Source organism: Amborella trichopoda, chromosome 13, assembly GCF_054954075.1.
Source record: "Amborella trichopoda isolate Santa Cruz 75 chromosome 13, AtrichopodaSantaCruz75HAP2 v2.0, whole genome shotgun sequence".
NCBI lineage: Eukaryota > Viridiplantae > Streptophyta > Magnoliopsida > Amborellales > Amborellaceae > Amborella > Amborella trichopoda.
In genome coordinates, this window is record NC_142348.1 from 336,462 (window position 1) to 440,518 (window position 104,057).

At 35.3% G+C, this 104,057-nt stretch overlaps 4 protein-coding genes, 2 long non-coding RNA genes and 1 pseudogene across 43 annotated transcripts; 5 read left to right on the forward strand and 2 right to left on the reverse strand.

Annotated features, from left to right (window-relative positions):
* The first annotated feature begins 13,080 nt into the window (after positions 1-13,080).
* On the forward strand, positions 13,081-22,504 carry APRR2 (CheY-like two-component responsive regulator family protein). 17 transcript variants are annotated; one of them, XM_006847604.4, is made up of 13 exons: positions 13,081-13,538; positions 14,055-14,179; positions 14,410-14,691; positions 16,353-16,432; positions 16,729-16,795; positions 17,529-17,575; positions 17,722-17,799; positions 18,029-18,637; positions 18,742-18,882; positions 19,810-20,040; positions 20,224-20,289; positions 20,381-20,464; positions 21,541-22,504. In XM_006847604.4, exons 3-13 carry the CDS (start codon positions 14,562-14,564, stop codon positions 21,733-21,735), a joined length of 1,728 nt encoding a protein of 575 aa, XP_006847667.1. In that variant the 5' UTR covers positions 13,081-13,538; positions 14,055-14,179; positions 14,410-14,561; the 3' UTR covers positions 21,736-22,504. The 17 variants fall into 17 exon arrangements, with proteins under 17 accessions (XP_006847667.1, XP_088712153.1, XP_011624557.1 ...); XM_088856027.1 differs by having other exon boundaries at positions 18,042-18,637; XM_011626255.3 differs by having other exon boundaries at positions 14,076-14,179.
* Positions 22,505-44,596: 22,092 nt separating this feature from the next.
* Positions 44,597-55,045, forward strand: LOC18437391 (putative ABC transporter C family member 15). Of its 2 annotated transcripts, none has more exons than XR_016047808.1 (11): positions 44,597-45,107; positions 46,684-49,085; positions 50,206-50,292; positions 50,562-50,790; positions 51,463-51,627; positions 51,945-52,239; positions 52,340-52,554; positions 53,202-53,507; positions 53,898-53,961; positions 54,068-54,307; positions 54,569-55,045. XR_016047808.1 is itself a non-coding variant. In XM_020669146.2 (11 exons), the coding sequence occupies exons 1-11, from the start codon at positions 45,071-45,073 to the stop codon at positions 54,679-54,681; spliced, it is 4,611 nt and encodes a 1,536-aa protein (XP_020524805.1). In that variant the 5' UTR covers positions 44,597-45,070; the 3' UTR covers positions 54,682-55,045. The 2 variants fall into 2 exon arrangements, 1 of the variants encoding a protein (XP_020524805.1); XM_020669146.2 differs by having other exon boundaries at positions 50,562-51,248.
* On the reverse strand, positions 46,352-46,848 carry LOC148778924 (uncharacterized). Its single transcript, XR_016047809.1, has 2 exons — positions 46,762-46,848; positions 46,352-46,516 (listed from the first exon to the last, which is right to left on the reverse strand). It is a non-coding gene; the product is annotated as an uncharacterized LOC148778924 (long non-coding RNA).
* Positions 55,046-55,371: 326 nt separating the features above from the next.
* On the reverse strand, positions 55,372-62,733 carry LOC110007569 (uncharacterized). The gene is made up of 2 exons (XR_002281517.2): positions 62,270-62,733; positions 55,372-55,706 (listed from the first exon to the last, which is right to left on the reverse strand). It is a non-coding gene; the product is annotated as an uncharacterized LOC110007569 (long non-coding RNA).
* Positions 62,734-67,520: 4,787 nt separating this feature from the next.
* TOM2A (tobamovirus multiplication 2A) lies at positions 67,521-81,321 on the forward strand. The gene is made up of 7 exons (XM_006847607.4): positions 67,521-67,626; positions 67,872-68,245; positions 76,207-76,306; positions 76,850-76,930; positions 77,023-77,127; positions 79,925-80,149; positions 81,041-81,321. Exons 2-7 carry the CDS (start codon positions 68,010-68,012, stop codon positions 81,146-81,148), a joined length of 855 nt encoding a protein of 284 aa, XP_006847670.1. The 5' UTR covers positions 67,521-67,626; positions 67,872-68,009; the 3' UTR covers positions 81,149-81,321.
* A 2-nt stretch (positions 81,322-81,323) lies between these two features.
* Positions 81,324-83,319, forward strand: LOC105420911 (pentatricopeptide repeat-containing protein At5g66520 pseudogene; annotated as a pseudogene). The gene has a single exon (XR_016047811.1). The product of XR_016047811.1 is annotated as a pentatricopeptide repeat-containing protein At5g66520 pseudogene (transcript).
* An 8,981-nt stretch (positions 83,320-92,300) lies between these two features.
* On the forward strand, positions 92,301-103,000 carry IP5PII (myo-inositol polyphosphate 5-phosphatase 2). 20 transcript variants are annotated; one of them, XR_016047821.1, is made up of 13 exons: positions 92,301-93,002; positions 93,096-93,195; positions 93,299-93,382; positions 94,468-94,555; positions 94,660-94,764; positions 95,380-96,241; positions 96,417-96,609; positions 97,763-97,871; positions 97,959-98,107; positions 98,561-98,795; positions 100,874-101,065; positions 101,509-101,674; positions 102,229-102,801. XR_016047821.1 is itself a non-coding variant. In XM_088856040.1 (13 exons), the coding sequence occupies exons 7-13, from the start codon at positions 96,419-96,421 to the stop codon at positions 102,705-102,707; spliced, it is 1,521 nt and encodes a 506-aa protein (XP_088712166.1). In that variant the 5' UTR covers positions 92,301-93,002; positions 93,096-93,195; positions 93,299-93,382; positions 94,468-94,555; positions 94,660-94,764; positions 95,380-96,241; positions 96,417-96,418; the 3' UTR covers positions 102,708-103,000. The 20 variants fall into 20 exon arrangements, 9 of the variants coding, with proteins under 9 accessions (XP_088712166.1, XP_088712160.1, XP_088712163.1 ...); XR_016047817.1 differs by having other exon boundaries at positions 96,425-96,609; positions 97,758-97,871; positions 102,229-102,360; XM_088856040.1 differs by having other exon boundaries at positions 102,229-103,000.
* Positions 103,001-104,057: the final 1,057 nt, after the last annotated feature.

Sequence of the window (104,057 nt, forward strand, 5' to 3'; positions counted from 1 at the left end):
GTATTGTTGAAGGAGATTCATTGAATATTATCCATTGGTGCAATAATGAGACTCGTTCACCATGGAATTTGAGAGGTAAGTGGATGGAGATCATGGATATTATTGATCAGATGATTGTCTCTTTCCAATATGTTTACATAGAGGCAAATTTGGTAGTAAATGATCTGGCTAAAAGGGGGGTTTCATGAAGAGCTTTTTCTTTGACTTTTTATTTCTTTTACCTTTTCTTTTCTTTTGTGTCTGATGTAAATATGTAAGAGTCTCTATTACTTAATGAAATTATAGTACTTTTGTCCAAAAATATAAAAGAAAGAAGAAGATTGCCTTACCATTACATAACATTGGAGAAAACAAATAGACATAATATATATATAATTATCTTTTCATCTCTCTGGTCTATCAATGTTGGTCTTATTGAAAATTTGTGAAACTATAGAGAGGCATTATGTCTTTCAAGTTCAAAAGCAAACGCCATGGCTTTTTCTACCCTATCCAATCCATGGAATGACGAATGGAAATTCAGGAATTTTCGAATATGCGAGAAAAAATAAAAAAGGAAAACCCTCTCCACTAAATAGAGTGAAGATGAAAATTAAGGATTTATTATAATTGATAAATGGAACGGTCCAAAAGCCTTCTACGTCTCCACCCTTGGGTCCTCACAAACGCATGATTGACTTTTAAATTGGTGGCTTCCACGTCTTTCCTCAGCAATCGTGAGTCTATCCACCATACAGTGGTCCCGCAGGACAAGATTGCATGTATTGGTACAATTCACCTTTTAACCAATTTAAAAAAGAACCCCTTTAGCTCTTAAAACCTCAATTTGATTGTCCACGGGAGTTGAATTAAGGCATTTATTTGAGTTCTAAATCACTTTCATTTTTGTGTTACAGATGAATAAAGGTCACCAGAGAGTATCAAGCAAACTTCGAATAAGGTAAAGAAGATTTATGTATGGGTGACCTTCAAATAGTGTCGAGAAATGTGGTTTCAATACTGAAAATCTTTGTGATGACTTTAAAATATATTTTTATTTTTAATTATAAAATTTTTAGATCGAGCATATATGAAAACTTGAGAATTATGAAAATTGACGGTCAAAAAATGCATTTACAAGATGCATTATTTCCAGAACTTGAAATACATTTTTTTTTTAATGTCCTTATATCTTGATGTCGAGATGATCAATTTAAGGATATTTGGGCATTAAAACAACCTCTTTTAATTAAATTTTTTAGGTGAGCTCTAATTTGATTGTTTAGAGCATCAGCTCTATATAAACGTTTTCCTTTATGTAGTGACTTGAAAACAAATGCGGAATTGTCGCATGGACCAATATTTTTGTATATTTCACGGTTTTTTACTTCTATTTTGCCCCCCATTTTGATGTTTGCAACGTCCAAAACATTGAACCACTTTAACTCCCTTTTTTTGGTGAATCCTAGGGTATTTGTTTTTTACTTATGGACCAACGACGTCTCCATCATTGGACAATTAATAATAAAAATAAAAAATTAGGACAGTTTGATCTCTAATGAAATTATGGCCTTTTAAAGACTTAAATACAAGATTATCTTGCTCAAGGGGAATGAGTAAGAGAAGATGATTCTAGGTACTTGGCACTTTGAGGCCTAGAATCATACACCTCGAATACATGAAATAATGAGATATACCTATGACAGAAAGAGATCGCTTTTAGAAGTGTGAAGGTCACCTCCAAGTCAAAGATATAGTTAGACTATATGCCTCATGGATTATGTATTGGCCATGACTAAAAGAATCAATAAGTGATTAGAATCCGAGTACCTTAAGTGTCACGGCCCTATATAAGATGGTAATAACTCCGTACCCAGACATGAGACCACCCTATGGTATGGACACCCACAATCTTATGGGAGCCACCCTTTCTAATGTGTGATCCAACTAGGAAGAGCTTATGTCATTTATATATGGAAAAGTTTATATAGAGCCGAGGCTCTAAACAATCAAATTGGAGCCTACCTCAAAATTTCCACTAAAAGAGATTGTTTTAATGCCCAAATATCCTCAAATTGATCATCTCGACATCAAGATACATGGACATGAGAAAAAAAATGGATTTCAAGTTTTAGAAATAGTGTATTTTGTAATGCAGTTTTGGACTGTCAATTTCAAGTTTTCGTAGATATGTTGATCTACATTATTTTTGAAGCTTTGAACTTTATAAATAAAGACAAAAATATATTTTAAGGCTATCACAAAGATTTTCAGTGTTGAAACCACATTTTCTGACACTATTTGAAGGTAGGCTCTAATTTGATTGTTTAGAGCCTAGGTTCTATACAAACCACACCCTATATGTGTGTGTGTGTCCCCAAGTGTGCACATATAATCTTTTTACACCCAAAGATGATGGAATATTGATTGGGGTGTGTAAAGATGATGGGATATTGATTGGGGTGAACTACTAATTGCATAGCATAAGCTAATTGAATCATGCCAATAGAATGGACCATCATTTTGAACTAGCCAGTGGAGTACTCTGATAACCAGGTTTCAATCTAGATATCGCATTTACCTAAATTTATTTTGATGCCATAATGAGTATTTATAATGAAAAATGATTTATTAGAATTTTTTAATATTTTTTGAGATTTTACATATTATTTTTGGAATAAAAAAAAATTTAAATTTATTTGAGCTAAAGTCCATTTGATGACAACAAGTGGGGTACCCACGTGCTACCCAAGTGGCCACACGTAGCACCCCGCAAGACCCACTAGTGGCTAATGTCGGCATGATGTCAAAACCAAATGGGTGTCCTTTGGTATTTGTCTTTTTGTTGTACTGTGTTTTATAATGCTTTGAATGAGAAAAATTATTTTATAACACATGATTATCTAGTCACATGTTAATTTGGTACTCATGTGGGCTCATCCACATTTGTCTAGGGTTTTGGTTATGCCATAAAATTATGGCTTAAACCCTAATCCATGGTTGGAAATGATATTTTAAAACTGCTTTTTGTGTGGCATCACCTCATTGGCTCGAGCACCTCATTGGCTCGAGCCTATGTGAACTTTTTAAAATGACTTAATTCTATTGGATCAAAACAGATATTTTAATAAATTACAAGAGGGGCACGCTCCTCTCTCTTCATTCTTTAATGATTTTCAAAAGAAAACAATTGGGCATTTTGTGTATGTTTAGATGGCATATATGAAATTTATTTCAAACTTAAGATAATTAGGTAAAATAACCTAATGTACCAAGATCAAAGCCATCTCATACATCATAAACAATAAGCATCAAGGGTTTTGATCAATTCACTTAAAATATCACAATTAAAATTGCCTATAAATAAGCCATCTTAACCTCATTTTAAAAACAAACTTTGCAACACAGTGGGAGAAAGAGAGAGACTAAGGGAGCCTCCACACCCTACTCTTTTCTTCCATCTTTCTTCTTCCCATTTGTGAGCAAAATACTATAGACATTACAGCTCTCTTCTATAGTGTCTAGGCTATTTAGTGATCTTTGCTTAAGGTAACTTCCATGGCCCTAATCATTTCATTTGTAGAGTATTTTGTTCATATTTTATTTAAATCTCATATTATAGTAGTCATTTCATCCATATGGGCTTGAGTATTCAAAATTTGTAAGTTCCTTATACCTTGATGCGTGCATAGTCTAGTTTGCTAATTATATTAAGGTGCTCACACTATAGAGCATGTTATAATTGTACTCAACAAAATTTGAACACTTATATACCCTTGCTTTGTAATACAATATTTTTTTAATAAGTATATTTTTAGCCATTAAGAAGGATGTGATATTATTTACATGGGGTGTGACATTATCCAGATTGAGCATTAAATATCATCAGTGTACTACATGTAGGTGATGTCATACTCCATGTCGATGATGTCATACGCCTTTTAATGACAAAAAATATCCTTACTAAAAAAAATGCTCAATGTACAAAACAAGAGTATTTAAGTGTCTAAAATTTATTGAATACAATTATAAAATGCTCTATAGTGTGAGCACCCTAACATAACCATATATATATTTTTTATTTTTTTCAACTTGAACTCCACTTGGGTGAGAACCTTGGCTTGGCCAAAAGCCAAGTACCTTGGTTGAGTCAATTTTCTAAACATTGTTTATATGTATAACTTCAACCTCATATTATGGAAAGTCTTTTATTATTATTTTTTATTTTTTTATTTTTGTTGTGTGTATTATACGTGTAACATCAACCTCCATACTAACCATTAAAACCAATTAGATATATAAAATAGAAGGAGAGACTTATTATACATTCCTACTCCCATATATTTTACCGACATCCCTCATCTCCCAGTTGTTTGATATAAGTGGATGGTCGAGATGATCCCAATCGCAATGTCATGCCTAAAACACTATTTTATTTTTAATTTTTTCTAGAAATGATATTGAAACCAAATTCCTCTCTTAAGCTTATAATAAGAAAAATACATAAAAAAAAAAATTCAAAAGTTAGGGGTATTTTGGTAATTTATTTTTTAAAATATTTTTTATATAATTTTTAGGTGTGTCTCATTTAGATGACAACATTCACCAAATTTCATGTTTATATGATTTGCATAAAAAATTAAAAGTAAATTACTCTAAGGTGTCAAATAAGGATCAATCAGTCAATAATTTATTTTTGACATTGTGGCTGAAGCTATCCAAGCCGTCTATTTAAATCAGACGGTAGGGAGATGATAATTTAGAAGGTTCTCCAACTTATACTATTGTTTTCTATTAAAATTTTGAGATGCACCTTACTTCTTTATAATGAGGTTGCAGGCTTATATAAACTCTCAATTTTACTGAACAACTTTTTCTTTTTAAAAAAAGATTTTTGAGTTCTCAAAACTTGAAATACGAGATTTGACAGTCCCTCAAAGGGATGACCCAGAGTTGATCCACGGGGGTGGTTTGACTCAAGTTTGGAATTATGTTTTTATCCTTCGTAGGGTAAGCAAAGATTATTTGGAAGGTTTCATATAAAAAATGGGTTGGTGTTGCATCTACATGTTGTGGATGATTAAAAGGTGCACCTAGATGGTTTAGATTGATCCAGCCTCATCCAAATGTTGAAAAAAAATTCGTTTTTTGTTTTTAGATTTTATTTTTCATTTGAAGATGATATGACTATGAAATTTGATATTTAGCTTCAACATTGTAACTAGAATTGAATAGAAATAATAAAATATATTTTGAATAAAAAATTGATCAAAATAAATTAGAAAATGTTTATATAAAGTTGCAACTTCAAAATGTAGAATTAACTTGCACCTCCAAAATCCATCATAAAAGGTTGTTTGGATGTTGGAAAACTCTCTAATTGATCATCTCAATATCGAGATGTATGAATACAAAAAAAAAAAAAAATTTTTTTTGAGTCCGCGAAATAGTATATCTTGCAACATATTATCTAGACCGTCAATTTTTAAGATTTTCATGTGTTTATAGATCTACTTGATTTGAAACATATTTAGAGTTTAAAAATTTTACAATTAGAGATGAAAATAGATTCTCAAGTCATCTTAAGAATTTTTTATATCAAAATTACATTTATAAAAAAATTTAGAGGTGCATCTTAATTGGATTATTAAAGTTGCAACCTTATGCAAACCACACCCAAATAAATTTAGAAGCATTTTGGTTTTTTTTATTAGAAAATTTTTTAATCATTTTTATTTAATTCTCTTTATAAAATAAACCTACACCTCAAAATATAAATAAATATCTTCTTTAATTAAAAACAAAAATTAAAATATAAAATTAATTTTTGGCCATTAGGCCTTGCGAAATATCAACCGAAAGGTGCTTGATGCCCCTTTTCACCCGTTCCCATGATTTGGATAGGATACATTCCCATTGACGGAGTGGATTAAATTGCAAAATAAATGGTCATTTGAGCGAGTGCAGTGCGACCTTGAAATCATAGAGAGACACAAAACTTAGTAAAATAGGGAGGCGGGGCCACAGGCGTGGATTGAGACCAGGACTTTGTGACCAATAAACCCTACCATCGCTTTTGACCATACAATGTCGGACACATGAAGAGGAGCCCATGGTTTAGCCCATAGTTTATAGCTCCGAGTTTTTTCTTAGTATGTTTTTTATTTAAAAAATGCTTAAGTATACTTCAAAATAAGACTTTGGTTTTATGGTACTTTTCTAAAGAGCTTTTGTAAAGAGAGGAAGATGTGTGTTTGAATCCTATTTTGAAGATGAGAGAGTTTGTTGAGTTGTATTTAAGAGCACGTATTACTATGCATATACCCCAAATACAAAAGAGAGAGAAGGTACATGTACGGAGCACCCTTCTAGGGTGCTTGATGACGTACTTTGTATCGTCTTGAAATACTATATCGAAGAGGGAGCAAATATCATTTTAAAATAGCATTTATGGGTACTTGAAAATAAGAACGGTTAGAGTTTTTCATTTTCGAAAAGCCCCCATTTCACCCACCAATCTCCAACCTCCCTTTCCTTTATTAGAGAACTTTTTTTTTTTTGTTGGTTAATTCAGTAGGGAAGACCAATGTTATCAAATTTGCTTCGCTTAGGTCGCATTTGGATTTTGGACATAAACTGAACAGAAGGGAAGCTGGGTGTTGTTGTTTCGGTCAGATTTGGGCCGCTTCAGGCTGTTACAATCAGAATCGAGCCACTTCGGGTTTGCTTCGGATATGATTAGGGTATTCTTCGGGCTTGCTTTGGCCAGCAAAGAAAGAGCTACATAAAAGTTTTTAAATTTATTTCAATTATTTGTATATATGTTATATATAAATATCTAATTTATTTATACTAAATTCAAAAAAAAAAGTCTAAAGTCTTCTCCCAAATCGGTGAAAGAACCGAATTGCTTCATTTTTCTCTCCAAATCGAAAAAGACTCCAAAGCGAATATGACAACATGAAAGAAAACAGGCCTCTACATGTTTTTTTAATTAATTAGTAGTTTTTAAAACTATCATTATGAATGGAAGCCAGAACGTCTACATGTTTTTTTAATTGATTAATAGTTTTTAAAACTGTCATTATGAATGGAAGCCAAAAAGTGCAACTAAGATATGCCAAAAAGTGCAACTAAGATATGAGGGGTGCAATCAACATGACCTCAGCCCCTTTCTCGATAGAGAGGGTTTTAGCGGTGAGAGTTTTACCAATAAACAACTATAATCTAGAGGGAAGATAGAAGATTAGTATTGTTTCCATTCAAAAAAAAAAAAAAAACATGATCTCTATTCAGGCTAGTTCCAAGGCGAGAGAGAGAGATTTCATCCGATACTAGAAAACTTTAGAGACCAACAAAAAAATCTAGAGAGAGAGAGAGAGCCATGGTTTGAGGAGGAGAGATTTTGCAGGGAACAATTTCTCATGTGGTCCTCTATTAATAAAAAAAAAAAGGGGGAGAGAAAAAAAGCATTTCAGCTTCCCAAGAGAGAGGGAGCGATATTTCATCCAGAAAAATCTAGAAAGAGAGAGGCCATGGTCTGAGGATGAGAGATTTTGTTTGTCATGTGGTCTGGTCTGGTCCTCCACTAAAAAGAAAGGGAAGAGGAAAAAAGGCATTTCACCTTCCCAACTAAGGCAGGTGCAACTGGTATCCTTATTTTGTTGTATGATCGCATGCTTTAAAGGCATAGCATGAAAGCAAGAAATAAAAGGTCCGATATGGCAGTAGAGAGAGAGAAAAGAGAGGTCTCCTTTTCAAAATCCAATGAGTACTTGAAACACCCTCCTTTACAATATTTGCTTTGTAAAGGCAACTGGAGATGACAAATATTTCCCATGAATAACCAATATTCCCAATATTTTGTAAAGGGTTTGGCATTTAATATGACTAATATTCCCATGAACTGAACAAAACAACATTTTTTTCAGCTTTGCCAAAACTCGCCCTCCCTCAGGCTGTGTTACACGGACTCGAGCCGAGTACTTCGCTGATGCATAGGTCGAGTACACGGCCCGAGTCGCTCATTCCAACACTACTTTCGAAAACAATTTGGAAACAAAATCAGAAACGTATTTTCAGGCTAGGGCGAGCGCCGACCTCGTTCGGCCAGCCTTAACAGTGACAGGACTGAGCTTGGGCCGGCCCTATGGGACTAGGGCCGGGACAATGGACTTAGAATGAAGCCAGATATCATTTGAGGGAAAAGTGGGCCACCTCAAATCGAATGCGCTCTCTCCATCGTATTCTTGCTCGTGAGCTTCATCCATTTTAAAGAAGGCAGCAAGTGCAGGAGGTCACGGGCGCACAACCAGATGACGGGAGGGACCATTGAACCCAACAAGCGAGCCGCTTGTGATTCCATCTTCCTCACAAGCTCTTCAATAAAAATAGCTTTTTAAATTACTTTTCAAACTCGGATCGGTGGGATGGATTGTCAACCCCGTATACATGTATCAGATTCACGAACCAAATCAGTTTGGAGTAATCTCGTCCCAGTCCCGACCTGGACGGGTGTTAATCTAGATCACAGGGTTTTAAAACAATGTTTTAAATTCTTAACACCTCCCATTTTCTCATTTCGAGGACAGCCGCCTCTTTCAATTATACAATGAGACCTAATTACTTTTGGTGCAGCCATCCGATGTGAAATCTGATTGTGGAGGTGTGTTATCAAGTTGGAAAATTTTCTTTTGAATTTTGAGGTCAATAAAATAAATGCCACCCAATTTCACATTTAATGGTCAAAATTAATTGTGCCCACCTTGTACCAATAATATAATAAAATATCAATCAATATCCAAAAATTAAGAAAACAGAATCTAAATAAAACTTCACACGAAAAGCATACAAGGTAGAGGATGGTGGCATCCATCAACTCCCCTGGATATTAAACATGCATAGCGACTATTTTATTATGGAAAAAATTTATATAGAGTTGTGCTCTAAACAATCAAATTAGAACCCACCTAAAAAATTTCACTAGAAGAGGTTATTTTGATGCTCAAATATCTTCAAATTGATCATCTCGACCTCAAGATACATAGACAGGAGAAAAAAATAGTTTTCAAGTTTTGGATATCCTATAACTGTCAACAGAAATAGTACATCTTGTGTGCATTTTTTGACCGTCAATTTTCAAGTTTTTATATATGTGCTCGATCTACACTATTTTTGAAGCTATGAATTTTATAATTAATGATGAAAATATATTTTAAGGTTATCACAAAAGATTTCCAGTATTGAAACCACATTTCTTGATACTATTTGAAGGTGCGCTTTTAGTTTGATTGTTTAGAGCCTCGGCTCTATACAAACCGCACTTTTTTATCATGGGAAAATTTTATATAAAGCCAAGGCTCTAAACAATTAAATTAGAGCCTACATAAAAAATTTCACTAAAAGAGGTTGTTTTGATGACCAAATATCCTCAAATTGATCATCTCGACATCAAGATACATGAACATGAGAAAAAAATGGTTTTTAAGTTTTGAAAATATTGTATTTTGTAACGCATTTTTTGACCGTCAATTTTCAAGTTTTCATAGATCTATCGATCTACACTATTTCTAAAGCTTTAAACTTTATAACTAAATATAAAAATATATTTTAAGGCTATATTTTCAATATCGAAATCACATTTCTCAACACTATTTGAACCTAGTCTCTAATTTGATTGTTGAGAGCCTAGGCTCTATACAAACCGCTCCCTTTTATTATATACTGGGATTAATCCACACCTTGTCATTGGAAGCAAATGGATGATATTCTCCAGAGGATCCCATATACCATAGACCATTAATACTTTGTACGTGAAGGTTTCCATGTGAACAAGCTAACCACTTATGTAACGGAATGTATACTATCTCTTTTTTGAGTTAACGGACTGACTGACCCGCAGACTCACAACCGTTCATCTTTAAGATGAACCTCCTCCACAACTAAAGATTTTTATTAGATTAAAAAATTTAAAACTAATGTTTTAACATTTTATTTTATTTATATTCATGATCATTCATAGATCTCTTCAAATTTGGATCCAAGATCAATATCAAAAATAGATGTTAAAGGGAGCCCACACGGGAATAGTATATTCCTTGCCTCATTTTCACCAATAGTGGTGTATATTTCATACCTACCAATAACAGTTTTTAAATGATCATTCTCTTGTGTTTCCGTGTTAATGCAACGATATAATTTATTTTCGGTACGAGAATATCACAATCACCCAAGATGTTTTGAAATAGGTCGGCCGGCCGACGATATGCCATTGAAAACAAAAAAATTCACAAACTTGGTGACATTTCCCAGGTTGTCCACTAAAGGTGATTTTGAACTCTTTTTAGTTAGGAGAAGCGATCTCATAGTATACATTTCATATAATTTAAATGTATTTGGAGATAATCAACGATTTGATTTGATGATAAGCTGATAAGAATATTACAAACTAGCTGAAGTTGTATTTCTCATATTGTAATTAATATGTAATATTGTTGTCGACTTACTTACAGGTAGTGCTTTAAAAATTGGATCAATTGGGTGAACCAACCTTCCTGAAATCTAGGGTAGATCATCGAATTGGTGATTGGGATTAGCAATCGTAACAACTTTCTGATGTGAGAATTGGTCACAAAAAATTAAGTGATAATTTTAAATATTGAAAAAAATAAAAAATTTAAAAAAATAGGTGGGAACTGGGTGATTAAGGTGATCCGCGTTGCTTAATCCCCTAACAAACTCGCCTAGTTCTTAGATAGAATCGGGTCACTCCATCGAAATTGAACATTCTCAATTTCAACTAGGAATTGGGTCAGTCTTCACTGATTCTCAATTTTAAATGACGGATCTTGATCCATAGCAACAAATTCCCAATTCAGGTCAATGATTTTAAAATACTACTCCCAACCATCTGATCAATAATAAATTATTAAAATGGCCGAGCTTTTAATAGTGATATCAAAGGATCGTATAATACAATGCCTTTTTTGAGGTCACAATTGCTCAAATATCAAAGGAAAAAGCTTATAAAAGGATGTTACCTTATAGTGTAGATCTCTGGATGCCCCTAAAAAATCTATCGAAAAAGGTAGTTTCAATGTTGAAAAACCCTTTAATTGATCATCTCGACATCGAGATGTATTACCATGAAATATAAAAAAGATTTTAAATCTCAGAAATAGTGCATTTCACAACATATTATCTACACCATCCATGTTCAAGATTTTCATATGTTTATAGATCTACTTGATTTTAACCATTTTTTAATTTTAAAAATTTATAATTAGATATAAAAAAATATTTTGAGATAATCTGAAGAACATTTTACATCAAAATTATATACCATGATAAAATTTGAAGGTGCACCCTACCTCTACACCTACAGATGCATCCGTATGCCAACTGCACCTAATATTAAATGTGAAACTTGAGAGCATAAAATTAAAAAATCTTTCTCTTGAACTTTGTGCTAAATCAATGGACATTCTAAACTTCCCAATTTATCCAATATCCCAAATTGATTATGACTTACATATATCAAGGGTAAATATATTTACACCCCAAGTGCACAATGCCATATTAATTGAGTTCAATTTTTAAAAAAATATGCATAAACATCGTGACTCATTCAAGACAATCAAATTTCACATTTGATATCCCCAATCACATCCAATGGCCCATATCGATTATGACCCCATATACAAAGGGTAAATAATATTGTTACATATTTACACCCTAAGTTCATAATGCCAAATTATTTGAGCTAAAATCTTATTTTTTTTAAAAAAAGAAAAATAACAAAAAAAAAAGCCCCCCAAAGTAGATTTTCTAGACAATCTCCCCCCAACCATTTTTTATTGTAATTTTTACCTCAAAATGAATATTTATAACACATATCCCCCCAAATAAAAAATCATAGTTTCTTGGATGCAAATGTCTTTGTTCGTACATGGCGGCATCATATCCATGTAGAACGCTTAATAACCAAAGACGGTTTGGCAAATATTCCTGCCAAATCAATACCCATGCCATAAGAACAATCCGTGACACAACCCATGCCAGTAGGCTCATTGCTGGACGGCAGAAAAATTGTGCCGAACGGACAGTACGTATTGTCGAAGCACAATTTCACTTGCCGGATCGAGATCAATACACCTACTGCCCAACCACCACATAATGTTGCTAGACCAACAACACCTTATGCCAGACCACCAATATGCTATGCAGGATCAAGTTCACGTCCTGCCAAACCACTATTTGAATTGCCGGTTTGATGTCGATGCTCGACCAAGAACTGGACGGCAAAACACAATCGTCAGACCGACAACAAATACCGCCAGACCAAGTGTTCGAAGTGCCGGATTGAAAGCATCTAATCGGACCGTATTTTCTTCCAACGTCATTATGTACAAACAAAAGCATTTTCTTCCAACGTCATTATGTACAAACAAAAGCATTCTCGTCTAAAATGTTATGGCTTTTTGACTCGAAAGTATTTGTTATAAAAAACAGTTTTTGGGTAAAAATTAAGATAAAAAAAGTGATTGGGGGAAGTTGTTTAGAGAGGCTGCTGTAGAAAAGTCTTTATAATTTTTTTTAAAAAAACAAATATAAACATTGTTACACTTGGGACCGTCAAATTTCGCATCTCATACTTAATGGTGACCGAGACGTATTTGTACAAAAGGGAAATTGTCCCATAATATACAATCCCATATTATAATACCGAGAGGCCAAAATTGCCATTTTAAAAGCGTAAGGGGTGTTATTGGTGGTGCACTGAATGTTTTGGATAATAACGGGAATATCTCGCTATGGGGGTCATTTATGTTGGTGCACTGAATGTTTTGGATAATAATGGGAATATTTCCGTTTCGGTGTCATTTCTGTTAGTGTCGAGCTTTGGGCATCCACGAATATAAAGAGTTACAGTAGGGTGTGCGAGTGAAACGGTGGTTATGAGTATGTAATTGTGGTCCGCATATTTGGTGGTCCTTATCAACTGACAGCAACCGTACCACAGTATGAAAAGTATGAAAAGTCCAATCGTCAGTACCCTCTCTCTCTCTCTCTCTCTCTCATGGATGGATGGATGGATGGATTATGCAGTGAGTGAGTGAATGATGATGGAGTAAAAGCACTCCCCCTTTCTGGTACTCGACTCCCTTGTGATTGTTTTGAAGGAAAATGGGACTCCCGAGTGTTGATTCATTTCGCCATCTCTCTCGTAAATACTTTATGGGCAGTTTTTTATTTAATTAATTTAAATGGATTTTGCGCTTTATTTTTTTTTATACGATCTCCGATTCTCTTAATTTCTCTCTCCATAGTTCCTACTGCTTTCATGCCGTCTGAGGTTTCGTACTCTCTCTCCGTCTCAAGTTCGTTCTCTCTCTTTCTCTTCCTGTGGGTCTCCGTATGGATAGATCCTTCAAAGCTTTTGAGCAAAGATCCTCTCAGCTTGCTTTTCTGAATATTCTTGAAATTTATCTCAAACTTCTAGTAAACCTTAGTAACCTCTCTCTCTACTCTATACCCTGTGTTCAAGTATTGGGAGGTTGGTGAGTATGCACGAGCTTGGAGAGCCTTTCATATGAATGTTTTAGCTTGCTTTTTATCTAAGATTCTCGAAATCTTCTCTGAGATTTTTCATTGGAGTTCGACTATGTTTCATCTCTCTCTCTCTCTCAAAGTGTGCAATCATCCACGGGAAGCAATACTTACTGTTGTCTGTGTTTTTTAGCTGGTTGGCAGTCACTTTCTCACAGAGGACTGAATGTTCTTTCCATAATAGCGGCGTAAATTCTTTTAAATTTTGATTGATTGATTCTCAGATTGGAATTTCGCATTTTATTGAACTCCAACCCCCTTCAAACTTGAAGGTTTTACTTTAAGCTTGGCACTATTTGTTTTTAAGAGAAAAGGAATTCACCGCTCTTAGGAAAAACAAATCAGAAACCTCGAGCTCTGATTTTATTTTATTTTAACTTGCAGAGATTCTTTATAGCTTTAAAGTACTGTTGTTCTTTCCCTTTTTTCATACATAAATTGTTAAGCTATATTCACCTCTTATGCAGACTAAAATACTGGCATTATAGTTGCAGAGATTCTTCTGAGCTTTTAAACTAGACGCCTCTGGAGTGAAATGTCAGCTATCCATCTTATGCAAAATCAGACACTACAAGGAGGAAATTGCATCCGGGTTTACTGCAACTCTTTCTTTTCTCTTTATTTTAGTGGGTTTTGAGTGAATGCTTTCCTGTGTAATACGCTGCTTGCTCTTCTTTTATTCATAAAATAATGCACATGACTTGGATCCTAAATTCTTTTAAACTTCTATGATTCTTTAATACTTTCTAAGTAACTTAAAAGATTCCTGGGGAGACTTGAAGTTTTCAATGATCTGTTTCATCCAAAATTCCAAATATGCAGAGACCTTTGTGGGAAAATGGTGGGTTTTAATCAAATTCTAAAGGCATGTAAAGGGAAGAGATCGATAGTAATAATAATGCTATGAAAAGGATGCTAAATTGGAGAGTATCAGTGGCGATTGCTGTGAATGGGAAGGTTGTGAAGAAGCAGAGATGGTTTGCTCTGCAGATGAGTTGGTGGAGTGGAGGGACTTTCCTAAGGGTCTCAGAGTTTTACTCTTGGATGAAGACAGTCAGTGTGCTGAGGAAATCAAGTCCAAGCTCGAAAAAATGGAGTATATCGGTCAGTTACTCTTTCATCTAAACTTCTTGTTCTTTAGCAAATTTGTAACAGTTATTGGGATACGAGGGGAAACCCTATGGATTGTAAATTTTATCTGAAATTTTTATTTATATCCTGTTAATAGATATGAATTGCTTGACAAAGAGGAATTAGAAGTCCAAGGAACGTTTTAAAATGCAGTATATTTTTACTAGAAAGTGTAACTGGTTTAATTTGACTTTTATTTTTTGTATTTTCTGTTGTGGCAAATCGGTTGCTTTTGTTCATCTTTCTAATTGAATTTATTTCCTTGATTGTCACTTCTGAATTCTTTGATTGCTTGCTGAACCCTAATTTTCTTACACCGCGGCAAAATACTTGATTTGTGTCGAAGCTTGACATCCCCAAGTCGATTGGACCAGTGTGTCTTGATTATAAAGGACAACATATGGATTCTCTATAATGTCTTTTAAGAAGGTTGGAACATCCATTACTCCTATTTGCATCACAGAGCTAATGGAAAAAATTCCAGGCACTCTGCAAAATATCCTCACTTCTTAATAGAGTGATTGGCAAACAGAGATATATTCATGATAGAAATTTGAACTTCCTAGACATTGTTTTGGAAGACAATGAGTAATTTATTGAGAATCATCTATACCCAGCTTCATGAATAAGATTACTGGAACTTTCAATTTTCCAAATTTGATCATGATATGTTTTTTTTCCGATTAACTGTTTTATTGAAATAGGAAAGGGGAGTACAAGAGGAAAGGGAAGTTTGGAAAGTTTTATGGTTTAACTAAAATGGCTTAATTCAACTTCTGATTTCAGGACTTTCCAAATTTCATCTTTATCAAAAAACTTTCCAAATTTTATCGCGATCTGTTTCTGGTTTAACTGAAATGGCTTAATTCAACTTCTGATTTCAGAAAGGTTGGGGTGTTTTCCCATCTTTTATAGATATTGGGACCTTTTGCCTATTCTCCTTTTCTCTGCAAAGTTGCATGCTCAGATACTCGAGTCTTAATTGCTTGAGTTATTCTCTTTCTGAAATGTTTAAACAACAGTGAGTTTAAGGAGGATTCTTGTAGATTTTGTGGCAGAGGATATTTACCCATTTGAAGTTCCGTATATGCCAAGTGGGCCCGGCTATCACACCAGGGAAGGTTCCTGCTTGGTATCCTTGATGTGGCACAGCCTGTATCTTCAGCTATAGTGCAGGATCATGTTTTTCTGTTGCTTTTTACTGGAAGGAGCCAATAGTGTAATTCCCGAATAGGCAATTTCTTTAGTTGGGGGTGAAATGAACTAGCCGATCACGGCATCCAAAAAGTAAATTACCTGAGAAGCTTTTGCCGAAGTAGTGCTATAGGTGTTAGCCAAATGCACGTCTGCATGGTCATTATCTTTATATCTTATTTTTTTTAATAGGTTTCCTCAACATCCTCTCCTAGATTTGAAAGAAAGCTTCAAGCATTGTGCAATGCGAGTGCTTTGAGAATAATTATGTATATGTCTTATATCTTAGTATGACTGTATCTAATACTAAGTTAATTTTCTTCATTTCCACTGGTCAGGAACTTATATGCTGGTTGTACTGTATTTTTTGTGGTTTTAAATAAAGAAGGAATTTTTGCTCCTTTAAGGCTTTCTTGTGATGACCTCTCTTTTTCTCACAGTGTCGACATTTTATGATGAGAATGAAGCGCTTGCTGCATTGTCAAGTACTGCCGAGAACTTCCATGTTGCTATAGTTGAGGTAAGTAGAGATTCTGATCATGTATGGCTCACATCCTCTGCCAGCAATGCATGTTCCCCCTATGTACTTTATTTAGTCTTCACTCTTAGGATCGAAACCTTAATCTTCTCAGTCCATAGCTTGAAATACTTTCTTCCGCTTTATGAATCTCGAGGAATTTACAAACTTTAGAGCACAGAGTTGGAACAGAAAGTGCTTAGGAAATATAAGCATCCATGCATGAGAATTAGAGAATTCTTTTAAATATTCCACCATCCCCATTTGTAAATTGTTCTTGAGTGGGAAGATATTTGCAGGTGAATACTGGTGCCAACCATGGTAGTTACAAGTTTCTTGAGACGGCTAGGGACTTACCCACTATCAGTAAGTATCATCACCCCAACAAAAATATCATGAAAATGCTAAGTTGGTGACACTCTTTGCCTTGTTTACAATAAGCATATGCTATTAAAACATCAATGGTGTTGGATTTTTGCCCACAATATAGTTATGGAAAATCTCAATATGAAGTTTGTTTTGCTATCATATCTTTGCACTTTACTTATATATTAGGCATATAAATAGGTAATTCCTAGAATTCAAAATGGTTCTCGTATAGTGAGGCATGGAGTGGCCTACCTCCCACCCCTTTCTCTATGTTTCTTTTCCCTTTTAGTTTGAATGAATACATACATAAATGCATACATGCATATGCATGTTGTTTATGTGTGTAATCCTTCAAAATAAAACAGAAAAAAAAATGTTCTTATATATGTGTAACTGTGTATAAACACATGTTCTTATATGTGTGTCACTGTGTATAAACACACTCTTAAACTATACACACGCTTAAACACTTATTTTAAATAGGGTGTTTTCCGGAGCCTTCTGATATTTTAGCATGGGTTGCCCTTGAGAAAAGAAAGATTCAGTTTGCATCTCTCTTTCTGCTGAACATAAACATTTATGCTGAACACACCTTTTCCGTTCTTCTGTTCTTTCTTCCAAATAAATCTAATCGTTACTGTTGTGTGACACAACATTGTCAATACTTGACACAGACCGAGTTTGATTTCCACAACAGTAGTTTTAATTCCTTGACAACTCTATTTTGCAGTGGTTTCAAACATCCGTTGCTTGAGCACCATGATGAAGTGCATAGCAGTAAGTATTTTGTTTCTTTCATCTCTTAAACATCAACATTTATGCATTTTTGAAGTTCTATTGTAGTTCTGCTCACCAAATACTTTTTTGATTTTTGAGTTCCTGTCCTAGTTCAGAGTATGACCCTGTAAATGTGCTCTGTGCAGCTTGGTGCAGCAGAATTCCTTCAGAAACCACTATCTGAAGATAAACTTAAAAATATATGGCAGCATGTGGTTCACAAGGTCTGTCCTTCTCTTGTTTGGATTTTCCACTGGGTCTGTCACTTTTCAGCTTCTGAATTTACATTAATATGGAGTCTTGATGTCTGACTCTCGTAATCTTTGAGTTACATTTTTTCTTCTGGTGAATATTTTTTTAAAAATGTTTTTCTGTTGAATATCTTTCCATTGCATTTCTCTATTTATATGCACTTGTATTGGTAGGACATCAAAATTGACTAGTCCTGAGCAGGCCTTTAATGCAGGAGGTGATCTCTCCAAATCCTTGAAGCCCCTGAAGGAAACTGTAGCATCCATGCTTCAGCTTCCTGCTAATGAAGCTGAGCACCTTTCTCTGAAACCCCTAAAAACAGAGCAGACTTGCTCTCCATCTGCTGAAAATGAGGTTAAGCCCAAGCCATTGGTGATGAATGAGAGGTTCCCTGCTCCATCTACTCCTCAATTGGAGCAAGGAGAGAGAGTAGCAGACCAGGGTGATGGCCATGAGCTGCCCAACTCGTCAGAAGAGAAAGAGACAATAGCTAAGGATGGGCTATTTTCTAAATTGGAGAAACAAAGTTTTTCTGAATCAAAATCTGTCGAAAATACATGTGACAAGTCAGTTTGTCTAGATGCACCTGCCCCCGAAGAGAACTCATCATTAGGACCCATCATTGGAGCCGAAGAGGAGGTAGATTCAGCTGAGGGTTCTAAGTTGGAAGAAGGAGAGTCCACAAACCACTCCACCATGTCATGTCATTCGCGAAAAGGAGAAAAGGGTGAATGCACCAGCCCTAGTAAACGAAAGAAGGGAATAGCAGTTCCTCCCAATCCCTGTAACTCGAGTAGGAAGAAAATGAAGGTAACATACAACACGAATGTTGATACCTTTCAACTAGAAAGAGACACATATAAATGGCACATGAAAACAAGAATTGAATGTGCAAAACTTTACTGAATTGTCAGGTGGACTGGACACCAGAGCTTCATCGTCGGTTTGTTCAGGCTGTTGAGCAGCTTGGCATTGATCAAGCCATCCCTTCTAGGATATTAGAGTTGATGAAAGTTGAGGGTCTAACCAGGCATAATGTAGCAAGCCATTTACAGGTCAGCATAGTGAAAGTCCTTGGAAAATTTTTGTGTATTGCATTGCCCGCCTTGGCGTCTTCCCTGTTTAATAGATACTTTGGATTACCTGAATACTAGAAAAATTAAAGAAACAAAAGGACTTTCTTACAACAAATATCTGGGGAAGTGAAGTTCTTTTTATCTCGATTCAAAGTTTGCCTTTTCCACCTTCTTGACAATGTGTATTAATTCTCTTCAGCTGTATTTTCTGATTTTGCCAACATATGTTCTATCCAACTTGGAATAACTAGTTTGTGCTCTGCAGTCAGAGTAGCCAATGGTTTCTTCTTTCCTTTGTTTATTTGATTCAGTATACACTGAACTCTTCCTTGGCTAGGTTGATCACAATTCCCCTTAGTTTAAACTTCAATTCCTTTTCTTTTTTCTTTTTCTATTTATTCTTTTGTTTTTGCTTCAGTTGCTCAGTTCAAAACTTCATGGATAAGATATTGCAATGGTACGCAACCTAACTGAGAAACCTTGTTACTTGCATAGGTGATTTGTGCATGAACTATGCTTTTTCAACACTTGCACATTTTTGGTTTTCGCTTATTATCATCTTCTTCTTTTTCATCTTGTTCTTTCCTTTTTCTTCTCTATGATGATATTTTTAGATCAAATAGTGTCTACAAGAACAATAGCATGCATATCATATTATTATTTTGAGAAAGCCAACTATGTTCCATGGAAGTAGAATCTTAACTCCCTGGCATGATCATCCTGAAGTCTGGCTTCCACTTAGATGAACAATGCAAATCGAGAGATGGATGAGTTACAAATATAATTTTGAAGATGATACAAATATAATTTTGAAGGACAAGACAGGAGAGGCTTCAGTGAGTTTAGCTTATTCTGTAATTAGACATAATTAACTGATAGAAATCTAAGTAAATTTTGATCATGCAGAAATATCGGATTCACCGAAGGCATGTCCTACCAAAGGAAGACTTGGGTGGGCGACGGAACTGGGTACACAGAGAGCCTCTGCCCAGGGCTTATACCAACAAACCTCTCATTGCGCTCCCGCCATTGCAACCAAGTGGGTGCCCTCCTCCTCTCTTCCCTGTTTGGGGCCATCCAAGCAACTATGCCACTACCTCCTCCATTCATGGATGGGGTCCCACGTGGCAACCTAGGGTAAGCTATGCCATGTCAGTTGATGTAATATTCCTTTTGAAGCTGAACAGTTCTTGAATGGATGGTTCTCCTTTGCCATTTGTGTTAGTCTTCATTGAAATTGTACGATTGCAAACCTTCCATCTGCTAATCCCCTTGATAAGACAGTGTGACTTATTTATGGTATGTCATTTTTCTTTGTAGGTGCATGCTGATGCATGGGGTTGCCCTGTCCTCCCAATGCCAGGTTCCTGCGTTTACTATCCTCAAGTGAGTTGCCAATGCACATGTAGGATTCATGACGAAAAAGAGCTCATATGTTTAACATCTAACCAATTGTTAGCCTTGCATGATGTTTCAGAATAATGCGTCATCATGTTTCGGGGTGGATCATGGCAATGATAGTGGCAGTGATGCTTGGAAGAATTTCCTCGATCTGCATCCGGTAATGTCACAATGATTAATCTCTCACATGGGTGATGTTGTTCCTTACAAAAATTAACAAATGTTTTTGCATTTGTGACTATCTATTTCAAATTTGACTAATCACTTACATACTCTTAATTAAACCATAAACAAAAACTATATCATAGAGGGGGTAAGCCTGACAAAGCCCAAAAACAAGTTTTCATTTGAGTGATTTATTTTGGTTGTCTTTTGCCCAAAGAATGCTTAGTGCTTTCTATTGCGCCCCTATTTTTGATACTGCAGTATTTTCTATGGAAAAAAAGTGAAATTTGATAAAAGGTGATTGCTTACGATTTTGGAAGATGACCTGAAAATGGATGGGTTCCCAACTTTGGTGTTGCAGTTCACTTTCTATGATTGCTGCCTATAGGTTATATGGTACATGGAGATAATGAACAATTACGAGCGCAGATAATGAACAATTACGAGCGCTGCCTCGGATTATTGTGGGAGTCTACTCCTTTGGTTACCAGACTTATATGGGAGGACTTTTTCGATCTGAAATATTGGGAACCACTTAAGAATTATAAGGTGACTATTTTCAAAAGAAAAAAAAATTCGGTTTCGAGTCCAGTAACACTCCGGTTTCACCCAAAAAAAAAAAAAAATCTCTATTTAAATATTATATAAATATGTAGATATTTAAATAAATATAATTATATATTTTAATTATTATATTTAAATTATATATATATATATATAACAAATTTATGAAATATATTTAAATAGAGATATTTTTATTTTTGGGGTCCGGTCGGGGTACTTTCGGGACTGGCTCGCACATTATATTTCCGGTTCCAGGTCTGGCTATTATTTTTTCGGGTCCTGGTCTGGCCGTTACTACCCCATCCGAGGGAGTCAATGGGCAGTGTACTCCCGTAGGACAATAAAATCTTTCCGGTGAATTATTTATGGGCTATTTCTTCCTTTCTGGTACCACTAACAATCTCTCCTTATACTTTCCATATCATCATCAGGAACGATAATATTATGATAATATATGTATATCTGTGATAACAATGGTTAATGGTTATTGGTGGTGAATGAGTGCAGGCGGAGTCAGTGATAGATGAGGTAGTGAAGGAGGCAATAAGCAAGCCATGGCTGCCCCTCCCCCTTGGCCTCAACCCACCCTCCACCGATAGCGTCCTCTCTGAGCTCCAGAGACAAGGCATTACCTCCATCCCACCTCCACCTCCACCTCCACCTCCTCACCACCGCCGCCACCACCACAACCACAACACATAGTGTTTGATAGGGAGAGGGGGCGTTCTCCAGCTCCTCACCACCACCGCACAAAGAGTTTGCTGAAGAGAGAAAGAGAGGGGGGTGGTTTAAGAGTGTTTTTGAGAGAAGGAAAGTAGTTAGAGTTGAGAGAGAAAGGAAGGTAATTGAGAGACATGGGGAACGCGTTGGTTGGATACCAACAAACATTAAGATGAAGATGAAGATGAAGATTAAAGTGAAGATGATGATGATGATGATGATTGGGAGTCATATACAAGAGGTGGAGAGAGGGGTTGGGTACCCGACCACGTGGTGGAGTTTTCAACCACAAAACCCATATGTGGCTGATGGCCTACCACGAGCCTCTTCTTGCGTAAGACACTCACTCTTTCTCTCTCTAATCTAAAGGGGGATCTTCCATCTGAGAAATTCAAAAGTGGAAGCAAAGGATAAGTTCCAACGTCAAATCAATTCCTGCTGCTGCTGATTTTGTCTCCACAACGCAACAGCGAATTGCCTAAAAAAAGAGGCCCCTCCACTCAATGTCTCTGCACCGGACCCTTTTCCTCTTTTGTAAACATTCACCCACAAAAATACCCACCAAATCCTCTCTGTCCTAACCCCCCCCCCCCCCCGCCCCCACCTAGCTCCTATTTCTCTGCAAATTCAATAATTGATGAGTTCCTCTTTTTTTCCTCACATCGAACGCCTCTTTTGTTGGAAGTTGTCTCAAAATGAAACGGATCACACTTCTTTTTCATTCTATCCATATAAGGTGCGTTGTATATTATTTTGTCGGCAGTGTTCATCAACTTAGGTGCAATCAGTGGATGATTTAACGACTCGGACCGAATACTCCGCTTAGGGCCGAGCCGGGTACTCGAGTCCGACTACCTCGGCATAAGTATTTATTGAAGCTAAATGTAAAAAATATAAAATATATAAAATATATAAAATATATAAAATATAAAAAAAAATCAATTTTGAATTGGGAATATTGTCGAATTAACCCAAAAAGAAAAAAATATATAAAAATAAGCATTCAAATGCCAAAATACTTTTCAATCTTTGCAAAAATGATAAAACGAATAAAAAACTTGCTCCAAATAGATTTCTTTCTTCTTGGAATTTTTTTCTTAAGATCGCAGAGTTGGTCACCCAACTTAGGGATTCTCCCTAGAAACCCGAGTTATTTAGGCAAACTGAGAGGGATCACCCATAGTTAGTGAGTCTCGGTTTAAAGCATGATTTTTTCAAAAAATCTTTGATTTTATAAAATCCGTTTAGAACTCCGACTTTTTCGAAAGATCTTCAAAAAATTGTGCTTTTTTCATGGAACCGATGTAAACCCATATTTTATGGTTTTTCAAAAAAAACTTTTTCCCTGTAACTTTATTTCTTCATTAACTTAATATTATTGATTTTTATTTAAAGATAAGCAAATTAATAGTAGGACTAAATTAAGAATCTCAATTTAAAATAAAATTCTATAAAATGTTTTACCAATAAATATCCTTAAAAAAAATTTACAAACAATATATTCCCTAAAAAAACAATATATTCCCCAAAAAACAATATATCAGAACAATCATATATATCAAAATAATAGGCATAATTAGAAGACTAACCCAATGAAAAATGTTTTTTGTTCTTCTTTAACCCATTGCATCCTTATAAATAACTTTTGGTGTGAGATTAGAATTTGTTTAAAGATTTTGTATATTAAAAATTTAAGCAGCTAGGAATTCAGCATGAGATTCTAATTTGCTTAAACATTTTGTTGTTTTCTTTATATATAGAGAAGTTTTGATTAATTGTATTTGTTTTTTTATCTTTTTATTGGTGTATATAACATGGCACTTTGGACGAACTGCTATTTTATGTATTTGGGTTGGTATTTTGTATTAGTTAATTGCAATCCTATACCGAAGGTCTTTTTTGTGTTTCTTTTCTTCTTCAAACGATAATTCTATATCTTAGTTTACAGTTCTTGTTATTTACTAATATATTTCATTTTATGCTCCAAAAAAATGTGTGATATGTCTCTTGTTGTGACAACAAAGTAAGTACTGATGTTGGACTTATTGAAACTTTGAACAATAACTTGTCAAGTATCACTCTAACGCCATAGCTAACGACACTAGGTAAGGTTTATTGTTCAATGGCTTTATAATGTATCTATACAATATCTGCAAATCATAATCCTATATTATGTCATATTTACATATCCGATTTTTTCAATCCGTTTTTTTAGACAAAGCCGAATTATTCATGACTTTGTAACTTATCTCATATTTTTTGAAATCCATATTTTTTATCCGATTTTTTCCACCGATGTTTTTCCTTGCCTACTATTTATTATTCCCCGACATGGATCACCCTAGTGAACCGACCCTTCCAAATCCACTTCAATGGATTTTATATCCGTACCCTACATTTTATGACCATTGCTAATCATAAATTTGAAAAAGAAATGATTATTGAACTCTAAAAATGGTTCTTCTCATTTCTATGCGTCAAACATCATAATTTTTGCATTGTTTTCAAAGCTCAAACCCTTGGATTTTAAGGAAAAAAAATGAATTTATATTGATTTGGGATGTGTTTTGGGTCCTAAAACTCTTTAAAGCACGGATGATCTTGAGTTTGCGGACTTATCAAATACTTTTTATATATATATATATATATATATATATATATATATATATATATATATATATATATATATATATATATATAAGTAATGATCCTATGAGACTCTCCTACATCCATGTGTGTAGAACCTCAAAGGATACCTTAAGCAATAAAATTAATATAAACATTAAAATTAATATAAAAATATTCATTAGAAGAGGTTGTTTTGATGTTAAGAACCCTCAATTCGATCATCTTGTCCTCAATATATATGAACATGAGAAAAAATAGATTCAAAGTCTTGGAAATAGTTCATCACGTAATGTATTCAAGGTTTTCAAGTGTTCATAGATCAGTTGGGTCTACACTATTTTTTACTCTTTAAATTCTATAATTAGATAATGAAAATAAAATATCTAGCCACCACAATGATTTTTTATACTAAAACAACATATTTTGGTACTATTTGAAAGTATGCCTTACTATAATTGGTGAGGGCCTCAGCCTTATACAAATCACATTTGAGTCTAACTATCTATTCAACGATGCACGTAAATTATGGTCCTTCCTATAAAGTAAAATCTATGGTTTAAATAAGGGGATTGTCGGATCATTTATCTTTGGCTGTGGTTTCTATAAGGTTTAAACAATCCAATTAAGGCGTACTTCCAAAATTTATCATAACAGGTAATTTTGGTGAAAAAATTCTTAAGATTATCTCAAAATCTATTTTCATATCTAATGATACAATTTTAAACTCCAAAAATGGTTAAAATCATGCTGATCTATAAATATATGAAGATCTTGAAAATGGAAGGTCTAGATAATGTATTACAAGATGCACTCTTTCTGTGACTCAAAATCTTTATTTTCCTTTATATTCCAACATCTCAATATCTAAATGATTAATTAGAGGTTTTTGCATTTGTAATTCTATATTTTAAGGTTGCAACCTTATATAAACTTTTTTTTTTATCTTTTGTATATTAAGGTGACAATCATTTTTGTCCCTTAAATTTTAAATTGGATGATTGTAAGAGTGTCATTGAATAGACACAAAATTCAAAAAAAATATATTCTCGGACTTCGTGACTCACCGCAAGCCTTTGTGATTCAGCCCAAGCTTTTGTGACTCACCCCAAGCCTTCAAATTTTACATCTAATGAGTGAAAATAATTGTAACCTTCTTATGATAAAGATAAGGGATTGTCTACCGAGAGAAATGATCTGTCCGTAGACATTCCCTAAAAAAATTAGTTTAGAAAGAGAGATGCATTCATGTTAGCCTTCACGAAAAGATGATTTTTCTTTAAGAATGATGGGGGGGCAACGGGAAAGAGATTTAAATGATGAATTGAATTTTCGTGCGTATTTCCTTCGTGAAACTTTCCATACTTGACTCCTTTTTGGTAACCTTTATGCTTTTTGTTATACAATTGTCTGTGACAAGAGGGTCGTTGTCTCCTTACTTCTTTTTTTTTTTTTTTTTTTAGCAGTTCAAAAGGGATGATGAGCTACTATTCATTTTTTTAAATCGTTAGTGGTATTTTAATACGTGGGGTGATAATGAAACCTAGACTTTAGTTGGGACACAAGTGATGCTTAACACCACGACCTCACCCCTGTTTTTCATACTTACCGACTCGTTTTTGGTTTCCTCTGTGCTTTTTGAAATACAGTGGCCTTTGACGAGGGATCCCTATTTTGCTTTATGAAATCTTTTTGAGTACGAGTAGGAAAAGGTCTATATCCTTCTTTACGTCCCTATCTAATGTAATCCTTTGGTTAGAAAGTAGTACGTGTCTCAACCTTAAAAAAATCATGTTTGTGATCTTTTTGGAGCACATGATTTTCTCATCTTCTGTAAAGAAACTGGTCATGCAGGTTTTTGCCTTTTTTATAAGATAAAATGGAGTTGATGCTAAAAATTTGTAAAACACCATCTAAGTTATTCATGAAAATTGACCTGCAAAGTAAGCCTTACATTTTTATTTTTATTTTATCAAAACAAAAAGTACATATCGAGACCATACTTTTACTACAAAGTGATAACAATTTATCTTGACCAGTGAATGTGAAATTGGGTAGCTGCATTTATTCCATTGCCCAAGCTCAAAGTTCAAAAAAAAAAATTTCGAACTTTTTGCAAGTTATCAGATTTCATATAGGAAAGTTATAAGTAATTGTGACCTCCTTGTACTAAAGATAAATGGTCTCATTGTATACAAGCCCTTATTGAAACAAGATGATGCATGGCCACTAAAATTTATTTGTTGTTAACTTGTCTTGAATATTTAGAGATCAGTCATGATGTGGTTTAGAAAAGAAAATGATCTTGGGAAATATCATGGATGGTATCATTATCTCTAGTTCTACAGTTGATATCTCATTATTTATTGAATGTTTTCGAGAAACACATCTCTTGAGCCCCTCGACTTATGTTTAAAATATCTCCAATGCAACCAATTAGGAATTGTTGGTCATCCACTTCTGTTTAACATGGATGGGTTAGAGATTCTTTCATGTTATTGCTGGTTCCATACAAAGAGCCAACTTAATTTAGAGCCATATCAAGGATTGCTAGTAACAATCAAGAAGGTGCAGCAGAGGCTATAGTTAGCAAGAAAATTACAGTGAAAGTTATCAAATGTCAATTTAGACGTTATCAAATGTCAATTTAGGCATTTTCAAAAAGCAAGCATTATAGAGCCTAAGCCTGACATGTAACAAGCCCAAGTTTCTTTCAAGAAGTTACCAGAAGACCAGGCTAGATGGCTAGAAAAACCGTTTGAGGAAGAGAAAATAAAAAGAACGGTCTATGACCTGTCAAGGAACAAGGCCTCTAGGTTAGATGGATGCCCGTTGGTCTTTTTTCAAAAAATTTAGGATATTCCCATGGATGAGTTATCAGAATTCCATGCTTTGAGGAAAATTATTTGGCTGTAAATTTCACCATGATTGCTCCACTGCTAAAACAAAGGATCCATTAAGCAACCAAATTGTCTAAAACCTACCATCCTCTGAACTGCAGTTGAGCAACCATCAATCCTCAAAGTTTGCTAGGGAATAGCTAAAGCAAATTTTATCAATATGTTAGGAGAGATCATTTTTCCATCAAAGTATTTAATTTTGTTCATTTTAATAATATATAATTTTTAGAATTGTTATTTCAATTTTTTATGTCTCTGAATATTTTATTCATGAAATTTGAATTTATAAAAATAGAGATATTAATTTTATATTGATTTAAATATTCAAATAATGATTTTATGATTTTATAAAAAATATAAATATATTATAATTGTATGGGATGCCATTAGGACCTTTGGGCCCACCATAGCAAATTAGGTGGGGCCCATTATGTGCCACAAAGTGTGGCATGCCCCACCTAAGTAACTTGCCATTTGTTTAAGAGCACAAGCACTTGTCTTGTGGGATAAGAAATAAGTATTTAAAAAGCTTGAGCCATGTAGAAATTTTGAATCAAATTTTTAGTATGTGTGAGAAGGCTTGAGCATAAAATAAGAAAGCATAATATTATCATATTATTTTTTTATTTAAATTTATTGATGAGAAAATAGTTTAGAAAGTGAGGGATAATGGTTCTAACACCTTCCATATGTTGTTGATGACTCATCTATGGCATTGACGGCTCATATCTCTCACCCCACAAGTCACCCAAGGTCAATGATACATATTCAATCTCACTTGAGAGGCAAGCTAAGAAAAACCTTAAATTTATTCAAGCACTACAAAAAATGGTTGACCCTACACAAATCTCTACACCTTATTTCTTACCACAACTTTTTCATCTCTCTCATCCATCTAAGGGGGCACACCCCAATCTAGGGAAAATCTCTCTCTCTCTCTCTCTCTCTCTCTCTCTCTCTCTCTCTCTCTCTCTCTCTCTCTCTCTCTCTCTCTCTCTCTCTCTGTTAAGAAAGTTTTTCTTGGAAGGCACACCCCAGTCTAGGGAAAATCTCTCTCTCTCTCTCTCTCTCTCTCTCTCTATTAAGAAAGTTTTTCTTGGAAGGCCCAAAGGGGGCACGTCCAACTCTCTCTCATCTCATGAAGGTTCTCTCAACTCTCTCATGGTATCTGTAATGATCTCTAATCTCTCATTGGGGTGTAGATTATAAGGTTGTGGTAGAAAAGAGAAGCATCTCTCCCAGACTAGGCTGCTAATGGGATTCACCTAGGGTTTGAGTTTTATGATCAAATGAGTTCATCTTTCATTGGTGTAGCTTGTCCAAATTTGTTTTTCCAATTGAGATTGAAGGTGGACCATTAGATCTCCGGCACCTTTTTTTGTTTCTTTCATATTATATTTATGGGAAAGTATATAATGAGACCATTTACCTTTGGTACAAGGTAGTCACAATTAATCTTGACCATTGGATGTGAAATTGGGTGGCTGCATTTATTTCATTGATTAAGTCCAAAGTTCAAAAGAATTTTTCTCGAACTTTGTGACTCACCCAAGCTATCAAATTTTACATCCGATGATTGTAAGTAATTGTGACCTCCCTATACCAAAGGTAAATTGTCTCATTGTATACAATCCCTGTATTTATTGTGTCTTTTATTTCCTAACATAGTTGTCTTTTATTTGTCAAAAAAAAAAAAAAAAACATAGTTGTGTCTTTTCTTTGCTAATGAAAAGTGAGGCTTCAGTGACTTCAAGTTCTTGAGATCCTAGTTGTATTCTTTTATTTTATTTTATTTGAAGTGATTACATTGTAAAAGGACTACTTGTAAGTGATCTAAGCCGTGAAGAAAAGAAAAGAATTAAAAAAAAAAGAAAAAAAATATTATATACTCCGGCTAGATCACACGAGTCATTTAAAGAAATTGTTTGGGAAATCTACGTGGAAATGACACATGGGAGAGCAACAATTCCGATGGAGGTCAATTCTATGTGTTGGGTGAGTGTGGCCATAAAGGCTTTAAGAGTGCTTGTAATAAAACATTTTGATATAATAGAATATGAACTAAATGAGAGTGTGGTCCCTCATGGACTATATTAAGCAAACAAGGTTTGCTGATACCGGACTGAGTTGAGGAGCTAGAACAGTTGGTTGAGAAAAACCTATGTTACCTGAGCATAGAAAACTATCTGATAAGGGTTCTAATAGGTCATCCCTTGATGTGGTTGGAATATGCCCGGATAAGTGAACCGAAGAGCTGTGTGACCCTTGTGTGTGATGGTAGCTTTCAGAGATTAGGGCCAAAGCCCCATCCATGTACCATCACATGGCATGCATAATGATAATCGTTTCGGGAAAGTGAACCACCTTTCTGGGTGAAGCTTATGGATGTACAAGAGATACCCCTATGCACCATAGGAGTTGTGGTCGCATTAAGTCTAGGTGACATTGGAATGTGTCTAACGAAGAACCTGAAATCCACAAACTGAGATTATGACCCCCTGGCTCATCGGCCAGACTTTGGTGACCTACTAATTAGCCCTTGCATGGATTGTAGGTTATGAGAAGCACTAAGTCGGTTTGATAAAGCAAGTATGGTATATCGTCCACAGTTGAAGGTGGAGTGCCCCAGCATTTATTGATTTAATTCTTAGACCATATGGATCATTTTCTCATCTAATGAATTTAATTGTATTTGTTTTATGGTATATATTATTTTAGAATTATTATTTGAATTTTTCTATATATCTTGATATTTTAGTTATCAAATTTGGATTTATAACAATAGAGTTGTTGATTTTACATTGATTTAAATATTTAAATAAAATTCTAAAATTCTTTTTATTGAGTTTTAAAATATTTAAAATTACATGGAGACCCATTGTACACATGGGCCTCCCATGGCCTAGATGGTGGCGCCCATGAGATCCTCTCATGGGTGGCACGCCCCACCCATTTAGAAGCTATCTAATTTCTATTTTTTGTAATGAGCAACATTGACTTGAAAGGCTAGTTGCTATGAGTTTTGGAAACGTATTAACTTGAGGAAGCTTTGAACTGATTTTTGGAAAGCATGAGAAGGCTTGTGTATTATTTTGGTATGCACAATATTATATTTGAAATTATTTTATTTAATTTTTATTGATGAGAAAATGGTTTAGAAAATGAAGATAAGGGTTCTATTAAAAACAGGTGGGCCCTGTCTTTCCTATTTAATAACTCAAAAAAAAAAAAACACACGGAGAATAACGAGGATGCAAACCCATTTGCCAAATTGGGCTCCTCCTTTGTTAATGATAGATTTTGAATCACGTTTTAGTACACATTTATATTTTTGGGAAGCACCAATGAAATGATACTAGTTACCATTCAATATATATATATATATATATATATAGAGAGAGAGAGAGGAAGATACTGCTGTTAGCTCTTGAATTTGGGTCGATTTGATGGTCACGATCTCATTTCGTGTTTGAATTTTTTTTTTTTTTCACAAATCTAAATCACTTGAAATTTTAGGCATGTGTTCTTCTCATCAAGCAGCACCTAATAAAAATATATAAAAAATATAATCTGTAAAAATGAAATTAACCAAAATACCCCTGAAACTTTATGGGGGTATTTTGGTCAATTTTTCATGTAAAATATTTTTTTGATATTTTTTAAAGATTCATCTATTTTTTATGAGCACACACCTAAAATTTCAAGTGATTTGCATTTCTAGAAAAAAATATTAAAATTCAAATACGATCAGGCATCCGTGATCATCTGATCGACCCAAATTCAATCTGACCTAGTTAGCCCTTGGGCTAACATGAAGATTTTCCATATATATACATGGAAAAAGATGGGATTAGCCCATTGGCCCATTAGCCCATTAGCTCATATGAACATATGAACCCAACTGCTTAGATTGAATATGGGCCGATTTGACGATCACGGATGTCTGGTAGTACTTGAATTTTAATTTTTTTTCTACAGATCCAAATCACTTGAAATTTTACGTGTGTGTTTATCAAAAATAGGGGAATCTTCAAAAAATATCAAAAAAATATTTTACATAATTATATATATATATATATATATATATATATATATATATATATATATATCACAGGTGTCAACCTTATACTGTATGAGTATGGTGCACCTAAAAAACCCACTATAGCAGATTGTTCTTACGATAAAAAATTCTCAAATCGATCATCTTGACCTTGAGATTCATAGACATGAAACAAATGGGATTTATGGTCCTAAAAGTAGTTCATCTTCTAATACATTATCTGGACTGTCTATTTTCAATATTTTTAAGTATTTATAAATCTGCTTGATCCTCACCATTTCTGGAACTTTAAATTTCATAATTGGCGGCAACAATAGATTTCATATCATCACAAGGCTTTGTGGAATTGAAACTGCATTTTTGGCATAGTTTTGATGTGCAACCTTACTTCGACAATATAAGGTCGACACCTTATCGTCACCCATATATTAAAGATAAAATCCATCCAATCTTTTTAGCCAGATTAGTCAATCAAACAGATTGGTTTAATCGGTCAAAACTAGAGAGACATTAGTTTTCACCAATTTTCAATAAAACATATATTTTGCCTTGATTCAAAAAGTTCAAAGTATTAGTCGGCCCTCTATCTAGAGGAACCAAATAGTTTAATAATATGAAATATATTATGTAAAAAGCTATCCAATTTTATTTAGTTGATCTAATTGATTAAAACTAATCCAATTAGGTTAAAATTAGTCAAACATTAATTATGACTTCTTCTTTTTTTTTTCTTTTTTTGCTTTGGATCAAAACCGACCCAAGCACCAATCAACAATTTGACCTATTGGACTGATGGTCCAAGTCTTAGATAGCAATGGTTAGGATGGTGTTTGAGGTAAACATGCACATGCATCCCCCGTCGTATGCACATATATGGATGCCTCGATAGAAGGCACCCAAAATCCCATTTGTGGCCATCCATAGATTAATATACGACAAATGTTCAAAAAAGACTAATATACGATAATAGTCATCTGCATACAGGCATTGAAGCACCAAATTGCATATGAAATATAAATTATAGAGGGACCAAATTACGTTACATGTCCCAGCTACACTCAATTTAATAAATGATGCTTCCATACATCATTCACATTGTCATGACATGCATGAGAGCATGTAAGAATACATCACATACATTTATGTATCATGTGCTAATCTCTCTCTCTCTCTCTCTCTCTCTCTCTCTCTCTGTGACACACAATCGAGCATCCAAAAACAAACAAGAAGTATGAACTATAAAATATGCCCATTTTTTATTATTAGAGGAAAATTATGAAAAGAAACACCGGTGATATCAATCTAATCTATTAAAGAAACATAAACAAACAAAGCAATTTTATATAAAAAAGCATTTAATTACCGTACGAAACTTAACCACACCACATCAAAATAATTCCTGGCATTATAAAAGCCGGTTCTGAATGCATCAACCGATATAACCTTTCAGGCATACAAAAACCAAGACACATTTGCAAATCCATTTGAATGATAAGTAGGAGAGATCTCCAAAACCAGCTCTACCAAGTTAAGACCATAATTTCTTAGGATACCACAACAAGTGGTGTCAGATTTGTTTTAGAGTCTTTTTTGATTTGATTGAAAAAATGAAGCAATTCGGTGTTTCGGCCAATTTGGAAGAAGATTTTAGAATTTTTAAATTTTTTTAATATTAATAATATATATATATATATATATATATACATATATATATATATTAAAATAATAAAAAATTTCAAAATAAAAATTGAATAAAAAAATACAATTATATGCTCTGGCTGTAGGGGCCGAATCACACCAGAGCAGGACATAGCACAAAATTAGAATTGTCATCTAAAAAGACATTTTTGTGCTTTGGCCAAAGAGGCCGAAACTTAACAAAGTGGGCCGAAGAAGGTTTCGCTTCACTTTGGTCTAGGCCAAAAATCCGAAACTTCGACCTCTTTAATCGAAGCAAAACTAACGACATTGGATACAACCTCCACCTCAAAAATTATACCAAAATTGCAATGAGGGCGTTGAAGATTGATGTCTTGTATAATGAGGAAATAGATCTGTTAAGTTAGAGTCAAAATGACGACTCCGGAGGGCCATTAAAAGCCTGGAGGGCCGAAACGTATGCACGCTGTCAAACTACGTATATCTTTGCATTGTGGTTGGTTGTCTCTTTATTTTATGTTTGTTTCTTCTTTTTTATTTTCATGGATTGCATTTTGTTTCTACAGAGGGTGTATTAATTGTTCAATCCCCCCCCCCCTCCCGCACCCCCTCGAGGACCATTCTAAGCGAATGATGTTTGCTTATACCGGACTGTGCTTATCGATCTAGCCCAGTCGATTGAAAACCCAAAGCACCTAGGCATAAAGAATTAACCGAGGAGGGTTTTGGGTTAGCCCATGATGAGGTCGGAGCTTATGCCTAGATGAGAGAGCCGAGGGACTGTGTGACCCTTGTGTGTGATGGTAAGCCTACTAAGACGGGGGCCAAAACCTCATCCATATTCCATCACATGACATGCATATTGATAGATCGTTCGGGAAAGCTAGATATCCACTTTTGGGTGAAGCGTATGCATGTGCAAGAGATACCCCTATGCATCATAGAACTGTGGTCGCATCAGGTCGTGGTGACCTCTAAAGGAGGATCTGTAATCCACAGACTGATATTACAACCCATTGATTCATTGACCTGACTTTGGTAACTCACTAATGAGCTCCTGCTTGGACTGTGGATCATGGCAAACACTGGGTCGTTTCAATAAAGCTAGTGTGGTCTGTAGTGCATAGTTGAAAGTAGAGTACCCCATAATTACAAGTTGAATTCCTAAAACTATGTGGATCATTTTCCTATTATATTAATTTAATTGTGTTCATTTTATTATTGAAATGATTTTAGTTTTATTATTTGAATTTTTATGAATCTCTCAATATTTTAATTATGATTTTTAGACTTATAAAAATACAATTGTTGATTTTACAATGTTGTAAAAAATTTAAATATATAATAATTCGTTTTATTTTGAAACTTTTTATAAAATTTCATGGGAGCCCAAAGTGCATATGGGCCCATGTAGCATGTGGGTGGGGGCCCACATGTGCCACAAAGGGGTGGCACGCCCCACCCTTTGGATTCTCTTTAATTGCTTTGTGTTCCAGACTTTAGGTTAAAGTAAGTTTGATTTGTGGCATGTGGTCAAATCTTGGAAGGATAATATTGACCATGGCTTTATTTGTTTTATAGCAAGTTTGCTTTAAAGGGATATGGTCAATTTGAATAGATAGTAAATATTGACTTTATCTTATTTATATTTGGTAGTATTTATTTACTTGATAATATTTAACACATCCTTATGGAATTTGTGACATGGATCATGCAATTTTATGGAATGCATGATATTGATTTTATTGAAATATATTGATGGGAAAATGGTTTAAGAAAAAGGGGATAATGGTTCAAACACCTTCCATAATGTTGATGGCCCATTTATGGAATGGATGGCTTAGATCTCTCACTCCACAAGTCACATTGATCAACAGTCTAGATTCAATCTCATGAAAGAGGCAAACTATGGGAAAACCCTAAGAAACCCTAAGCCTAAATATCCATTATAAATAGGGGTGTTCTCTCTCCCCCAATCTCTATACAACCTCTCTCTCACACACATAGCCTCTCTCTCTCCTAGAGGGGCACGCCCCACTCTCTCTCCTCCATATTTATCTCTCTAATTTTTTCTCTCCAAAACCTTAAGCAGTACTCTCTCTCCTCTCTAGACCTAAGTTTATTTTAAGGGTTGGAAAAAAAATTAGAGGGGGCCTAAATTAATTTTGGGGGTTAAGGTTTAGTAGAGATTTTAAGGGGTGGTTACCTAGTTTGGCCGAAATCAGCTATCTTGGTTCGAGATTGAAGCTAGGCAACATATTCTGCCCCATTGGATGTAGTGACTCGGTGTGGGTGTAAAAAGCCCGGTTGAGATAATCTCTGGCATCTGTTCTTTTATTTGTTTGTTCTTTTATTTTATATTCTCAAGCACAGTATTAGGTTGTATGAATTGCATCAAGTAGTTGAGATTTATTTTATTGATGTGTTATTTATTTTTTGAATTTCTATTATTTGTAATAAGACCATCTGTGAGTAATCTTGTTGCCAAAATTATAAGAGGTGATTATTATTATAAAAAAAAAAATGTATTTCCCCGACAAAAGATCACTTAGGTCTTTCTTTCATAAAAACCTAATAATAATAATTAATTGACCAAAATGCACAAAATACAACTCAAAAGATTTGTCGGGTATAATGTTCATTTATTCCCTATAATAAAACTCATTTTAGGAGTAACTTTGAGATCTCAAGTTTTGGGACGTAACCTCTTCCATCTAAAACCAACCCTTAATAAAAAAGAGTCAAATTGCACTCTATGAATTTGAAAAAATAAATATCTCAAGATTGAATAGAGACCGTCTAATTTAAAAGGCTCAAAGTTTGTCTTAATGAAAATAATCATCTAGTGATTCTTAGGTCATTCTCAAAATTAAAGATTTTAAAAATACTCCCAAGTAAGTTGAGGGAGTAGGTGTACAATACGCTCCCATGGGACCACAGCATACCTGCTCTTATTTAATATTTGACTTTAAAAAGACCCATCATAGACATGATTGTGAGTTAAAATAGTTGAAAAGTGAAATAGTTAATAATTACATTTGTTTTGGTGAATTTCCCACAAAAAGTTGCATACAAAGACTTTTAGGACTTTTCCCATTAAGGCATACCACCACTACCACCTAGATGTGACAAACAACCAACCAACCAAACTTATGTTTGATTCTCCCCACCAATGTGATGTGACAATCAATAAAACATATGTTAAGTTTGAGTGAGATAAACTGTTGAAGTGTCTCTATATTTTTCAAGGGATTGTACACAGTCATACCATTAACCTTTAATACAATATGGGTTTTATATTAAAAATTTTATCAAAATACCCCTAAGAAATGCGTTATTTAGCAGTTTACGCTTCTACAATTGTTAAACTCATAATCACAGGTCTTTTCATGGATATTTTGAAATTGAGGATATGATTTCTATGCGGCCGAGCCCCATATGCAGAAATGCCGATCTCTTAATAAATTTATTTTTGAAATGGATTTTAGGACTTAATTTTTAAGGATATGTAATATCTAATATGAAGATCATAAATATAAAAAAATTAAATATATTTTAAAAACTTAAAATAATAATTCTAGAAAGAAAACATTTGGACTGTTAGTTTTCATGGTTTTTAGAAGGAACATCTACTTGCATCCATCTTAAAAATGGATGCTTTACACTTTTTTAGCCCCATATCTAGAAATGCAGTCCAACCTGCATGAAACAATTTCCTTGAAATTAAATCAAGCAATATTCATACAATCTTAAATAGTTCATCTCACATGGGTGATATTTTGATAATTTTCCCTATATTCGATGATCCTACTTTCCAAAGCTTTCCTTTTTTATTTTTCTTTTTTTCAGCTTTAATGATCCTACTTTCCAAAGCTTTTCTTTTTTATTTTTCTTTTTTTCAGCTTTAAGCATGTATATTCTCTCCATATATTTTGGTTTCCACCCCCAAATCTATAAAGGTTTTAAAAATTGTGTAGCATATATTCTAGGTCTCAATAGTAAGTTGCACATGTATGTTACTTTGGTTTGTTGCCTTGGATGATGAAGGGTTACTTTATACTAACTTTTTTCCATACGCGAAAAGTTGGCTGGTCCCTTTCAATGAAATGTCGTGATCCCATGCTTCCTTAGGTGGTCCCTCAGCTATAACCCCGAACTCACTGTTGCCAAACGACTCCCTATCCTTAGTGATCCTTTTATTGGTCCTCAGCGAGGCTACATTTCCAAGAATATCCCATACTTTTATCTTGCCTTGGCACCTTAGTCTCTCTTTCAACTTTTTTCTTAGTTTTTTTTTCCTTCTTTTTCTTTACAAATTATATATGGTGCTCTTATGGGAGCTAAGATGTGCAATTGTTCCTCGGGCTAAAAACCCGATTTTCTTATCTGAAATTTGGGGTTCACCTTAGAATTACCAAAACCAAGTACTTCTAAAAAAAAAAAAGAAAAAAAAATGGAAAACAAGGATTTCTGAGTTCTTAGATTTGCCATTAGAAAATACCAAAATAAATACTTTAAAGAAAAAAATAAAAATTAAAAAGGTCACCGAGTTCCTAAACATTTAGATCCTCTAGTAAAAAAATTTGAACCATCTCTGATCTGTCCTAGAATATTATTTTTCAAAACAAATCCTAGAACTTGAATTTCTTCTTTTTTAAAAAAAAATTTAATTACTTGATATCATTATATATTTGTTTCCCCTTCTAAGGCAATAAAAACGGAAAAGGGGGGCCCGGCCGTTGGCTACTCCAGTTGAGCAAACAGCTAAAGTAATTCAAAACAATAACTGAGTTTGATTGAAATGTAGTTAAAACTAATATTTAGCTAGTTTTAGCCAACCTGACCAACCTGTTTTAAAATTAGCAAAAGGTTGAACAATTTCATTTTTAATATTTTCAACTTTTAAACTATCTTTTGTATTTTTTTATTATTTTATTAAATCCAATCCAACCAGTTAAATGAACCGTCATTTGACTTGGACCTAACTAGTTTCGTACCTAGTCTGGCTTTGATAGTTGGATTGGACTGAGTCTTATCTATACTACATTATTAAGTCAAAGCTAAAGGGTGGACACATGTGAAAAGAATAAAAAGGGACCCTACAATGAGAGAAAAATTAAAAAGAACCCTACGATCAGAGAGAAGATACGGTAAGGAAGTCGTTACTTAGGGAATGAATTATAGAAAGCCAAGACAAATCCCAAATTTTAAGAGGTTTACCTTACACTTTTTAGGAACTTTAGATGTTAGGGTTGCTTCCCTTGACTTAAGAAAGAAAAGATAATCTAACTTTCAAAAAATTTGTGAATCACGAACCTCTCTTCTTATTTTAATTGACCCATAATTTATAGTTTCTATTTTTTGAGGAAATCAATGTGTTAGATTGGTAGTTCTTAAAATTCTAATAGTGTAGGTCCGTGAGTGCGAGAGAGAGAGCGAGGTATCCTTCTAAAGAGCTGTTGTTTGGTCCCCTCCTCTTTTATACTCAATCAAATTGAATTTTCATGGCAGCAGTTTTGGCAATCCAGGAGCAGGCTATGGTGGGTTGATTTCTACCTATATTCAGGTATGTGATTGCTACTGCTAATGAAGCGGAGGCTCGAGGTCTCCTAAGGGTTTGAAACTTCTTTCACGGTGGGAAGGGCATAAAATTATTGAAGAGGATTCGTCAAATGTAATAGCTTGGAACCGTAAAGAATTTAATGTTCTATGTAGGCTTAGAGTATTGTTTCATAAGATTAGAACATCTTTTCTTCTTTCAACGCTAACTGGCATCATTGCTATCATGAGACAAAATGAGGAGGCAGATGCCTTAGCCAACGGAGGAGTAAACTCTTGCTTGTCTATTTTTTTATTTCCTGTATATTCTGTATCTTGTATCTCTTTTTTTATTTAATAGAAATGTATTGTTAATGTTAAAAAAAACAAAAAAGATACCAACAAATTTTAGAAGGTGTATTCCCTCTAGAATCATCTGATCAACTCCTAAAATTTGTGCATGAAAGGAAAGTATATATTGTATACCTTGTTAATATGAAAGGTATATATTGTAATATGTATATTTAGGAATGATCGATACAATATCTTGTATTTATGGTAAGTCTGGCTATAGCATAGAGAATTGTGATTTATTTCTATATTTTCTCATATGATTAATGGACACTGAGTCTTTTTAGAGAAACCTGAATTGTACAAATGAGAAAATATATAAAGAAATCACAGTTTCCTATACTATATCCAAATTTACCATAAATACAAGATATTGTATCTACCTTTCCTAAATATATAGATTAGGATATATACCTTTCATATTAAACAAGTATGCAATATATACTTTCATTTCACACTCGCTCTCAAACTCAAGATACGAGCAGTTGGATCTTCAGCTTTCATTTCACACTCCCTCTCAAACTCAAGATACTAGCAGTTGGATCTTCAGGTGTATAGCATAACCAATAGATGCAAAGGTTGTCATGCTTAGATTGCTTGATCAACAAACACAAAAAGCAACGGCGGATCAACAAACCTCAGGAATAGATTGCCTCAAGAATTGAGGGTCATATCAGAGTAGGCTCGATCAATCAAACAAAACTTTCAAAGAGAAAAAACATATCAGAGAGTCGAAAATAACTCGGCAAAAAGACAAAACTGAGAGTTGAAACACGACTCAGCAGAGAGTCGAAACACAACTGGACAGAAATTGCACCGATTGGGTGAGTAACAGACTCATGGCGACAATGCTTCAAGGACGAAGAATGGACACAATTAAGATGAATCTGCCTCTGATACCACCTGAAGAGTATCAGGTTTCTCTGAAGAGACTCAATGTCCATTAATCATATGAATGTACAAATTTATCTTTTAGATGAAAAAATATAGAAATAAATCACAATTTTATATTCTATACCCAGACTTACCATAAATACAAGCAAATTACAATATATACTTTTTATATTAACTAGATATAGAATATATATTTTCTTTACACATAGGAGCTACAAGGATTGGCACGCATAAATATTGTTTAAAATTAAAAGATACACTATCTTTATGAATTTTTTAAAAGAGTGAATGAGAGAGATATTAAAAGAGATTTTAAAATATCATATAAGATACACTATCTACAAATTTTAGAAAGTATGGTGTGTATGCTGATCAGGATGTACAAGGATTGGCACGCACAATTAACAACCAAATAGATACGCATGATATCAAGAGTTATGTTCTCATTTAGAATATACGAAATGCTCAATGAAGCAAACAATTATTGGTTTGTCTATTAGTGAGGCTAAAGATGTGGTTGCATTGTTATATTATTTTTTATAACCGTTTGAACAATATTTCTCTTACCATCTTTATTATTTTTTGCTTCTTAACAAAGTACAATTTCAAATTATATCATTTTAGAGGAATAATCCATGAAGAGGTATCAATGCGAAATTAACAATTTTTTTGGCTCCCAATAGTCTCGATCTCCTTCCGTCCCAAAATTAATTTGATATTGTTTTCCACATCTACTTAATTATAGAAATATAATTGTCTTCTTTTTCATAACTTCTCTCTCACATGTGTCTGTGTAGCATTGTAACGACTTTATGGCAATTTTTCAATGTATTTTGTTCACATACTTCTCGTTTTTCCAATGCCAAGCTTGCTCGAGGTCTATTTTACCGATTTTATGATAGGAAGAGGAAAAAAGAGATTTGATTGTTGGAGAGATGATTTCATAATCTTTTGAACTTTTTCAGCTTCCATCCATGAGAGATCTGTCTGGTTTGTATGTGTAAGTATTTGTGATGTAAAAAAGAAATGATTGTCAAAAAAAATTATTGGGATTGGGTTTAAAATAGAGATATGTGTTGGGTTGAGAGCATTAATGTGTTATTTTGCAGAGGAACCATATATGTAAACCCATAAAGAGTGAGAGAGATAGGTTGGCTTGAGAGCATTAATGTGTTCTTTTGCAAGAGGAACCATAGATGTAAACCGATATAGAGTGAAAAAGATGAATTGGCTTGAAAGCACTAAAAATATGCATGATATAAAACCAATATAGATAGGGTTGGGTTTTAGAGAGAGAGAGAAAGAGGGACCCATGTAAAGTTTATAGAATCATAATTGGTCTAATATTGGTTTGAGTTTTGGACCCTCATGCTTAAAGTAATCATTGTAAGTTTTGGACCCTCATGCCTAAAGTGTTCATATTGTATCAGGAGATTCTCTTTTTGAGTTTTGGACTACACGTATTATCCAACAAAATAATATTATGAGATTTGCATCATGTATTTTTATAATTCATGCTACACACCTGCTCCATAATTTTATTTAAGAGTTTCGATGTACTTATTAAAATTTTACATTTAAATTAATAAATTTTAATTTAAAATATTTTAAAAAAATTTAAAATTTGCATTTCATCATTTCAATATTTTAAATATAATTTTATGAATTAATATGCATCCATTATTATTCATAACAAATTTTTACTATTATTATAAACTTAAGAATGATAAAAAAAAAAAAAAAATTACTTTTTGTTTTTACCACAAAGTAGAAAATCAATTTTGCATCTCTTAGAAATTTTTAAATTATATTTCATAGTGTGAAGTTTAAAATTTGTCAAGATTCAAGATTAGTTTTTATATTTTCACTAAGGACTTCTAAATTATCATTTTTTTTATATATGTTTTTTCATGTTTTATTCATACATGCAATGCACATAATCCGACTAAAGTTAAGAGGTGAACACTTGCTGTGAAAATAAGAAAAACCCAAATTTTTTGGAAACATTCCCACATCTGGAGACAGACTTTTGACTTTTTTTGAAGAGAGAGAAAAACATCTTTTCTCCTAAAATTAGTACTAGGAAGAGAGACTTTTTGAAGGTACATATGTCTCACTTATCCGCAACTCAAATTTAAGTGAGAAAGATACGCATATATATCTAAGATGGTTGAGTGAAGAATAGAGATTTTAGGAAGAGGGAGAGAAAGAAGAGATTTTAGGCAGAGAGCTTGTTTATATATATATATATATGCTTCTCTTATAGCATAAAACTTATATACTTCCCCTTATCCAACCGTCTATTCTGAATGGATGGTTAAGATTGTCTCAATCCCAATGTCACGTCTCTACACTATTTTATTTTTAATTTTTTTTATAAATTATTTTGACACCAAATTTTAGACGTCCAATCCTCTATTAAACTCACATCAGCTAAAAATATTAAAAAAATATTTCCAATAAAATAAAATGACCAAAAAGGTTTTGATGTTGTTACAAACCCTCTCACTGCACGCCCCACTCTCTCTATACCTCTCTCACATTAGCTAGGGTTTTGATGTTATAGAAGTTACCCGAAAAGGGGCACTATCTCTCATTAGTTAGGGTTTTAATGTTATAGAAGTTAGAAAACCCTAAAAGATATACTCTATCTCATTAGTTAGGGTTTGGATGTTATAAAAGTTAAAAAACCCTAAAAGGGAGGGCACGCCCAAGCCATTTGCTCATGTAAACTATACTAGCATCTACCTATCTTTTTGTTATGTTTTTCCCTCTCTTTGCCACATAAGTCTTCCTTACTCTCAATTAGGTACATATCTTTTGTTTTTTCATTGGTATCAATATGCGTGACAATTTAGTTCTTATTGTTTTCTCTGTGCTTTTCTATTAGAATCAATATTTGTAGCAATTTAGTTACTGGTGTCTTCTCCATACGCAGGATTCATTAGTTTTTGTGTGACTTTCTATTATACTTTTCATGGCATGGGATGTTCAGGTATGGATCGTGTGATTTTCTATTATACTTTTCATTTGTGGCAATTTTGTTTACAAAAATGTAAAAAAAAGTATTCATTGCTAAAATATTTTTTAATTTTAGGCCAAAATGAAAAAATAAAATAAAATAATTAAAAGCCATATTACAAATAGATATTTTATATTTTTGGGATTTTTTATATTGTTAAATATTCCCAAGTTGGGCCAAAATATATTTCAATCTTTATCAAAATGATAGAAAACATAATAGATTTTTTTTTTGGATTTTTTATATTTTCTAAAATTTTGTTAATATCCTCCAGTAGTTTCTCGATCACTGGAACGAAAAATGGTAATTTCTTTGATCTCTAAAGGTATGAAGCAATATTAATTATAAAATAATGAAATAATTTTTTTGTTTTTTTTTTTACTGTTTGCCATAATAATTAAAAAACTATTGATAAAACCACTTACCAATTATTTAATTTATAATGGTCCATGCATGCACCTATAAAACTATCGGAATTGGCCCCATCCATGTACGCAATTTTTTTTTTGTTGTTGTTATCATGCATTTTATGCTTCCATGGAATCAAATAACATATGTTCATTGTTATGACGTGTAATATTTATCGACATCAATGAAATTGGCCCTCATAAATGCATGCTATTTTTTATTTTTTTATGTTTTTTTTATTGTTTTGATCTACCGTCAAAAAAAAGTAAAAAGATTGTTTTAATGTAGAAAATCACTATTCTGAGAATTATATTTATATTCATGTAAATACCTGGCAACAAAATATGTTAGGCCTTGATACACATCATATTTGTCATGTACATTGAACATATGTTCAACATTTGTAATGATATTATGCAATAGGAAATAGATCATAACTCTAAAAGTGTGTTCCATGCATATTCAAAATTAGATCAAACCACTCAATTTGTAAGAATTATTTGAACAAATATCAACATAAATATGACATAGAAATGCACGTTAATACTACATATTTATATGATTAATGGTCATTCTATTCTACGTGCAACATAATCCAACTGGTTTTACACTATTTTTATTCAATTCTTAGTTTAGGCAATATTTTTCTGGTAAGAAATCTTTTTCAATCATTTAGGGGCCCTTCTCCATTGATCTACCCAAAAAAAAAAAAATTCAACTGCTTAAATAAAAAAAAAAAATTGCGTACATGCATGGGGCTAATTCATGTTTATATCTTTATTTGAAAAAATGCAACGCTTTGAAACACGCGTGCGAAGCATGTGCATTCAACTAGTATCAAAAAATAAGCACTTCACTCAAAAACAAGTGAAAAGAATAAAGTTGAAAGCAGAAAAAAGAGGGAAGAGATAAAGTTTGAAGCGGATGAAAGTAACAAACTAACAAAAATAACGGGAGAACGCGAGAGAGAGGCACAGGGAAATATTAGTGAATAGATTATTTTGTTATTTTGAAAAGGGTCTTTCCTATAAAATAATAGCCAAATTTCTTAATACTTTCAGCCTGTTTTCAAGGATATACCCTCAAAATGTCAAAAAAGAAAAAAATTGAGACCCAATTTAAATGGCCCTGAAGCCATTTCACAATGATCATTTTATGTCGAGATCCTACTTACCCTTACCCGTTACCTTTATACATGATGAAAAATTTGACTCAGTGGTGATTCCCACTAAAAAACTTATCTCCACTTGGGTAATTGAGATAAAACAACATGCCGGTTTTTCCATCTTTAAAGAACAATGTCACTCAACATAAACATAAATCGTTATGTCATGGGACCCAATCTCATTTCATTATTTAAAGGGAAAAACCAAAAGGAGTGCCTTTGGAGAAATAAAGAATAGTGTACCTCTTTTGTCAGATGTGTGCTTTGGAATCAAGCATCTCATGCGGCTCTGCAACATGACCATGTACAAAGCTCTCTCTCTCTCTCAATCCCACATGCGCTTTAAACCTTTGGAAAGAGACCCATACAACACTACACAATAAGCCAAAGGTAGTTTTCAAACATCCCCCACGTGATGCCAATTCACCCACCACTAAAAAAAACACATTGCCACAACCCAAGAAATATTCTTGGCATCTCAGGATCCAACCATTGGCTCGGAAACCATTAATGTGCCTCTCGGGTCTCACACTCTTACTAAACACCAAAACTTGCTACTGCTTTCCTGCCTCTGCAACTCTGCTTTCTATCCTCTCAACTCTTTGGCTTCTTCCAGGCCTACTTAGGATAGCGGAAATTTAGTGATGAAATGAAGTAAAGGAGCAGCAACATCACACCTTCCTACGTTCAATCTCATGCATTACACAGACATGTTGAACGATCATAAATTAAGTAAGTTCTCTTCCCCATCCCCCATGCCCCCTTTGCTCTCCTCTTTCCTTCAACCTCTTCTCCTCTTGTATATAACATACTAAGTTTTTTCTGAGGCTATTTATACAGGTAATGAGAGAACAATTTTGCTTTAACAGAAAAGTAGCTTCTTTTCATTATTTCTTTTGCATAGGTTGTTTCCAACTTTCAATAGAATATGTTCGGTAGAATAAAAAGGAAACTATATGACGTTTATAAGTAGATTTTGCAATCATAGTAACTTGCTCATTTGTCATATGAGAATAATCAGTGAGCATGAAGAGATATAGCGTGCTTGAATGGGTTCTGATTTTGTTTGGCATGGATATTATGCATGTGCCGCACCAATAGGAAAGACCTTTAGCGCCATTTTACAAAGAAATGAAAAAGATCAAAGAAAAAAAGTTATGTTTCCCATGTGCTTCCACCTGCATGCACACAGTTTACGTTTCTACATAATTATTTGAAAAAAAAATACAATTAAATAAAAGAAAAGAAAGAGAGAATATCACGACACTATGAATTTTATCCTGCAGTGCTATGATAGGTTGGCAATTTCTTTTTTGTAAAAAAGGAAATATTTGCCATGATGGTTGTTAGTGTTCAACAAGAAAAGGGGCGGATATGAGCGTAGATTGCTGTGAATAATTAAAACAATACAACATTTTCAATATTGGTAATGAAAATGCATTCAAGATGTGTTCTATTAAACTCTATAATCTATGGATTAAACTAGTGACAAAAATGGCTTTAGATTTAGCAATGAACCAGTTCACTAACCTATACAAACAGTAGATCTCATCTCTAGGATAGATTCATGTTTTCTTTGATGATATAATTCCATAACATGCAGAAATCATTATTATGACCATATAAACACCTATTTGATACCCATCCTTTGTATCGCTCTTTTAGCAGTTTTTAAGTATCTGGCAGAAGGGAAATTCTAAATTGAGAACTTGGAATCATAAAACAGCAGCCAAATGGAAAGAGATATCTTGCAGTAACAGTAGAAAATTTCCTTAAAAGCATAAAGCACTTCTCATAAAGGTTTTTAGGTTTGATCTTAGCAATCAATCTGTCAAAAGTACCGTCTTTCACTATTATAACATTAAAGGTAATCTTAAATATCATACTATTTTGTTATCATTCCAATTACTTACTGAACGGATGTAATTTCCAAGGACAACAACATAATAACAAATGTGGTCCTTAAGCAGTCAAAGTAACTTGAGAAATACTAGCAATGTATTTCTTAGCCTCCAGATTGTTATGAGCAATCCAGGGTGCTTTTTGATGGTCAACAGTGTACGAGCAATCCACAAATGCATCGTGTTAAGTTCGTTTGATCTTATTACCTTCTTGATCAATTAATAATCAATGTGTTTCACCTGTAATATATAGAATATTGTAAGTTTCTAAATGCAATACAATAACCTTGTCAAAGAATCCATGATAACCTAAATAAACAGATATCAAAGATTGCATTCTAAATGCAATACAATAAAAATTGCATTTGGGTTCTCTAATATTTGTCCTGGTTGCTCACTCAATGCAGATGCTCAAAGAATCCTTCCCTCAATTATTAATTTCCATTTCATGAAACAAAGCGGAAAAAGGTTTATCTTGAACACACCTTGCTCCAGGGAGATTCTTCTTATTGTCCTTCAGCTAGCATTCCTCGGCAGCTTCATATTGCAGTTTTTATGGCAAAGAATCAGTCTCTTATGTCCACAGAGAGCTCAAATTGCAGAGAAACGGCAACACAAGTATATTGACAGAGCACCTACTAATTTTTCTTTGGACTTTGGAATTGCATTGAAAGCTAGCCTTGGGTGTAGTTCTTTACTATCAGCAAGTCACCTATTGCTACTAGTGTTGCTCCTGCTAAAAGGTCACTATGAGAGCTGCTCATCTCTGTCGTTCAGTATCTCCTCAGAGATAATTCAAGTCCTGACATGGATTGTAATATCTGTGCTACTTTTCCGAACATGGAAAGAAAGACTCATTGATATTCCCTGGACTCTGAGGGCAGGGAGCATTTTCTGCTTCTTCCAATCAGCTCTCTGCGCCTCTCTTGATATTTACTACATCATACAACACCAGGGACCTCCGAGAAAAGAGCACTATGTTGATTTTCTGAGTTTTCCTATATGTACATACCTATTCCTATTCTCTATCAGAGGTAGAACAGGTATCAGCACCACTCAAAGCAGCATTACTGACCCACTTCTGGATAGCTTAACAACAGAGCATGAAGATGGGAAAAGAGTACCTTCCAGTTATGGAAAAGCCACTCTCCTCCAGCTCATTACTTTCTCTTGGCTCAATCCACTGTTTGCTGTGGGCTACAAGAAACCCCTTGAACTTGATGATGTGCCAGATGTTGATGTCCAAAACTCTGCCGAATACGTCTCTCAACTGTTACAGGAACATCTGAATAAGCTCAGGGAGAAAAATGGCTCCCAAAACCCATCTATCTACAAAGCAATTTACCTCTTCAGTAGAAACAAAGCTACCAGTAATGCTGTCTTTGCAGTTATTAACGCAGGCACATCATACATAGGGCCTTACCTGATAGATGATTTCGTAAAATTTTTGAGTGGGAAAAAGAACCAGAATATGACTAGTGGCTACTTTCTGGCTCTTGGTTTTTTTGGAGCAAAAGTAGTCGAAACAGTCACTCAGAGGCAATGGATTTTCGGGGCAAGACAGCTAGGTTTGCGGTTGAGAGCAGCTCTTATATCACATATATACAAGAAGGGGTTGAGGCTATCAAGCCAGTCCCGTCAAAGCCATAGCAGTGGAGAGATTATTAACTATATTAGTGTAGATATTCAGAGAATCTCAGACTTCATCTGGTACTCAAACATAATATGGATGTTGCCGATACAGATCTTCCTTGCCATGTACATTCTCTACACAAACTTGGGATTCGGATCATTAGCAGGATTTGCAGCAACATTTCTAGTTATGATATGCAACCTCCCAATAACTCGGATTCAAAAATATTTCCAATCTAATATAATGCAAGCTAAGGATGACCGAATGAAAACAACATCAGAGGTTCTCAGGAACATGAGGACTCTTAAGCTCCATGCATGGGACACCCAATATCTTCAAAAGCTCGAAGAGTTAAGAAAGACAGAGTACAATTGGCTAAAAAAATCGCTGCTCCTGTCTGCAACATCATCATTTATCTTTTGGGGTGCCCCGACATTCATATCAGTAGTGACCTTTGGAGCATGCCTACTATTGGGGATCCCTCTTACTGCTGGGAAAGTTCTAACTGCGTTGGCAACATTCAGAATGCTACAGGATCCCATTTATAACCTCCCGGACCTGCTCTCAATAATCGCACAGGCTAAAGTATCAGCTGATAGAATTGCCCATTACCTTCAAGAAGATGAAGTTCAAGCAGATGCAATTGAGGTAGTACCAAGAAGTGAATCAGGGTCCGATATCGAGATTGATGGGGGGGATTTCAGTTGGGACCCAAATTCAAAGACCCCAACTCTCAGTGGAATACAGTTGCAAGTGAAGAGGGGGATGAGGGTGGCTGTTTGTGGCACCGTGGGATCAGGCAAATCAAGTTTGCTTTCTAGCATATTAGGAGAAATGCCAAAATTAGCTGGGAGAGTGAGGGTCAATGGTACCAAAGCTTATGTTCCTCAGACTCCATGGATCCTTTCAGGTAATGTCCGAGAGAACATTCTGTTCGGAAGAGGGTATGACACGGCCAAGTATGAGGAGACAATTCAAGCATGTGCCTTGGTGAAGGATTTTGAGCTCTTCTCCAATGGGGACTTGACAGAGATTGGGGAAAGAGGAATCAATATGAGTGGAGGCCAGAAACAAAGGATACAAATCGCACGTGCAATTTACCAGGATGCAGATATTTACATTCTAGATGACCCATTTAGTGCCGTGGATGCCCACACTGGCACTCAGCTTTTCGAGGTTGGTTTCTCATGCGACTGCTCCATAATAAGAACATGGGAATTTTACATATGGAGCAGATAAAAAATTATGGAATTAATCTTTGGACCATTTATTTTCAGAATTTTACGGTGAGGTCCATAGATATTCGGTTCGATGTTTCAAATATCGAACCTCTTTTTTTTTTCTTCCTTTCTCTCGTCATTTGTGAGATTGTCTGATGGATATGATATTGACCAACCCTTTCTAGGGCGGCTCGATAATGGAAACATCGGACAGCCTACAATCTAATCTATTGTTTATATGGGTTGGTCCGATGTTCCGATCAAAGGACCTGTACACTTGAAAAAATATAAGCTAAAGTGTGGAGCCCATCCGATGAATGGAACATCCGAACGCCCCATAGAAAAGGGCAGTCTGATGTTGCCGATATCAGATCCCCCCCACCAGAAATGGGGTGGTCCGATATCTTATCCATCAGACTGCCACACAAAAACCAAAAAATAAAAAATAAAGCTATTTGATTTTTTAACATTGAACCAAGGGTAAAACTAGAATTCAAAAAGGGAAATGAACTTGTGAGACCCTCCTACACCCAAGTGTGTAGGACCCCAAAGGATCACCATTAAATTTGGCACAGATCTCTAAAAAAGTCAAGTCCCACACCTATATGATAACTTTTCTAGAGATTTGTGTCAAATTTAATGGCGATCCTTTGGGGTCCTACACACATGGGTGTGGGAGGGTCTCATAAGATCATTACTCTTTCAAAAAAAACACAAAGAAAGACCTCACAATAAAATTCCTGAAAATATGGACTATAGGTTAATTCCAGAAATTTTACCCAGTCCATATGTCAATTTCCCCAGAAAACATCACCAGTCGGTGGGCTGGAGTACAAATGATTTTTAAATTATCTTTCAAAGAAATCCCATCTCTTCTTGTACAAGGAGAACATGTCATCTCTTTGTACTCACATGATTATCCCTGTTACTGAAATTACAATTGCAAAATCAACAACCTCACAATTTTCAACTTCATCAACACGGATTGAGAAACATTGAGACTAAATGTAACAATAATTCTGTGCAATTTTTTTTCTGATTAGTTGACTAGAATTCTGTGCAAATGAATTGTGCAGGAGTGCCTAATGAAGATTCTCAAAGACAAGACACTTATTTACGTAACCCATCAAGTTGAGTTTCTTCCAGCAGCAGACCTCATACTGGTATGTAGAATGATTGGTTCCAGCTGATTCTAACCTACTTTTTGCAGACCGGAGAAAGTTGCAGATGTAAAAACCAACACTGTTGTTCACAAAAATAAGAAAAAACAGTTTGAAAAGATGAAAAGGAAAACGAAAACAATGCCTGGAATGATGAGAATTTTTTTAAACTAAGTAATTAAGAGATTACTCTTTTCAAACTTAAGTCCTTCCTTTGTCAACATTCTTGGTGCCCATGAAAGTTTTGATCAAAATCCCGGCTTTCTTAACAGGTTATGCAAGATGGAAGAATTGCACAAGCTGGAAAGTTTGACGAGCTTTTAGAACAGAAAATTGGGTTTGAACTTTTAGTTGGTGCTCACCACCAAGCACTGGAATCCATCACCACAGCAGGAGCATCAACTAAAACCACTCACAAAAGTGACAGACAGATAAATGGGTATTCTAACAAGAAAGAAGTTGAAACAGAGGCTGAGACACAAACTCCAGTGCTTCAAAATGGTATTAAGCACACTTCCACTGCACCCAAACCAAATTCTCATCTTGATTTTGCAAGTAAAGAGGGCAGATTAGTGCAGGATGAGGAGAGAGAAAAAGGAAGTGTTAGTAGACAAGTTTATTGGTCTTACTTGACCGCAGTTTGGGGAGGACGCTTGGTCCCAATCATCCTATTTTCACAGACACTCTTCCAAGTTCTACAGATAGGGAGTAACTATTGGATGGCATGGGCATCTCCTCCCACAATTGACACTCGGCCAACAGTTCAAACCAGCATTCTCTTTTTGGTTTATATACTCCTTTCCGTAGGAAGCTCTCTCTGTGTTTTGGTTAGAGCAATGTTGGTTGCTATTGCAGGCCTTCTAACATCACAAAAGTTCTTCACAAACATGCTCCATAGTGTCCTCCATGCTCCGATGTCCTTCTTAGATGCAACCCCAACAGGAAGGATCTTAAATAGGGTCAGTCTGATACCCTCTGGCATGTATTGTGAAGCACACGCATACACGCACTCACATATGGAGAGAAATTACTGTATACTTCAACATTACTTGGATGATTACATTAAAATAGACTAATCATTGACGCACTCACATATGGAGAGAAATTACTGTATACTTCAACATTACTTGGATGATTACATTAAAATAGACTAATCATTGACCATGTTAACAGGCCTCTACAGACCAAAGTGTCCTGGACTTGGAAATGGCAATGAAATTAGGATGGTGTGCTTTTTCCATAATTCAAATCATAGGAACAATTGCAGTCATGTCGCAGGTAGCATGGCAAGTGTTCGCTCTGTTTATTCCAATTACAGCAACCTGCATATGGTATCAAGTAAGTGTGTTCCTAGTCTGAAATTTGTGATTTATAGATGCAATAATTTCCCAATTTTGAGCCAATTCTGATAACTTGTAAACTCTCTAATAAGAGAATCATAGATAGCATCAAAAGCATGTTACAATTCATAAATAACCAGGGAAGTTTTTAGGGGCCTATGAAATATTCAAGTGTCTCTGATCTAGCAAGAACTAAAAAGTTACTTCTAGTACCATGGCAAACTTTGCTAATTTGCTCTTATTAGGAAAACTGAAAGTGTCTTCCTCTTAGCAATCTGTTGATTAATTAGATAACTTTTGCTTTCTTGTTTACAGCAATACTACACCCCTACTGCAAGAGAGCTTGCTCGATTAGCAGGCATTCAGCAAGCACCAATCCTCCACCATTTTGCAGAATCACTAACTGGGGCAGCCACCATCCGAGCTTTTGGCCACGATAGTCGTTTTGCGAATACCAATCTCATTCTTATCAATGATTTTTCTAGGCCATGGTTTTATAATGTTTCTGCAATGGAGTGGCTTTCCTTTAGACTGAACATACTATCCAATATTGTGTTTGCATTCTCATTGGTTTTGCTAGTGAGCCTCCCGGAGGGCGTGATAAATCCAAGTGAGAACTCAAATAGGATATTTGCATGGTTTATGTTGAATTGATATCTGATTTTTCGCATGCACAGTGGGGCTCATGACTAATATCTCTTGGACTATAGGCATCGCAGGATTGGCAGTGACATATGGATTGAATCTCAACGTACTGCAAGCTTCTGTGATCTGGAATATATGCAATGCAGAAAATAAGATGATCTCAGTGGAACGGATGCTTCAATACTCAAATATTGCAAGTGAAGCTCCTTTGGTTATTGAACATTGCAGACCCCCATACAATTGGCCTTCCAAGGGAACCATAAGCTTCAAAAGTTTGCAGGTACCTTGTTGCTTTAAAAATTGTTAATCCTTAATGTAATAAACCTATTTATCTTTTCAAGGTGAATAAAATGAATGAAAACCATTTACCTAAATAAGAATCAAGATTGTTGCCCACAAGAAGAGGTGTAGCTTAACAAGGGCACCAAGTTGAAGATCCCATGCTTGAGACCAATGAAGTGCTATGCACTATAATGGCACTAAATGGTAGAAATGATCAAGAGAAAAAGGATAGCTGAAATGACATTAATTGAATGTAAACATAGAGATAAATACAGCATCCATAGCAACCCCTTAAATCTGGATGGATTTGCCAATCAGACAAAGCTCCCTAAAAGATGGTGAATGACTTAAAATATTCAATAAAGATTCACAAAGAGATGAGATAGGATGAATCAAATGACAGAGAAGAAACATAGTCAATGCTATATGAGTTAAATGACCAACAATCACACCTTTTTCCCAATGTTTAGAACATAGGATTGAATAACTGAAGGACAGTGGAAAGATTTGCTAGTGAGCAACAATAAATTCGATAGGCAATAATTTCTTATAAAGGAGACTTACAAATTTCTCTACTCCCAAAGTGTTTAGTGTGTGTCTTATACTAATAATACTGACGACAAGATGATGATTTTTCACCTATAGGTACGATATTCTGAGCATCTGCCATCTGTTCTGAAAAACATTACATGTACATTTCCCGGAAAGAAAAAGGTTGGTGTTGTGGGGAGGACAGGAAGCGGGAAATCAACCCTTGTCCAGGCCCTATTCCGCTTAGTGGAGCCAAAAGAAGGAAGCATCATCATTGATGGTATAAACATTGGTATAATAGGCCTCCATGATCTGAGAACCAGATTGAGTATCATTCCTCAAGATCCAACGATGTTCCAGGGGACTGTGAGAGGAAATCTTGATCCATTGGAAAAATACTCAGATGCAAAAATATGGGAGGCAAGTTGAAAATCTTGTTTGTGAAAAACATAGTTGGACAATAACGATGGGAACATGCATGCACACATGATAATGATAGAAACACACATGCACATACAAAAGAGATATGTATGTAAATAGACATGCATGCATGCACACAAGATATATGTATGCATGCATACAAGAAATATGTATGTATGTATGTAGGCATGCATGTCTTTACAAAATTAGCAGCTGTCACTTCCAGTTATTTTTTTTATTTTTATTTTTTTTTAAATCGAAACAGATTTCAAAATTCAAATTACTCCCAAGTCTGTCTAACCTTTTGAACTCAGTCACAAAGAACTCTCTCCATTTAAATGTTGTAAAGTACAGTATCAACTTAATCTACCATTGTATGTCATTACTCAGGCATTAGACAAATGTCAGCTTGGAGATATCATTCGTGGAAAGGATGAAAAATTATACTCACCAGGTCGGGAACATCCCTAAACTCTAGCCCAGTTTGTCTTCTTACTATACATGCATAGAAGCACTCAGTGCTGCATTTTTTAAATTGATGTATTGGGGGCTAATTCCAGTGGTTGAAAATGGAGAAAATTGGAGCGTTGGCCAGCGGCAACTTGTCTGTCTTGGAAGAGCCCTACTGAAGAGAAATACCATTCTTGTCCTTGATGAAGCAACTGCCTCAGTTGATTCAGCAACCGACAGCATTATTCAAGAGATCATTAGACAAGAGTTCAAAGAATGCACCGTAGTCACTATAGCACATCGAATTCATACCGTTATAGACAGTGATCTGGTTCTAGTTCTCAGTGAAGGTATTGTTCTTAACACAAAACAGCACACAAACATGCATGTGTCATGTATCCATACAAGTATCTACTTTGTGTATGTATGCATCATTATGCATGTAAGTGTTTTGATCAACCAATATGCATGCATGTCCATATACACAAATTCATGGAGATACACGTAATTTCCATGTCTATTATGATCAGCCCAACAAAGGAAAATAGGCACTCTCACGGGTAATATTTTTGGAACATTACCATAACTAATGGAAATTTACTTTTTGGCAGGAAATATTTTGGAATATGATTCTCCTGTTAAACTACTGGAACGAAAAGAGTCTGCCTTTTCAAAGCTTATAGAAGAATATTCTTTGAGATCAAAGAGCTTCAAAGGTCAGTGAAGTCAAGACTAATACAAGAAACACAAGTTAAGCAGAGCATGCACAAGACTTCAACTAGAGTTTGGGCTGCTAATAAATGACCAAAGTGAGGAAAATTGAAGTCTCTGAGGAAAAGGGAAAGCACCATCAAGCTTTTGAAGTTCCCCATAAGACCAACAGATCAACAGCTAGGTACATTATGAGCAGCCAAGCATATTTTGTGCAACCTTGCCTGCGAGCTAGGCTGTGGACACAATGCATCTCACAATAAAGAAAAGGAAAAAACCTCACTGAGAACTCTCTCCCTTGCTAGGTCCATATCCATATGAGTAATGAGACAAGTTCCAATGATAATTATATGGGTTTCTTCCACTTTCCCATGAAATCATGATAAATTTGTGTTTTGGTGATTATTCCTTGTGTTTTGCTAGCTCACTCTCAATACCATTATGAAGCTTCATAAAAAGAATTATAATGCATGAACACAGTTTAGGTGTGGCACCAATAGCAATAAGATGAGAGAGTAAACTTTGGTGGGCTGGCCATGTGTGGCGCAGATCCAGACAACACCTCTAAAGAGATGCGAGTTAGTTCAAGTGGAAGGCTCAAAAAGAGCAAGGGACCAATTAGCTGGGAAAAAGGCTTTAATGTTGATGATGAGGGTAAAAGAGGGGAAGCCATTAAACAACAAAGGGAAGGTGAGATGTCATGTTTGACAAATGATATCTACGATATTAGCTAAACTTATAAGATAGAAAAATATTTATACCAACAACACAAAAAAAACACAAACGTTTCAGCAATTTCAACTTTTAATATCCATATGAGAAAGGATGAGGGTTGTGTTAGGTTCCACCCAGTGGAAAACTTTTGCCACATCATTATGAATCTTGATCCAACATTATATATTTATGATAGGGCCTTCTCTATAGCGTCACGTTGCACATCTAGGTGCAGTGAGAAAGGAGCAAGGCTTGGCTAGGGTGTTCCCTAGAAGCGGCACACTGCAATGACACCCGCTTGCGATGATATGTAGGCAAGGGTTCCTGTGTCATATTGGACAAGTGTGGGTAAAGAAGTTAGTCCGAGATAATAGGATTCATGACCAATAGAATATAGAAACTCTATCACATAAGAGTATTGAGTTAGTGGATACAATGAGAAGAAGGAGAGTTACATAACTTGTTTATAGGAAGAAAACTAGTGGAGAAGGGTAAAAGCTAAGGAAATTGATGGATACAAACCTTGGTATATAAAAAACGATAATAATAGAAATGATGCAGATATAATGGTAGACAAAGATTTAAAAGAGTATTAAATGTTAAAGAGAGTAGATGATAGGCTATTATTAATCAAACATGGATTAGGAAAGGACATAATTAATGTATAAAAGATAAAGTAGTAAATGTTAAAGAGAGTAGATGATAGGCTATTATTAATCAAACATGGATTAGGAGAGAACATAATTAATGTAATTAGTGTTATACACCATAGGATAGAGTTAAAGACAATTTTGGGAAGTCATAGACGGACTAGTCCAAGGAATACCAATTGGAAAAGATAGTAGAGGATATAAAAGGGTACATAGAGGATATGGATTTGGATAAAGAAATGAGATAAGTGATATTATTCTTGATTATACTATGGCTTTTAGAAAGCGAGATGAATACAAAATAACCTACAAAAGTGGATCATATAAAAGTTGGATAAACTTTTTTTGGCTAAGAAGACAGAATGATCAATCATGTAAAGACTATAAGATTATCCCAAAAGAGAGTTTGACTATGCAATATAGGCTCATGATTATATATATTTGCATTGCAAGATGGAAGAGAATGAGTGACATTAATGGGTGTCCAAGAACTAGGTGGTGGCACTTAAAAAAGGAGAAAATAGACATACGCAGGAATGAATTATGAGGACAAAGTTAATGTTACATGGAATGAGATGGCTTGTTGTATTAAGAAAGTGGCAAAAAAAGTTTTAGGGGAAAACTTGGTGTTAAAATAATGAAGTTCAAAGGGCTATTACCGAAAAGCGGTCACGTTACCAAGCTTGGCAATGGAATAAAAATGAACAGACTTTATAAGAATATAAAATTGTCAAGAGGAACACTAAGAAAATAATAAGTAAGGCAAAGCTTAATGCATATGATGATCTATAAAATAAATTGGGAACAAGAAAAGGTGAAAAAGATGTCTTAAAACTACCAAAAATGGAGAGAAAGTATAGTATCATATTAAATGCATTAAGAGTAAGGATCAGAGAGTGTTCATGAAAGATGCTGAGGTCAATGAAAAATGGGAATTTATTTTCAGAAATTGTTAAATGACGACCAATATAAGAGCCCAACATTAGGAGGAACCATTAACATAAATGAGATCAAAAGGTCATAAATTTTCATAGGATTAAGATTATATAAAGTTAAAGGAGCTTTGAGAAAGATGAAGACAGGAAAGGCTTTAGGACCAAATGGTCCACCAATGGAGGTTTGGAAGTGCATGGAGATATTTGCATATTCTAGTTAACCAAGCCGATCGACAAGATTTTGAAAATAAGAAAACCAGATGAATGGAGAAAAAGTATTGTGATACCTATTTACAAGAACAAATAAGATATACAAAATTATACGAACTATCGAGGGATCAAACTTATAAGCCACACTATGAAATTGTAAGAGAGATTGATTGAGCAACATCTAACACATGAAACGAGTGCACCAAGAAATTCGTTCAAATTTACGCTAGGGAAGTCAACCAACCACTGAAGCTATTTTCCTGCTTGGGCAATTGACAAAGAAGTTTAGGAAGAAGAGAAAAGGCATCTATATAATCTAGATATAGAGAAAGCATGTAACTAGAGAGAGAGTTTGATGGGTAGGTGCTAGAAAAGGAGTCTCAAGAGAATATATTAATATAGTTAGGGATACGTACAAGGGAGTGCTACTAATGTGAGGACAACTAGTGGAGAGACACGTGAATTTTTAATCACAGTAAGCTTATTGCCTACATCAAGGGTAGCGTTGAGCCCATTTCTTTGTTTTGGTTATGGACGAGTTAATTAGACATCTACACGATGAAGTCCCATGGTATATTTTATTTGTGGATGACGCAATTTGATTATGATACTAAGATGGCATAAACGTAAAGTCAAAACTTTGGATGGATGCTTTAGAATCTAAAGTTTTAAAATAGCTGGACTAGGACAGCACATACAGTATGCAAGCTTAGTAATAATAGGAGCAAAAATGAGGAATTAGTTAAGCTTGATGGCCAATAAGTGCCTACAAGAGACATTTTTTATATTTTTTATTGATAATCAATGGGATAGGAGAGACTGAGGAAGATATCGCTCATAAAATTAGAACTAGGTGGACGAAGTGGAGATGTGCTTCTAGAGTCATATGCGATCATTGCATACTAATGAAACTGAAGGGGGCGTTCTATTGGACAGTTGTAAGACCAATCATGCTTTATGGGACAAAAGTTGGGCGGTTAATAAACAATATATCCTTAGAATAAATATAGCTGAGATGAGATTGTTGAGATGGATGAGTGGCAAAACAAGAAATGATAGAATTCGAAATGAATACATTCAAGGGAACTTGGGGGTAGCTCCAATAAGTACGAAATTAGGTAAAGTAGATTTAGGTGGTTTGGTCATGTGCAATGTCGACCTAGAACAACACTAGTTAGGAGGGGTAATTCGGTTCAAGTGGAAAACTCTAAAAGGGCAGAAGGAAGGTCTCAAAAGACATGTATGGAAGTAGTGATAAAAAATATCGTGACTTATGGAGTGGAATAGCATAACAGGATTTGTTCAACCAATCCCAAATAGTTGGGATAAGGCTCAGATGATGATGGTGATGATGATGAATGTCCACATTCTCATAATTGAATACAATATTTTCTTCCAATTTTATCACATCTCTCCAAGAGAAAAGGCACAATTGTGCATTTTAATCACTATATATGCAGCAAGAACATAACATTTTGGCTTAAGAATACTCAATGAAACTTCTTCTTTTTTTTTGAGAGAGAGATAGAGAGAGAATTGACTGCAACATAGATAAGAGTACAAATAGAGGCTACAAAAAATCCAGCCCCAAATTAGAGAAGAGCCATATTTACAAAATGAGTTAGAATACAACAATTGTGCCACTGACAGCTATCTATTGTGCAGTTGGAGAATACTCAATGAAGCTACGTTGCATGATAATAAAACAGTAAACCTTAATTAAAACTTGACTGAGATATTTCTATTCAATATCTAATACAAGTATGTAACCAATCAGAAAATAAGAGATGATATTAATCTTTGGAGAAGTAAAAAGGGGGGTTTTATTTCTCTAAAAACAATTCGCTCCGGTAGATTAAAATCCTGGATTTAGCTCAAATTCCAGGTTTCAGATTTATAAGGAAATTTGAAAGCTGGATTTTGGATAAATGTTGTTTGATGAGCATCTGGATAGAACCTAGGCTTTATATTTCTATCATCTAGCTCACCTGTTTGTAAAATCTATGTTCTGCCAACTTCTTTCTCTTTTTAGGTTGTAAAAGGGTTATTCTTTTTTCCATTTTTTGGGATCTAATTCTCATATTGATTTTCAAGTGTAAGGGTAAAAAAATATTTACTCAAATCTGAATTACGTAAATACAATTTTCTTCTTTTTGAGGATCTAATTATTTTTACTCAAGATTGTGGTTTTTTTCTTTGAAGATCTACTGATGGATAAACCCAAGAAGACATGACTTCTTCTCACTCGAAGCAATTAGGAGTGAGAAACCAGGGCACGAACTTATTATGAAACCAAAAACATAAAAACAAAAAAAAGGGATGAAGCATACCAAACTCACTACAAAAACCAAAAAAGACATATTACTAAAGCCAAGGAGAAACCACAACATCAAAAGTACAAAAAATAGCAAAGATACAAGCCATATTAATAAAATTTATCCAAAACCAAAAAAGAAGCCATTTGTTGATAAACAACTCATTTTCAACAATTCACCCAAACCCCAAATTGGTCCACATTATTAAAAGCCAAGGTTGTAAACATGAAGAGCGGCGCGTACGTGGCCGGGTAGGGAGCTGGATGCCTAGGCGCTAGGTAGGTGCCCACGTCTTGACATAGCCCAAACACATACATGCAATATATTGCATTATGTATGTATGTATATTTGTGTATATTACATGTAGTCTAAGCAAGTATATATGAGATGGAAAACACATTGAAATCATTTAAATCACATTTCATTATTGGCAATTGCAATATATCACTATTCTTCTTAGTAAATGTGAGATAAACTAAGTTAACTAACTAACAAACACAATTTGAAACCCCTGATTGCATGCCTCTCTATGGGACTTGACATGCTCCTTTGTGAGTCCTAACTCCTGTAGTATGACTCCTTAAGCTCGTGCTGGTTTGGGCCTTTCAACCCTAGCCCAAATTGGCCAAATGCCACCACCATTGTATGAAAGTTGTTTATAAGAGGAGCATTGAAATGAATGCCACCTGATAAATCCACCGAGTAGCATATTGATTTACTGTAGCTTGCTCTTCCTTCTTGAACCTATTGCCAATTATTATTTTCTCTTTCCTTTTCGCTATTGTGGCCTCAGGATTAGGGGGAGGAGAAGGCATCCACCTCTTATGCCTGACTCCTCCTAGCACCTCAAGAGGGAACCCACGATACCCACTTCAGTTCGCCTTTATTATCATCTTCCTCATCCCTTTATAATCTTCTTTTTCCTCATCAATAACGCCTTAGTAACTTCCCCCAAAACTTCAACTCCCTAATACTAGCAAAATGTTTTTTAAATTTATGGTATCCCTGCATTTGTCTTTTTGTCACAAACGTGCATCGAAGGTTGTTCTAATAATTTTTTTAAGGAAAAACATATTTTCATCCTAGATCCCTATTCTTGTTAGAACTGCAGAGAAGGAATCTCAAATATGAAGAAACTTTACTAACCTTTATTGCCCCATCTTCAATCATTGATGCTGGAAATCCTTCTCTGTACAAGTTCTCGTACAAGGTTTTTGAACACAACTTCGATAGACTAAACTACTTTCTCTTCAGGGGGTGAGGGCCTTTTTACGAGGAAGATAACAGGGGGAAGAGGAATCAATGAAGAATCCAGGAAATAGCAAAGGAGAAGTAAAGGCAAGAGATTGAATGAGCGGTGGGAATAGTGAAACAAAGAGAAGATCGTGGGGTAGAGTAATTCGTCAACTCATCGGGCTTATGATCTGATAATTACGGGTTTGAATCCTGTCCCCGCCTAGGGGGGAGGTTGATCACGTAATCAAATTCGTGATTTGGATGAATATTAAGTTCTACAGGGCTATTTCCATCTGCAAGAAAAGCAAAGGCAGGCACCCATCTAGGCCGCCCAGGGCGGCTCGCCTATGCTCTGGCCCTCGGGCGAGGCAGAGGGGCCAGTGGAACATATCAATCAATATTTAAAAAAATTGCATGCAGCCATTATAAAAGAAGCAAGAAAGCTTATTAAAGAAACATGCAAACATGAGAAAACAAACTCAACCGTATTCAACAATTCTCCCAAACTCCAGAGTCAAACATATCACAAATATAAACTACAGATGAGGGGGTGGACCTGAGGCCAAGGAAGAACAATACAAGGAGTGAAGAAACAGGCCATTTACCAGATTCGTATTTCACCGAAGAAGCCATCAAAAAATGGAAGAAGAAGTACAGAGACCATCATGAAAGAAACCATCATGTAAAAGAGGGTTTAGAGCTTCATACACCGGTTTAAACATCCCAAGAAAAAAAAAAGACATAAAACAATTCTCCAATACCCAGTCGGAACCTCTAAACAAATCTAAATATAAGAAGAAATAAATCACCCATTATTCAAGAAGAAGAATAATCCATCATCGGAAAAAAAAAAAACTAATGGAATTTAAGGAACTGATCACATAGAAGTAATAGAACTACAAAAACCAATTACACAATTCCCATTCAACATTGGGCATTGCAACCAAAACCCAAACCACAAGTTAAAAACCCTTCATCAATAGAGGTTTTAAGCTTACAATAGCAAAAAAAAAAAAAAAAAACTTATCAAGAACGACAAGAATGGAGCTTGAGCCACATGTAAAACAATAACAAAGGAGGAATTAACAACCTATATATCTATATAAACATTTCACCCAAGCTGAAGCCATTACAAAATGGAAGGAAAGGAAATAAAATCCCATCAGGAAAACCGAAAATAAGAGTTGGAGCTTCATCCAGCGTACAACCACAACAAGCATCAAAGAAAACAACCCATATTAAAAAACGCATCCAAAACTCAGCCCAAAACACGCTTACAAATGGGGTAGAGAAAACAATCAAAACCCCATGATGAATAAGAAATAGAAAAAGAAGAAACCGTGGCCCCACAATCAAGAAGAAAGCGATGGATAGAGCTTTAGACACTGGTTTTGACACCTCTTAACACAAACATCACCCCAATTGGGGATAGGAGGGTGATGATCCTCTGCACAGATACTACTTGTACAAGCATTAACACAACAATCTAAACCAGAAACTCCACAAACTGTTAAGCAAGTGTCGGAGGGTGAACCCTTCACCTTGTTGAGTATTCTCTTTGAAGCGCAGACACGTTCACACACAAATGGCTTCTTATGTGTGAGGCCTCCCCCATTTCGCAAGGTTTCTGGTGCTGCAGTTTTGGCGGTTTTCTGATGGCCGGTGAAGCGAATTCCGGCGGTTACAACGGCCAGGGCAGGAGGAATTAGTGCCCACCACCAGTCCATTGTGCGTAGGATTCTAAGTTGCTAAGATCTAAGGGTACTGTATGTTTCTTAGAGATACAATAATTCCGGTCGAAAACTCCGGCCAGTACTCCCATAAACCGGAGGCGAGGCACTGCGCTTGCTCAGAGTAACGAGCGACAGGCGATGTTATCAGCATCGTTAGCAAGCCGGACAGGCGATGTTATCAGCATCGTTAGCAAGCCGGACAGGCGAAGTTATCAGCGTAGTTAGCAAGCCGGCGAATAATAAGACTAACGATACTATGATACCCGAGATGATCACCATTAAATTTTGAATCTCTATAAAAATTATCCATAAACCCATTCTTTGAAACCAATATTTGAAGGTAGGCTCTAATTTGGTTGTTTAAAGCCTAAGATACAAACTGCACCCTCTTCAGCGCGCACAATTAATCTTAACCGCGAAATTCGATAATTTTATCTATTTCATCTTGAACTTTGTGATGACCCAAGCTATCAAAGTTTTATATCGGATGGATGGTTGTATATTGTTGTAACCTCGAGGATAAATGTTCTCATTGTATACAATCCTTTATTATTATTCGAGTAATAACACTATGAGACCCTCCCACATTTATGTGAGTAGGACCCCAAATGATTATCATTCAATTTTGACATAGATCTCTGTAAAATTTATCACATAGATGTGGGATTTGGGTGAATGAATTTATTGATAATTTTTTTAAATATCTGTGTCAAAATTTAATGGTGATTATTTGAAGTCCTACTCACATGGATGTTGGAGGGTCTCATAAAATCATTACTCTTTTTATATTTATTTATAAAGTTTAAAGCTTAAAAAATAGTGTAGATCGATATATCTATGAAAACTTGAAAATCTTTAAAAATGACTGTAAAAAACTGCATAACAGGATACACTATTTTCAAAACTTAAAATCCATTTTTTTTCATGCACATACATCTTGATGTCGAGATGATCAATTTGAAGATATTTAAACATCAAAACAACCTTTTATAATAAATTTTTTGTGGTAGGCTAAATTTTGATTGTTTGGAGCCTCAACTCTATATAAACTTTTCCCAAAGATAAATAATCTTACTACATATTTTTTTTATTAGCAATATCAACAAACTTAATAAATTGATTTTATTTTAAAAAAAATTGAGGAAAAATCTGGTCAAAATCACCAAAAAAAAAGGAAAAAAAAAGGGTAAGTTATAAAATTGTGGATATTTCATATTTGGCTCAAAAAGATAGATTGAAAAATAAGATGTAGAAATATGACATACTAGATGATTATGATTTGTATATATTGTATAGATACATTATAGTAATATCAGCAAACTTAATAAAGTTAATTTATTTTTTAAAATTTGAGGAAAAATCAGGTCAAAATCACAAAAAAATAATAAGGTAAGTTATAAATTTGTGGATATTTCATATTTGGCTCAAAAAAATAAACTGAAAAATCAGATATAGAAATATGATATACTAGAGGATTATGATTTGCAGTTATTGTCTAAAGGGAAAAGTACATATAAAGTGTCAACCTTATACTGTAGAGATAAGATCCACCTAAAAAACCCATCAAAAAATATTATTTCATCACTAGAAAATTCTCCAATTGATTATCCTGACCTCGATATATATGGACACGAAAAATAAAGGATTTCAACTCTTAAAAATAGTACATCTTGTAACACATTATCTATATCGTTCGTTCTTTAGATTTTCGAGTGCTCATAGATCTGCTAGATTTGCTCGAAGCTTTCAAATTTATTGTAGGGATGAAAAATATACTTTTAAGCCATGATAAGGGTTTAGACATCGAAAGTACATATTTTAATGAAATTTTGAGGTGCACCCTATCGTGATTGTTTAAGGTTGACACCTTATACAAACCTCACTTTTGTATAAATATATTATAATTATTGAACAATAATTTTATGGTTTTACCTAGTGCCATTAGATTAATACTTGACAATTTATTATTTTAAAAATATAACAATGCTTACCATGTTGTCATAACACAAAACATATTACATATTTAGTGGGATAAAACGAAACAACAACCATGATACTAAATCCAATAACTACATTAGTAAATAACAATAACAATATCAATAAATCAAGGCATAGGATTAATGTTTAAAGAAAAAAAAAGACCCTCGGTTAACTAACACAAAATACAAAGACGTAAAATATACAAAATAGTGGTCCATCCAAAATGATGTATTTGTATACATCAATGAAATAAAAGGTTTTAAAATATAAAATATGCAAGCAATGAAACGATTCTATGCATAAAAAAAGCAACAAAATGCTTAACCAAATTCGAATCTCACACAGAATTCCTAGTTGCGTAAATATTTAGAATCATTAAATCTCTCTCTTGCTCGTTATAATGATTCTTTGGGTTTAAAGGAAAATATATATTTTTTGTTGGGCTACTCTTCTCCTAAATTTAACTATTATTTTGAGATATGTTATTCTTTTGATATCGTATTATTTGGAGAATATAGATACAAAATTAAATATTTATACTAAATTGAACATCATTTGTCATTAAAAAAATCATAAACTATAAATTATTTGGGGAGAGGAATAGAAATCGTAGATGATATAAACGAGAGAGATAACAAGCATTGTGAGGGGGAGAGATAAATAGGAATAAATATGAGAGATATTTAATAAAAGAAGGAGAGAGATAAATGGTATATGAAATAAGTAAGGGAGAAAGGAGAGATTTTAGGAAAATAAATGGAAGAGCGATTTTTAAGAAAGAGGAATATGAGTAATAGAAACGGTAGAGAGGGAAACCGTAGATTATATAAATAAGAGAGAGATAAGAGAGACAATTAAATAAAAATGTACTAGTTTTTGAATGAGAAAGACGCATGGCGCAAAAATAAATGAGATATTTCTCTGGTTTAATATTGAATATACTATAATAATAAATAGATATACATGAATTCATTAGACTTGCACGGTGTTGAAGATTGGGCGATGAGTCCGAGGCGAAGACCCAATATGGTCATAGCTATGGAGATTTTGTAAAAGTGAAGTATTAGATCTACGAATGTGAAGATCAAAGTTTGTGGTAAGTGATATTTTTTCATTTGTTTGTTATATATGACTTTCTAGTTACTATGATAAGAAAAAAGTAGTTGTTAGGTGCTGAAGATTGGGCGTTTGAACACAGTCTCAAATGTATGGCAACATACCGACTTTTATAAGTCTCCATGAGAAGAGGAGAAAAATAATTGCCTATTTTTCTACATTTTAATATTGCAATAGTACATTTCGTGAATGCTCATTACATTTCAATATACTATCTATTGCATATTCACATGATTATTTATGCGATCGCTTATTTCATTCTAACGTGCAGCAAATGTAATCCAACTAGTTTAAATATTATTACTAAAAAATATATGATTATATTTATTTAAATATTATTTATATATAACATATAATAATACTATTTGGGTTGGATCGACATGAACCTAGACCTAGACCCAAATAGTGATCATGTACAATATTTGGACCTGGACCTCACCCGCTAGGTCCAATTTTTGGACCCAACCCAGACCAGGGTGGGGTTCGGGTCCCTACTTATTTGTAAAGGGAGAGATGGAAGGGGGAGGGGGACAACCCACGGGTTGGGGAAAGCAAAGTTTGTTGGCTTCAATTTGGCAGCATGCCTCCTCTCGTATCCAATAATTAATACTCCTCTCATCAAATGCATGTTTTATTGTGTTTGACAGGTAGTTATCGTCTTTGTTGAATGTCTGGTGGAACTCTAAATTCAATTCTCAAATTCGAACACAAGTCCCACCCTTTCTGCCATCAAAGAAAACACCTTTACCTTGGTAATAAAAAAACAGGAAAGTTTCCCTCTAACTCTCATAATTCCCTTTATTTCCGAAAAAAAAAAAAAAAAAAATACATACTCTCTCTCATTGTTCACATAGAGGATCACCCCGCATTGCCCACTCTAATGTAGATTTTGGTTTTGTTGGAAATTGATCAAAATCATTGCTTACTTGATTTGACAAATTCAACTAAAAATTGATCGGATAAAAAATTTGAAATATATTTTGTATTTTAAATTATTATATTAATTATTTCTAAACTTATTTTTACTAGATTATGAGTTGATTTTGATTAGACCAAACCCTTATCCAAGTAAGTAACTATGATTCCAACAATTGGACGAGCAATGATCCAATACAATGGTTGTATCATATTATAATGCAACCGCACTTCTAAAAAATCATGTTTGTGGTATCTGTATAAATCAAAATTTGTACACAAGCTCTCTTTATCTCAACAATCAATCCCCCCCCCAAAAAAAAAGTTCAATTTGAACCTTAGATATGGACCAAATGAGTCTCATCCAAAAACGAATCTAGGTCATTTATTTTGTGAATTTCAAGATCTTAGGCTTTATAAGTTCAAAATCATTTATTTATTTTTTAACGTTGTTCATCTAATGATCATAAAGACATATAATAAAATTGGAAATGAAAAATTCCTTCTAAGGCCAAGATCTAAGCATCTCACCAAAATAAATAGCCTGTGTTAATTGGGCTAAAAAAATATTTTATAGGTTACGTTTTCAAATTTTTTTTTTGTGAGTATTCATTAAAATAAAAAGAGTGTATATTTCAAAATTTAGATAAAACAAATGACCATAAAATAATTTTTTAAAATTATCGTATCATATTCCAATATACAAGGATTGCATGAAATCATTGCCCCAATCGGTCCCTACATCTCAAGAAATAAAGGGTTTCAATGCACTGATATTCACAAGGGGCCAAGTTTAAGAGTAGGGCGAGTTTGGTTTTCCATTAATTATTTTACATTGGTCTATACTATTTCCATGTGGCTCTGTAAGAAAACGGTGTGTCCTTCCCCTCATTAATCACGGAGAGCAGCTTGCGATTGGTCCACGTGTCAATGCACCATTCGCCAGACGGTCATGGCTTCTTCGTCCACTGTCACCCATGCTCCTCATCTTCTGTACTCTCTCCCTCTCCTGCGTAAAAAGCACGTCTCAATGCATCGTCAAATAGAAGATTCGTGATACGTTTTCATCGATTTTATTCTTCAAAATCCACAAGTCTTTTTACTTAATCTCGAATTTGTGGGTGCATCCTCCTTGCTGCGGATCCAGTTTCCTGGTATGGGTTTTCTCCATTGATCTCTTCATTTCATTCCAAGCATCCTCTTGAGTTTTTTTTTGTCGTATTGTTCCCTAAAAGATGCTCCGGTTCCTCTATTATGGTACTCACAAATTTCCATGAATTCAATGCTCAATGGTTTTCTTTTTGGATTCGAATTATCATCTGATTTTCATTGTAACTTTTGCTTTTAAACTTGATTATTCTTGTTGCATTTGAGCCCCAAAACACGACGCGTCTTGCAGGTTTCATATTAGAAAACTTGCGTTAAGTGAAATTCATCCCCTGTGATGTGGCAATGGAGGCCATGGGATTGAAGAAATGATCATGAAATAGGAAGAAGGTATCTTCATTTTTTGAGGGAAATTTGGCAGGAGGACGAAATGGCGTGCTGTGGGTGTTTGGGGTGCCTTTTGAAGCTTCTGAACTTTTTGCTCACTCTCGTTGGCTTGGCGATGATCGGATATGGGATTTATTTGCTGGTTGAATGGAAGAATGATTCATCGACTGTCACTCTCATTTCAGTTTTGTCCAACCAGCCGATGATAAAACTGGGCAGACCTTTACTTCACATGGGACCTCTCTCTAGCAGCATCCTTACTGAACTCTCTGAAGCTTGGTATGGCATTACTCCCTTATACACCTTCTAAACTTTAAGCTTTTTTATTCTTTTTGTGAGTTATCATCGTGCTAAAGTAGAACTGCATGCCTTCTTATTCATTTCCACGAGTTTGCAACTTCTATTTCTATTGTAATAATGAAGTGCATGTCGAGAGATAGATCATTTTGACGAATTTTGGTAAACACTTAATAATTCATGGCATGAGCCTGAAATTAAAGAAGTGCATGGCTATCAGTCGAGCCAGTGCATTGGAGATATCTGTCTCCAACCTTTTTAGTATTTCAAGTGTTACATTAGTCCTCTTTAGCTTTAGCATTTTAATTGTTACATTGGTTGTTTCCTTTCTCCATATTTTCTCCATTTTCATTAGCTTAGTGATGTAGCATCTTGCATTATTTATGATATTCAATGCCTCTGGTGTAGTTTCACCCAGTTGACTTTTGTCTGGCTATGGGGTTTTAATTAGCAGCCCATGTGCAGAATTTCCCTACGGGATAGAACTAATTTAAGTCTCATCTTAGAATGAATTTTCAAAATAATTAATCAAATTGCGCAAGGAAGTTGGTTTAATGGATAATCATATGTATGATCAGTAGTTGGCAAGCAAGAAAAGTGATGAAAACTCCTGAACTAACCCCACATAGATGGCTTATTTCTTGAGACTGCAAGATATAAAAGATGCAAAATCGAGTAAAAGACTGAATTTATCGAGCTAATGTCAGTTTGATCCACATTCTCATAATTACAGCTGACATAAATAGGGACACCAATTAATTATGTATGACAAAGGAACTCATGTTTTTGGAACTTTAGGTGGCTCAAAAATATTTGGAAAGGAGAACATATATTCCACAAGTTGTTGTTATGTTCATCCTACGAAGACAATAATCACTATTCTCCATGTATGGCCCTGAATGGTCTCATTTTAAAACTATAAGGGCATGTTTGGTTCGTATGAAAATATTTCGTGGGAAATATTTTCACATGCAAAAATCCCCTCATGTGGTTAGGTGTGGGAATATTTTCACACCAATTAGTTGCTAACTGGTGAGAAAAGATGCTCTGGGGCCAATTGGTGTAAAAATATTCTCACACCTAACTATATGAGGACTTCTTTCAAGTGAAAATATTTCTGGGGAATTATTTTCAATCGAAATAAATGTGCCCTAAGAGACGTCTACAAGGCCTCACTTTTATCCCTTGCCTAGTTCCTCTTGAATGCCTCAAAAATTTAGAAGCTTCACTTTGATTATGTGAGAATTTTTTTATATTCTATATATGTGATTTTTGCATACCTGAAAAAATGGTAGTTTAAGATGCATATGCTAAGTCGAATCCCAGCGAACCTACCAAAGAAAAAATGTTAATAGTCTTAGCTTCAAATAATACATTAGAATGCAAGAATTATCAAGTTGCTTTTAGAACTTCAATTATTGCAATATGTTGTCTCTGCCTCTTGTGTGGGTTTGCGCTTCCTTTAAAATGATAGTGTTATCGTCTTGGCATGATATTCTTATTTTAGTAAGCAATGAACATTGCATCCAAGATAATCAATTAAAATTGTTGGAAAAGTGTAACAATTCCTCCAAAGACAGCTCATTCTAACCACTCAAACGCTAACAAGTTGCACTAGAAAATTACAAACAATAACTATTGAATGGAAAACAGTTAAGAGCTCCAAGATCTCCTGGAAACCATCTGCTAACCTCCATGGAAACTTAGCTCCATGCTCATCTTGTAATACCTGTAATAAGGGTGAGGGCTAGTGAGTTGAGAAGATCGTCACTTCGTCTGATGAGGTTGAAGATGAGCTTCAATGGTGGTAGAGTTTGTTACCCATAAGGGATTCATGTACAGCTGGATGGTAGGTTATTACTCACCTCCAACAATACTTTTACCCTGCGTCAAGCATTTTCACACATTGGCTTTTAGTATTTAAGTCTTGCATACCAGACCCTCTCTAGATCTCTCAATGGTGGAGGGTCGAAGGCAACGGCCCCTGAATGAGTCTAACCACCTTGAAGTGAGGAAAATGCACTCCATCCCCAACATCCTACTAAATGACTACTACCAAACTGGTATAAGCAACGAGGTCGGGAATTTTTTTAGTCTCTTCTGTCTCTGAAAAGAACACAAAAGCTAAGAAACTGCACCTTGTTTTGATAACTATCAGTCATCAAGACTTTGTACTTCACTCTTATATGGAATACGAAGTTGGACCTTTCAAAACATGTCCAAAGAAAAATCCCTACCCTCCTTGCAATGCTTCATAGGACCTGACCGCAAGGTCCCTTGATTCTTTCATCATCTAGAGTAACCCATTATTGTTGGGGGAAATTGGGAGGTATACAGGATCTGATAGCTCCAATTTCTCCACGACGTCATTTCCTTCCTGATTTGTTATATTACCAAAGAGTTCGGTATAAAACCTTGACAACCCCCAACCTCTAAGTACCCCCTAAAGTAACACCCTTTTGCTCTACTACAATGTTAACAAACTAGGGAACCGTCATCTAGCATGTCATTTATTCACACTTGAAATTAATGCTCTGCTCATCCTTGGTCGATGATGATGCCTAATTAATAGCCCTAGATTCGTTACAGTATAGATCCTTATCATCCTTTGATATCTCCTGATAAATTGTGCTGGATGGCTGCTTCTACCTTAGAGCATATTCTCTTTAGTTACATTGTGTAAAGTCTTCATTCCAATTTTGTTATGGGTTCATTGAATTGTTAATAGTTAGGGATGGGAATGGTAGGTCAAGGTCGACCTGGGCGTAGATAATCCTAGTCCAATTGGGTTTGCTTGGCCTAAACCTAGTTTGGTTAAGTTCTGAGACCCGGGTTCAGCCTAACCCAACTTTGTCTTTCTTTTGGTTTTTTTCATGTTGTCAATACATTTTATATGATAGTTGTCATAATTATTACACAACCCAAGTGGTGACTGAATTGATAACAATATTGACAATTCTGGCACTTTATCTATATTCAAATCCCTCAACTAGCATACTTACCAAAATTATTTTGTAATGCAGAATGGAGTAAAATTCCCTTTATGTTTAAACTTTAAATGTTAATGAGCGTCTTGGTTTTTCTATTACTACCTAATGCCCCGGACAATCCTTCAAATAGTCAAGACAGTTTCATGGGCCTTTTGACCCAATCAATCCATCGTTTGACGACCCCCTTTATGATGATCAACATCCCAAGGGGGCGTAAGGAGATCTAGGAGTGGAAGGTCGACTTTTTTGAAGGAGTTTATTTTTGGTTTGTTGTTTATTTTTACAATTTCTTAGTGACTTCCAGTATTTTAATTAGAGTTAGGGGCAATTTAGGGACCTTTTATATTTTAACTTGAGCGAAGGATATATGGGCATTTTTATAATATTTTAACTTAAGTGGGGTAGTTCTGTTTTTTTTTTTTTTAATATTATATTGTAATAAAAGGGCATAGGATGTTACTATAACACTTTTGAACAGTAAAAACATGGTGTGAATAGCAACACCAGGCCCTATCTAGGGTTTTGGGGTCTCTTTTCGTGCAAGGAAAGCCAAGTTCACTCAAATCTGGGCTATTTTGATGGTTTATTGAACTTTTTTAGTTTTTTTTCTCTATTTTCCTGGATCAACTGATATTAGAGCCTAGGTTTTCTTCAGCAACAAAGCTAGGAATCTATGGTCAAGCCTAGGGTTTGCTAAATTTAGGCTAAGTTTTGCCAAATTAGCCTTGAACTTTTTGGTTTCAGCTAGGTTTTATTGGTTTTCTGCTGAGGGTTTGTGATTTTGTTGAACCTATGGCAACAGGAAGAGGCCGAGGCAGGGGTATTCCTATGGATCCACCTCGTGTTGAGATGGCTCAGGAGATAGAGGATCTACGTCTATGAGTTCAAGTACACACAAGGCGGCTTGCAAGTATCAATTGTAGGTGAGATGAAGTTTTGTCTGTCCAAGACGATGTTGAGTACAACCCTTTTCACGATCATGGTCTATGGGATGAGTTGAGTGAAGAGGAATATGATTGAAGGTATTGGCGGCACTCAAAATCCACAGATCTAAAAGTTGATATTCTTAATTGTGAAGGAAAGTCTCAGCCTAAAGGCTTTATAGACTGGTTATTATCCAGTAGATAAGGTCTTTGATTACAAGGATGTGCCAAAGAATAAAAATGTTAAAAATTATTGCCATTAAATTGAAGAACAATGCCTTTGTATGTTGGGAACAATTGAGAGCAAGGCGAGAAAGAATTAGAAAACCTAAACATTGTGTCGTGGGAGAAAATGAGGAAAAATAAAAATATCTCCCTGAAAATTATTTATAGTTTTTCTATCAAAATATGCATGTTTTGTGCCAAGGAGATAGGTCAATGGATTAATACAAATGAGTTTCACCTTTTGACTGCCGATAGTGATGTGCTGAGCGGGAGGAGCAGCCCATTATCGGGTATGTGAATGAACTATGCCAATCAATTCAAGATGTGGTATTTTTGCATTGGTATTGGACCCTTGATGAGGTCTATAACCTTGCAAAGAGGGTTGAAACTCATCAGAAATGACCCTCAAACAGGTTGGATGCGGGTGCGAGGGACAGGGAATAGGGCAACTGCCTGTGGTGGTGATTTTGGAAGAAAATGCAGCAGGTGCTGGTTCAACATCTCGTACTGCTTGAACAACCAACTAAGCAAGGTGCCCTAGACCAAAAAAAGGTTGTTTCGAGAGTCGAGTGACCCAAAAGGGGTGTCGATGTAATATCAAGCACTACAAGTATTTGGGCATCAGGCATGTCTTATCATAGTGCGCAAATCGCATATTCGTTAACCTTTCTAAGGAGTTTTACAATAAGGGCAACGAACACTTTTTTAGGTGTGATACCATCTACAATGAGCCGATTGATGAAGAGGATCATGAAGTGACCTATAGTGATCATGGGGAGGCTTTAGTGATTCAGTGCAACATGATTACACCCCCAATAGTAGATGATGAATTGGAAATGGAATTTCTTTCCCAAATCCTTCATGATCTGTGTGATCTCATAGGTGATCTAATATGTGACAAGGAACCTATTGATGGAGATGATGATTGTCTCTTTAATAGTGATACCATCTTTGATGAGGATCCTATCTTTAATGATGATTTTATGATGATATTATCTATGGAGAGCAGGAAGGTAAAGGCAAGAAGGATCAAGGAGATGATGGTGGTAGTAAGGATTTTGTTTCTTTTGATATCTTACCCGAATACAGGGTACAATGCGAGGCATGCCCCAAGGTTTGGTGATATTTTCCTATGAGTTTTTTGCTAGTGAGTTCAATATAAGAGGTACCTATTAAGTGGTTGATTAAGTGATTCCTAATGTTGGAGTTCAGCTTTAGGCCTTTAGCCATTGTTTTGTATTGAGTGGAGAATCTCTGTATCCAATCAGTATGTGCATGCTAAAGGAAATCACAGGGTAACACAATTAATCTTGAGCCACTTCATAGTTTGTGGTAAAGTATTCTTTGATGTGTTTAGGACGAGTATGTTGCTTATGTACTACAAATATAACAGTTATGGGCCCAAAACATGGGTGATCCAAAGTCTCTGGGGGGGAAGGGGGGGGGCAGTAACATGGCACACCTTGATTCCAAGTCTGGTTAATGTGGGAGATTTGGTTATGGTTTATCTACGCAAAGTTAGGCATCCTATGGGCAAATACAACAAGTTGAATAACAGGAAGATCATACTATTTTGGGTGTTGAAGAAGATGGTAATGCCTATGAGATCGATCTTCGAGCTGAGATTTATAAGCGCCCCATTTTGAAATTGGTTACTCTTTCCTGAAGTCTTGAACCATAGGGACCACAACAACCTAGTAGACCCTACTCATCTTTTTAGATATAAAACCCAAATTTTAGACTTACTCGAGCCCTAAGTTAGTCATCCTAGGTATCCATGAGCCTAATAAACATTGGAAACCAATCTGACACTTTGAAACCTAAAACCGACACCCAAAAAATCCTAGCCTTATGGACCCATTAAAGGTCACCCAAATTGGGCGAAATTTAATTTAAATTTGTAGAGGAGATCATAGGTTTTCCAATGATTCAAGAATCACCTTAATCCAAACTTACAGTTTGAAAGATATCGCCTGAACAAGTTTGTTTGGTAGAAATTCCATTCAGGTTCAGATGCTAGGGAGTGTAGCGTTTATGCCAAACAACCTAAACGACATGGGGTGCAGCTTCTGAACTAGAACTACCCAAAACACTGTGGGGTGCATCGTCCATTGACTTGGACCTAATTTGACTGCAATTTTGAGATACATACAATGGATAAATTTTTAAAACGTGTTTAAACTGATTTTTGAAGCCTATAAAAAAGGTCTAAACCGTGTCATTCAAGAACAAGAAGCCTCCCTTAGTTTTTTAAACCCTAATTCCAAAAAACTTTAGTTTTTTATACCCTTAGTTTTTTAAACCCTAATTCCAAAACCTTAGTTTTTTAAACCTTAGTTTTTTAAACCCTAGTTTTTTAAACCCTAATTTCAAAACCTTAGTTTTTAAACCCTTAGTTTTTTAAACCCTAAACCTAGACATCCAAGCTTTCAAAACCACACTTTGGTCAATTTCAGCATCCTAAAAGATCAATTTCAGTTATATTCAGTGATAAAAGAGAAGGCCATGGTGTAAATGACCTACGGTCCTGATACGGGTGCTAACTTCGGGTGTTGGAGTGTGCCGGGCCGATCGGTTTGGCTAGGCAAGTTTTTATTTTCTTTTATTTTTCCAGTTAATTTAGTTTTAATTGCATTTACTTTTAGTTTTATCATTTTCTGATAGGATTTTGTGTGATCATAAGCCAGATCTTTTAGTGGTTCTTAAGGAACCCCGATCTCTCCAAATATGGTTTCTTGTTGAATTGTAATTTGACGAACCCCACAATTTTTAACAATCTTTTATTTAACTAATTTAAAGCATAAATTCAGTGAGGTTTCATCAAAGATCTCGTCATATTTGGCTGTAAACAAGAATGTGTTCAATATTGCTGATCTTTTTGAGTTCCACGGATCCAAATTATCATTAGAAGAAGAGCCGAGCTCGAGGTCGAGTTTTTCCCAACGATGGAGAATGATGTATTGGACAATCCTTCAACTAGACAAGATAGTTCTCATGGACATTTGACCCAATCTAAGCATCCTTTGAAGACCACCTTTATAACGATCCACATCCCCAGGTCGCAAGGAGATCCAGGAGTGCAAGGCCGACTTTTTGAAGGAGTTTAGTTTTAGTTATTTGCTTTTTTTTACAGTTTCTTAGTGATTTTTAGTCTTTTAATTAAATTTAGGGGCAATTTAGGGAACTTTTATGTGTTTATTTGAGTGAAGGGACTTATGGGGTATTTTTATAATATTTTACGGTGGTAGTTTTGGTCTTTTTTTATATTACAACCTAATAAAAGGGCCTGTGGTGTGAGGGTTTTTAACACTTTTGAGACGTAAACAATGAAAACATGGTGTGAAGAGTAACTCCAGGCCCTATCTAGAGTTTTGGGGTCTCTTTTTTGTGCAATGAAAGCTATGCCCACTCAAATCTGGGATGTTTTGATGGTTCATTGAACTATTTTAGCTTATTTTCTCTATTTTCTTGCATCAATGCCCAACTAGGGTTTGGTCTGGGCTTGGTCCATTATAGAGCTAGGGTTCCTTGGCTTGGCTCGACCTGTTGGGACAGGAACCCCCTTCTTAGTTGGGCCTCACCCTACACGCTAGCCTTGCCTATTTCCACCCCTGTAACAATTCCATGTTTCGGCATCAGTTACTCTTTTTAAGAACTAAAATAATATAATATCTGCATTGTAAAATGGTAATTGGGAATTGATCTTTCCGTTTTCTCTAGTTTGAACTAGTTCTTTGGATTTAGTTATTATTTACTTATTTCAACATAATAGCTGATATTACTTCAATCCATTTATTTCTTGCAGGTTTGTTTATTCATTTATTGTGGTCGGAGTGATCCTGTGTGTTATATCTTGTTTTGGCTGTATTGGAGCGTTTACCCGACATGGTTGCTGCCTCTCTTGTGTATCCTGATTCCGATCAACATCTGCTTGGTGAAGTTTACTGGAGTGCTTCTGGAACTTTTTCTTTTCAAATCGCAAATTAAGATGCAAATATTCGTATCATATATAAAAGATAATATGTAGTGATTTTTAAGAAATTCTTTAAAATATTTCAAAAACCTTCATAGACTTAATAGGCAAATTTCTCTAAATTTCCTGAAGACTTCCTTATGATAATATGCTATTTCTCCCTTGGAAATGTTGTTCCTTGTTAGAAGCAGGAGAGACACTGATGCCTTAATCTTTTGAAATCAATGAAAATGCTCGAGTGAAATATCCCGTGGTTTTAACTTCTAAAGAAAAGTATCTTCTACCTTTTCTCCTAGTATTATTTATACCCTTAATGCTAAAAAATATTAGATGGCTATTATGTGTATTTAAGAAATATTTAGTTTAGGAAGATTGTCCTTACATGATCTGGATATTCCTGCCTTTTACTTAAGCCTATAATTAGTTTGTTTCTCACATTGAGTCATTTGTGGAGAGTATTTCCTTAAAATATCAGTACTCTGTACTTCTGATTTTACTGATCATAGTGGAGTTGGGCCTTGCGGGATTCATATTCTTTGATCATAGCTGGAAAGAGGCAAGTTTGACTTCACAAAACAGGGTTGTTCTTGGATTTTTTTTTTTCTTTTCATATTCTTTTTTCTTATTGTTGACTTTTCTGTTATGCAGACAATTCCAACTGACAAAACTGGTGATTTTGATATGATATACAATTTCTTGAAGAAACATTGGAATATCGCAAAATGGGTTGCTCTTGGAGCCGTTATTTTGGAGGTAGGTAACCATTCTTTGCTAGCCATGAATCATGGAGTGCGACAACTACAAATGGTTTATGACTTGAATGAAGAAATCATATGACAATATCTCAATATTATAATTTTTTTTTGAAAATTTGGCATTTGCATTCTCTTGAGAAATTATCAATAATATTTCTGAATAAATTACATTTTGCTGGTTGAAGTTATGAAGACAAATTTCAATCAAGAAAATGACATATTCTTGAGATCATAAGGTGGCAGCTTCTTGTAAATTTCTACACAAGCATGTGAAAATCCTATTCTCGGTTGTGTTGCTTTTATTATCTCAGATTGACCATTCCCAAACTGGACTTTTGATGCTATGATTACTTTTTGGTGTCCCAAAAGAACAACGATAACTCAAGCTAGACACTCATTCTCAATCTACAAGTTATAGTCATCTTTTTTGGCATGAAATGACCAATAGAAACTAAAGTGGTGGTCCATGTTCTCTACCTAATTCTTTAAGTATGCATTGTATCGATCCAACAGAGAGATTGCAACTCCAAGACATTGGAATTAATGCAATATGAATAATGTAAACATGCATGTATGGCATGTCAGTCAATGAATGGCATTGAGACATGTATTATTTCCCACTTTCCCTCTCAGTTCTCTCTTGATTCCAAAGATGTTAGAATCTCAATTCCATAAATGAAAGAATATTGACTCCATATTGGTCAATTCCAACTAGGTTGGAAACTCGATTACAAAGAGCTAGGAATCTCGATTCCATCTATGTAGGGATCTCGATTCTATTTTGGTCGAATCTCAATTCCTGAAAATGGGAATCTTGTCCCCCATGGTTCCTCTTGTATGGACATCGATTCTAAAAACAAGAATCTTCTAGCTAACGGCGATTCCGCACTTCCAATTCCTATATCAATTTGGTTTCCGAATTGCTTTGGGTAACACTATGTTTTGGATTCCCCAAGGGTGACAATATACTAAAAATTGCCTGCAAAAAAGGGAATTCTATAACAAACTATGTAAAAATAATTCAATCATCACTGTACATCCATGATAATGGTGATGAACCATTAGTCCAAAACTTTTTCATATCTATACACATATTGGTGAGGGTTGTATAAGGTGTCAACCTTATACTATTGAAGTAAGTTGCAGCTCAAAACTGTGCCGAAAGATGTAGTTTCAGTATTGGAAAGCCTTGCGATTGTATGAAAATATATTATTACCCCTAATTATGAAGTTTAAAGTTACAAAAATGATGTAAATCAAGCATATCTATAAACATTTAAAAACTTTTGAAAATGGAAGGTCCAGAAAATTGATTACAAGTTGTACTATGTTCACAACTTTAAATCTTTTTTTTTTTTCCATCATATCCAGACATAATTAAAAAAGCGGACCGCTCAGCGCCTAGGCGGTCTAGAAGGCCTGGGCGCATCGCCTAGGCCTAGGCGGCCAATCTGGGCGACAGTCCTTGGGTGGCCTCCTAAGCGGGCGCCCAACTTAGGGCGGGCGTCCAGCTCAGGGCAGCCACCCAGGGCCTGCGCCCCGCCCAGAGGCGGAGAATTTTTTTTGTATTGATTTTTTTTAAAAATATAAAGGGTTAGAATGATGGTTTTCAGTTATTTGAAACCTAAAACTTATTGGAGCCTATGTTAGAGAGAGAGCCTCTAAAAAACTAGTTTTTGGTGATTTCTTTAGGTTCGAAGGGTTTATCAAAGTTGACAAAATTGATCAAAACATCACCCATTGATATTAGATTTAATTTTTTATGTTTTATAAATCTGTTGGAGGTTTTTTAGAAGATTTTGAGTCTTTAGAAGCATTATTGAGGTGGAAGTTAGAAGATTGAGCAATCAAACTCAAAGTAAGTACCCTAAATACCTAATTTTTATTTTTTATACTATATATCATTTTTTTATTCAAAGGGGCATTCTTTTTGGATCGACTGGGTCGCCCAGGTTCGGGGTGCCCGCCTAGGCGCTGGGTGGCCTGGACCCCAGGCCACCTAAGACCCGCCTAGTGCTTTTTGAAACACTGATCTTGTGGTTGAGATGATCAATTTGGGTGTTTTTTAGTATTTTTTTTTTAAAGGCTTGAGTGTTTTTAGTATTGAAACAACATTTTTCGATGGGTTTATTTCAATAGTATAAGGTTGAGAGCTTGAATAAATTTTTTCCTGTGTAAAATGATGAATAATCTTTTAAGATAGGATCTTATTTGATCTCGCTTTCTATCTCATGTCATTCTCACTTTCTATCTCATGTCATTCTCACTTTCTGCAAACCTAGAGAAAGTAAAATAAGGAAGTGTCTTGGGTTATAAGAGTATTAGAGAGTCATCCAATAATAAGAGGACTTCCCTAAAATTTCTCTCTCTTTAATTTGTCTAGCATGTGGCTTTATAAATTTTTGATACATCGCCCATAGACCAATAGGGCCAGTCCGTTGCCCTTGAGCTGGGGTTGGGACGGACCAGGGCCAACCTTGGCCCTGCTGAGCCCTTCTCCTTGCCAAGGTGTATTGTTTTAGACGGAAGAAAAAACTAAACTCTCAGATGTTAGTTCGGACAATCAAGCTAGGAACTAAGGGTCCATGATGTTGTGGTTGCTAACTAGCGGTGGGTTCTGGGGCATCAAAGTTGACAACTTGATTCTGGTATTGATACTACTCATTTTTATTGTGTTTCTCTAAATCTTGACTCTTGTTTGCCGAATAAGATTGATCTCAATAAGATAGCTACTATTTTTAATTTTTTTTGACAATAATAAGATAGCTACTAATTGTTGAGTGGTTTGTTTGCAGGCCTTGACATTCTTGTTAGCTCTGGTGGTAAGGGCAACAAACTGGCCACAGGGAGAGTATGACAGTGACGATGAGTACATTGCAGCCCCTAGAACAGGAATTTGGCAGCCATTGATTGGTAGTAATCGACAGGCTGGTGCTCAAGTCACTGGGGTCCCTGTTAGTGGTGCCTCCGATCAGCGTCTCAGCAGGAACGATGCTTGGAGCACACGACTGCGAGAAAAGGTACAGTCCATCTCCCTATCCCTTTAATCAAATTTTGCATATATGAACCCTATTTAGCTTTAGCTGATAGTGCAGTGGCTGGCTGTTTTGGGGTGAGATGTTTGAAGCCTTTGTGTTCGAGGACAAGTTTATTATCCATTAGTGTACAGGAACTCGGCTGAGCAATAAGGCGAGGCCGATTATCCTAGAGTTGTGTGCACAACTTGGGGATATTAAAAAACTTTAAAGAAATTCTAAAAAATATAAAAATATAGGATTGATCTATATCTATCATTTTTGTTGTGTATGAAAGAAATTGTAAAAAATAATTAAACTATAGGATCGGTCTATCATTTTTTTTGTGTATGATTTATATGTTTTTGGTAAAGATTGGTGTGTATTTTTTTGCATAAATCCTTATTTTTATGTCTTTAAAAAAAATCCTTATTTTTATGTTTTACCCTTTTTTGGATTTTTTAAAATGCCTCCAACTATAAATATTTTTTGTCCTTCTAAATTCATTTTTCCAATATGTTTTTTTTTTTTAAGCTGTTAATGTTTGTTTGTATTAAGAGAGAGTAGATAGAGTACCAAAAAATAGGCAGCCCATATCCTGGGTGATCTATACAAAGTCCCAAGGGTAATTTTTTTTTTTCTAAATCCATTTTTCCAATACTTTTTAAGGTTGTTTTTATGTTACATTTTGATTTTAATATATTTTTCCTTTTTTAAAAAAAGATTTGTTAATTTTTTTTTTTTTTTTAATTTATTGAGAGCTTTTGAGCCCTGTGCATGACACAAACTTTTTTTTTCTAAAATCTGACTATTTGTTAGTGCGAATAAAGATCCCCACTGTTTGTCCATCTAAATTGATCTTTATTCTTGGGTGTGCCGTTTGTTTTGCTTTTGCAGTATGGGCTTGACACATCGGAGTTTACGTACAACCCGACGGATTCCAGCAGGTTCCAGCAACAAGCAGCACCAGTTGCTGAGGAAAGGAGCCGATGTAGCATCCTGTAATCACAGAGCGTGAGGAAAGGAGCCCATGTAGCATAATGTAATCACAGAGAGAAAGAGTATTTGGTGTATTTGGTGTGCGGCTTGAGCTGTCTTTCAAGATTTTCAGAAAGAGTTGTTTGTGCAGTGGATATATGCTACTTAATCTTATGGAGAACCTTAATTCTTGGTTGCCATTTCTTCTCTCTATGTTATTGTGATCCCCTTCCTGGTCTTCTAGTTTGCATCTCTCTCTCTTACTCCTTGATATTGGGTTTTTCATTTCTCATAAATCATGCACATGTGTTGAGCAGTATCACAAGGCATGCTACCCTTGCGTTCCATGAGCATACCCTACAATGCACTAAGGTTTATAGCCGGTGCCTATCCTTTCCTTTCTTATTTACGTGGAAAACCTCGCTGGATGTCAAATTTCTCCCTCCTCCAACACATAGAAAGATGCACCCACATGAACCAGCTCAGACTCATCCACGCGAAAATGATCCGAAACCACGAAATCGAAGATGTCCTCAAAGTGAGCAGAGTCATAGCCTTTTGCGCCCTCTCAAACTATGGCAGCCTCGACTATGCCCGCCGCATTTTTGCTCTCATCAAATCCCCAAACATTTACATATGGAACACCATCATCAGAGGCTATGTTCAGAGTTCCAACCCATCTGAAGCTTTCGCTCTCTACAAAAAGCTCTTGTCCAAGGGTCTCATCCCCAACAACTACACATTCCCCTTCCTCTTGAAGGCCTGCACCCAACTCGTGTACCTCAACATAGGATCAAGCATCCATGCGAGCACCATCAAATACGGCTTCGAGGACTCAGATGCTTTTATACAAACTGCACTTGTGCATCTCTATGCGTCTTGTGGCTTTATAGATTTGGCACGAAAAATGTTTGATAGATGTGATGAAAGAGATGTGACCTCTTGGAATGCTTTGATGAAAGGCTATGTACACAGTGGGAGGCATCGTGAGGCCATTTCACTCTTTCAAACCATGCTGCGGAGAGCCTCATGGGTGAAGCCTGATGAGGTCACGATGCTCGCTGTGCTTACGGCTTGTGGCCACTCAGGTGCATTGGATCGAGGAAGTTGGGTTCATCGATATATGGAAGCCAACAAATTGAAGAGGACCATTAGACTTGAGACTGCTCTTGTGGACATGTATGCCAAGTGTGGAAGCATTGAAACCGCACGTCGTTTGTTTGATGCAACAGTGGAAAGGGATGGGCATTTGTGGAGCGTGATGATCGGAGGGCTGGCCATGCATGGGATGGCCAAAGAGGCACTCTCTCTCTTCTCTGAGATGCAGAGGGTGGGGGGTGTGGTTCCTGACTCTGTGACCTTCACCAGTGTTCTGTCAGCATGTAGCCATGCAGGGCTTGTGCAAGTGGGTCTTCACCATCTCGAGATCATGAAGGACTATGGAATTGAGTCCACAATCGAACACTATGGTTGCGTTGTTGATCTCTTTGGACGCGCAGGTCTTTTGCAAGAGGCAATGGAGTTCGTCAAGAAAATGCCGGTAAAGCCTGATGTTGCCTTGTGGGGCTCCGTTCTTTTGGCCTGTAATGCCCATGGGAATGTGAAGATAGGAGAAGTTGCGGCAAAGGAGATGCTGGGTTTAGATCCTCTTAATGGAGGGGCTCATGTTTTCTTATCCAACATTTATGCTTCTACAAGATCATGGGATGAGGTTATCAGAGTTAGAAACCAAATGAAAGATCATGGAATAACGAAACCACCAGGATGCAGCCTAATTGAGGTGGATGGATTTGTTCATGAGTTTCTTGTCGGCGATCGATCTCATCCCGAGGCTGAAAGCATATACAAAATGCTGGATGAGATCGATAAGCTTCTAAAGAGAGAGGTTTATGGACCCACGAGCAAGGGGACATTTTTTGATGTGGATGAGGAGGAAAGTGAGCACAATAGTGACTAGTCATACTGGGAAGCCGGCAATTGCATTTGGTTTGATCAAATTGAGACCTGGGTCTTTCATCCGGGTAGTGAAAAACCTTCGAGTTTGTGGCGATTGCCACACCGCCACCACGCTGATCTCGAAGATTTTTGCTTGGGATATAATTGTGAGGGATCGCAAGCGCTTCCATCATTTTAAGGATGGGGCTTGCTCCTGTAAGGATTACTGGTGAGAGTAGCTAATTCGTTTTCTATTACTGCCACTGGTGAGATCTTATATTATGTTTGTGGAGAGAGAGGGAGGGAAGACGGTGGGAGCATAATTTACATTGTTATTAGGCTGAGAATGGGTCGGATTGGGTCCGGATCTAGATTTGGATATGAAAAGTATATATTCCGGATCCGATCGGATCTAAAAAAATTATTTTATATCTATAAAATAATATATAATATTTTGATAATTGGGTCGGATCCGGATATGATCTATCTGTACCTGGATTCAATCCAAATGACTATTCAGATAAGATCCATACCCAAATCCAGATAAGATTCGAAATTCGAGTTTCGGATCCAAACTGAGTAAAATCTCAACCCTAATTGATACGTAAAGGACATAATTTGCATTGTTTTATATATAGAGAGAGAGAATTTTTTTTTTTTGAAAAAAGACGATATTCATTAAGATGATGAAGACAGAAAGGCAAAAATAAATAAAAGAAGCAACAAACGAAAACCAAAACCACACATGAAGGGAAAGTCAGCACGAAGCGCTGAAAACAACGTCCGAGACAATGTGCATTAGCATAATTTGCCTTGCTAAATAAACAGTGCATAATTTGCATTGCTAGAGAGAGAGAGAGAGAGAGAGAGAGAGAGAGAGAGAGTACATAATTTGCATTGCTTGCATAGGGATTATTGGTGAAAGTCACCACTATTGTTTCTAAGATAATGGCGAGAATATGATTCTTGTTCTCAATTTGCTACCCTATTGTTTCCATACACGGCTCTTCCTTCCCAACACGGATTTTACTTGTGCAAGGCTTTTTAATGGAGGCTACCATGTTCTCCGAAGTATATAGTACATGGGTGTGATAATGTCTCAACCTTAAATAATCACAACAAAACGCATCTCTAAATCTTGCCAAAAGATTCAATTTCAGCACTGGGACCTTTATAATGGCCTAAAAATCTACCTTCTGCTCAAGTTATAAAATTTAAAGATCTAAACGTCAGATTTATGAACATTTAATTTTTTTTTTTAAAATGGATGGTTTAGTTAATGTTTTACAAGATACACTATTTTTAAAACGATTTTTTTATCTTTTATGTTAATATATTTTGAGGCCGTGGTAATCCATTCTAGGGTTTTTCAATATTGGAACAACTTCTTTGAGAAGATTTTCCTTTTACAATGTAAGGTTGACATGTTATATAAACTTTTTCCTTACTAAACAGTTTCCTCACATAATTTTCTACAACCTTGAGAACTTGCTTTGCCGGCCCAGCCTTAAAAGGTACGACCTGGGATACAAAATATGGCACGAGGGCTTGGCTAGGGCTAGGGCCGGGCCAGGTGACGGCTGACCTGGCCGGGCCATCCTATTTTTGTTTTAGTCAGACAATGCTTGTTGGTATCTTTTCAAATGTCATGGACAGTTTAGGAGAGCGGTCACGCTGTTTCCATGAATGGGGTTTTGAGTTCTCTTCAAGGTTTTGGTCCCCCACATAAAATTTTGTTAGGCCAATAATTTGGGGTTGGTGTGATGTAGAAAGGGCTTTGGTTTTCTCTGCCTTTGTTTTCTTGTGCTCATTTTGCTTATTCATTGCTACTACGTGCATTGCACAACATTGCTTTTATTTCAAAAATCTCTCTCTCTCTCTCTCTCTCTCTCTAAAGGTTGTCATCGACTCTTCAGGTGCCCCTGTAGTTGGATACAGGCCATTTCTCTTTCTAAATATTAAAAACACATCATGCATTTCTGTTCGAATGATATTCAAGTGCAAGTGCACAAGTCTGAGTGAGCACAGACGAAACGTGAAGCCCTCTCTCTTTCTCCATATCAAAGAGAGAGAATTGCTTTAGAATTTGAATTGAAGTTTTTAGGAAGGGATTGCATACAACGAGATTATTTACCAATTTCAAGAGTGGTCAATGAAAAATTATGCTCTCCACCTAAGCACACAAATGTGAAATTTCCTCCAATTTCAAGCGTGGTCAATGAAAACCCTAACTACCCCATCGGATCTTATATCTGACAGCTCGCAGCTAGGATTAGCTATGCATCACCTTTTGTCATAAAAGCTAAAAATAAGATGCGGCTTTTGAGTTTCGGTATCAATTTTTGGCCGTGGTTTTAGAAGATGTCAACAATAAAACCGTTTTTATTTGAAAAATTGTTTCATACGGGTTGGACCGCATAACTACATATGCGGTTCAAAAAGTGTAAAGTATCCATCTTAAAGATGGATACAAGCAGGTGGTCCATCTAAAAATAATGGAAACTAATATTTTTTTACTAAAATTATTATTTATAATTTTTTTGTTTTTCATATTCATGATCTCCATGTTAGAGATTACATATCCTTAAAAGTTAAGTAAAAAATCCATAAATTTATTAATAGGCCCACATTTCTACATATGTTGGCTTGACTACATAGAAACCAAATCTTTTTTATCTTTGATCAAAGAGGTCAAAATCATTATTGATCATTAGGTTCGAAATCAGATGGGTGAGGATGTGTCATTATTTGAGCATAAAGTCCAAAATAAGAAACCCCTTTCTCTAAAGATTGGTGGCCCAAATTGTTAAACCTATAGATCGGCAATAGATTGTTGAATCAGCGATCCAAATTAGATTCAAATCGGTCCAAATTAATAAATAAAAATAAAAATATTTAAGAGTGGGGTTATAGGGAGAATCATATTGGGACTTATACCATCCTAAACCGACCACTTGCCATCCAAATCAGCGATCGAGATCATAAAACAATAACATCTTGTCCATTCATTATCATCGATGGTGAAATCCGTGTATCAAGTGGCGCAAAAGCTTGAGTCTCAATCTCTCTCCCCAACCAAAACCAATCAAAGAAGGAAAAAGTTTATATAAGGTGTCGACATGTACGAGTACGGTGTGCCTAAAAATCCCATCAAAGAAAGTTGTTTTTATGTTAGAAAATGCTCAAATCGTTTATCTCGATATCGAGAATCATCGACAATAAAAAAAAAAGTTTTTTAGTCTTAAAAATAGTTCATCTTTTAATACATTATCTAAACCGTTTATTTTCAAGATTTTTTAGTGTTTATAATAAATCTACTTTATGATCATCATTTTTAAAACTTTAAATTTTATAATAAAAGGCAACAATAAATTTTCATATAGACTTTGTGGCACCGAAAATGCATTTCCAGCATAGTTTTGAAATGCACCTTATTTCAATAATATGAAGTTTGAAACCTCACGCATCAAAGAATAAAGTAAACGTCGGCAAGAGTCGTCATTCTCTCTCTCTATCACTTTTATTCTTTTTTGTCTCTCTCATACACGGACCTCATGCGGACCTTTTGGCTCTACGACACTCGTCCGGCCCAAAGCTTTCAATTTGGGAAAAGGCCCCCTCTCTCCATTTCCTCTTTGCATTAACCTCACCTTCTCTGCATTTCTTTTCAATGTGTATTTCCTCTCCATTTCTTCTTTTTAGTGTTCATCTTTCTTTATAAATTGGCCCTTCTTCCATTAATTTGTGTGACCGGTCAAATTCGTCAACTGTTTCATATTTAACTCGCAACTAATTAATCTTTCCTCAAAGTCCTTAGATATTGGAGGAAAATTAACTGCTTTGTTAGTATCAGCTAATTATGTTTTTAAAAAGGTCTAAAGTTTGTTTTCTTTTCTTTCTATATACATATATATATATATATAACACTACTTGACAATCGTAACCGAGTGACGAAATTTGGACGGTGATGAGGATAGGCGAAATCACTATTCATTTTCACCTATAGGCATTGGGAAGACTTTTCCTATATATATAAAAACAATACGCAACGTCTATAGGAAAAAATGAACAGTGATTTTACCTACCCCCATCATCGTCCAAAGTTTATCGCAAGGTCACGACTGTCCGGTAATGTTTAGTTTTTCATTTTTTTTTAAAAAAAAATCGGAATGACCTGAATTTTAGAGCTTGTATTCATAAAAAATAGGAGAATATTGGAAAAATATATAAAAAAATATTTTACATGAAAATAATTGACCAAAATACCCTTGAAAAGTTTTAGGGGTATTTTGGTCAATATTTTTACGCTGATAATTTTTTTTATATTTTTATTATTAGATGCGCTTCAATAAGATGTATATACCCTCCAAATTTCAGGTCATTCCGATTTGTAAAAAAAAAAAGAAAAATAAAACACTACTTGACAATCGTGACCGCATGATGAAATTTGGACGGTGATGAGGGTAGGCGAAATCACTATTCATTTCGCCTATAGGCATTGTGAAGAATTTTCATATATATATATGAAAAAAGCTAATAATAGCTAGGCAGGCAACTATAATAAATAGTAATATAAGTAGAATCCTAGCCGTCAGATCTTCCTCATGTGGTTCAGAATGTATATCACGATATGAATTTTAATATTTTTTTAGAAATTCGATCATAATGAAATTTTAGACATTTGTACTAAAAAATAGGGTGCACAATTAAAAACTATATAAAAAGTATTTCTCAAAATATAAAATGATCTAAATACCCCTGAAAAATGATGAGGGTAATTTAGTCATTTTAAATTATTGAAAATAATTTTTCTATATTTTCATATGGTTTGCAATAGTGTTAGGTATATACATCCAAAATTTCTTCTTAATCAGATTTATAGAAAAAATATTAAAATTCATATAGTGATATGCATTCTAAACCACATGATGAAAATCTGACGGCTGAGGTTATACCTATATTACTATTCATTATAGCTACCTAGCTATTGGAAGGTTTATATATATATATAAAGTAATGATCCTATGAGACCCTCCCACACCTATGTGTGTAGGACCTTAAAAGATCACCATTAAATTTGACACAAATCTCTAAAAAAGTTATCACATGGGTGTGCGACTTGACTTTTCTACTCTGTGCCAAATTTAATGATGATCCTTTGGGATCATACACACATGGGTGTAAGAGGGTCTCATAAGATCATTATTATATATATATATATATATATATATATATATATATATATATATTAACACGCAGAATTAGGGTGTACCTCACAAATCCATCATGAAAGTTGTTTTGATGTTGAAAACATCTAATTGATCATATTGAGATTGATATATATGAATATGAGAAGAAAAAAAGATTTTGAGTTCTAATTCATCTCGTAACACATTACCTGTCGTCCATTATCTCAAGTAATTTCATGTAATAGCCTCTAGTGATATAACAAAACAATATTAAAAAACCATCTTAGAAGGTACAATTTGTAAACACTTATAACACTCTATTTTAGGGAGATGCTTAGATCTAGGCCTCGGAAGGACTTATTTCCTATTTTATTATAATAATATTAGTGATGATATTATATATATATATATATAGGAAGAGACTACAAAGTACCTATGAGATTGTATAAGAGGACCATTTACTTTTGGAATAAGGGTCACAATTACTTACAATTATTTGATATGAAATTTGATAGATTTGATGTCACAAAGTTCGGGAAAAAATCTTTTGAACTTTGAGATTTGTCAATGAAGTAAATGTATTTACCTAATTTCACATCCAATGATCAAGATTTATTGTGACCACCTTGAAGCAAAGGTAAATGGTCTCATTATATGTTTTTCTTATATAGTTTATAATATAGATCTAGACAAGAATTATTACTTAATTATCAAAATAAACATGTCATAATCCTTAGATCTTATCCACTAGGAAAAATAGAAGTGGTGTTCTTGCTTTTGATGTCAGGTCCTCAGAGGTGGAGCAATCACCATTGATATATCATCATCATTTTGTCGCATGTCCAGGTTAGGGGATTGTTACTTTTCATAATCAATTGCTAAGTATTAATTAATTACCTAAAAAGAACACTGAAAAGTTGCAAAAAGATAAATTTGAGTTGCATGGGTGGGTTTGCCAAACCAAACTAAAATCAAGGGGACAAAAGTTTGGGATTCCGGTACAACGGTCCACCCAAGTTTGGCCCACCCAAAATCAATGTAGTATTTGATTGTAATAAGCGTTATTAGGGGTATCATGGCCATTAAATGACTCACTTAATTTCAGCTTTAGCTCACAAAAAAGTTATTTTAGAACTATGTTTCCAAAGGTTTTAGAAGAGTATGAAGTTTTTATAAAGGCTAGGCTTTATGAAAACAAAATAAAGCATCACCTCAAATCCTCATCCGGAACATACTTTTGGCAACATAAATCTTTACTATGGCTCTAAAATCAATTTCCGACATCGATAATAAAAATTTTGAAATTAAAAAAATGTACAGATCGTGCAGATCTAGGAACACTTATTTTTAAGGCCAAATGAATGGTCTAGATACTGTGTTACAATACACAATATTTTTAGGCTTGAAATCATAATTTAATTTTCATGACCATATTGGTCAAGGCCGAGATGATTCGAAGATTTTTTGACACCAAAACTGTTATGTAAGATGAGTTTTGATGTGAGGCTTTACTTATTTTGATAGGGTTGCAGCTCTATCGAAACACTTTCCCTTAGCGAACATATTTGTAGGACACTAAGGGAAATGACATGAAAAAGATAGTGGACAAATCATATAACAAAAAGTACAAGATAGAGGACATATCGTATAGAGGATATTTATAAGGCCTTATGGTCTCATTGAGGGTATGACCCTTAATACATCATAATGACAGATCAAGATTCATGTAGTCGATTCCAATTAATTAAAAAAAAAACTTTGATGATGATGATAATAAATTCGCAATTTACCTTACCCTACGCATAGAGCGATATGTAAATATTATACTAGACCAGGACCATCTCCCTAAATATTGTAAATGTTTACAAAAAAATAATAAGGTAGCGGAAAAATGAAGTCTTTTGATGAGTTATCATAATCATATTCTATTGATTCAGGATTTGGATCTTGGCAGAAATTTTTATTATTTATAAAAATATGTCACAAGATCAAGAGGGTCGGTCCACTTACATTGAAGAGATCTTACTTGTTTTGTTCTCTTCAAAAGGGTTCCTAGCTGTACATAAAGGTACTTTGTTTAAGGAACAGATCTGCTTTTTGATGGTTACTACCGGCCAATATTAAATTATTGAGAAAATGAAATTAAAAAAAGGATGAAGTTTTTATAAGGCTTAGGCTTTATGAAAACAAAATAAAGCCTCGCTTTAAATCCTCATCCGGAAAGCACTTTCGGCATTTAAAATCTCCATGATGCTCTGAAATTAATTTCCAACATCGACGATAAAATTTAAATATCAAAAAATGGAATAGATATTGTGAATACTTATTTTTTAGGACGAAATAGAAGGTCTAGATAATTTTTTGCAATATACACTATTTTTAGAGCATGAAATCCTAATGTTTTTTACAATCATAATATTGAAGCCGTGATAATCGATTTAAAGGTTTTCTAACGCTTGAATTCCAATTTACAATGAGTTATAAGGTGAGACTTTACTTATTTTAATAGGACTGCACCTTGTCAAACCATTTTCCATAAAAAAAATTTATGGTATTTTCATGAAGGCTTTCTTTTTTTTCGCCACTTTGATTGTTTTAATCAAGGCTTTCTCATTCACATTGTTTTCTCTCAAGGTTGGTCCCTCCCTGACCTTTAGGCCCACTTTATATATATAATATAATAAATAAATATACGGTTATAGAATTGACCAATGATAAGAGGTTGGACTTCAAAGGGAATCAAAATATTTCTATGGCTCAGGTTTTGCCTTGATAGTTAGTGCGCTTGAGGGTCCACAAAGCGGCCCTTACTATTACAACATCTATTTCGGCTCTTCTGCATGTCCTATTTATATTATTCCAAACCCAGATCTTCACCCACCTTTTCTTGTCTTCTCTTCGTATTTTTGCAGGAAATAAGCAGAGCCATGTGTCACTTTCTGACCAGCTGTGCAGCACTGGTTTTGTTTTTTTTAGTATCTATGCCTCCATCTCCATGTATTGGGGTCTTCCCAATCTAAGTAGGGCTGTTATGCTAGTAAAATTCAGCATTGGCTGGCTGCCTTAGCTGTTTTTTTATTTGGCTTTTTTTTATGAAAACGTGGGTGTTTCCTGTTATGGAGAAGTTTTTGCTGTTTGCAATTATATATTTTGTGTGTGACTTTGGAGGTGTGAATGTCGACCATTCAAGGTCTATTAAACTACTCTTTTTCTAAACACTCCCATCTGTGTATTTTGGCTTTGCTTTGGCAATTGGGTTTTTGTTTGGTCTTTGTTTACATGCAAAGCTTTTGGCTACTTGTGGCGGTAGGTCATGGAAAAAAGGAAATGGATTCCATTGCATAAACAATTTTATGAGTTTTTTTTTTTTTGGTGGGGACTTTTTTTTATAAAAAAATACAGGTTATTTACCTTTTGTACGAGGTGTTCACAGTTAATCTTTGACCATTGGATGTGAAATTGGAGGGTTCCATTTATTCTATTGAAACTTCAATTTTTTTTTTTTTTTTTTCAAACTTTTGTGATACACCCAATAAATCATATTTCACATCAGATCAGATGGTTAAAAAATATTGTGACCTCTTTTTATTAACGGTAAATGGTCCCTTCTATACAATCTCATTTTTTTCAAGTTGAAAATTAAGCTAGAACAAGCGTTGTGGCAACTCAAGTCTCTTTTAAATGAAAGTTGGCAATGGACTTCAGCATATGAAGCTTTTAGACTTGTTAAGAATTGTGTCTTTATCCTCTTCTAATCAGTTGTTCAGAGTTTGATTTTCATCTTCAAACCATGCACTTCCTAACCTTCTTCCCCTAAAACTTTGTTTCACTCCCAGATGATTAGAAGGCTGCTCCAATTGCCTAAAAAGGATCAGGAGTCTGCTGCTTTTTTTAGCTTTCTCCTACATTATTGATAATTGCCTGGTTTTTATCTTGTTCTTTTTCGTCATGTAATCTCGGTCTTTCAATAATCAGATTTAGTTTAAAACCAGTTTTATCGAGACCAATGGTTCCATTTATTATGTGAGGACCTTGGTTGTGGCATGGTGTTCTTTTTGGGTAGGTGCCTTAGGCACTAAGTGACTTGGGCTTTCCATTCTGTGTGTGACATACTGATTTTGAGAGACCGTTCCACAGGCCTTACATTTTTATTCATTTTCTTATCTAACGTTAGATACTAGACATGCATTAGAGGATCATAATTAGTCTGCATCTTGAAGTTGAAAGATTGTGCCGTATGTCAACTTGCGCATGCACATCCTGCCCTACCCATTCCCTTCGGCAAGAAGGCCCTTATCCTGAGCTTTCCCCCCCCTCCTGAATTATCAGCAATCTACAGTTTAAATTCAACTTCTCCTGGCCAGGTGTTTTTGAATTTCACGAATTTCATCCGTCTCTGTTTTCTGAGGACCTTAGCCAAAGTCTTCGAATCATAGCAATCCACAATTTCTTAAATGTTGTCTTGAAACATCCACAAGCTTCTACGGCAATTATTCGGTCATCACTCAATATATGTAAATTCACAATCAAGTTGTTCTTGCCTGATGTCTTGAAATCCATAAATTTTGTGCCTCTGATCATTTGGCCAGTGGCTCCTATTCTTTAGAAGCACTGTAGATCTTGTTTGGGAAGCCTATTATTCCTTTTCAAAGGTTCAACATACACCTTTGTCTGTTTTCATGTGGCACTTGACTGTCTGTGCTTGATCTTCATCTTGACCAAACACCATGAGAGCAAGGAGAGGAAAGAGTTCTGAGGTACAGTCAGCATATGCTAGTGTTTTCAGATGGCATGTCTTCATTGTACATATTATTAAGAAATTAAAAGTTACTGTCTTCTTGTATTTGCAGCGTTTTTGGCCATCCATTGTCATGAAAAAGTGGTTGAACATTAAGCCCAAGGTTCATGAATTCAGCGAGGATGAAATTGATACCGAGAGTGAGGATGACGGTGAGTAAAATGCCGTATAATGGTTAAAAGAGATAGTAATTGAACTTTATTTCTGTTCATTTCTACCATTTTATAATTCTAATTGCACGCACATTGTGTAAAGATGCAAAAAGTGTCGAAAACGAACCCCCTAGAAGAGAACAGAGGAATGAATCTGTAAGCCGTAATCAAGCCTCAAACATCCCTGGTAAGTCCATGCACCATATGCTTCGGTTATCATCTCTAGAACAATTGGCTATGTAATCGATATCTTCCTATTTTCCAAAATTCAAGTTGAGTTCTTCAGTATTCCTGTTTGCAGCTAGAGCACTTCTAATTGAGGGTTGGTTTGCTTGAATAGCTGGTATTTCTTCCGTATAGTGTATGTTACAGTGTTGAATTTACTGAGTAGAGGGTCACTATCTATTGCATCTTATATGTCTTCTATGAGTATGCATTAGACTGAAGCTACTGATCTGGTATCAAGGTTTTATCTTCCGTGCATATTTTTTAAATTCAGTTATAAGTATTGCTATGACTATGGATCCCAGTACGTAGTTTCAATTCTAATACACGGTTATGAAATCTTTGACTTAAGTTTTGTTGGAAACAATGTACTTGTGGTGTTTAGAAATGATGGCAATGGTTTTTAATGTAATTGGTACTTTTTTATCATTACCTTTTTGCAAATGCGTTTTAGATCAGTTAATAATTATTGTATATTAAATTTAAGACCTTTTTGTGTAGGCAACTGGAGAATTGCTTCATTTTTTCCTTTGCATCATAATTTTCAAAATGATTGTGTGAACACCTACACTCAATTATGGATCAACTTTTGCACATACAAAAATATATATAACTTTCATCACTCAAGTTTTCTGCATGAATTAAGTTTGAATTTTTTTCTAAATCCCCCCACGGGTTCCATGTGGTTCTGCTTCCATTTCCATGGATAGCAAATCATCAAAAAGGCAAAACAATTTTCTGAATCAGTACACGTCTTTCTTATACACTGCATGTTTTCTAGAGAAACATCCTTGAAGTGGCTCCTTAGCTTCAAACTGATAGACCTGGTACTGGGTATGTATACCAAAAGGTGAATTTGCTAAATTTTTGCCTTCTTTCTCAATGTCATACTTAGCCAGCCATATGCCTAATCTCATGTGAGATGGATGGGAAGTTTCATCTAACACTTGACAATGCATGTAAACTGTGATGGATTTTGTTTTCCTCTACCATTTATCACTTTACTTTTCTTACAGATCAATTGTATTTTTGTTGCAATCTCACCAGGAACACCATCAAAAGATTATCTCTCGAGGCTTAGAAGAGGGAAATCAGAGACTCTACGTGTTCAATACATAAGCACAAAGGATATCAGGTCAAATTTTTAATTTAACACATCTAACTTGTGAAACAGCATGATCACCTTATAACACTGAAATGTAATTATGATGAGGTCTTTCTGTTTATGGTGTCCTGCAGATTGACAATAGGAACCTGGAATGTTGCGGGAAGGCTTCCAACCGATCACCTTGAGATTGATGAGTGGCTGCATACAAACAGACCTGCAGACATATATGTTATTGGGTTAGTTGGCTATTAGACCATACATATTACAAGTTAGAAATGCTCCATACCTCATATCTTGATCATATTTCATGTGCAATTCTGCTTGTATGCTAGCGTATTGCTTGATAGATGTGCTTTGTAATTTATGAGCTTTCATGGCTGCGAACTTTTCTATTTTACACATTTTTTTCATGTCTTTAGGCTCTTCTTGCTCATCCTTGAAAATCAGTATACAAGGGTTGAAAACCTCAAATGTGAACTCACAGTATTGAAGGGGAAGCAACATGCTTTTGTACCCAAGAAAATGCATTTCATTGCCCTTCAGTTTCGTATGTTCACAATAATTGTGTATAACATCTGCTTGATTATCTAACTTCTTTGTGTGATGGATGCTCCCTGGGGATTTTCTCCATAGCACTTTTCATCTTAATATAATTTCAGTAGTATTTAGAAAGTTCAGCTTTACAAATTAGATAGTAGCATGAGCTACATTTGATTTGGGTATTCCTATAGTTCCCTATTAATGTAGAATTATTTCTTTAAACAATGCAGTTAAATTTTGCATGCAATGGGATGATAGAATTTCAAAAACACTTATTTGGAAGTTGTGCTTTTTATCCTCCGTTTTTGTAGTTTTCAAGAGGTTGTCCCCTTGAATGCTGGGAATGTATTGGGTGCAGAGGATAGCAAGCCAATCCCAAAGTGGGAAGCAGTCATTCGTAACACCCTTAATAAAACTCAACAATCGGAATCAAAACGTAGAAGTTACAGTGCTCCTTCCTCACCAGGACGAAGGGCATCATCTGCCCCTGAGGTGCTTCAAGAAGAGATCAGCAGCCCTGAAGTTGATATGAGGGGAAATGATGAAGCTTCCCTTTCCAATGGTGCTGATGAAAATACAAACTTAAGTGAAGTAATTAAATTGAACAAGAAGTTCAAGCTGAAGAGGATGTATAGCCTTGATAATAGGACTAGTAAACTGGATTGGCCTGAGCATTCATTAGACAAGACACCTCAAGTTATCTCATCCAATACCACGTTGAGAAGAGTTCTTAGCAGTTCAGGGAGAATAGGCTTTGATTGGCTGGGGAAGCCATTGTTTCTGGCCCCTCAGAGTGTGATATCAGAAGGTGGGCTGAAAAGAATGTATAGGAGTTCAGGGAACCTTGGATTGATATGGCCGGAGGAGTCAGAGGTGCCTGATCTTGAACCAGATGCTGTTAGTTCTCCAGAGTTAATGGGTAACAAGGAAATGGACTCTTCTATAATCAATGCAGAGGGGCACATTGAAGAAGCAACTGTGATAGAGTATACAGAGCCAGAAGCATCTGTTGTGAAGTATATAGAGCCACGAGCACAATACGTGCGCATTATTGGGAAACAAATGGTGGGAATATATGTATCAGTATGGGTCCGTAGAAGATTGAGGAAGCACATAAACAACTTGAAAGTTTCTCCTGTGGGAGTTGGATTGATGGGTTACATGGGAAACAAGGTCTCTCTCTCTCTCTCACACACACACACATACACACACACACGTGTGTAGGGGTGTCCCACACACGTGCGTGCGTGTACACACACACATGCATACACATGTACACAAATGATAACTATGATAAACATATTTGCTTGTTTGTTATGTTGACGTGTCTAATGATGCACATGGTCAGTGATGCAGGGTTCTATTTCTATCAGCATGTCCATCTTCCAAACAAGGCTATGTTTCGTATGTTCTCATCTGACTTCGGGCCAAAAGCAAGGTGCTAAGCAGCGTCGTAATTCTGATGTGAATGAAATCATACGTCGCACCCGCTTCTCTTCGGTCTTCGATTCCGATCATCCTCAGACTATCCCATCACATGAGTGAGCATTTCCTTATCTTATGATTTTTGATGCATATATATATATATATATATATATATATATGAGTAATGATACTATGAGACCCTTCCACACGCATGTGAGTAGGACCCCAAAGGATCACCATTAAATTTTGACACAAATCTGTAGAAAAGTTATGACATGGGTGTGGGATTTGGGTGAATGGGTTTCTTGATAACTTTTCTAGAGATTTGTGTCAAAATTTAATGGTGATCCTTTGGGGTCCTACTCACATGGGTGTGGGACGGTCTCATGGTATCATTACTCTATAGACAATTGAGTGTGTCAATGACTACACTCAAAGCTCAAAAGAAGTTTCTTGAACTTTGTGACACATCCCAAATTGTCATTTAATGGCTAGGAGCAATTGTGACCTCCTTGTAATAAAGATAAATCGTCTCATAGTAACATTGTCATAATTAACATCCAAGCCTTATCCCATTTTTTTGCGGTTGTCTACATGAATCATGTTCCTCCATCATAGGTTCAAGATTCATGATAAAGTTGTTTGTCATGATAAAGTTGTTTGCTCATATATACATATACACGCACCTTCTAGAAAACTTGTTTGTGGCATTTGTATGACCCGAAATTTTGCACACACACTCTCTTCATCTCAATAATCAATCCCAAAAAACAATAATTCAATTTGAACCCTAGATATGGTCAAAATGAGTCTCCTCCAAAAACGAGTCTAGACCATTCATTTTGTGAATTGTAAGATCTTAGCCTTTATAAACTCAAAATCATTTTTTTCTTTTTTAACATTGATCATCTAATGATAATAAAGCCATCCAAAAAAATTGGAAATGAAAAAATCTTTCTAAGGTCTAGATCGAAGCATCTCACCAAAATGAACAGCCTTTGTTAATTGGGCTAAAAAATACTTTTTAAGTTCTGTTTTCAATTTTTTTTTTTTTTATAATTGTTCATTAGAATAAAAAGAGTGTATATTTCAAATTTTGGACCAAACAAATGGCCATAAAATGGTTTTTTAAGGTTGTTGCATCATATTACTATACAACGGTTGCATGAAATCATTGCTCATATATATATATATATATATATATATATATATGTGACTGGAAACAACTGTATTGAAATGCTTATTTTACTTCTCTTTCTTTAAGGTCAGTCAAATATTCTGGTTTGGAGATTTGAATTATCGTCTCAATTTGTTGGATTTGGAGACAAGGAAACTTGTTGCCAGGGAACAATGGGATGAACTTAGAAACAGTGATCAGGTAAGACCATTGATCCCTCTGTTAGTATTTCCAACAAAAAGAAAAATGAAGGAATTGATTCACTGATCCATAAGAGAGATGTGGCAGCTGTGCAAAGAGCTGAGAAAGGGCCGAGTATTTGATGGTTGGAAGGAGGGATTGATAGAATTTGCTCCAACATATAAATATGAGTTCAACTCAGACAAATATGCTGGAGAAAATGCAAAAGAAGGGGAAAAGAAGAGGTCCCCTGCATGGTAATCTATTGAAACAACTTGACTGTTTTACCTGTCAAATTATTTCCCATTAACTTAAGCATCATTTCCCCTCTGGAGATAACCTTTTGGCATGATCAAAATATTTTGAAATAAAACACGCACTTGCATCGCTAATGTTCTGATTTTATCTTAGTTTTAGTGGACCAAAGCAATTATTTTTTTCGAAGTTCAGTGGCAGGAATAGAACGCTTGATGTCATGTTGTGGCATCCCGCTACCGTGAGCACCCAGGCTTAAAGGCCTTTTTTTCCAAAGCAAAGTTTGTCATAGTTCTGTTACAAGTGTACATGCTTTTACAATTCCTGGGCGATTACTTCCTGATATTATGGTCTATTGTCAATGACTCTCTCTCTCTCTCTCTCTCACCTCCCCCCACCCTCCTCCCTCCCTCCCTCCCTCCCTCACTTGGTGCATCATGTCTTAAATGTTTTAGGTGCGATCGAATACTTTGGTTTGGGAAGGGCATCAGACAGCTTTTTTATGGGAGAGCAGAGCTCAAACTCTCAGACCATCGGCCTGTGAGCTCCATATTTCTTGTAGAAATTGAAGTTTTTGATCACCGCAAGCTCCAGAGGGCCTTGAACTTTACAAAGGCAGGCCTCTTTAGCGAGGACACTCTTCTTGAGGATGGAAAAGCAGATCTCTTGCACACCGAAAACACCATTCATGTAAGTAAAATGTTCCATGTTTATCTACTGCATTGCTGTTTTTTCTGTCACACATATTTTGAAGACTTAATGCATATGCAATGCGATCATTGTCATGTTCAGTTTCCTGTAAGTCCCATGACTTTTTACCTGGTAAACTTTTTCTTCTTTTGCATACATTTGGAGGTATGAAAATAAGAAAGCTCAAATAAACATATGAAAGAGATGAATCAAAATTTATAGCAGAAAGTTTTTATTTGAAATTCAAGAGAAGGGGATATGGTACCACCACTGGAAACTCTATTATTTTTTAAATAAAATAAATTAGAAAGAACGAATAGAATGTCATATAATCCCTCAAAAATGTTAAATCAATGCAATAAAGTACAACACAATGATGCATGTAGTTCAAAAACAGTAAATTATGTGGAAGTGCAACTGCCCGATGTCAACAATGGATGCTTGAGGTGAACCATTCCTCCACTCGATGTCTTCTTTGGCAGAAGAATGATCATATTAACAATCCGGTGTTGACAATGGACAGTTGAGGTGAAGTGCAGTTTACTATCAGTAAACTACACGCATCACTGTATTGAATCCCAAACTCTTATGAATGTAAGTTTTATTTAAGAAAATTCTTGAATTTTTTGTTACTTACCAGTGATTATAATGCAGATGGAAGGCATGCTCTTTCAGAAATTTAAAGAAATCATGTGTTGGTTTTGCAGTGCATTTAATTCTGAAACGAGAGTAACAGTTGGAGGCTCACTTGCAGGATATGATGTTGAGGCTAATAATGATACTAATGCATACACATTTCTCTCACACAGTATTGTACAATTATGGGAGAGTTGTAATTGATATTTCGTATACGGCAGTGTTTAATATGTCGAGTGGAGAGGCTTGGAAGTTTTTGTATTGTATGATCTCCCCCTCTATCTATGTATTTGTATCTCTAGAGAAAAAATAAATACAAAAGTAGAATAATAAAAGCTCAAGGAGGCCCTCATCAAGAGAGGGGGAGCAATTTTAACGGGTGGGGTTCTCGCAAAACCTCTGCTAGTGCTGCTTATTAAGAAAAAAGAAAAGCAAAAAAAAAAAACTCTGTTTCTGTAAGCAGTTTTGATGCATACTTTGAAACTCCTACTACATTGCAGTGCTGTCTCTCATTTATTGTCTGTTATGTTTCCACTATTTCTGTATGTATTTCTGTAGGTGTGTATGTAAGAGAGAGAGAGAGAGAGAAAGAGAGAGAGAGAGGGGGGGAGGGAGGGAGGGAGGGAGAGAGGGAGTTTTTATTTCACAAAGTTTGTAGCAAAGGTATGTCAGTTGAAGTAGATACATCTGCTTTGATTTGTATAGGAGTTGGTAGGCTCCCAAATGATTAAAAATGGAAAGTTCCAAAAGCATTAGTGAGAAAGAGGCAAAAGAAGACCTTAACAATAAACAACATATAGGTGGTTGTCGTCCATGTAAGTATAAAAAAAGAGCTCACTCCAAGCCCTTCATGAAAGCTGCTTTTGTTCAAGCATCATGGCTCGTCTTTGGAGGCTCAACTCTCTCAGTTGTGCTTCTGTTTCTATATTAGTTTTTGTGCTTCTTTTGAATGCCATGGACGTTTCATGTGACGATTACCTGGTTCCTGGCTACTATAGAGACTCATGCCCCCTTGTGGAGGACATTGTGAGAAGACATGTCCTCATGGCTATACGCAAAGATCCTCGCATGGCTGCATCGCTACTTCGACTCCACTTTCATGATTGCTTCGTCATGGTCTCTCTCTCTCTCTCTCACACGTACACACACATATACACGCTCACTCATTTCACTATAAATCGAGCCATGGACATCAATAATGTTGCTCTTAATCCTAAATAATTAGCCATGATAGTTGCTTGGTCATTTGGCGTCTCTCTCTCTCACACAAACACATGCTCCCCACACATACACGCATGCAAACATGTACACATGTATCTAGAATTTGAGCTTTGGACATCAGGAATGTGGCCCTTACACCTTAACTACTTAGCCATGACAAATTTCACATCTCTCTCTGTGGGGTGTGTGCGTGTGTGTTTTGACATGCATACGAAAGGCAGGGGTGTGATGGATCGGTGTTACTAGACAGCAGAGGGAGCATAGAGAGTGAGAAGGGGGCCGATCCCAACGTTAATTCAGTCAAAGGATTCGAGGTGGTGGATTCTATCAAATTTGCATTGGAGATTGCATGCCCAGCTATTGTTTCTTGTGCCGATATCTTGGCCATGGCTGCTCGCGACTCCGTCGTCCTGGTAAAAACTTTTAGAGGATAAATTCATGGATGTGCTAGATATAGAGATACCTTCTTTTTCTTTTCCCACTTGGAAAGAAGTGCGTAAGCAGGGATTTGTTTTTTGACAAATTGGTAAGTAGGGATTTTAAGTAGAGGTCTAAAAATCAGATCAGTGCTACGGATTCTTGATTCACCAGTACGGATCGGCAATCCAGAGCAGTGTACTATATGACTTAGAAAAAACAAAAAGATTTTCAACACTTTGCAGGAATAGGGCGGCTTTGAGCTTCCCTACACCTGGTCATTCCCTCCATTGTTTTGAATCAATCCGGCGTTTTTCGCCCCATCAATTTTTTGAAACCCTGACTTGAAGTGTTTAGACTTTGAATATTTTGTCCCATTAGGCCAGGAAACGAGATTCAACTAACGTATGGCTTGTGGTTGTTTTCTATTGACATGTAGAGAGGAGGGCCCAATTGGGATGTATACTTGGGGAGAAGGGATTCTCTAACTGCAAGCTTCAGTGGCGCTAATAAATTCATCCCATTACCGAATTCCACCCTCCAAACTCTCATCACCAACTTCCAAGCTCAAGGTCTGGACCCTCTAGATCTAGTAACACTATCCGGTACTCTCTCTCTCTCTCTCACGTACATACACAAACACATAGGATATAGCGATATCAATGTTATCAACCTCCAATTGGCCATGGAACCAGTTTGAGGATCAATACCGGTTCGGATGCTAAATTAAATAAAGAAAAATAGTAAGAATGACTTAAATATATGAAATATATTAATAAAGTTGTCCAATATTGTTTGGTCAATCCAACTGATAAAAAATGAGTGTCCAATTGGTTGAAACCCATCAATAGTTCATTTTGTCAGTTTTAGTTTTGAACTTGGCCCACCAAGGCATCGGTTGGGAATCCAAAGGGTTGGACAAACCAGGCTAATTTGGTCTTGATAACATTGGTCAATAGTCATTACTGCAATATGCCCAAATATCTTTGTTTCTAGCAATTACATTTGTCAACAGTTAATTGTTAAATTGCTCCTTGGAATTTAGTCTAGCAAAAACAACCCAAAAGAAAAGTATTTTGAATCCAAAATTCCAAATTCTCTTTTCTGACTCAAAATTCAGAAGTAAAACCAACGTTGTGAAGCTGGATGAAATCAACAGGGAGCCATACAATTGGCTACTCAAGGTGCTTGAACTTTAGACAACATATCTATTCCCCACTAGAACAAGATGAAGAAGAATATGCAGAAGGAAGCACGCCAGACTACTGTTCTCAACAAAAAAAGAGAAAAAGCAAGCCAGACCCTGTCTTTCAAAGAATTTTGCGCTCGACATGCCCGATTACAGGGAGGGACAACAGTCTAACGCCATTAGACTATTCAACTTCGGTTTTCTTTGACAATCATTACTTCCTGAACCTCATGCAAGGGAAGGCTCTTTTACAGTCTGATAGCTCCCTCCTCTCTTCAACGTACACAAAGGAGCTAGTGTGGGCCTATGCATCGAACCCACGCCTCTTTTACAGAAAGTTTGCATCATCCATGGTGAAGATGGGAAACATCAACCCTCTCACTGGAGACCAGGGAGAGATACGACAAAATTGTCGATTCGTGAACTCGCAGAGTTTGACGAGCCCATAGCTCTCAGTGAAAGTTTTATGTCATTAGCATTACATTTGTTTCAGAAGATACAGAATTGATTTACAAGTGAGTTTGTGAGTGGAATTTTACAAAATCGAGTCCTTATACAAGTCTACGTATGCTCTGAGTCTAGTGTTTAGATATTGATGTGCATTTGTATCAGTAATTAAGGGAGCAAAAACACAAGTTATGGTGTCTGTAAAATGTAAAAGGCATGTTTATCTTAGTAACAAACAAAAGGAAAACTTTCTACAACAACCAAAGGAAATGAATATTATCAAATGCTCAAGAAATTGCTAAGTCGACTTCAGAATTATCCGAGTCAATCAGAATTATCATGAGTCGTTACAGAGAATTGAGACCCTGCTGAATCCCTACTAGAGCTTGCCTTTTTAATCATTAATGTTTAGGAAAAAGTTTATATGGAGTTCCAAACTTGCTTTTGAATCCAGAACAATTAAGCATTATTTAGTTACAGACATGGTTTCTATGCGTCCAACCCCCAGTGTAGAAATGCGGGCTTGATAATGAATATATTTTTTAAATATAATTTGATCATAATTTTTAAAAAATATATAATATTTAACATGGAGATCATGAATATGAAAAATAAAAAAATAAAAATAAAAACTAAAAATAATAATTATATTAAAAAAAATTAGACCTAATTACACTTCTTTTTTGATGGACCACCTATTTGCCTTCATATTTAAGATGGATGCTTTATATCTGGTCTATCCCACATGAAACAATTTTCTTTAGTTACTTCACTTGGGACACTAAATTGGGTCAAATTACTAATGCATACATGGCCAAAATAGCGGTATTTTGTGTATTTCTTAATAAAGAATACACAAGAGCAGTTTACCTTTGACACAAAAACATAGCAATCGTTCATAAGTTGTTAAATGTTAAACTGAGGTACCATTGACCACACACAAAATTTGTGAAAGAAGTTTCATCAAAATTTATGCAAAGATGAGGCAAGCTTGTCGTGAATCTCACATTGGATGGTTTGGGTTCCCTGCAACGGACTTAGGTGTGCACAACATCACATAAATTCTCTCCTTCACATGCACAATCCTTTCTCCTAATAAAATGGTGGGTCAAAGGCGACGCCATTGACGATTTTTCTTTTTTTCTTTCTTTTTTTTTTTTTTTTTAAAGAAAAGGGCTGACATCGTTGTGGTAGCATACCCTATACTTCAATTACACTTTCAAAAATCACTAACTAATTCAAAAAACTGGTAAGGATATGTCATCCCTACTGAATTACCAAAAAAAAAAAAAAAAAATTGTTTTTTTTATAAATTTTTTATAAATATTATAAAATGAATATATAAATATTTT

Excerpts from the sequence above, each read along its gene's own strand:
- APRR2 (XM_006847604.4), top strand. The coding sequence starts at position 14,562 with ATGGTTTGCTCTGCAGATGAGTTGGTGGAGTGGAGGGACTTTCCTAAG. Across the intron at positions 17,576-17,721 it reads CCATGATGAAGTGCATAGCA|CTTGGTGCAGCAGAATTCCT; the intron begins GTAAGTATTTTG and ends TGCTCTGTGCAG. Across the intron at positions 18,638-18,741 it reads CGAGTAGGAAGAAAATGAAG|GTGGACTGGACACCAGAGCT; the intron begins GTAACATACAAC and ends CTGAATTGTCAG.
- LOC18437391 (XM_020669146.2), top strand. The coding sequence starts at position 45,071 with ATGCATTACACAGACATGTTGAACGATCATAAATTAA. Across the intron at positions 50,293-50,561 it reads CAGCAGCAGACCTCATACTG|GTTATGCAAGATGGAAGAAT; the intron begins GTATGTAGAATG and ends CTTTCTTAACAG. Across the intron at positions 53,508-53,897 it reads CAGATGCAAAAATATGGGAG|GCATTAGACAAATGTCAGCT; the intron begins GCAAGTTGAAAA and ends GTCATTACTCAG.
- TOM2A (XM_006847607.4), top strand. The coding sequence starts at position 68,010 with ATGGCGTGCTGTGGGTGTTTGGGGTGCCTTTTGAAGCTTCTGAACTTT. Across the intron at positions 76,931-77,022 it reads TTGATCATAGCTGGAAAGAG|ACAATTCCAACTGACAAAAC; the intron begins GCAAGTTTGACT and ends TCTGTTATGCAG. Across the intron at positions 80,150-81,040 it reads GCACACGACTGCGAGAAAAG|TATGGGCTTGACACATCGGA; the intron begins GTACAGTCCATC and ends TTGCTTTTGCAG.
- IP5PII (XM_088856034.1), top strand. The coding sequence starts at position 92,973 with ATGAGAGCAAGGAGAGGAAAGAGTTCTGAG. Across the intron at positions 97,872-97,958 it reads AACTTAGAAACAGTGATCAG|CTGTGCAAAGAGCTGAGAAA; the intron begins GTAAGACCATTG and ends GAGATGTGGCAG. Across the intron at positions 101,675-102,228 it reads AGATCTAGTAACACTATCCG|GGAGCCATACAATTGGCTAC; the intron begins GTACTCTCTCTC and ends TGAAATCAACAG.